Genomic DNA, 144,179 nt, shown 5'->3' with positions numbered 1-144,179 from the left:
TGTTACCAGGGAGAAAGAGGAGGAGAAGGAAGGAGGGGTCATTGACTCCCAGGGGACACTCCCTCCCATCGAGCTGTGCAACTAGTGACCAACCACTTCAATTTGCCTGGGACCAAGGAGGTTCCCAGGAAGTGGGGCTTTGAGTTTTAAAACTGAGAAGTCCCTGGCAAGCTGGGATGAGTTGGTCGCCCTGTGTGGAAAGCCGGGGGTGGGGGGCGCTGGAAGCAGCGCCTCGTGGCTCTGGAAAAACAGCCTGTCTCTCCTGCTCCCCTCTGCCTCTCCAGGAATGCAGCTTTGTGGTCGCCTGGCTGTGTGAATCTGGCTGTGGCTGCTGGGGGCTGAAGTCTTCATTTGCCTCTGCACTCACAGTCCCTGTGGTGAATGTGCCAAGAACTGGTGTGCTTGGAACCTTGGCAGTGCCCTGTGAATGAGATGGCCCCATGTCACTGGCACCATCCCATCCCCTGGATGGGGGGGACCGGAGCCTGTCCCTGAGAGCTTAAGGTCCAAACCAGAGAAGCAGAGGCGTTGTCAAGTCCAAGGGTTGGGTAGGAAGTGAAGAGGTCAAGGACTTCTAAGAGCATGAGACAAAGCCAGGTCAGGAGTTGAGAAGATCCAGAGGAAGACTGCTGAGTTGACCATGTGGACCATGAGAGAGAGGGTGGGCTTTGTTATGGGACAAGAATGGCCAGGCAGACAGCCCTGACCAGCCATCACAAGTCACCCCTTCACATGGTGGAACTTATGGAAGGCACACAGTCTAATAGACAATGGAGAATGTCGACTATGTGCCAGCCCTGTGCTTGACAGTGCGTGGCATGCAGAAGTGAATTTCACGAATGCAAGCTTCCTGAAGCAGAGACTCTGCTCATCTTTTACATTCCTAACTCTCCGAGCACCAGATGATATTAGCTAACACTTATTTCGTACTTAATATGTGTTAGGCATTGTTCTAAGACATTTTAAAAACAGCTTTCGTGAGATATAATTCACATGCCGTACAATTCACCAATTTAAAGTAAACAATTCAGTGGCTTTTAGTATATTCACAGAGTTGTGCAACCGTTACCACAGTCAATTTTAGAACATTTTCATTTCCCCAAAAGGAAACCCTGCACCCACTAGCAGTCACTCCTCATTCCCCCCTCCCCCTGCCCAGGCAACTACTAATCTACTTTCTGTCTCTCTAGATTTCCCTGTTCTGGACGTTTCATACACATGGAATCATATAATACACGATCCTTCGTGACTGGCTTCTTTCACTTAGCATAATGTTCTCAAGGCTTATCCTTATTGTATTTGTCTGTACTTCATGCCTTTTTATTTCAGGATAATCTTCTGTTGTATAGATGTACCACATTTTATTTACCCATTCTTCAGACGGACATTTGGGTTGTTTCTACTTTTTGGCTGTTACGAACATCTGTGTACAAGTTTTGTGTGGATATATGTTCTCATTCCTTGTTCTCAGAAACTTATATATATACCATATGATCCTTAAAACCCTATGAGGTAGGTAATATTACTATCCCTAAGGCTCAGAGAAGTTAATTAACTTGCCCAAGGTCACACAGCTTGTAAGTGATGGAGCTGAGGCAGGAACCAGGCAGTCTGGCCCCAGAGTCTGTGCCCAGAACCACTCTGCTCTATTACCTGGAAGAATGCCTGGCACATCCAATAAGTATTTATGGAACGAGTGGCTGAATTAGACAGGGGCCCTGCTCTCCAGAGACTCATAATGTAGTTGCCTTCTTGCAGACAGCTTCTCTCTAATTAATCTCTGCAATACTCGCGGGGTTGGAAACAGGAAGAGGAGATGGTTGGCTGGAATCAGCTGTTAAAAAGCTGAATGTCGTTGACGCCGATTGCATAAAGGGACCCTTTCAGCCGCGCCGAGGCTGCAGGTTCCTAAGGGAGAGAAGAGCCAGCAGAAGGGCTGAAAGTTTTGAGAAGTTACAAAAAACTTCTGCTTCACAGTGACAAACAGGAAATCTGCTTTTTCGGTTGTTTTTTCAAGGGAGTGATGTTGAAGTTCATTTGTGTGCCTGGTAACATCTCTGCCTGAGGTCCTGGACTGCCTGTTCCATGTTAACCTGTCACCGGATGACCAGGAGAGCTGATTCTGGGGTGGGTGGCTGAGCCGAATAGTCTAGAGCAGCAACTGGTAGGGAAGTGCAGAGGTTCAAAGCCAGAGAGGCGGAACTCCTCATCCTAGCTCCAGGTGAACAGGGAGACAAAGACCCCAGCAGACCATGTTCCCCAGAGCCCAGTCCTGCTGCCCTGATGCATCTTCTGCAAAGCCCGCACTCCCTTTGTACCAGCACCCACTCCATAGGCACTCGGATGTTTCTGGGAGGTGACACTGACTTTTACGAATCAGGCAGTCATCAACATGAATCTTAAAAAATTTTTTTTGTTAATTGAAGTACAGTTGATTTACAATGTTGTGTTAGTTTCAGTGATTGAAAGTGATTGAGTTATATATATATATATATATATATATATATATACACATACATATATATATAAAATATTTATTCTTTTTCAGATTCTTTTCCATTATAGTTTATTACAAGGCATTGAGTTCCCTGTGCTATACAGTAGGTCCTTGTTGGTTATCTAGTTTATATATAGTAGTGTGTATCTGTTAATCCCAGACTCCTAATTTATCCTCCACCCCCCCACCCCCCTGCCACTTTCCCCTTTGGTAACCATAAGTTTGTTTTCTATGACTGTGAGTCTATTTCTGTTTTGTAAATAAGTTCATTTATCAACGTGAGTCTGAAACACAGCTCTGACACTTTTACCCTGGACTCAAAAACCTTCACTGTCCACAGAATTAAGTACAAATCTCTACGCCTGACCCTCAGCACTCTCAGGGCCAGCCCCCGTCTCCACTGTCAGCTCTGACCTCTTGGCTCTCCTGCCCACCTTTCCCTCCACCCATACCCTCCACCCACCCCCTCCACCATAGCATTCTGGGTCCCAGCCTCTCTTCTCTCCCTGCACAAGCCCACTTTTCTTTTGCTTCCCAATCTTTGCTTAAGTTGTTTGTCTTGTCTGGAATGGCCCCTCTGGACTGTTCAATTCCCCATATCAATTCCCGCCTCCTCCAGGAAGCTTTCCCAGTCCCTCTGGCCATAGAGAATCTCTCCCTTCCTCGGGGACCATGTTACTCCCACCTCTTTTTTTTAAAAATATATTTATTTATTTATATATTTATTTTTGGCTGCATTGAGTCTTCGTTGCTGCGCACGGGCTTACTCTAGTTGCAGCGAGTGGGGCTACTCTTCGTTGTGGTGCGCGGGCTTCTCATTGCGGTGGCTTCTCTTATTGCGGAGCCTGGGCTCTAGGCATGTGAGCTTCAGTAGTTGTGGCACGCAGGCTCAGTATTTGTGGCTCATGGGCTCTAGGGCGCAGCCTCAGTAGTTGTGGCGCACAGGTTTAGTTGCTCCGCGGCATGTGGTATCTTCTCGGACCAGGGCTTGAACCCGTGTCCCCTGCATTGGCAGCGGATTCTTAACCACTGCACCACTAGGGAAGCCTACTCCCACCCCTTTTAGAACTTCCCCCTGGTATACAGTTGTGAGAATTATGTTTATCTTGTTCCTGGGGAGAAGAGACAAAATTGCACTTTGTGTCTGCTCTTTCCCCAGGCCTGGCATAGTGTTGGCACATAGTAGGTGTTCAGTTTCTGGACTGAGCTGGCAGCCTCTAACGAAGAGTTTGTCTTCATGTGGCCTGAGTCCACAGATAACCAGGTGTCCTAATGCCCTTTGTGTCTCATTCTGACACAAAAACATATGCCCCCATGGGGAATGTGGTTTACTATAGACTCAATGGTAAAGGAAAAGAACATCATGAATGAAAATGCTATAAATATTTGATTGGAATTTTAAAGTATTTTTTAACCTCTCAGAATCAGGGCCACTTCTAGCCAACATGGTGTCTTGTGCAAATCAGGAAAAAGGACTCCTTTTTTTCCTGGATAAATACAACCCTGCACCAGGGCACATAGCTGGATTTCAGTCCTCACTTACCCCTTGGCCAGGTGCCCTTGCACAGTGCACAACCTACCCAACCTCACAGTGCCATTTGGGATGAAATTACTACTTATACTGTGTAAGTCTTTTGCTCTGCTTCTATACAGTTACTTTCATACATATTTTTATATTTATGAAAGCAGAGGACTGCCTATATACAGTATTTCCTGTTCATTTACTCTTTAAGTTAGACAAGTTGTCCCATATTCAAGACATCCCTAGGAAAGTGGAGAAAGCTGGGCCATGAAACTATGAAAATTGCCTGAAGGGTGGTGCTGTACTTCTAAGACCAGAGTTCATGTTCCCTTCCTTCAGCAATTCTCCTGCCCCTTTAGTGCAGGAGCCACCCTTCATCTTGTTTCCTCATTATCTGTATCATTTCTTCTTCCTTCTACTAGATTGTCAACTCTCCGAAGACAAGCGCCAGCAAACAGCACAGAGACCTGAGGGAGTTTGCTGGCTGTGCTTTGATAGGAAATGAGCAGAATTGCTGGAATCATTATTGTTATAATGCAGAAGAATTGATATATTTTCTCAGGTATTTACGTCTCTGGACTCTCGTAGCCTTTTGGGCATAAGCAACCCTTGGCATACCAACTTGCTTCCATTTCTTCTTCCTCCCAGCAGCTGATGGGAAAAGCTTTGCTGACACCAACAGGGCTTGTGGATGATGGAAGATTGGTAACTGTCAGATCTTCCTTAGGATTGAGTCATGCCCTCCCAAAAGGACTGCATTCAGGGACTGGTAGATTCCAGCACTTTCTGTGAACGGGGGCTCTGTATGTTTTCTGTAGTTGTTTCCTTCCCAGTTGTGCAGAGGAGTCTGGGCTGAGCTTTGGGCTGAGCCAAAGGAGAGAAGAGTTCAGGTGTGGGAAGAAAGAAGTGGAACCCACCATGCCAGGCAGCCTTCTAGATCTCACTGGGCTAGGAACATCCCCTCTCAGGCCTCATCTTCCTCTTCTCTAAAGCAAGCAGGAACTCAATGTCATGTACAGCCATGCTCGTCAAAGTGCGGTTCTGGGACCAGCAGCATCCGCAATGCTTGTAAGAAATGCACACAAATCTCAGGCACAGCCCCAGAACTGCTGCATCAGAGCCTGTGTTTTGACAGGATCCCAGGTGATTCGCTGTACATCGAAGGTTGAGAAGAGCTATTCTGAAGCCCCTTCTGGCTATAAAGCTTTACGATTCTGTAGGAAGGTATCCAGTAACAACAGCCAAAACATATTGAGCCTTTACTCTGTGCCAGGGCCTCTCCCACGAGCTCTGCTCATTCCCGGCACAAGCCAGAGGCAGCGGCAATCAGGATACGTATTTTACAAGGAGAGGAAGCTAAGACGTGGCTCAGAAGAGCTGGGCTTCTTGGCTGAGGACACCTAGCTAATTGGGGACAGAAGTGAATCCAAAATCAGCTGGGCCTGACTTCACGCCTTGTGCAGCATTGTCTCAAGGGTCCAGGCAAAACTTCAGAGAGGAATTGATGTTCGAATTTTGCATTGCCAGATGCTGAGGAGTTTGCCAGGCAGTGAGTGGGAGAGAGATATTCCAGGGGAGAAAAAGAGCGAGGGCAGTGGCCCCAGGGCCAAGTCCAGAGAGTGGCCTGAAGTTTTGTTCTAATAAAATGAATGATAATTTGGCATGAGCTGGTTTCTGCTGAGCACAGCATGGGATGAGGGGGAGATAATCAAATTACCCAAATTATCAGCAAGTTTAAATAAAATCTAATGACATTTTAATGTGCTTTCTGAAGGTGCCGTCTACTGCAGTGAGATGTACCATACTGAGCAGATGTATCACGTGCTTGTTGTGCTGGAGAAAGAGCATGCTTGTGGATTGAATTTGCTTTTTATAATTTAGCTACCACTACTTTAAAAGGGTCAATTTCACCCCTGGGAGTCTCTCTTTGGAAGGAGGAACCATCACCAAAGAACCTTATGCGTGTTGAAATTCTTCCTGCACTTACCTGTCAGCCCCAGCTTCTGAAGTTGTCCTCAGGGGGTCCTCACATCAGTGGGCAAAGCAGCACAGACTCATGTGTTGAGGTCAGAAGTCCTTTTATAACATACTGTAGCCATGGTGACACCCCTTAAAGTCAAATTTCGGAGACATCTATTGGAGCAAACATTTTGTAGGCTCATCTTTAAAGATTTTGTGAGAGGCCTTGCCCAAGTGATGAATCACGTGATAAAAACATACGAAAGAAAGGAAAATCAACACATTCCTCTCTTTAACTTGGATTTTCCTTTTCTGAGGAAGCATCTGAATCAGGAAAGTTTGAGTTGTAAGGGACAGAAGCTGTGAGGAAACGAGGCCTAAATAACAAGTAGCCCAGAGTTAGGGCAGTGCCAAAGACTCACTATGGGATGGCTACTCAGTAACATCTGGGACACAGGCTTTTCCCAATCTGCCTTCTTCGAAATGTTGGTTTGTCCTGTTGTCAGCTCCCCTCATGGTCCCAAGATGGCGGCAACAGTTCTAAGAGTCTACTGGCATAAAAAAAGGAGGCACTGGGCTTCCCTGGTGGCGCAGTGGTTGAGAGTCCACCTGCCGATGCAGGGGACATGGATTCGTGCCCCGGTCCGGGAAGATCCCACATGCCGCGGAGTGGCTGGGCCCGTGAGCCATGGCCGCTGAGCCTGCGCGTCCGGAGGCTGTGCTCCGCAACGGGAGAGGCCACAACAGTGAGGGGCCCGCGTACCGCAAAAAAAAAAAAAAAAAAAAAAAAAGAGGCATCATCTCATGAGTTTCTTATAAAGAGGAGAGAAGCGGTTTCAGAAAGCCCCTAGCAGCCTCTTCACATTGCCCATAATTATATGCTCTCTCCTAAACCAATCGCCAGCAAACTACAATTGGCTTAGATGAATGGAGATTTGCCCCTTGAGGTTGAAGAGGATACCTTCTCTGAGCACTTGTCTGGGCTGGACATAGGGTGAACTCCTGAAAATAAAATCAAGGCTCTACCAGCGGGAAAGAATGGCAGGGGACGTGGATTTGGGTAGACAACCATTAGAATTTGCCATTAATCATCATATATTCATGGTAATGATAAATTTCTTGAAATTCTGAAATCAAAGGGTGGGACAGTCAACTGTTGGTACAGAAGTGCTGCATAACAAACAATCACAAAATTTCGGAGGAACTGAAAAGTAATTAACTCATTGGTCTGTGGATCAGCTGGTGGTTGTCTAATCTAGACTGTTTGGCTGGGGCGGCTCAGCCCCACCTGACTCTCATCCTCTTCCTGTGCCCAGCTTGGTCTTATGGAGGTGGCAGAGGGGCAGGGGCCCAAGCCCCAGAGACCAAGCCTGTTTCAAACCTCTGCTTGCATGGTATCTGCTAATATCCCATTGGCCAAAGCAGGTCACATGACCAAATTCAACATCACGAGGCTCCACCCATTTAGTGGGGGGGTGCTGCAGAGTTAAAAAGGGCTGAGGGCCTGGGTGCAGAGAAGGGTGACGAGTTGATGCAGTCTACCACAAGGGGAAACAAAATGTTGTCAAAAAGAAAATTAAGGGCCACTTTAACAATACTCTTGGTTTTAAACTGCACTTTAAAGATACAAAGCCTTTCTTTAGAATATAAAAGAACTTGGGGATATTCAGGTGAATATAAACATTAAAAATTTGTGTGTGTGGGCTTCCCTGGTGGGGCAGTGGTTGAGAGTCTGCCTGCCGATGCAGGCGATGCGGGTTCGTGTCCTGGTCCGGGAGGATCCCACGTGCCGCGGAGCGGCTGGGCCCGTGAGCCATGGCCGCAGGGCCTGCGCGTCCGGAGCCTGTGCTCTGCAACGGGAGAGGCCACAACAGTGAGAGGCCCGCGTACCGCAAAAAAAAAAAAATTTTTTTGTGTGTGTGTATAGGTTGCAAAGGGTCTTAAAAAGCAGATTTTTCTAGCTCTGAATAACCCACTGTGTGGTTATATTAACACCACATATCAAGGTATCAGTTTCCACAGAGCTAACTGTTCCCATCGCCCCCTCTCCCTCTTCTACAAAGCAATACCTGTGGTCTATACTGTGGAAATAAATGAAGACACCACTTTAAATGAGAATAAACAAGCTGTTTATTTAGAGCAGAAACTCAAAGGCAAGTGGGGGAGAGGAAAGCTTTTCAAAGGCTGCAGGTGTGCCCTGATTGGAGGTTGTCGTCCTGAGGAAGCTGGAAGCAGGTAACTAGAAATAGGGTATTTTACGTGATTGGTCCTGAATTGGAAGCAGGGACAAAAAAATTGGGAAGCTGGGAGGCGTTGACCGAGTCCTGACCTTTCTGGCCAGATTGCTGCAGAGGCTGTGATTTGGATTTACCCGCAGGTTGCTGCAGAGGTTGTGGTCTGAGTTCTACGGCCACCTATGATCTGAACTTTGTCCATTTGTGTGTTCGGTCTCTCGGGACTCATCTGAGAAAGCCCCAACTCCTCGGCATGGCGTAAAGACCCCTTCACTCTCCAAACAACACTTCTGGCCCCCACTCCTGACATCAGTGGTGCCAGCAATCCCCCCACCCGTTTCTCTCCCAGACACAGACAGCTCCCACCTCAGCAGCCCGGCCTCAGCGGGACCTGCGCTGCACGCTCCCAGAGCCCAACATGTCCTGCTCAGGTCGTGCCTTCCATTGCTTTACACCTAGCCATGGAGTCAGCTCAAGAGTCCCCACCCCTGTGCCTTCTCTCGAGCTTTTCTTCCACCTCAACTGGCTCTTCCCCATACAGAACTGCTGCTGCTTCTGTGTCCCCCAAATCATTTGCATAAATTTTTATTAGGACAGGGATGGATCTCATTGTGCAGGAGGCATCTGTTACTGTTTGTCTCCTCCCCTAGGCTGTGAATACCTTGAAGGCAAGCCTTATGCTTTATTTTTGCCTACTATAGGAGAGTAGGCTTTTTGGAAGGAAGGAAGGAAGGAAGGAAGGGAGGAAGGGAGGAAGGAAGGAAGGAAGGAGGGAGGGAGGGAGGGAGGAAGGAAGGAAGGGAGGGAGGAGGGGAGGGAGGAAGGGAGGGAGGAGGGGAGGGAGGAAGGAAGGAAGGGAGGGAGGGAGGAAGGAAGGAAGGAGGGAGGGAGGGAGGAAGGGAGGGAGGAAGGAAGGAAGGGAGGGAGGAAAGAAGGAGGGAGGGAGGGAGGGAGGAAGGAAGGAAGGGAGGGACCGAAGGGAGAGAGGGAAGGTCATAGGTAGGGTTGACAGATAAAATGCAGGATACTCAGGTGAATTTAAATTTCAGATAAACCATTTTTTAAAACGTAAGTATGTTCCAAATATTGCATCTTAAGTAGATTTTTAAATAAGCATGAGAAACAAGTATACTAAAAATACTACAAAACTACTCATTGTCTATCCAAAATACAAATTCAGCTGGGTATCTTGCATTTTTATTTGCTAAATACAGCAACCTTGATCATAGGGCAAACACCTAGTTGAACTTGAAAGCAGTTGGACTCTGAGGCCAAGACGCAATGTCGCCAGTCCACTCTTCCCTTCCCCATTGGCCAGAGCTCTGCCCTGGGGCTGGCCAGGCTTTGTTGCTGTTGTGCCCAATAAAACCCAATGATAAAACCCCAATAGCTGTCTCCTTCCTTGGAAATCAGAAACCAGGCTGGTAGTTTCCGAGAGAATGCTTTGAAGACTCCTAGAGGAGAAGAAATGTATAGAAGTGGTAGTGGAAAGACAGGAGGAAGGAGGAAGGAGCCTTAATGGCCCTTAAAGGGCAAGAAGTTGCATTTCTAAGCCTCAGGCATTTCCTTCACATGGGAAGACATGAGTTAATTATGAAGGACAGCCAGGAAGGGCTTCTTTGCCAGGGGAAGGGTTCTGTAGAGAAGCACTGTGTTCAGAGAAGCTCTGCGGGTCTGTGAGGGAGGGAGAGACAGAAGCTGGTCCACACTGTGCCCCGACTCCCCTTCTGGGCCCCACTGCATTCATTGAAATTGTGGGAAGGATATGTGCATTGGGTTGAATGGTGACCCTTAAAACCTGCAAATGGGACCTTATTTGGAAAGGGAGGCTTTGCAGATATAATTAAGGGTTCTGAGATGAGGAGGTCATCGTGAATTATCTGGGTAGGCCCTATATCCAATGACGAATGTCCTTGTAAAGGGCACACAGAGGAGAAGACAAACACACGGGGGAAAAGTCAATGTGAAGACATTGCGGGGTGATGCAAGCTAAGGAATGCTGATGACACTGGAAGCTGGAGGAGTCTAGGAAGGATTCTCCCTGGAGCCACCAGAGGGTGCAGGGCCCTGCTCACTCCTTGGTTTCAGATCCCCAGCCTCCAGAATTGTGAGAAAATAAATTTCTGTTCTTTTAAGCATTTTCAATCTTAGTATCGGACTTCCCTGGTGGCGCAGTGGTTAAGAATCTGCCTGCCAATGCAGGGGACAAGGGTTTGATCCCCGGTCCACGAAGATCCCACATGCCGCGGAGCAACTAAACCCGTGTGCCACAACTACTGAGCCTGCGCTCTAGAGCCCGCGAGCCACAACTACTGAAGGCGGCATGCCTAGAGCCTGTGCACCGCAACAAGAGAAGCCACCGCAACGGGAAACCCGTGCACCATAACGAAGAGTATCCCCTGCTCGTCGCAACTAGAGGAAGCCCGCGCGCAGCAATGAAGACCCAATGCAGCCAAAAATAAATAAATAAATTTAAATCTTAGTATCATGTGTGAAACCTCATATTCGTCTTTACAAAACAAATCACTGGTCTCCAAGTGGGGTGATCAACACAATCGGGTTCTGGGGGAAAAGTGAAACTTTGGGGCAAAAAAATAATAATAATAACGCAATTGTACTTTCCTAATCTTTTGAAGTTCAGATCAGCACTAGTAACTTCCTTCAGTGGGAATGTCAAAGGGTCCGATGTCACCCAGGGCACAGGTAGGCCTTTCAAGGGCTCCACAATGAGAGGCTGATGGAAGTAACCTCACATATGCATTACCTCCCAGGGGAATTTGAGGTATTGTGCTCGACATGTGCTTGGGTAAGTGGATTTACAAATTATGCCATCTAGCTTTAGCTAAACTAATCCCTCTAAAATGGAAAGATGGTTTTAATAGATTATTGTAGAGAGACTGAGGATTGAAGACAATACTAATAGTGCAAGACCTGGTCAAAACCAAAAACATTAGCTGATGTGGTAGTATGAACTCTGTATTAGCACATCATGAGGTAAAAATGCGATCAGACAAGAAGTCAGTCCCCTTGCCCCCCAATTTAAAATTATCCAGAAGGTTACTTGAAAGATGGATTTACCTGCAGTGTCATTAATGATGAAACTCACCCTTAGTGTATATTGTGCCTTGGAATATTAGTAATTAATAGTATAGAGTCATCAAAATTAACACTTAAAATATTACTTTTTACCTTTAACTCATCTGCTTAAATTTTCTATTTAATAGAGTGTGTATACAATGTATACGTAAGTATGCATATATTAGAGATGCAAAATTTTAAAAAATTAGCGACTGCTATGGACTGAATTGCCCTAACCCCCATCATGACTGGATTTGGAATTAGGGCTTTTAGAAGGTAATCAAGGTTAAATGAGGTCATGAGGATGGAGTCCTAATCTAATAGATTGGTGGCCTTACAGGAAGAGGAGGAGAGAGCTCTCTTTCTCTCCATGCACATACACACAGAGGAAAGGCCATGTGAGCTCACATCGAGCAGGCGGTCATCTGCAAGCCGGGATGAGAGATCTCAGCAGAACCCAATCGTGATGGCACCCTGATCTCAGACTTCCAGTCTCCAGAAGTGTGGGAAGAAAATTTGTGTTCTTTAAGCCCCTCACCCCACCCCCATGTCTGTGGTATTTGTTACGGCAGCTGGAGTTGACTAATACAGGGATAAGTGATCATAGGCATGTGGGGATCACTGCAGAACATAATACGTGGTTGCCATGTATTCCTTCTCTGATTCTTTATCATCTAATTCTTTTTCCTCTGGAAAGTGGAAATGGCTCAGAGTAGTTGACTGTAGCAGTGACAGCCCCCATTCGTTCATGCTTCCCTCATTCCATGCCCTTGGGTGGTCCCCTCCCATACAGACCCTGGCCTTGGCCTTGTGACTTGCTTTGGCCAATGGAACAATAGCTAATGTGTCACAGGCAGAGGCTGGGAAAGTGCTGGTGAGTTGGAGCTTGCCTCCTCTCTTACTGTGGGGCCTTCTGGCACCTAGTGAACGAGCCCACCAATAGCCTCCCGGAGGCTCTGAGACCACGGGGAGAGCAGCTGCAGACATCCCAGCTGAGGCCCAGGACCTGTGCGTGGAGCCAGCTTGGCCTACCCAGCTCTGGCCAGACTGGCCCAGACCAGAAGAACTGCCTGGGTATCCCACAGAGTCATGAGAAAGTAGAAATGTTTATTGCTGGAAGTCACCGAGTTTTGGAACGGTTTGTTACCCGGCGTAAGCTAAGTGATAGCTAGTGGGGTAGGTAGATCATTGGGCCTTTCACCCAGTTTAGATGCATTGCAGTCTAAAAACGGATGGTCACCAGATGAGATGACTTTCAACAGTCCTTCCAGCTTTGTTATTTGTCTTTGCATTTCCCGAGTCTAGAACAGAGCCTCACACACATTAGGTGCTCAGAAACATTTGTGGAGTGAAGAAGATGGGTCAAAGAAAACACACATTTCCTAAAAGTGGATTCTTTTACTTACTCCTCCCCACCCCCCAACTTGGGGTAGGTATTGTGATTACCATGTTCATTTTAAGATGGGGCAACCAAGGCTTAAGGAGGTTAAGGATGTTGCCCAAGACCAGGCACCTGGAAGCAGCTGAGGAGCATTCCCACAGGTCTGCTTTCATAGTACCCGCTTTGTCTGTATGCATTCCCTCCAATTCTGGACTGCCTATCTTTCTGGACTGCCTGAAATTCTAAGGAGGAATGCCAGAAACGGAATTTTCAGAGTCCCTCTGTTGCTTAAGTTGTCCACAGCGCACACACCCAGCGCCTCCAGGCACATAGTGGTGGATGGGGTCTGATCACTTAGCTCTGAGAACCAGGTTTCTCATGATAATGACAGCTGTGGGCCTGGTGGGTCCTGCCTGATGGAAAAGAGGTCACCAATGGAGGCTGTTAGGAGTAAACGACACACAGCCCAGGAGCTGGCAGTTCCCAATGCCACTAACCGGGAGGGGATCCAGGGTGCTGCTCCAGCTTGGGCTCAATGAGAACTAATTGATGCCAGTTGCCGTCCCTGGGACCCAGGTGGTGCCCATTAGGCACAGGGACAAAGCCAGCTCAGTGGCGGGTCTGTGCCACGTAGGGTGTGCAGCCAATAGCTTTCCCTGCTGGCAGTCTGTGTGAGCCCTCTGCCCAGCCTCCGTCTCTCCATCCTCAGATGGACAGAAAAAACACAGATTGGATTACCCTGATAGGAGCTGTGCACAAGCTACAGGGCGTATGGGGCTGGTCTTTGGTTTTGTTAATACTCCCCGTGAGGGGAGCAGGTGTGGAAGATTCCAGGTGAGGGCTATAATAGTAACTAGTGCGTGCGCTCAGAGCTTTACCTGAGGTTTGTCTTTTAGCCCTCAAAGGGGAGGATTTCCCACTTCCCAGGGCTCCCACACTCTGTTATTCTCTGTTACAGTAAACTGGTTACTGTGATTATTTTGTTTGCTTATTTATTTGCTTCCTTTATCATCCCTCCCTCACTGGACTTCAAGCCCCTTGTTTTTTTCTCCATGGTATCTCCAGCTTAATGTCATGCAGAAAGTGGATGTTCAATAAAAATTTGTTAGGTGAACTCTTCAAGACAGACTATTATTCTTATTGAATAGAACAGGGAACTAAAGTTCAGAAATGTTGGGTAACCTGCTCAAGGTTACACAGCTAGAGAAATCTTAGAAACCAAATTCTAACCTGGGTTTGGCTGACTTTGGAATCTGTGAGTTTATTCTAAAGCATGAGGCAGATACCACCCATGGCAGGAGAAATAACGTTAAGTAGTGCACAAACCTGTTTAAAGAATAGCAAATCATAATGCAAAAGTCATTTCCTTTGCATTTATCTTTTAATCCTGGTTATCTCAAGAAAATAATTTTTCCAATAAAGAGAGACTTCAAGTTTAGAGCCAGACTATCTGCATGAGTTTTGGCTGTAAGAGAAAGAAAGTTTGAAAAGATTGGTTGAATATAATAAGATATATTTCTCTCTTATGTAAGTAGACCCAAATAGCCCAGAGTTGGAAAGGCAGTTCCATGATTGTGAAGAAGCCATACTCCTTCTACTCTGTGGCTCTGGCATCTTTATCATGTAGAGTCTACTTTACAGCCCAAGATAGTTGCTGTAGCTCCAGCCATCATGTCCATCAGGTCCACCTTCTAGCCATCAGGAAGTAGGGAAGATCCTGCTCCTTTCTTTAAGGGTCACTTCTTAAAAGTCAGTCTATATTCCTTCAGCCCATGGAGAACTAAAGAAGGAAGGAGGGGAGGGAGGAACCAATAATTTTATTCCTATGGCTCTGTTAGGAGCCTGGCTTTTACAAGGTTCATGAACTCATTGCACTTGGCAGGGCCTCCAAACCTGGAAGCTTTGATCAGGAGATCAAGAAGTGCTTGGTTGTTGGACAGGCTGTAAATTGGGACTTGTCCTGTGGCTCTGGGCCCAAGACTGATGAGGACACAGAGTCACTGTATTGGGCTGTGTGAGGGAGGGTCACAAGGGACAGCTTCCTTTCCTCCCCAAGGCGTGGTGGGGGAGGGCGGTTGCTCCTTTGTGTTTCTACCCTCATTGTGCAATCAAGCGTTGCAGAAGAATCCCTTATGGGGACTGGGGGGAGGCACTCCATCCCGATCGGATAGTGCTGAGTCCCTGGACGTGCCGATCTCCAGATCAGCCCCACTGAGCAGGGGAGAAGAGGGCTGGAGAGAAAGGGCAGGGCTAGGGCAGGTGCCTGTCTACCCATGTGTGCCCCGAACACCCACGTGTGTGAGTTTCTCAGGCATCCAGAGGACACAGTGGGAGGTGGCTGCCTCCAGACAAAAGGACGCCAGTAGCAAGAGGCTACGAGTATAACTGCCAGTGGGGGCAGCTTAGGTGTGGTGGAGTAGAACTGAATTACTCACTCGGGAACATCCAGGGGAACCCATGCCTGCAGCAACCCAAGGCACTGGTATCTAGAAGCTGCTCCCAGTGAGGGTCAGCCAGACCAGCGACACCTACTAACCCAGAGAGGACTGCAAAGCACCAGCTACACTAGGAGATGTGCCCCCCACGCCTTTCCCTTGAATCGCTGACTCCCAGCCCCCAACCCCTGACAACCTGAGGGAGGGGAGGGTTATCTCCAAGTCACACCAGGCTCCCCTTCACTCTCAGGTGTGTGTGGGGGGAGGAGGTGTAAAGCAGACTGCCTGTCCCCTTTCAAGTCCCCAGAGCCCCAAGTCCAATCGTGATGGGGAAGGGGTGACCTTGGAATCAGATAAGAGATTAGAGCTCTAAACCAGACTGGGCTGGGTTTTAATAAGGAAAGGGACCTGAAAGCTCTGAGATCTGCCCCACACCTTGTTCAGGGATGGGAATGGGGAGATTCAATAGAGGCTGGTTCATTCTCTTCTTCACCGTATGTGCTAGTCACCGCACCATGCCTCAAGGGGTCGGGGAGACAGATGATGAACAATAAACACACACTCCAGGTCGGGTAGTGAAAAGTGCTACGAAGGACGAGGAAGGGGATGGAGGGAGACAGCTACCCCTCCAAGGAAGGGATTTGAGCAAGGGCTGGAATGAGGGAGGAGGAAGTCTTGTGGCTGCAGGGGGATGGCTACGTTAGGCCGAGATTGGCCTTTTCTCCCTACTTCCTTGCTAGCCCGGTGGGGTCTCCCCTAGGGTGCTGAACCTGGCTGATTATTAGGATCTTAGATTCCTAAGCCCAACCCTGGGATTCTGATCCAGGTGCATGGGGGAGAGGGCAGGAACCTTTCCCAAAGCTCCTCATCTGATTCAGCTCATCTGAAGGTCTGAGGACCAGACTGATTCAATGATCACATCTGCTACTCCCCATGCACTGCAAGGCTGAGGAGGGAGATGGAACCGTAGAAACTGAGAGATCTCACTGTGTATCAGGAATGCTACTGAGCACTTTGCCTGCATTACCTTTTAAAAATATATATATATATAATATTTGCAAGAACTCTGAGGTAGGTACAATTATTCTACCCATTTTGTAGATGAAAAAATTGAGGCCCTGAAATACTATATAATTTGCCTGAGATCACAAAATAACATGTGGGGGTGCCAGGTTCTGACCCAGGCATGACACTCTGGCCCCATATTCTCCCTGCAGGGATGAGATAAACACTCACTAGAAAGGGAACCAGCCACACAAGGCAATAATTCTAGGTGAGAGATGGAGTGGGCCCTGTGGCACTTAAGATTTCAGAGGCAACAAAGAAGCCAGTGAGGTCTGGATATTCAGGAATTAGTTAAGATAATGCCAGCTGCTGGGAAAGGTAAACCTAGAAACCTTAGTGGTTTAACACAATAGATGTTTATTTCTTGTTTACACCATGGTGTGTGGGTGTTCCTGGTCAGGCAGCCTTCATCGAGGGACCCAGATTCCTCCTCTTATGGTTCCTCCCGCCTGTACAACTTTGGAATCCACTGAGTAGGCTGAGACTGGGGGGAAATACTCCTGCCCAGATGTAATGAAGATCCCTTCCACCCACTTACCATTGTAGAGACTAAGTTGTCAGTCACACAATCCCACCAAAATGCAAGAGGGCTGACGCTGTGGAAAACAATATGGCGGTTCCTCAAAAAGTAACAGAGTTACCACCTGACCCAGCAATTTCACTCCGAGGTATATACCCAAAAGAATTGACAATAGATGTTCAAACAAATTCTTGTACACGAATGTTCATTGCAGCATTATTCACAATAGGCAAAAGGTGGAAACAGCCCAAATGCCCATCAACCAATGAATGGATAAATAACTTGTGGTAGAAATAGTCACAGATGTAGAAAGCAAACTTATGGTTACCAGGGAATGGGGGGGGGAGGGATAAATTGGGAGACTGGGACTGACATATACACACTACTATATGTAAAATAGATAACTAATAAGAACCTGTTCTATAGCACAGGGAATTATACTCAATACTCTGTAATGGCCTACATGGGAAAAGAATCTAAAGAAAAAAAAGAGTGGATATATGTATATATGTAACTGATTCACTTTGCTGTATACCTGAAACTAACACAACATTGTTAAATCAACTACACTTCAATAAAAATTAAAAACAAGGGCTTCCCTGGTGGCGCAGTGGTTGAGGGTCCGCCTGCTGATGCAGGGGACACAGATTCGTGCCCCGGTCCAGGAAGATCCCACATGCTGCGGAGCGGCTGGGCCTGTGAGCCATGGCCACTGAGCCTGCGCGTCTGGAGCCTGTGCTCCGCAACAGGAGAGGCCACAAGAGTGAGAGGCCCACATACCGCAAAAAAAAAAAATTAAAAAAAAAAATTAAAAAAAATTAAAAACAAAACAAAAACAACAAAAAGCAACTTGTGGTAAATCCAAACAATAGAATACTATTCAATCATAAAAAGGAATGAAGTACTGACACAGGCTACAACACAGATGAACACGGAAAACATTATGCAAAGTGAAAGAAGCCCAACACAAAAGGCCGCATATTGAATGATTCCTCTTATAAGAAATATCTAGAATAGGTAAATCCATAGAGACAGAAAGCAGATTGGTGGTTTCCAGGAGCTGGAAAGATGAAGGAATGGTGTGTAATTGTGTAATAGGTACAGAGTTTTCTTTGGGGATGATGAAAATATTTTGGAACTTGATATAGAGTGTGGCTGCACAACATTGTGAATGGACTAAGTGCCATTGAATGGTACATTTTAAAACAGTTAATTGTATGTTATGTGAATTTCGTGTCAATTAAACAAAAAATGCAAGGGGCTGGGAAACGTCATCCCTGGCAGGGCAGCTGCTGCTCCCCAGTGACAACTCCACGGTCCAGGAGGGGGTCCCGTATCATTGGTGACCAGCTAAATATCTGGGTGCACTTTTCTTCCTCCTTCCCCCAGAACACACTCATCTCCTCCCCAAAGGAGATAATCCGAAGACCTCTCAGGTCACTGTACCCAGCTCAGAGCTGAGGATGTGCGGTCCTCCCTTGAGTTTGGATGTGGCTTCTCTCGCTTTGGTGACCTATAAACTAAAAGGGCAAGTTATCTGAATCTCTCCACCTCCATACCCAATACACAGAGGTAGAGCAGAAGCAGCATGACTGCAGTACCAACTTGTATTCAGAAAGGGGAAGGCTGGCTTACGGAGCAGCTCCTGGCCCCTGGCCATTATGAGCTCCTGCCGGGCAGGCACTGGGAAGGTGGGCCCATGGGTGGAGAAGCTCCTTCATGATGCCCTATTCTGATTACTGGGAGGAGCTCCCTGGTGCGTTGTTCTTCATGGCTGACTCCACCCTCTGGGAGATTTCTCCTTGATTATTATCTCCTGGGCCACATCTAAAGTGAATGTCGGCCCTCCCTGGTGGCGCCGTGGTTAAGAATCCGCCTGCCAGTGCAGGGGACATGGGTTCGAGCCCTGGTCCGGGAAGATCCCCCATGCCGCGGAGCAGCTAAGCCCGTGAGCCACAACTACTGAGCCTGCGCTCTAGAGCCCACCAGCCACAAGCCCACGCGCCGCAACTACTGAAGCCCTCACGCCTAGAGCCTGTGCTCCGCAACAAGAGGAGCCATCACAATGAGAAGCCTGCCCATCACAACAAAGAGTAGCCCCCACTCGCCGCAACCAGAGAAAGCCTGCGCACAGCAACAGACCCAACAGAGCCAAAAATAAATAAATAAAATAAATAAATTTTTTAAAAAATAAAGTGAATGTTGGGGGAGTTTGCCCTACTTAGAGGCTGTACAGCTTGCACAAGCCAACTTCCTGCCTGTGCAATCTTGGGGGCCTGAGGGTGGTTTAATGCTTGAACAGTCAAAATCTTTGCTAGTTTGGGCTAATCATTTCTTTGGCAATAAAATACCCTAAAAATTGTAGTAGGTTTCTAACTAGACCCACAAAAAAGGGCATCATCTGTGATTTTAGTTACATGATGCTCAAGAACAGATAAAATGAATCGACGATGACACTTTGTGTTTGATTGGAATCCTACAAACAAGAAGACTCAGAGGGGCTAAGGGGCTCACCTAAAGTCACACAGCCAGTTTGAGCAGAGGCAGGATTAGAACCCAGTTTTCCAAATTTACAGCCCAGGGAGCTTCCTTTCACACTTGGTTCTCTTAGGAAATGAAGAGACAAAGCAGTTTCCAAATGCAGCTTTTTCTTTTGGTGCTTTTAATTAGCAAATATGAAATACACTGCCAATCTAATTTAATTATAATTAGTTAACCAGAAGGCTGATTATGTTGTAAATTTAGATTAAAGAGCTGCTGTTTTCAATTAGATTTGATTGTAAAGTGCTCTGACACTTTTCCCGGCCTCGAGGAAAGTTCATTGTATAATTTCCCACTTGTTCACTTGCATTTTACCCACAGGTCTAGGGTGGTGGTAATGGGACTAAATTCCCAGGGCACCCCCAGCCTGATGCAGATTTGGATCTGGTACCCCATCGATGACAAGGGCCACCAGATGTTACTGAGCTGTTGTAGCAGGGTGATTTCAGCTGCATGTAATAGAGGATCCAACCAAAAAAGGCTCGAACCTCAAGGGGACTTAAAGTCTCACGTGATAAGAAGTACGGAGGTAAGGCAGTTCCAGGGTTAGTTAATTTACTTTCGAAACACCCAGGCTCATTCCATCTTCCTGCTCTACTAATTTCAGCATGTTGGCTTCTAACCTCAAGTTTGTGGTTGTGTGACCGTTGCTGCATCTCCAAGCTTTCCCATGTCCCTAGAAGAGGACATGCCTTCCTTGCATCCCTTGAGTCTCCAGTAGATTAATCATGACTCCTTGGCAGGACTGCCACCCAGGCCCATTCCTAAGTCAACCACTGTTCCTAAGGAATCACCATGATTGGCTTGGGCAAGTCAAGACTCATTTTGTAGAGCCCATGGTTGCCTGATACCTGCCAGCCACTTAGTAGATCTGTGAGGAGAGGGAGTGGTTAGGCTACCAACTGTCCTTGCCTGGAGCCAGTGTGCCCACGCCCTAGGAAGATATGGCTGGACCCAGCCTGGGTCTGCAATATTATGATCAAGGGAATCCAGCTGCAAATCATTGCTTCTTGACTTTCCATCCGTTGTCTGCTATCTCTGTTTTCCTGAGGGCTAAGCTTTAGTTTTGCTTGTAGGTGGTGTTGGCAACATAAGGCACAGCAAGGCAGGGAAAAAGGATGGAAAAAAGTGGTTAAAGAGGGACTTCCCTGGTGGCACAGTGGTTAAGAATCTGCCTGCCAATGCAGGGGACATGGGTTCGAGCCCTGGTCCGGGAAGATCCCACATGTCGCAGAGCAACTAAGCCCGTGCGCCACAACTACTGGGCCTGCGCTCTACAGCCCTCAGGCCACAACGGCTGAGCCCACGTGCTGCAACTACTGAAGCCTGCGTGCCTAGAGCCTGTGCTCCGCAACAAGAGAAGCCACCACAATGAGAAGCCCGCACACCGGGACAAAGAGCAACCCCCGTTTGACGCAATTAGAGAAAGCCCGCATGTACCAACGAAGACCCAATGCAGCCAAAAATAAATTTAAAAAAAAAAGAGTGGTTAAAGAGAGGACTGTTTAGAAGCTGACTGGAGGATGAGAGAGACGTGCGTATGGCTATGAGGGTGGCCAAGCTGCCCACGTTGCCTCTGGGGAATATCGAGAGCTCTGCCTTGGGAAGAGGGTATCAGAGAGAATGGGACTGGCCCTCAGCACCTCAGGAAATGCTCCCTCTAAGGTGGTATTATCTTTCTGACCCAAACTCTAGTGTTCTGCCATACCAGGCTGCCTGTGTCTCCTGTCAAGCCTCCAGAATGATGCTTAAGCGATCACCTTGGAGACACTGCGCTCCAGGAGAGAGGTTTCCATTTTGAATCTCTGCTGACAGCCCAGGCAGCCTCCGCTTCCCTACAACACGTGTTCTTCAAGATGCTGGGACAACTGTATGCATGAAGTTGAACACTGGACCCACAAAGTTATAAAAGGCTGTTCCATTCTCAGAAAGCTAAAAATACCATAAAATCCTCAATCACAATTGTCCTTTTTAACACTCCTTGATGATATTCTGTTGCCTTTTGAATTTCATTTTGTTCTTTTATTTTGCAATTAAACACGTAACTGGCTGAGGTCCAGTGACTGACCAGCAGAGATTAGACTTCCTGCAGCACTCCTGATCGTTTCCATCTATGTCTAAACGGGATTAACTTTACAGCTTTCTAAAAATCACTAGTATCAGTTCATCCAGTTTTCCATTTTCCACTCATTTTTACAAAACAATACAGCAAAAACATGCAATTCTCATAAATATATCTGTTGATAACATAAACATTATCTGTTGACCAGATAATGAAAGGGAGCTGCCCAAACTGACCAGCTGGCTGACAGGAGGCACAACTGTGCCAAACCTGGAAATGTTTGGGTTTAGAATATGAAAGGCAATTGGGGGTATAATGTAGGAAAGTGCCAACTGTGTGCAAAACAGATGGAGTCGAGGCCCATTTATGTCTGTCCCTTCTTAAACATGACAAGATAGATGTCGGCTGCTACCACATGATCAGTGTGGCCTTTAAAAGGCTCTGGGCCCTGCCCAGGGCTAATCCATTGAGTACTGGCCCCAAGATCAGGACGCATCTTCGTCCAACCACCTGGAATGCTGATGAGAATTGCTTGGATTGATTGGCCATGAAGAACCAGGTGTTTTGTGCTCCCAGCTGCCAACCATGTTTATGTCCACGGCACCTGCTGGTGCTGGCTGATGGCGGAGGGCCAGTCCTGAATTTCAATCCCAGGAAGGCCCTTACTTCCAGGCCACAGCTGAACTATGTTAGGACCAGATGTTCCCTTCCCCTAAGGCTCCATCGGGATTGGATGCATTGGACCTTTCAACGCCATTTTATCACTCTATGTGCGAGCGATAACTTTTAATAAACTTCTAATTCTCATCTCCAAACTTCTCTGTAATCTTCTCCCCTGACACAATCCTTCACCCCTTTCCTCCTTCATAATCCCTTTCACTGTGCCTTCTAGAATACTTGTTCCATATCAGCATATTCTTTCATGTATTTTTCCTTCAAATATTCCCTCCACATCATTGCCTTAACCCAGACTTAGCTCTCCCCTGAGCTCAGCTTCCCTGTGACCTCCCAAAGGGACACATTTCTTGTTGCCTGTGTTCCTCTGATGGGGACGTGGAGTTGGTGTCCTCCTTTTTCCATTCCATTCCTTCCCTTGCCCCTCGTGAGCTCCACTGAGGCTCACACCATTGGAGTTTTCTACCCCACCCCCTCATAGTGACCACCTCCTGGTCATTAGCACTCCCATCACTTTTGTTTCCAGATTTCCGTTATCTCCACATCAGCCTCTGCCATCAGTCCCATGAGGGAAACACCAGCACCTGTGCGAATGGCCCTTCCAGCCCTGTAGCTTTGTATGTCGCTGGCCTCCTCACCAGGCCCATTTCTAATATTTGCTGCAAGAGTACAGATGAAGGCTCATCTCTGTGTCCAAATATTGACATGTTATCCATCCAGCTAACAGAATGTTAAATAACACATATACTATCCCCTTTCCTTGACAAATATACCTTTATATGATGACAAGATTAAAAAATGTATAAAGTGATGGTAAAATTTCAAAGATGGCCAAATTGAACTATTTGTGTATGCTGGGTGTTCTTTCTATGAGCTTGTTATTTGGATAAGTAATAAAATGAACTCATACAAAATTCATAAATTATATTTACTCCATGAAAGTTAATCTTCTTGCTTTCATTTAAGTAAATTATTAATTATGCTGTTATAATCAAGACTTCCACATAATTTGTGTTCTATTGACAGTAATGATGACTTAGACAAACTTCTGGGGACATTGTGGTTCTTAGGGTGTTTTTCATTAATTTCAAAATGAAGAAACTATGTTTGGCTGAGGTTGGAACAACTGGAATTGTCAATTAAATTCTTAAAGCAATACTTAGATTGGAAATGAACTGTGAGTCTAACATATCATGTTCATATGATCATGATTTATCATGAGTTTAATTCATCATGTTTAATTTATAACATTTTGATAGGGTTACGTTGTATATCATTAATTATTTTACAGAAAATAGCACAAAATATTTGAATTTCATTATGAAAGTTTCTTTCACCAATATCATGAGTTTCACTCTCTCTTAAAAGCAAGATCAAGATTCATACATTATCTTTTTTTTTTTACCAGAACATCATGTAAGTTTATTTCAGATATAACAACCATGTTAAAATCAACAAGTTTAAATCTTAACTGCACCAAGTAAACTCAGCTATTTAAGTATTTTTAAAGTTATTGCCTCCAAAAAACTGAGGGAGCTTTTTCTTTTCCACCCCATATGTCATGGTTTCCCAATAGTTCTTTCTTTGGAGGACTTTCAGTTGATGAGTAAACTACTTTGGGGATATTTCAGAATTCTTTCTGCAAATGAAAACTAATCTGGACAACTTATATATTGCATAGATTTCTCTGCAGATTCTTTTCTTTAGAACCTAAATGCAATTACCATACAATATAATTTTTACCTATTTGCCCCACAGAAAAAACTATCTGCCCTGAAAAATATGGTGGATATATCCTGTGATCTTACAGTTAATAGAATTGTTTTACCTCAATGATAATTTTTATCATATTTCAAAATAACCGACTCAACATGGGACATTATTTCAATCTTTACTGACTCACAGGCACATGAACTAGTGCCCAGCTTGTACGTCTTCTACATCCTCCTCCTCCATAAGTGGATGGAATTACTTCATGTAAGTTTGATATAGGACAATTCACCCTTTACAAACACTTACACGTTAGGTTAAAGTCAGTGACTAATGTGGAAAAAGAAACACTAAAATGACAGGGAGCCTACACACTCAATTCAAAATTTAATATTTTTTCCTCCATAAATAATATGTACTTAATTGTCATGAGGCAGCTATTCGGTTTTCATTTACCACATTTAGGGATATATTCATAGGACTGATTAGATAGTCCAGGTGAAATGGTTATACAAATAGAGGCAGTACCATCTTACAAAAGTCATTTATATATCAAAATCTATTTTGATATGTGATTTTGATATGTGAAGTTTACAAAAAGGCTGAATTTTCAAACTAATTATGCCTTCTGTAACTCAAGCACTCTTCTCTTGGCAGGAGCAAGCTGAAGCTTACGCATGAAGGTAAAGGTGCTTAATGCTAAACTTTTCTTCTAAGCTTAGATTTGGACTGCTTAAGAAACTGATACCCAAGAAACCAGCATGGTCTTTCTACATTTTTACTATCTTAAGATTACAACCCTATAAACTCATTTATCAGCTATCTTCCTTTTCTATATTATTCTTGGCACTCAATTAAGACTGTTGAAGTCTATCGTACCTTGTATTTTTACATTCTCAAATAAGAACTTAAGATTATAAAATGAGCATAAACATTGTGTAAAGTAGTTTTGCCATTCCACATATTTGAAGAGATGAAACTTTTATGCCAGAATTTACATAAGAGGATAAATATTATGAAGCAACCTTCCTTTTAAAGTCAAATGACAGAAAATTCAAACCCTGTGCATTGTTTTAAAGTCTAATAAAAACATTTCTTGGTCCACCAGTATTGGTAATGTAGAAAAATTTAAATATTGGAGATGGGATTATGGAGGAAAATATGAAAATTTCAGATGTCTTCTATCTTACAAAAAGTTATCGACCTGTCAAAGCCACTCCCTATGTGCCAGAAAACGATCTGGCATAAACCAATCCTGTCACTAGAGGAGGTCACAGTGCCATTTGCATTATTAACACTCTAGACTTTTACTTTTTCCAAGAATAGAAGAAATATGTTTAATAATTCCCCCACCCCCAAATCCTTAAACTCAATATCACAAGCACAGAGTGTAAGCAAATCTGGGGTGTTCTTCAACAGATAAGCGATAGCACAGCTGTGTTATTCTCAAAAATACTGTCTAGATATTCTTTCCTCTAACATCAAATGCTCAGTGGCCACACTTCTAACAGTCTGCATTAGCTGACATTAAATGCATTTGTTGTGCCACAAGTCCATCTAAGCTTCCTTTTAGGTATTTTTTAATATATCCAAGAGACAGCACCTGCTTCAGGTTTATTTAGGGGCATTGACCTATTAGGACATCAACTCCATTTTTAAGGTTTGACTAACTGTTGTGGGTTTACTGAAGAAAAAGGACAGGAGAAAAAATAGCAAATCACAACAAACCTCTTTAGGTCAGTTAAAGGCCTTATCTCTAGGTAGGATATTAAAAAAAATGAATCTCACCAGCCCACACTCTAAAAGTTAATGCCACTTCTAACAATCAACAGCAGGAAAAATAAGCCTGCTAACAACCACACCACTCATTAGCAAAAAGCAGCTCCACTCAAGTGCTGAGACCAAAGTATAATACTACCTACTCAAACTGTCCCACCTACCGTCAGCCACCAGCGAGGAGGGAAGAAATAACTGCTTAACAGAACAAAATAAGCTCAGTATTTCTTACGAGGATAACAATGGTCCAACTCCTGAGCTAAGACTCAGAGGACAATAGGTGGCGTGAAGGCAATGTATAGGGATTAGTATCCCACAAAATCTTGAAAAACCCAAAGTACCGCAAACACACTAAACTTGTCTATGAGTTAGAGAACAGGATATTGCTGCTGCTGCTTCTTGTCCTTTGAAATATACAATATCTTGTAGGCTCTGCCCTTCAATGTGAAAGCAGGACATTAAAAAAAAATTGAAATTGACACTCAAGTTTTGGGGACCATATATCTTAACTGTGAAACTAAACAGATCTATACCTTCTGCTTCCTACAATCAAACCACCTCACAAAAATAAGAAAACTAAAACAATCCAAACCCAATTAATAAGTCCTTAAAAGTTTAAAACTTTTAGAGGAAAGGGAAGGAAGTTTTGAAAGGAAGAAACACAAGAACAAGGAAGGGGGAAAGCTTTAAAAGAAAAAAGCGGGTGGGGGTGGGAATCAGTGGGCCTCTCTTTTATTTGGTGACTAGCAAGTGCAAGCAAGTTCCTCTGTAGTTTGTTCAGTTGTCTGTCTGTTGCACATCTGCATTCTGGCCAGAAGGGACTTTGAGGTTTTCCTGCAGCACATGAGCATCAGCGAGCTCTATCGTCTTATAGTAGTTCTTCTTTGTCTCAATAATCTCAAAGCCAAGCTTTCTGTAGAAGTCAGCTGCAGACTCACCGCTGATCTGGACATGCAGATAGTTGTTGTCAAAAGTGCCACCTTGGGCTTCCCTGGTGGCGCAGTGGTTGAGAGTCCGCCTGCCGATGCAGAGGACACGGGTTCGCATCCCAGTCTGGGAGGATCCCACATGGCGCGGAGCGGCGGAGCCTGTGAGCCATGGCCACTGAGCCTGCGCGTCCGGAGCCTGTGCTCCGTAATGGGAGAGGCCACAGCAGTGAGAGGCCCGCGTACCGCAAAAACAACAAAAAAAAAAGTGCCGTCTTTTTCACAGATGTTTAAGACATGATTTAACATTTTAGTTGCTACTCCTAGCCTTCCGTATGGTGCCAGACATCCTAGTGTCATGATGTAAAGTCTCTTCTGATTCTGTGAACGATCCACCCTACAGCATACTGCGCCTGCTGCAGTGTCATTGAAATAGGCAAGTTTTGCTAGCTCGCCAACCTCCAGCACATCCTTAGAGAACTTGCCATTGTAGCTGGCTGGAAAGATGACCTGGTTTAATCTCTTCAGCTGTTGAATATTGTGTGGTGTCACATCTCCCAGCTCGATCCGGCCTTTCATCTTCCCCGCCAGCTGAGGCCGTTGTTACCCCCGATATCAACGCCGTTGTCGTCGCCGCTCTGAGCTCTCCGCGTCCTCAGCTCGGGCCACTCAACCCGGCAAGCCGGCCTCCTCGCCTAGGGCAGGGAGCTGAGCGGGTGACCGAGGCCGCGACAGTGGAGCGCGGCTCTGCGTCTCCGGAGGGGGCGGGGGTACCTCCCGCCGCCGCGCTGGTGCAGCCTCTGCGCCACACGTGCACACGGGGCACTCGCCTCCCTCCGGCCACGCCGCCGCGCTGTCCATACATTATCTCAAAGTATCTTCCTTTCAAATTCCCCAATGCTGAGATAGAATGAGAAAATTGACGATGGCAGCGTGTTATTTAATTTGTTAAAATCTTTCTTCAGATTGCATTTTGATCTATAATGGCCAAAAATAGTCTCCAAAAAACTAGTTTGGGGAAATTTCGTCCAAGGCTTTCTGCAGTCGTGCAAACATTTTTGTTTCCCTTAAATTTTTCTTTAAAAATAAAAATATTAATGCTTTAAAAAGTGAAATACACAAACAACTGTGTACGGTTTTCTTTCGTAAGCAGCAGTTCACACCAAACACCTGCAGACAGTGCAAATGCAAATACACAAAAAAGTAATTTTATTTTCCACTAAAAACTACAGTTCACTCATACTTGAGGACCTTCTGTTGTTTCACTTAACTTTTCAAGTGTATGTCATCTATCTTGTCTCAACTAAATCAAATTGCTTTAACATAGGGAGTAGCTCCAAGACTATGAATTAGAACACGAAAATGGTCACTTGGCACAGCTGGGAGATGATACTTTGTTATGCAAGAATCTATCACATTAATGCCAAGCAGAAAGGATTTCAGGAGTTATAATTTGTCTTCTCTTTCAGTTAAGTGCTTCTGTTGCTCAGATCCTCCTTGCACTCTGATATGTCACTGTCTTGTGTGTAGGTGGTAGACACCACTCAGAAACCTTCATGGCGTCCAGAAGCTGTTGCTTGTTGTTTTGAGGATGTGGGATGGGGAGAAGCAATACTGACTTGCTAATTCAAACATTCTACCTTTTGGTTATCATCTATCCTGCTGGTTTCTTAAGGACAGACATCCTTGCAGTAGCTCTTCAACATCATGGAGACCTCTCATCCATAAACAACTCTCCCTTCTCTCTCTAGCCATCTGCCCCATCTGTCTTTATTTTCTTATCCAGCTTGAAGCCCATGGCTGATTCATCTTTTTCATAACTAATCCAACTCCCCTTCCATTGCACGCATCTGACAAAACCCCAGCTTTAGAGAAACATGATCATCTATATCAGAGCAGCTGCGTCATCCTTGAAACCTTTCTTTCTCTCACCTTCAAAGTTTAACGCATCAAGTCCTGTCCATTCAAATGCCTAAAGAAGGACTTCCCTGGTGGTCCAGTGGTTAAGAATCTGCCTTCCAATGCAGGGGACATGGGTTTGATCCCTTCTCGGGGAACTAAGATCCCACATGTCACGGGGCAGGTAAGCCTGCTTACCACAACAAGAGAGAAGCCTGCGCACCGCAACGAAAGGTCCCGCCGCAACGAAAGGTCCCGCCGCAACGAAAGGCCCCACATGCCTCAACTAAGACCCGATGCAGCCAAAAACAAATAAATAAATATTTTTTTAAATGCCCAAAGAAACCTGCAGTCCACCACATCTTTCTATGACCATTACCGTCCCCATAGTCCAAGCCACCATCATCTCTTTCCTGAAGTATTGCTTTAACTCCCTAATTGGTCTCTCTTTCCACTTTTTCCTTCCCTATAGGCCACTCCCCTCAGGGCAGTGAGATGCTCCTATAAAATGTAAGTTACATCTTACAGCACTTCCTTACCTCTTTTCCATTCAAACAGAAACACAGAATACTCAACAGGACTTACAAGAGTACCCATAACGTGGCTATTTCCTACCTTTCCTCCATATGCCTTATCCCTTTCTCTCTCCTTCACGCCACGAGTCTCATTACCTTTCTTTCAGTTCCTAGATGATGTCAAACGCTTTCTGCCTGGAAAGTTCTCTCCCTAACTTGTTGACTAACTTCTACCCATCCTTTTATCTTGGCAGAAGTACACTTTTTTCAGGACGATTCTCCTTGATCACCCAAAGTAAAATAACTTTCTCTGTTATGCCCTCTCATAGCACCTGGTATCAATATTTTCCTTTATTGTGCTTGTCAGGCTTTGGTTCCTGTGGTTAACTGTTAAATCTGGACACTTCAGAGCACTGGAAACTCCATGAGGGGCAGAAACCCTTTTTGTCTGTTTACTCTTGTAGCCCCAGCACAGTGCCTGAACACAGAAATATCTGTGAATGACTGAGTGAAAGGAATAGGCCAGCAACAGGGTGCTGGTAGGGAAAGCTTTTATCCTACAGCCTCCTTCAGCCTGACGTCCTTTCCTTCAGCTCCTAGATTCATCAGGTTTACAGAAAGAATCTACATCATTATTTTTGTTCCCCTGCTAGGATGGAATTTGGATTCAGATGCTAAGATATAAAAGGAAGGAACAAAATCCAACATGGAAAGAAATATTGAATAAAGAATACTCCCCCGAGTGGCTACACATCTTCACTGTAAGCAGTAATCTCAGTGTGCAACTATTGAGGCTTGAGTTATTTACATATCTCTAATCCTCTTACTTTCTAACTGAGATCATTCCAATAGCTTTGCCTTTAGACTTCCAATTGCCTTATGCATTCACAAGTCATTTCTTTGTCAAATGCTGTATTGTAATCTCCTAGGGAGATTATAAAAAAAGTATTCATTCTTCTTTATCCTAATATAGTTTATCTGTCTCCATCGAAGTTGTGTTTTAAATTTTTCTGTGCTAATGCCTTCATGAAATTAATAGTAAATTTAAAATGAAATAGAAATTAAAATAATTAAAATTAAAACATCATCTATAGGTCTGTATGTTGTCTACCACAGCTTGTCTGATTCAATGAGTTCAGACTTGACCACTTAGAGGAAGCATGTACGGCCTGTGGATTTTTTCATATAATTTCTCATCTCTTCTTTCCTCTTCCTGCTCACCTCTGAGCAATTTCATTTCTTTCTAACAATGCAAGAATTAGGATGAAAAGATGTAAAAATGGCAATAATAAGTTTGCTTTCTTTTAGGAAAAATGTATCTCTCATCATACAGATGATGTTTTAAGAGTTGACTAAAGAAAAAAGGACTATTGATATAAAATAAGATTTCAAGTAGATTTAAGGTACTCATGAATTTATTCATTCAAAAATGTTGAACAACTGTAATGAAATATTCTGTGGGAAAGGCGACATAAAGGTATTTAAAGCCATAATAAACAAAGACTAATTCTTAGTGACAAAATCTCTGTGCCACGACCTCCACCCCCATTTTAACTATTTTAGATAATTAGCTACATATTTATTTTGTAATTGTCTTTCTTGATTCTGATCAGAACATTCACAATTTTGCATACATATATTTATTAGGGAGATATTTATGAGGGGGAGGGAGTCGAGTGGTTGGGATGAGGTAATGTAATGGATAGGCTTTGGGGATTAGGTACTTGGGCCTATAATGGGCATTGCACCCATTTCAACCTCCCTACTTGACCCCAGATTTTATTCTTGCATCCCACTCTGAGTGGGCCTCATTTTCCAGGAATAAATCCATATCCTTTCCAGTAAATGGCTCTGGAATTCAGGCATAAATGCCATGTAGATTGGTTCAGGAATGAGTCAATGAGACATTGGAAAAGAAGTATGCTGAGGACTTCTGTGAAAGAACTTGCTTGCTCACAATAGATGTCTACCAGAAGTCATGGGTCCTCTTCTTCTGGACATTGTTGTCCAAATATGTTGGCAGCCTAAGGATGAAGCTTGCAAAAGAGGAGATCAGGTCAAATAACAAAGCAGAGAACAGAGCTGGAGACCTGACTGAACCACGCCTCACCTTTGCCCTTCTTAGACCTTATCAGTATGTTAGCCAAGGAACAGCCTTGACTTTTAAGCAATTTTTTACTTGAGACTTCTGTTTCTGGAAGCCAAAATAAATATTTTAATGTACAGAATCCCAATTTATACATTCTTAATATTGTTTTTATTTTTTAAACTTTAAGGTTAAGAATGTTCTTCTGATTATAAAAATAACACGGGCTCACTGTAGAGAACATAGAAAAGATCGAAAGATACAAAGAGGATAAAAACCATCTATAAGCCTATTAGCCCTAGATAATTGCTATTGATGTTTTGAATTAGTCTTCTCTTTACATAAACAAACTTACATATGTATTTTACATATATATGTATTCTGCTAAATATAGATTTTTTTATAATGGTGAGTTTAACCAATTACAGTTTAAATAAATGTCTTATATTGATTATTTTGGCAGTATACATGTAGAGGGTTCAGTGTTCACCAGTATGCTGGGTAAAACCCCCTGGAGTAGGGCCTTACTAGATGGAAGTTATATTGCTGTGATAGTACCAATCCCTTCAATTCTAAATGTCTTCTAGTTTCCATCATGATTTTCTGACCCATATGTTGACTGGAAGACTAGAAATATGGCGGCTTACTAGCTGTCTGTTGGTTATTGATTTCTAACTTAACTACACAGTGGGCAGAGAATGTGGTTGCTATGATACCAGTCCTTAGACATGTTGAGAAACTTGCTTTATGACCCAGTATGTTCAATTTTTGTAATGTTTCACATATTCTTGAAAGGAAAGTATATTCTGCAGTTGTTGAGTGGGATATTCTATATGTATTCATTAAATCAAGCTTGGTAATTGTGTTGCTCAAATCCTCTAGTCCCTTAAGGATTTTCTGGTCCCTTTGATCTGTGTGTTAGTTTCCTGTGGCTGCTGTTAACAAATTAGCACAAATGGGTGGCTTTAAACAACAGAAAGGTATTCTCTCCCAGTTCCAGAAACTAGAAGTCTGAAATCAAGGCACTGGCAGGGCTGCCTTCCCTCTGAAGGCTCTAGGGGAGAATTCATTCTTTGCCTCCTCTGGCTTCGGGTGGCTGTAGGCATGTGGTGTGGGAGTGTGGCTCCATCACTCCAACCTCTGCCTCCGTGGTCACACTGCCTTCTCCTCTTCTGTTTCTGTCTCAGATCGCCTCCTCCTTTCTCTAAAGAGGACACTTGCCATTGGTTTTATATTCCACCTGGATAATCCAGGAAGCTCTCCTCATTGCAAGATCTTTAATTACATCTACAAAGACCTTATTTTCAAATAAAGTAACACATAGGTTCCAGGGATTAAGACACTGGAGATATCTTTTTTGCGAGCTACTATTCAACCCACTGCAACCCACTGTATCTCTGATACAGAGATATGTAAAAATCACCTACTCTGATGATAGAGTTCTCTTTCTTCATCTACTTCCGTCAACTTTTGCTTCATATATTTTGTGACCATATTATTAAGAGACACATTTATGACTCTCATATCTTGTGTATTGAGTGTTATCTAGTCACACCCATGCATTCACCTCAGAAGTCTATTGATCACAAACTATCAGCGGTTGTTTGTCTGAAAAAGACTATAATTTGTCTTTCCTCTTACATTCTTTACTTGCAGGGCATAGACTTCTAAGGTTACCTTTTTTTCCTCCTCAGCATTTCACTCAGGTGTCTTTTACTTGAAAAAAATTTATTTTCATATTCCCAAAATGTCCCAGGGCCAGAAAATTAATACGGTTTCAGGCCCAGAGAATCAAAACCGTGTGCTGATTCAAAAAATATATGCCATTAATTAATACGAGGGAGCATTGTCTGAAATTAAATCATTCTAAGTGATTGGTCAAAACATTTCATTTAGTGCAGAATATATTGGGAAAATATGTGTAGAGAAGATGAAACAAATGTGGACACTGAAGTATATTAGAGACAGTTTCTCAGTGACTGAAGTGATTCTTCACTTCACACTAATTGCGTATCTGTAGAAATAAAGATTCATTACTCTCGTATAATATACTGCTATTGCAGGGCTTCCCTGGTGGCGCAGTGGTTGAGAGCCCGCCTGCCGATGCAGGAGACACGGGTTCGTGCCCCGGTCTGGGAAGATCCCACATGCCGCGGAGTGGCTGGGCCCGTGAGCCATGGCTGCTGAGCCTGCACGTCAAGAGCCTGTGCTCTGCAACGGGAGAGGCCACAACAGTGAGAGGCCCGCGTACCGCAAAAAAAAAAAAAAAAAAAAAAAAAAAATATATATATATATATACTGCTATTGCAGAGGAATCAAATAAATTATAATAGAGTTACATAATCTTTCTTCCTTGTCCCTCAAGACTCTCATACATAATCCCAAATTTGTGGTTAGACTTGTGAAACAGCATACGGAGAGTGGCATTTTTAAGTTTAAAATTTCTGGCCTGTGTACGGAGGAGTTAAGGAACTTTTAAAAAGTTCTTGAATAGCTCAAACACATTTATTTTTTAAGCCACTCTGCTGTCTCGGTTGTTTTCCTCGATTTTGAGGGTTTGGGTCGTGTGGGCTGAGGCTCACGAGCAATCCTGCCAAGGGCCGCCCTGGGCACTCTCACCCGTTTATAATGGCGAAGCGGAGCTTCTACTGGCCCCCTAGCTCCGTGGTCAAGCAAAAGCTGGGGCTGCAAGGCCCGCTGCAGTGCGAAACCCTGTAAATCGGGCGAGCGGAAGAAAAACACCGGTGAGACGGGGAGCCTGGGGCACACCAACCCAGGGCCAGGCTTTAAGCGCGTCTTAGTCGCCCGCTCATCTCCCCGTAGTCCTGGTAACCAAACTCTGAACGCGCGTGCGCAGGCAAACTCCCTTATCATGTGAGGCCGGGCCGGGGGCGGAGCCGACGAATGCTCCTCCGGACTGGTTGCCCAGTTCCTCTCCGCATGGGACCAGTCGAGGCGGGGCGAACCTCTGCTGTACTGCGTTGGGGTGGCTCACAGCTCCCGCCCCTTTTCGCTTAGCTGTCTCGCGGCTGGTTCCTCGCACCACGTGCCCTCCTGGCCGCTCCCCCAGCTGCCCTTTCCAACTGCCTGTTGGAAGCTGCTGTAAAATGTCGTGAGGGGCGCTGCTACTTTACGGCTGCCTCTCCCTGACTGGAGCCCGGGAGCGCCCACCGCCGTCAGCCCTGTCTCTACGAGTCGGCCGGGGGAGATTGAGAGACCCGGTGCGCCGCTGCCCTCCCCGCCGCGCCCGTTCCGGCCCTCGGCGATGTAAGCTCGAGGAGGCTGCGGTGCCCCCCGGCCCGGGGTTGAGACGGGCGGCAGGTGCCTGTGAGGCGGGCGGGTGCTGGGGGCCTGCAGGATGGAGGAAAGCATGGAAGAGGAGGAGGGGGGCAGCTACGAGGCGATGATGGACGACCAGAACCACAACAACTGGGAAGCCACCGTGGACGGCTTCCGGCAGCCCCCCCCACCCCCTCCGCCCCCCTCTTCGATCCCAGCCCCTGCTCGAGAGCCTCCGGGGGGTCAGCTGCTGGCGATGCCTGCGGTCTCCGTGGACAGGAAAGGCCCCAAGGAGGGGCTCCCAATGGGGCCACCGCCGGAGCCGAATGGGGTGATCATGATGTTGAAGAGCTGCGACGCGGCTGCCGCCGTGGCCAAGGCGGCCCCCGCCGCCACCCCCAGCTCCAGCATCAACATCAACACCTCCACCTCCAAGTTCTGTGAGTCCAGCCTTTCGTCTGCAGCCTTGGCTTTTCTCCTCCCCACCCGGACGCCGAATCCTTCCCTCTCGGCCATCCCGCTTCCTTTGTTTCAGGCCTGGGTCTCTCCTCCCCTCCCCGCCTCCCCCCCCCCCATCGTTTGGTGTCCGCGGCCGGCGCCGGAGCGGCCCTGGCTTCTTGTATTACCTGGCCTAAAAGAGCAGCCTGGTTACGCACACAGCCCCAAGTTCTCCTACGAACGCGAGCCGTATCACGACTGGCTATCTCTCAGCATCAGGAAGCTCTTTTCTTCTCCGTTCCCCCTTAAGTTTCACCCTCAAACGTGAAGGGAAAATAAAGCTGTCCGAGTTTCGTTAGGGAGAGGCCTTCAGTTTTTTTTTTTTTTTTTTTTGCAACCAGGGGAAAGAGAAATCTGGCCCCTTGTGTTTCTGTGCTTTTAGCCAGTCTGCGTTAAACAAGTCAGGAATTAGAAAGTTGACCTATATCTACGCTTCGTTCTTTCCCTTCTCCAGTGCACGCCTTCTGCATCCCGATAGGGAAATGTATGAGTTGCTTCTTGAGTAACAGAGCAGTGGGAGCTGCGACATCCGTTTTGAAGCTAATAATGTACAAAATTACTTTTTCAAAGTCTGCACTCATAAGAATAAGCCATTCGGTATGTGTCCAAATCTAAGATTCTGTTCAATGTTGAATTTTTATGTTAGTGATCTGCCCTAACGCTCAACTGCAGGCAGAGAGATTTAAGACCCAAATCTGTTTTGTAACCGAAACTATCTCCAACCAGGGATGTATGCTTCCACAGCTAGGAAGAAAAGTGCGTTTGCTTTAAGTGGTGTTTTTGGGGGCTGTTGATGGTGGAAATTGACCATCACAGCGAGATTTTTCTCTCCTATTAATAACTGCAAGTTTTGAATGGCATCTGGTAAAGCAACTGGAGATTTCATTTCTAGTTGCTAATTTTATCAAGCTGTACCAGTAATTGTCCAATTAGCTGTGCAGAGAAAATATCTGCCTTGGTTCAGATGTATAGTCATAGCTTTACACATGTTTTTTTTTTTTTTGGAACAAGCACATAACCTTATTTATTTGCCTTCAAGATACTGCTTTAGTCAGAGACGTTCATATGTAGGTATGGTTGGTAAGATATGTCTACGATTTTTTCCGTATTATGTGTACATGAAAATAATGCTTATATTGTATAATTTGTGTGTTGAAGTCTATGCAGTGAAACCAGAGCTGGGACACAGTGGCAGGGTGACTTATCTAAATGCTGAAGGAAGCTTGCTTTAGTGTTTCAACCAAGTTCATTTTAAGAGTTCAAAAAACAGCATACAGCTAAGAGCAAAAATTAGTGAAATTAGGAACAAAAGAAAGATTTGCCAAACCAAAAGATTGTTTTTTGAAATTAATAAGCTAAACGGACCTCCGATATTTTAAACGCAAATACAATACAATAAGTGATAAATGGGAAATAGGTACAAACATGAGGTGTTTAGAAGAAGAGTTTTATGAATTGCTATAGGTTTATAAATTTGAAAGCCTAGAGGAAATGTGTAAATTCTTAGAAAACTACAAACTATGAAAGTTGGTAACAGAAGAAGTAGATAGCTTGAGCTAATAAATATTTTTTTAAATTTATTTTATATATTTTAATTTTTGGCTGCGTTGGGTCTTTGTTGCTGTGTGTGGGCTTTTCTCTATTTGCGGCGAGCGGGGGCTACTCTTCGTCGCGGTGTGCGGGCTTCTCATTGCGGAGGGTTCTCTTGTTAAAGAGCACAGGCTCTTGGCGCGCGGGCTTCAGTACTTGTGGCACACGGGCTCAGTAGTTGTGGCTTGCGGGCTCTAGAGCTCAGGCTCAGTTGTTGTGGCGCATGGGCTTAGTTGCTCCACGGCATGTGGGATCTTCCCGGACCAGGGTTCGAACCCGTGCCCCCTGCATTGGCAGGCGGATTCTTAGCCACTGCGCCACCAGGGAAGCCCGAGCTGACTAATAAATATCTAAAAACTGAAATAGTAAAACGTCCCCTTTCAAAAACTCTGGATGAAGATAATCTTATAATTGAGGTGCAGTGAGCTTTTAAATAACAATTCCTTTTTCAAAGTTGTTCTGGGAAGTAGGAAAAAGAGAGAGAGAGAGAGATGCCAAGCTCATTTTATGAAGTTAGTGAAATCTTGATTCTAAAACTAGGTAAAGTTAATATGAGAAAGTTATACATCTGTTTTCAGTTATTAGCATAAATGTAAAAATCCTACACAAAATACTAGCTCTTCAAATCCAACAATGTGTTAAAAGAATCTTGATCCGTAGAGTTTGTTTTAGTAATGTAAGTGTGGTTCAACATCTATTTATCTGTTAATGTAATTTATCTTATTAATAGACTAAAGGAGAGTATGTGGATTCATCATTCTCTCTACTTTTGTATATGTACTTGAAAATTCCCATATTAAAAAGTTTAAAAAAAATAGACTAAAGGAGAGAAGTCATCATTATTTCGATACCATAAAATTATTTGATAAGATCCAGCACCCATATATGATAAAAACTCTTGGCAAGCTTGGAACGCAGGATAACTAAATGATGGTCATTACCAAAAACCTACAGCAAATAATAGTACTTAACAGAGAAATTTCAGATACATTTACTTTAAGGTCAGTAACAAGGGACTTCCATGGTGGTCCAGTGGTTAAGACTAAGCGCTTCCACTGCAGTGGGCACGGATTCAAACCCTGGTTGGGGAACTAATCCTGCATGTGGCATGGCAAAAAAATAATAAAAAGATCAGTAACAAGATAAGGATGCTCTCTGTCATTGTTACTGTTTAACATGATAAGAAAGGTCCTGACGAACACTACAGGGGGAAAAAATTAAAAGTATAAGGATAAGAAGGGAAGCAATAAAACTTATCTAGAAGAACCATTAGAATCAAGAGAAGCTATTAGAACTAGTAAGAGTTTAGCAGGGTTACTGGACTTAAGATCACCCTACAAAAGTTAGTAGCATTTACTACACTAGCAATAACCAATTAGTAAAGGTAATCAAAAGTAGATATTTATTGTAGGGCTTCCCTGATGGCACAGTGGTTAAGAATCCGCCTGCCAATGCAGGGGACACGGGTCCGAGCCCTGGTCTGGGAAGATCCCACATGCTGTGGAGCAACTAAGCCCGTGCACCACAACTACTGAGCCTGCGCTCTAGAGCCCACAAGCCACAACTACTGAGCCCACGTGCTGCAACTACGAAGCCCGCACACCTAGAGCCCGTGCTCCACAACAAAAGAACCCACCACAATGAAAAGCCCGTGCACCGCAAGGAAGAGTAGCCCCCGCTCGCCACAGCTAGAGAAAGCCCCCGCACAACAACAAAGACCCAACACAGCCAAAAATAAATAAATAAAATAAATAAAATTTTTTAAAAGTAAATATTGTATACAATAATAGCAAGAAAACTATAGTCTCTAGGAATTACCCTAAGTACATAAGATCTTTAAGGAGAGAACTTTAATAAAGAGCTAGAAGAGGACCTAAATAAATGGGAAAACTTTCCATGCTCTTGGGATCAGATTACTTATTGTTGTAAGGAAGTCAGTTTTCTCCATTTTAATCTATAAATTTATAGATTTAATCTACTTATAAATTTAATCTATAATCTATTTATAATCTATATTTGTTATATTCTATTATATTCTATATATATCTATTATAATCTCTAATCTTTATAAATGTAATCTATAATCTATAAATTTAATCAAAAATCTATAAATTGAATCTATAATCTATAAATTTGATTAAATTGCCATCAAAATTCCAGTTAGTTTGTCTGACAAACTCAATAACCTGATCTAAAATTTATATGGCAGGTGGGATAAAGTCTGTGAATAGCTCAATCAGTCTTAAAGATTTGCTTTCGTGGGGACTTGCCTTACCAGAGGTTAAGATACTGTTTCAAAACTATAGTAATAAAAACTAGTGTAAGTGCAAGAACCTAAAAAGTACACTGGGGGAACAAATTGGAGAGCAGAGACTTACCTATATGTTCAGGAACTTAAGATAAAGGTGGTATCATAAATCATCAGAGAAAGGAGTCATGTTGCTAGAAGAGTGGCTCACTTTATGGAGAAAAACCTAACACCACAGATGGGATGAATTAATTAAAGGGATGGATAATTAAAGGTCTAAATGTGAGAGGAAAAGTTATAAAATTAATGGAAGACAATGTTGAAGAAGCGCTTTCCCTAGGGAAAGCTTTATCTCCTAAAACTTATAAAGGTGAAAAAGTAATGACTTTGGGCTTCCCTGGTGGCGCAGTGGTTGAGAGTCCGCCTGCCGATGCAGGGGACACGGGTTCGTGCCCCGGTCCGGGAGGATCCCACGTGCCGCGGAGCGGCTGGGCCCGTGAGCCATGGCCGCTGAGCTTGCGCGTCCGGAGCCTGTGCTCTGCAACGGTAGAGGCCACAACAGTGAGAGGCCCGCGTACCGCAAAAATAAAAAATAAAAAAAAAAGTAATGACTTTGATTATATAAAAATTAAAGGTTTTCATTCAGTGACAGTCAGATGAAAGAATTAGGGAAGATATTTGCAGTGCCCAAAATTGCCAAGGGATTTAGCCTTGAATTTATTCAGCTTTTGTTTGTCCCCAAAAGCATTTTACCTTCATTTTCTAAGGATATTTTTGCTGGATATAGAATTCTAGATTGATAATCTTGTTTTGTTTTTGTTTTTCCTTTCAATACTTTAAAGATGTCTTTCCACTGTCTTCTGGCCTGCATTATTTCTTTTAATGAATGTCTGAATATTCTTATCTTTGTTCCTCTCTAGTAATGTGTCCTTTTTTTCTGGCTGCTTTTAAGATTTTCTCTTTATCTTTCACTAAATCAAATTTAATTTGATTGTGATATTCCTTGTGGTAGAGTTTTCTTTAGGTTTATTCTTTTTTTTTTTTTTTTTTTTTTTTTTTTGCGGTATGCGGGCCTCTCACTGTTGTGGCCTCCCCCGTTGCGGAGCACAGGCTCCGGACGCGCAGGCCCAGCGGCCATGGCTCACGGGCCCAGCCGCTCCGCGGCATATGGGATCCTCCCAGACCGGGGCACGAACCCGTATCCCCTGCATCGGCAGGCGGACTCTCAACCACTGCGCCACCAGGGAGGCCCCTAGGTTTATTCTTGTTAGTGTTCTTTGAGCTTCTTGGATTTGTGGGGTTCTAGAATTTGTCAAATCTGGAACATTATCATTCATTTTATATTTTTTCAGAATTACTGCCCCATGCCCCTCAGTTGCATATATGTTACGCCACTTGTTATTGTACACTAAATCACTGAGGCTCTGTTCATTATCTTTTTCAGCTTTTTCACCCCCCTCTGCTTCAGTTCAGATAGTTTCTATTGCTGTGTTGTCTCTGGTGTCTAATCTGTTGTTAATTCACTCTTAATCAACAAGAGTTCCAACTGTTTTTAACATAGACTGTCACTGAGTCCAGGTTTCAGTCAGTTAACTGAGCAAATTGTTATAACCATATCTAGTTTCTTGAGATATTGCAGTGAATAAAGAATCTTCAGTAAGTGTATTCCTTTAGATAACTTAAGTCTTAACTAAAGTTATGTTTCAGTCTTTAGAATTCTTAAAGTCTTCCAAAAGTCCACAGTGGTGTACCTCAGAGATATTATGGGTTCTGTTCTAGACCACCACAGTAAAGTGAATATCACAATAAAGTGAATCACACAAATTTTTTCATTTCCCAGTGCGTATAAAAGTTATGTTTACAGTATAGTGTAGTCTGTTAAGTGTGCAATAGAATTATGCCTAAAAAAAAATGAACATATCTTAATTGAAAAATACTTTATTGCTAAAAAATGCTAAATATCATCTGAGCCTTTAGCAAATCATAATCTTTTCACTGGTAGAGGGTTTGAAATATTGCAAGAATTACCAAAATGTGACAGAGATGCAAAGTGAGCAAATCCTGTTGGAAAAATGGCACCGATAGACTTGCTAGACTCAGAGTTGCCACAAAACTTCAATTTGTAAAAAGCGCAGTATCTGCAAAGTACAACAAAATGAGGTATGCCTGTAGTTCTTTTGGAATGAAGGCTAGCTCCTGTTTGTTTAGATCTGGTGCTTCTTCCCCTGGGAAATTTGATTTATAATAGTTGGAGGGTTAGAGGCGGTGAGAGCTGCTTGGAGGTAAGGCATGAGGAGAATCTGCATTCCCTTGCAAGGCTCCAGGTAGTATTACAGCAGGGGAGCAGGGGCTTCAGTCAAGTAAAGATTAGCCTCATATTGGGTGGGAGGGATGCTTCTCAGGTAGGGAAGGCTCAGTGAGTTTTGTGAGGTCAGGGTTCTCAGATTGATCAAACTCCACCAAACTGACCCCATTTCAGGCCTCAGGGTCTTATCATTTCACAATCAGTGCCCTAACTTTTACTTAAGAGATCTGTCTAGGCTTTGAATTATTTTTATTTGGTAATTCTGTAACTTGCAGAATCACTCTGTTTGATTTTTGGCTATATCAACCCTGTGGCTGTAAGAATTAAGAGGTTCTTTTATGCATTCATGGATGCTCTTTGGTCCTCTGTTTATTGAGCTAATCATTTTCTTAAAGCTTTCACCTGTCCTCAGAATCAGGCCACTCCACAGTCCTTGTCTTTCTTATTTCCATCATAATGCACTTAGCAGTCTGCCGTGCTGTTTTCTTCAAGAAGAACTTTATCCCAGGTATCTACGGGTGATAAGTAATTCTTTGCTGCTACATGCCATGTACTATTAGTATTATGTTATCTAATGGTGGCAATGTCATCATTGCCTTTAAATCCAACTAGATTGGAAAACCAAAGCCAGGTTCCTAGCTTTTAAGAGTCTGTGTCCTGTAACTACTCTGGTACCAAATACTTTATCAGTCAGTTCAGTGCAAGAAAACACTCTAGGTATCTAAAGCAGCAGGAGATTTAATAGCAGAAATTGGGTCCATTGTAAATTGTTGGAAAGGTCAGAGGTAGGAAGTCAGTGAGGCTGCTCGCCTAAAGCTGCTTTCCAGAGGACAGGCTGCTGCTTCTGCTGCCACGACCGCCATTCTTACATCGTCACACTTGCCTCCCTCATCCTTGAAGCTGGTGACCAGACACTGGAACTTGGAGTTCGGCGGCCACAAATTCTGACGTCTCCAACCTTACTTGCCAGAACCACCAGCAGCAATAATCTGTCCTTTGCCTCCCTTTGGCCTTCCAAATCTCATTCAGATGTATCTCACTGATGGAATGTAATTTGGGAAGTGTAATTATTTAGTTCAGTTTTTCATTGCACATTAGTCAGCTTGATAATTACCCCCAAATTTCAGGAGCTTATGGACCAACAAAGGCTTATTTCTTGCTCATGTTATGTTAGTGGCTGACAGTTGGTCGTGGCTTTTCACGTGTCATCTCATTCTGAAGCACAGCTCTTTTCTGGGTCCTGTCACTCTTGGCAGAGACAAAGAGAAGAGAGCGGACAGCAACACACAATGGCTTTTAAAGCCTCTGCTCAGATGTAGCATATGTCACATCTGTTTATATTCCAGATATATTAAACAGGCTAGAATGGTTCCCTGTCGGAATGTGTTGGGGCAGGTGGGACTGGAGCGTGAGGATGAAAGGCACTGAATGGCTAGATGGAAGGAGGGAGGGGGTGGGTGGGGTCTTGCCTTGACGGATGGTACTGTGCCACGATCTCAGGATACTTATGAATCCACTGCACCAAAAGCTTCTCCAGATGAATGAAAGCTTCACAGTATTTTTTAATTGAACTCAATGAAGTTATTCTTTTCTTTAAATTAATGACTCAGAAGTATGTTAAAATTGACTTTTGAGTGTAGTGAAAGTGTTAACTGATTTTAGTAAATCCTAAATAAAGTTGCTGCACTTGATCAGGTCCTACCTGCCAGCTTCCAGATTGGTTGATTCTTTTACAAGTGGATCAGTTAATGTATTCGGGCCTTAAAATATGCACTGTTGGCAGCATCCGTGGTGGTTCTTTGGCACCTTCTTGCCTTCCCGCTTAGTGGAGTTGTGCTGCAGCAAGCATCTCTATGGTATTGATCGATTGTCCAAATTTCAGGATCTCACTGGGGATCTTGTCTTGCCGTTTTTTGACATGAATTGCACAAAGTGACGGTGATGAAACTGTAAGAGAAGGCCATTGGAGTGCTTAGGTAAGGCCCAGTCCCAAATCCCTAAAGAAAATGAATGCTGTTTACTTTCTCTTTTTTTTTTTTTTTTTGGCGGTACGCGGGCCTCTCGCTGTTGTGGCCTCTCCCGTTGCGGAGCACAGGCTCTGGACGCGCAGGCTCAGCGGCCATGGCTCACGGGACCAGCCGCTCCGCGGCACGTGGGATCCTCCCGGACCGGGGCACGAACCCGTGTCCCCTGCATCGGCAGGCGGACTCCCAACCACTGCGCCACCAGGGAAGCCCTACTTTCTCTTTAAACTGTATCTCTGTAAGCCGCAGACCATATATAATCACGTGAACTGTTAAATGCTATATAAAAAATGATTGTGGATATTCTTTTATAATATGCCTTGGCAGGGAAAACTGGCCTTCCATTTTTCTTCCTACTTTTGTAGTTGTTTGGCTATTAACCTCTGTAGTTAAGAGTATAGATAGGTCATTTGTAGTTGCAGGTGTGCTGACTAGACTGGCATTTTATCCAAACAGATATTTATTTATCATCTTCTGTATGCCAAGGTAATATTTTAGCCCCTGGTGATGAATGAGACAGAGTTTAGTGTGGTGGGTGATGGACCGATGATTGTGATACATTATAATTAAATGCTGTGGTAAAGTTATGTATGGACATGGTAGCATAGAGGGAAAAAGAATCTTTGAAAATGAATAAAGGTTTGTTCGGAGGACTGAGGTGCCAGGGTTGGCCTTGAAGAGACTTCCTTTGCAGAGGGAGAAGCCTGCGTGGAAGACCCAGAGTCGAAATTATTGTAGGAACATAGGGTGTGAGGAGGGAGTGGCACAAATTAAACCTAGATCGATAGAAAGGTCTAGATGCGAAGGGCATGCCAGGTTAGAGGTGGGATTCTCTTCTGCAGAAATAGGGGCCACTGAAGTATAGTAAGGGAGTCAACTTGGTAAAATTTGTCTTAGCGTGTTAATACAGATTAGAAAGGAGAGAGAATGGAGGCAGAGAGACTGGTTAGGGGGTTTAATTATTGTAGTCTAGGCAAGAGATGACAGCCTGAACAAATAAAGCATTGGAAGAGAGGTGGTGTCCGACTTTGGAAACATTTGGGGACTACAGTCTGTAAAATTTGGGTGGGAAGAAGGGAGGATAAGGATATGGTAGGTGTATAGGTAGGGGTGTGTGTGTGTCTTTTTTAAGTTGTCTGTGGAACCTTTGGGTGGAGAGATCCAGTAGGCAGTGGGTAAGCTGAGCTTTCTCATTTCATGCACTTTAGAATATTGGAAGTGCTGAAACAAAAATTTAGTTTCACCGGATTTGTTTTTCCCTTTCAGAGGATTTGAGTTTCACCAAACTCTTTGGTCTTAGAACAAAACAACACAGAACTTTGCTTTTATATAGGCTTATACTTTAAAAACTTAAACTGTATGAAAAGATATATAATGAAAATCAGTGATTCCTTCCTTTGTTCCTTTCCATTCCTGGACCTGTGACCCAGAGTCAATTATGTTTAATTCATTTAGTTGTCTCTTCTGGTATTTATCCACACATTTCAATGTGTTAATATTGTTATTGATTACTTAGTTAGTTTTATATTACCTGTTGACCTGTTATTTCCACGACGTTTTAGTTCTCTTATACCTCTACACACTTTACCTCTTTAATTCTTTAAATACCACAATTTTTGGTTCAAAATAAACCATATTTACAACTAAATCTTCACTAAAGAGCCAGGAGTGTACTCAGATTACATTTTCTTTCACATAGAACTCTGCTAGTAAGTTGCCTTGTTTATACTTGCATAGTTTTTGAAAAACTGATTCTTAAAGTTTTTCAGCATCTTTATCACATCCACCATACACCTGTCACTGGTGTTTTTGAAATGCTCGGTTAATCAGTATTTTCTTTTTGCCTGCTTGTGGAGCTGTTAATCTTCTTGTTCCTGTTTTTTTCTTAGGGCCCACAGTTGCCACTCATGGACTTCCCAACAGGTGGAATGATTGTTACTTGATATCTTCCTTTTATTTATTTATTAAAAGTTTTGTTAAAAGTTGAAATATAGTTGGTGTACAATATTATGTTAGCTTCAGGTGTACTGCATAGTGATTTGATATTTGCATACATCATGAAATGTTCACCACAATAAATCTAGTAACCGTCTCTCCCCATACAAAATTATTACAATATTATTGACCACGTATCTTAAGCTGTATATGTGGTACAACATATATACATATGTGATTGTTTTCAGTTGATGATCTCTTAAGTTTGAATGCCTTCTAACAACGATACATTTTTATTCCCCCCATCATGTTGAATGTTTTTGATGTTGTATTTTCCATCTTTTTGTTTTGTATATCCCTTAACTATTTATTGTGGTTTTAGATGACTTTACTACTTTTGTCTTTTAGCCTTCCTACTGACTTTGTAAGTGGCTGATCTACTACCTTTACTATATGTTCGTCTTTACTAGTGAAATTTTTCCTTTCATAATTTTCATATTTTGAGTTGTGGCCTTTTCTGCTTAGAGAACCCCTTTATCATTTCTTGTAAAGCTGATTAGTGGTGCTGAACTCTTAGCTTTTGCTTGTCTGTAAAACTCTTTATCTCGCCTTCAAATCTGAATGATAACCTTGTCAGGTAGAGTATTTTTGGTTGTAAGTTTTTTCTTTCATCACTTTGCAAATATCATGCCATTCGCTTCTGGCCTGCAAAGTTTCTGCTGAGAAGTCAGCTGTGAGTCTTTATGGGAGTTCCCTTGTATGTAACTAGTTGCTTTTCTCTTCTGCTTTTAAGATTCTCTCTTTATCTTTAATTTTGCAATTTTCATTCTTATGTGTCTTAGCGTGGACTTCTTTCAGTTCAACTTGTTTGGGAGTCTCTGTGCTTCTTGGAATTGGATGTCTGTTTCCTTCCCCAGGATAGGGAAGTTTTTAGCTATTGTTTCTTCAGATAAGTTCTTTGCTCCTTTCTTCTCCTTCGGAGACCCCTGTCAAGTTAGTATGCTTGATGTTGTACCAGAGGTCTCTTAAACTATCCTCATTTTTAAAAATCATTTTTTCTCTTTTTCTGTTCAACTTGGGTGATTTCTACTACTGTCTTCCAGATCACAGTCTGTTACTCTGTGTCATCTAATCTACTGTTGATTCCTTCTAATGTAACTTTAATTTTAGTTAATTGTATTCTTCAGCTCTGGTTCTCAGTATTTTCCAACTATTTGTCGAAATTCTCACCATGTTCATCCATTCTTCTGAGCTAGGGAGCATCTTTATGATCATTACCTTGAACTCTTTGTTGAGTAGATTTCCTGTCTCCACTTGTTTAGTTCTTTTTCTGAGGTTTTGTCTTGTTTCTTTGTTTGGGACATGTTCCTCTGTCTGCTCATTTTGCCCAGTTTTCTGTGTTAGGTTGGTTACATTTCCCAATTTTAGAGAAGTGGCCTTATGTAGGAGACATCCAGTGGGTCCCAGTAGCACACTCCCTTCTGGTCACCAGAGCTATATGCTCAAGGGGTGCCCCCGTAGGGCTGCCTGTGCCCTTCTTTTATGGCAGGACTGCTGTGGTGGGTGTGCTGGTAGGCGGGGCTGGCCCCCAGCCTGGCTGTGAGGCCCTGCCTCATGCAGTGGCTGCCGGGCTGCTGGAGGGCAGGGTAGGCTTCCCAGCTGTCTGCCTGGCCCTGGGGCTGGGGCTGGCCTGCTGGTGGGCGGGTAAGCCCCCAGTGCTAATAAGCTAGGGGGAGGATTCCAAAATGTCACTTGCCAATGCTGTGTTATCTTGGTAGAACGAGCTCCCCAAAATGGCTACTGCCAGCATCTCCATCCCCAGGGGGAGTTCCAGTTGCCTCCTGCCTCCCCAGGAGGCTCTCCAAGATCAGCAAATGGGTCTCACCCAGGCTCCTTTCAATTTACTGCCTCTGTGCTGAGATTTGAAGTGTGTGAGATTTAACGTATGCCCTTTAAGAGCAGAGTCTGTTTCCTACAGCTCTCTGGCTCTCCTGGACATAAGCCTTGCTGGTTTTCAAAGTCAGATGTTCTGGGGGCTCATCTTTCTGATGCAGGAACCCTGGGCAGGGGAGCCTGATGTGGGGCTCCGAAAGAATCCTCACTCCTTGGGGAGAACCTCTTTGATTGTGATATTCCTCCCATTTGTGGATTGCTGACCTGGAATTGTGAATCCTGACAATACCGCGTCTCAGCCTCTCTTACGCAGCTCATTGTGGTTCCTTGTTTAGGTATGCAGTTGTGGAATATCTTTTCTGCTAGTTTTTAGGCCGTTGTCATAGATAGTTGCTCTGTAAGTAGCTGTAATTTTGGTGTATCCATGGGAGGAGGAGTGAGTTCAGGGTTTTCCTACTCTGCCGTCTTGGCCACCTCACTTCATGTCTTTCTTTTTACTGGTGTGTTCCCATGTATGTGTGTGTATGTACAGAACGTATCTGCTGGCTGTCTGTTGGGAAAATGTGTATGGATAATAATATCAGGTCTTGAATATATAAAAATGCTCACTTGATTGACTGTTTGGGTACAGAATTCTTACCTAAATAATTTTTTTTTTTTTGGCTGCGTTGGGTCTTCGTTGCTGCGCATTGCAGCGAGTGGGGACCAGTCTTCACTGCGGTGTGTGGGCCTCTCACTGCATTGGCTTCTCTTGTTGTGGAGCACTGGCTCTAGGCACCCAGGCTTCAGTAGTTGTGGGACATGGGCTCAGTAGTTTTGGCTCCCAGGCTCCAGAGCGCAGGCTCACTAGTTGCAGTGCACGGGCTTAGTTGCTCTGCAGCATGTGGAATCCTCCTGGACCAGGGCTCGAACCCGTGTCCCCTGCATTGGCAGGTGGATTCTCAATTGCTGTGCCACCAGGGAAGCCCCCTAAATAAATTTTAAAGTGTTGCTTCATTGATTTTAAGCTTGCAGTGTTACAGTGGAGAATTCAGGTGCCATTTTAATTCTTGTTATTTTGCATGTGATCTTTTTTTCCCTTTGGAAAATTATTGGGATGTTTTCTTAGGTTAATGAGTTAGTGTTTTTCTCCCTTTACATTTTCTCTCTTCTCCCTTTTCTCTGGTATTATTGGTAGTCAAATGTTGAATTTCCTGTTTTGATCTTCTAAGTCTGTTAACTATTTTTTAGTATATTCTATTTCTCTTAATGTTCTAGGAGAGTTTCTAGGTGTTTACTTTTTTCTTTTGGATTTTTTTATGATAAAGGCATTTATGATGAGATAAATGCTTTTATTCATTCATTCATTCATTCATTCATGGCTGTGTTGGGTCTTCATTGCTGCATATGGGCTTTCTCTAGTTGCAGCGAGCAGGGGCTACTCGTCGTTGTGGTGTGCAGGCTTCTCATTGCGCTGGCTTCTCCCGCTTCAGAGCATGGGCTCTCTGATGCGTGGACTTCAGTTGTAGCGCGTGGGTTTGGCTGCTCTGTGGCATGTGGGATCTTCCTGGACCAGGGCTCGAACCCATGTCTCCTGCATTGGCAGACGGATTCCCAACCACTGCGCCACCAGGGAAGCCCTTCTTTTGGATTTTTAACAATGGCTATATTTTTAATTTTAAGAGCATTTGGAATTCTCCTTTTTCATTACTGTTACTAATTTTTATCTTCTCAGCATAGTAATTATAGGATTTTTTAAAAAGTTTTCTTTTGTTCTTTTAGTTCTTTGCTTTTATCTTTGCAATTTTTGTTTGTTTTGATCTCTGATGTCTGAGACTTTGCAAATTTTCGTGATCCTTAGCTGTCTATTCGTATTTAAAAGTGAAAAAGGCTAATTGGTAGTTCTGTGTTTACAAGGGACCTTGCCAAGTGTAAGTGTTGGGCTTCACTTCGGGTTAATTGGATGCAAAGCTGCTATTTCTTGGGGAACTGCCAAATAGTATGTGAATGTCTTTTCTCTGGGACTGTTCCGTTTCTCTAGGGAAGGATCTTCTTCCTTTCTGGGAGAATGGTAGGGTTGGGTAGGTGGGGCAGGAAGTAAAGACACTTCTCCTGGCCGATGGCATTCTAGAATTAAAGAAAAGGAGCAGGGTTAGGTGTTTGAACGTTTCTTATTTTGACTTTTGACTTAACTTAAATCTGCCAGCCCTGTGCTTCCCACCCACCCACCCACCAACCCACCAACCATGTATCTGTCCTGGAGTCCCAAGCTTTTACCTTTCAGTTTCTGTGCAGAATAACTCTTCTCTTTTTTACTGTTTAGTCTACAGACTGGCAACCAATCTTCACCCTTCCCACTCCAGCCACCAACTCTCTGCCTCTAAACCTCGCTCATTGTATCCTGTCCTTAGGTCCTGAACTGCTCAGGGTCCTGCAGGGCAAGATTAGCTCACCTATTGGTGTTTCCACCTCAGCACACACTGCCTTATGCTACTACTCCACAGTTACTTTCCTGGTCTTAATGCCGTGGAGAGTTTGACTTGTTTAAATCTTGCAGGTAAAACAGAATTTTAAAACTATGGCAGATGTGCAGTTAGCATGGTTTGCACATATGTAATCACAATTGAGCAGATACTTTCTATTTGAATATTGTGAGATTTTGGATTAGTTGGAGTTGGAGCCATAATGGATGTTTTGATAGCACTTGACCTTTTCATATATGTACTTTCATAACATGTTCATAGTGAGAACTGTGTCACAGGCTCAAATGTGATGTTGTAATTGTAGAATAATGTTATGCAGTAACTATTCTAAAGTAATGTATTGATAGATTTCAATCTTGCTGGTAGGCCACTGCAGCTACTTTCTGTTTTTAAGATAGTAGTGATGAAGGAAGTTTCTACTGTTCTGTTTTTTCCTCAATTTGAGAAATGTGTCTATTTCTACGCAGGAAAACAACAATGGAGTGTGTTTTCTCTACAAGTTTTACAGTGTTTGGGGGAAAGAAACATGTCATTTGAAACAAGGCAAAGCAGGTTATATGGTTTCATATAGTTAGTATGTTGTAAGCCTTATCTGGACCAAAATGTTATCTAGTTATTTGTTTATATAAATGTAACTTACCCTAAACCCCAAACCCTATAACTTAGAAACTTCCCAAACACATGCAATTTAGAACTTAAAACTTAGAAACTCCCCATAGAGCATACAACTTTTAAAAGTTTTTAGCTTACTTCAGAAACAATTGCTTCATTAAGGACTTAACATTAGCTATCATCTTCTACTGGTGAATCAAAATATACCCGAGTAGCTGGCACAGCTTTTGTTTTTTTCCTCCTAATATGGAAAAGGATCTTTAAAGGATTTGGTCACTTCTATTACTATTTTTTTCCCAACTTGGCAGTTCTCTTAGGAGCAGCTAAGTATTAGTCTTTCCTTTGCCAGGATTAAATTATTTTCCTTTTGAGAGAAATAAGTAACTGGGATTTTGTTTTTTTTTAAAATAAAGAGTAAAACTCCATTTATTTGTTAGACTACAGAACCTTGTTCTGATTCTGATTCTCTTCCACTCTGACTGATCTTTTTCTTTATTCCCAAAGGCTTCTCCCCATTCTGCAGGCTTTGTTCTTGGCCTTCAGCTTCTCTCTGTCCATTACTTGAAAGATTTCAGACATCCCCTTGTGCTGGAGGAAGAATAATATTCTACCAGGTGGTAATGTTTTGGACCACACAGATTTACAGGATTGTTATTGATAGATGGGCTTGCTGTGACAACAAGAAGTCGTAATTTTTCTCTGAGATCACATACCCTAGCCAGAGTTAAAAGGAAAGCCCAGAGCTTTTTTCTCCTAGTCCATTTGTCAGATTATCTAATTGTAATTAGTGACAATTAATCTAAAAGGTCACTATGTTTGAGACACAATTTAGCCTGTTTAATTGGGCTTAATCATTTATTTCATAATTGCCAATGCTGTATTCTTCTTAAGGAGCCAGTTCTTAATGAGAGTGGCCTTTTTGGTGGGGAGAAGGGACATGGAAGAGTAGAACTTTAATGCTTTTTTGACATAAAACAGTTCCTAGCTGCCCTTTAAATTTTTTTCTGTGCTACATTTACACCTTTACTTGACTCTCCAGTTCGAGTTGTTTGGAGCCAAGAACCATGTGCTAGCAATTGAGAACAGAGGTGCACCTGTGACCCTTGGCTGTCCTGAGCTTGAATAGGAGCATTAGGCAGTGGTTCTCAAAGGAGCAGGCATAAGAATCACCTGGAGGGCTCAAATGGCTTTCTGTATCACGTGTTACACGCTCCCCACTTTTCTGACTCCCTAAGTCTGGGCTGGGGCCTGGCAGGTTGCATTTACATTAAGTTAACAAGTTTCCAGGTGATGCTGATGCTGCTCTGGTATCAGGTTTTGAGAGCCACTGATAGTAGGTAGTGGCCAGTCTTCGCAGTAGACCAAGAATGAATTAATAATACCTGCTATAGTTTCTGAATATATCCTCCCCTTACAAACAAATAACAAGAAAAAAACTCAAAAGGAATATCTGGTAGGGCTTACCTGGTTTGCTTTAGCCTGTGTGAAACCAAATGCACTTCAATTTTTAATTCCAGAGCTACTAATAAGTAGTATGCCTTGGACTGTTTTTATATTAAACATTTATTTTGACTTCCATTAAATTAATTTACTTCACATACATTATTGAATACGTATCATATGATAGTTTGGAGTTGGGGCTCTAGCGCTGAATTCCTTCTCCAAGGGGCTTATGTCTAGTTTGAGGAAGATTGATAGTAAACACATAACATGTCAAGTGTCGATAAGTTACTTGGATAACAAAGTATGAGAGTTGAACATATTTATTCCTGCCTGGTATGAATTACATATCCCTAATAGTTTCTCATTTATTAGCAATCTGATAGTATTTCCTGAACCTTAGATTCCAGCTATCCCATGTGTTTTAGATTTTATTTCACTTTATTTTAGTAAAGGTCAGTTGTAGTACTTTCTCAATAGAACTGAGGCTATGTGAGCTTGTTATCTTATGAGTTTCAAGGTTTAAGCCTTGTGGCGTGATGTTATGAGGGCAACCTGAGGGTTTTTACATTTTGTGAACTTGAATGTCTCTAGAGGGCATATGCATTCTCCAGCTCATTGAAATGCTCACTGCTCTTTTTTATTCTTATACCAGGCCTGTTTTACCCATTTATGTTAATGGCCTGGGCCTTGTAGGCATTTGAGTTTAGAATACCTTCTTTAAACAGTTTGAAAAATAGTGCATTTTTTTCAAGCTGGAAAATCTAACCTAGACAAAATTTAGTTATTTAATGGTAATTTCATTTTTGTTTAGGTTCCATGTTTCATTTTTTTTTTTTTTTTTGGTCAGTCTGAACTTTTTTGTGGGCAAAGTTGAAAGTGATTGATTACATTTCTCTAGCTAGAGGCTCTAGTTTTAGAATTCAGGACGGCACGCATGCACACACACACACGCACATACACACACACTTTTAGGCTGTGCGTGTCAAATGTTAGATAAACCAAACAGCTAATATATTTTGTTTGCTTTAAGTCAGAGATTGGGTTGAGATTAGCAAGGAATTCAATGTCTTAGCATTTTCTGGATTGTCATTTTAAGTGTTGACCACAGATTGCTATGAAAAACCTTCCTAATCTTTGGCTAAGCGTATGAATACCAACTAGTGCTCATTCTTCAAATTCCCTGTAGCTCTGCAGATGCTTCTCTGTGTTCTGCTTTCCTTTGCTACCGTGGTGAAGATTGGGTGGCTCCTGAGAAGAAAGTCATGTTAGCCAGTGTCTTAGTCTGTTCATGCTGCTGTACCGGACTGTCATAGACTGGGTGGCTTATTTATCTCTTACACTTTTGGAGGATGAGAAGTCTAAGATCAAGGCGCTGGCAGATTCAGAGTCTGGTGAGAGAGGCTGCTTCCTGGTTCATAGAAGGCCATCTTCTCACTGGGTCCTCACATGGCAGAAGCGGTGAGGGAGTTCTCTAGAGACTCTAAATCCATTCATGTGAGGGTTCCGCCCACATGCCTAAAAACCTCCCAAAGGCTCCACCTCCTAATGCCATCACATTGGGGGTTAGGGCTTCAACACATGAGTCTTGGGGGGACGCAAACATTCACTCCGTAATAGCTAGCATGTAAGTGAATTGGTTTTCTGTTGTTTTTCAAGCAAAATATATGTGGAAATACAGCTTCTTTTTAGATGTGGAAATAGGATTTAAGATTTTCTACTGTGACTTGTGCCTTTTTCGTTTTGGTTTGAAAGTCTGTTTTCAAAGATATTTAAAACCAGAGCAGTTTTTGTTTTTTTTTTCAATGCCACATGAAAGATACCTGAGAGGCATCAGAGATCATTGCTTCTGTGGAGCTTCATTCTGTCCTGACAGCTGCGGGACTTCACATCTTAGGTTCTTTTTCCTCTGTCGTATCTTTGACTTGGAGATTTGCCAAAGTGTGAAACGTGTGCTTGGGAAGCAGGTGTCTCCCCAGCCGCAGCGCAGGGTGGAGTTAATTGAACCGAGTGGTCCAGGAACCCATGGGGTTGGTGTGTTCATTCTTGGCTTTCAGTACTTGAAGTTTTCTTTCTGAGCTTGTCAGTTACCTTCCTTAATTCCCAGCGTTTGGCATAGAGCAGGTGTATGATGTGGTTTAGGTGATAAACACTTGATAGGAGGTTCAGTAACCTAGAATCACATAGTGAGAAAGTTCTTTGTTTTTCAGTTACTTAAAAAAATTTTTTTTAATCCTTCTGAAAGCAGAAAGGTGGTATTTTGGAGCTAGCGTGTAACACTTCTCAGCATCTGCCGATCTCCTTTATTCACAGGGAAAGCAAGCTTCACTCAGAACCTTTAAAGGCAGTAGGACCTAGCTAGAATTTAATAACACTGTGTTTATTTCTATATTGCAAATGACACTACTTTTCTGTTTTTGATCAATTCCTACTTTGTTTTAAGTGCGAGCAGTTTTATGCACAAGGGGGTGATTCTAGGAAGCACCTGCAGGAGTGTGGAGACAGAGACAGGGATGGTAAGGAGGCCGTAAAGAAGGCAGCACTGCGGCGACTGGAGTGGAATCCCAGCGGGGACTTGGGAGTCAGTGCGTACTCACCCAGAGTAAAGGGAGACGCTGGGTATTTACACTGAGTTCTCATTAGTCATTACTTGATCATGGCTTCTGGGGGTGTTAATTCTCTAGAACTTCCAACCGGCCTCTCCTTCAGGCAGAGCGACCCCGGCAGCCAGAGAGAACACTGGCAAATAATGGTAGGTGCTGACAGTGACCTTTGTGGATCACTGTAAATGGGTGGGGTACCAACAGTTTCAGCTTCACTCCCAGACATGCTAAGCTTCTCCTACATCCTCCTCATCTTAGTCAACGGCAGCCCCATCCTTCGGTGCTGAAGGCTAAAAACTTCAGAGTCATCCTTGACCCTTCTCTCACATCTCACATCCAAACCATCAGCAAATCTTGTTGGCTCTACCTTAAAATATATTGAAAATCTGACCTCTCCTCTTGCCCTCACTGCTACCACCTGCTCCAATCCCCCATCATCTCACAGCCTTCTAACTTAGTTTATTGCTAGTACAGAAGCTGGAATGATCCACAGAAAATCAAAGTCAGATGACATCACTGCTCAAAACCTTCCACGTGTCCTCATCTTAGAGTGAAAGGCAAAGTCTTTGCATTGCCCATAAGGCCCTCCAGCATCTGGCCTCCTGCTCCCGTTTGTGTGTGTGCCTGTGTGTGCACACGCATGTACAGTTCTTTTTGGTTTTAGCCTTATATGTAGTCAAAACATTCCTTTCCTCTCCATTTTCTTCCCTACTTTTTTTTTTAGTGTGGGTTATGTGATTCATTTGTAAATTAGATTCATTTGCCACAGTTTGCCATTCCATCTTTACCACTACATCCTGGGTGAAATTTTTTTTTTTTTATACAGTGAATGTACTTTTTATAGTGTGTAGTTCTGTTGGTTTTGACAAACACATGGAATGGTGTATCCACTACCGCGGTTGCATACAAAAGAGTCCATTGTCTTAAAAATTCCTTCCTGCTTCCCCTTTGCAGACAGTCCTTCTTTCCACCTTCCAGTCCCACTGGCAACCACTGATCTGTTTTCCTCCCTATAGTTATGCCTTTATAAATAAGTGAGAGTCTTACCATATGTAGCCTTTTTGGTCTGATTCTTTGATTTAGCAGAATACATTTAAGATTTTTCTGTGTTGTGTAAATCGATAGTTCACTCCTCAAGTGTCCTTTAAGTATATTTAAGCAAAAAAAAAAAAAGTGAACTGATTTAAAGAAAATATTGAACAAACATGATATAGGTGGCACATAGATATGAGAAACGTCTTGAACCTGAATGACTAAAATTTGGAACTCAGTAGTGTGATAGAAAGATGCTAAGTCAAGGCTTTGCTTTACCTGGTACCTCTGCCAGTGATTAGTTGTGTGCACTTGGGGAAGTCAACCTTCTGCTCTTGAGTTTCTGATAAAAATAAACAGTAAAATGGCTGATCTAGTAGTTGTTAGCTCCTACCATGGTTCATAAAGACACAGGGTATCTTAGGTGCTTTGGGCAGCTCTTTTTTACATTAGCATTTCATTGTTGTGAAGCACCATCACCCCTGGATTTCACCGTTGTTAGGACAACCTGTTACAAATGCTTTGTTAAACCGATCATGGAGGAATAAGAGCCAGCCATTAAGAATGAGGTACGCCTTCAACGTAAGGCTCCCGTTCATCCACGTTTTTTTTTTCTGTTGGGCTTTTCTAAAGGGTAGGCTAGGGAGAGCCTGAGTCAGAGCTGTAGTCATGTCCAGGAGGTACTGGTGGTGTGATAAACCTCTGTGAGTTTTTAGCACCGTAGCATTGGGAAATTAATTTCCATAGTCCTTTCCCTAGGTAGATCTCCCAGAGCTGTCTGTAAAGATTGATTGGAGGTCATAGTTTCCCAGAACTTTATCATGGTTCATGATAGGCCATCTTGTCACATCATTGGCAACGTGTATTTGAGGGTCAGTGCATGTTAAGAACTCCACTGATAACGGAAACCGGGAGAGGGAACCAGAGATAATTGCTATTTTGTTTTTATTTTTAAAGATGAACAGATTCATGGTAATTTTTTAAAAAATCATAATTAATGGCTGCTTCAAATCCCTGTCCAGGGTTGGGATTTTTGAAATTGGAAATGGGATAATAATTGAGTTGTATTTAGGTGACAGTGTCAATGTAAAATCAGAAAGTAAGTGGGAGGAATTGGAGAATACAGAATTGATTTGTTTATTTTACATGTGGCACATAGTAATATTCATTTTACTTTTTACTTTTAGTAATGAATGTTATAACTATTGAAGATTATAAGAGCACATACTGGCCAAAATTGGATGGTGCCATAGATCAGCTTTTAACTCAGAGTCCTGGTGACTATATCCCCATATCCTATGAACAGATATACAGGTAAGTCAAGACTTAATTTGCTTGGGTTTTAGAGGGTATAGTGAAGTTCACAGCAACTTGAATTACGACAGTTTGTATGCATATAATATATGATACCTACGTTAAGGCTCTAAGTTATTTATATGTTCCATACTTGTGGATTGGGGGTTTGATTTATACTTTTTGCTTCAGAATTGTTTTTCAAATGAAGATAGTGTTAATCCTAACTCAGCCTGCCACGCCCACCATACATAATGCAGAAATTATAGAGGTCAGTGAAAAAGGCAAAAAATATGTAGTTTTAGTATCACAGGGAGATGTTAGCTTAATCTGTTGATGTTTGTGGCACACAAGTTTAACTATCTTTGGTTATTTTGTTTCCCAGCTCCTGGTAAATGGAAGTAGCAAATTAGTGAGGACCGGGGTGCGTTGTGAGATCAGCCCAGTCACAAGAGGAGGAAGTGACAACTGTGCTGTTCTGCACAAGTGATGCACAAAGAGGTTATTTAGCAAACGTTTTTGTTAGTTAGAAACCTTCTGCTGATTGTCACTCTCTCTTCCTTATTTTGACATTCATTAAAACGAGAGAGAAACTGGCTTATTAGTAGTTAATCATAGTCAGACTCTCAGATAATCACCCAATATTAGATTATCTAATACGGATAAAAAATTAAATAGAATACTCAAAAAGATTATTTGTAGCTGGTGATAATGTCTCTTCCATATGAACACTGATTGGGGCAGGATAAATTTTTGTTTTAAGAGTTGAAATTGGTCACTTTTTGAGGCCTGAATTAATTATTTGACCAGTGGTTACATATTGAGGGTATGCCTTAACCTTAGGTTGAATTAAGTGCTTCAACCTTAAAATCATTAACTTGGTTTTTGTCTCCCCTCCTCCCCACAGTTGTGTGTATAAATGTGTATGCCAGCAGCACTCGGAACAGATGTATAGTGATCTGATTAAAAAGATAACTAATCACTTAGAAAGAGTCTCAAAGGAGCTGCAGGTAAAGAACTTATGGTATTGATTTTAGCTTCTTTGGGATTTTCTGACTGGTTGGAATTAGCTTTATAGTATACCTTTGGAGGCTTGTTCATTTGATTATGATATAAATTTATAAATATTTTATAGATGAATATTGATCAAATGGTCTTATCTTTGGAATAGATTAATTTGAAAATTTGACATAAACTGTGGACATTTTTGGATTAAATGTATTTCCAACTTTAATTCTGTTTATTACCATGCAATATTTCTTTTATGTAAAACCTTAGTTGTTCTGTTAACCTCAGTATTTGGTGACTTTTATATTATAAACGTGTACATTCTAATTTTTTTCTGGAACTTTTTTGAAAATTATTATCTTTGAAGTGTCATTTGCCTACCAGTTTCTAATATTTGCTAATATAAACAACTGAAGTCAGCATTTTGTTGATAAACCCTCTACAGATGAACATCATCCCAGCTGTAAAATCTGGGGCAAGTTGCAGGAAATATTTTATTTAAGGAAGCACTTGGCTTCTCGATCCTACTCTGCCCCTCCCTGCCTCAGTAAAGTTTCCATTGCTTGAAGGTCAGGTAGTATCTTTATTCCAGGACCAGATCACATTTTAGTTGTGGTGTAGAAGTTACAAGATGTGCAGAGAAGTCACTCAGCAGTAGATCACCAGGGTCCACACCACAATTAGGAAGTGCTCCAGCAATCCTGAAATATCCACAGTTTCTAGCAAGTGCTGGGTTGCTATTTGGATATTCTCCTCACTTACCTTGTGTGTTTTTTTTTTTTTTTAAAGTATAGCCAGACCTGTGTTTATCATAGCCAAATATATCTTTTTCCTGTTGCTAGTGTAAATTGTTTTCGTCATCTTTTTGCCATTAAATACAAAACCTTTATTCATCTAACAGATATATTTAGTGTTAGGCATTGTGTGTAAACCATAGATGAAGCCTAAGGTCTGCGCATTGTAGCTTTGAATGATCTGCTTACTAATTCTCGACTCTGCCCTCTCTCTGAATCCCCACGTTCAATTTACTGCTGAACCCTATTTCTGTTCTGTTTCCCTCTTGGCTCCTGTCCACTTGGCCACCACCCAGTCCAGGCCACATCATCTCAAGTGTTTTACTAAAATGCTCATCTTAGTTGGTGCTCTCTGCCTCTAGTCTTAACACATCTAACTAGAATCTTGCGTTTCAGAGCGACTGTTTCTAAGGTACAGCTCTGATTATCATATTCCTATTAGAATAAAGTCTAAATTTCTTAATATGATTTAGGAAGGCTTTCACTTTTTGACTCCTGCTTATTTCTGCAGCCTGATGTCTTACCTTTCTGCTCCTGCATACTGAACTTACTTCAGTTCCTTGAACATTTTAGGTACTATCTCACATCTTGGCTTTTGCCACGTTAACTTAACTGTCTGAAACATTCTTCCTTTTCTTCTGCCCTCTTATTTTTTCGGTCAGTGTGAACTTAACATTTAGGCTGCCACTTAGACATCATTTGTTTTGGGAAACATTCTCTGATACCTTGTTCCCCAAGTCAGGTTTGGGAGCCCCTCATCTGTGCTTCTGTAACACCCAATACTTCATGGTAGTTCATTGTGTAATTTATGGTTTAGCTGTTCCCCTTCCCCACGTTCCCCACCCCAGTATTGTGTCCTGAGAGGGCGGAGGAGCATGTCTGTTTTCATTATTGTGCTGTTAGTACCTTGCCCAGTATCTCATACATACTAAGCATCACTTGCTGAATGAAATGTGTAGCAAATGAATGTTTATAAATATTTACTCTGTGTTGGTTAGTGAAAGCTTTTCTAGTAGAAATCCGAGTTTGATCTCGTTTTTTAACATGAAGTCTTGGTGGTCTTTGGGGTGCAGGGTGTACCAGAGATTTCATTAGATCAACAAAGAACTCATCTCAAAAAGGACTGTTTTATGAATACTGTTTTGCTATTTTTGAAATAATATTAAATATTCTAAAACAGAAAGCGAACCATTTCAATTCAAATTATAAGGATAAAATAATTACTTGTCTTGCTTATAAAAGTTATCTATGAAATGTGAATTGGAAATTTTATAATATGTTTTACACATATGCTTTGCCATTCCGTGAGTCATTAATTTGACTGATAGAATTGTGACTTGCTAGTTATTTGTCATATTGCAGTTTCTGCTTGAGTAGAATTTTTCTTGTACTTAATTTTGTAAGCACTATACGACTGCATTTCATTCTTACAGTTAGAATATTACTGAAAAATATTTTTTAAAGTTAGAGGGCACTATAGTACTGCGTTATCAAGCTCAGTCTAATTGGCAGTTTTGGAAGGCCACTTGGCTGCATTCCCTGGCATAAATTTGCTTGATCAATTATCAGTAATACAAAGGTAACCTGTTACTTGCCCAGGATGGGCTGCACAGGGTACTAATACTTGAGAGTCACTGAGGTTCAGAGAGTAAGTTTCTGAGGTTTTGGAGAGTGAGCCCTGTCAGTGTGTGTAGAGCTCCTTTATTCTTTATCAGGAATCCATAATAGTTCATTGTACCTTGCTTTATTGACGTACCTCAATTTGTTTAACCACTTTTTAATCCATGAATATTTAGGTTGCTTCCAGCCTTTTGCTGTTACTAACAGAGCTACAGGGAATAATCAGTCTTGTAAGTTTTATTGTGCTTCGCTTTATTGTACTTCACAGATATTGCATTTTTTACAAATTGAAGCTTTGTGGCAACCATGTGCTGAGCAAGTCTTTCGGCATCATTTTTCCAATGGCATTTGCTTGCTTCTTGTCTCTGTGTCACATTTTGGTAATTCTCGCAATATTTCAAACTTTTTCATTATTTCTATATTTGTTATTGTGATTTGTGATCAGTGATCTTTGATATTACTGCTGTGACTTGCTGAAGGTTCAGATGACGGTTAGCATTTTTTAGCAATAAAGTATTTTAAAATTAAGGTATGTACGTTGTTTTTTTTTAGACATAACGCTATTGCACACTTAATAGACTACGATATAGTGTAAATATAACGTCTATATGCACTGGGAAACAAAAAATTCATGTGACTCGATTTATTGATGTTTGCTTTATTGTGGCGGTCTGCAGTTGAACCTGCAGTATCTCCGAGATCTGCCTGTCATGTCATTTACCATGTCCGTATTTTGTGGTTCACAAAAGTTGTACCAAGTTGTATGCTCCCACTGGTTCTGTATGTTTCAGAGTGCCTGTTTTCTCTACCATTACTAATATGGCATATTAGGTAACTAAAGAATTTTTGCTTTATACTAATAATAGGAATAATTCTTATAAAAATAACATAGACAAGGGTGATAGCTCTTTTGATGCTAGTATTTAAAAAACCATATTGATAAATGTGAAGGTAATATATGATGTAAAACCAGGGAATTTAGCTTGTTTTTAGAATCCATACGTGTCCTACTTTGAGTTCAGCAATATGGGACTATAAAAAAATCTTACTTTGAAATGATCTTTTTTGTAAGAGTGTAAACTCGAACCATTATTAAATAGCAGGGTAAAGTGGATAAAAACATGGGGACCTGGGCTCTGGTCTCAACTTTGCCACTCAGCAACTGTGTGCCTCTTGATTAAACATGCGAATATCATCTTGTGAATTTTCTCAACGTTAAAATGAAGTGGCTTTACTGAAACATCTGGTTGCTTTAAGCTCAGTTCTAAGATAGTTTTTCTTTGCTTCCTGCTTGGCAAATGCTTCTTCATTCTTTTCTCAGGCTTAAACTCATTTGTGTCCACCTGTGTAAAATCTTCCTAGAACCCTCACACTCCCCTCAAACCAACAAACAAAAAGGCCACTGGAACTTCCTCTTCTATGCATGCATAACGTCTTGGCAGTAACAGCTCTGCACTGTTTCTGCGTCCATGTCTGGCCACCTCACAGCCGTGTCCTCCTTTGAGGGCTTGCGTTTTTATCCTTAGTGCCTGGCACAGTTACAGCTCAGCAAATGCTGAGTGAATGCTCAGCATCAAATTTGACCAGTGGGAAGAGTAGCATAATTAGCCTTGTATGACCACTAATCTTTGTGTCTCTAGATGCTTAGGCAGTGAATTCATTCACTGTTCAGTTAATCCAGTACATTAATTTATTCAGTGTTGCAAGTATGTGGCGTAATCTTGGTGTAATCTCTACTTTATAGAGACCTTAAGGGCAGTTTTCACTGGGGACGGAACAAGAGTGTATGCCAGGCCCCATGAGCCAGAAGAGTTTTATTTGGGTGGAGTGTTTTGTTTGCAGTTGCAGCTCTGACTTTAGTAATGATATATTGTTATTATGAGCTAAAACAGGAGTGTGGGATGAGTTGAATTTGACAGATAATCAGAAGTTTAGTGTTGGAGTTGATAAAATCAATGAGTTGAACCTTTAGGGCATCAGCCTCTTATCTCTCAAGGGCATCTTAAAATAGCTACTGGTGTGTATAGTTTACATGGCCCAGAGTGACTTACTTATCTCTATCAGAAGCCATATCAGTGTTGGAGGGACTGAAGAGTGTATGAAATAATGTTTCCTATTCCCCAGTTACTGATTTAAAAGCTAGAGAATACTGGTTTTTAGAGATTGTAAAAGATTATTTTAATTTGTTGAACCTAAATGCTTTAACATAACAACATAATCTAACTTGCTTCCTCTTTAAAAAAAATATATATTGTTTTCATTTTGGAAACAGTGACTTTTTGACCACTTTGGTAACTTAAAAATTTTTTTTGTTAAATTTATTAAACTACTTATATAGCTAAACCTACTTAGTATTCTGCTTACTCTTCTATTTTATTACGTGTATATCTATACTTTTTACTTACTACTAAATTGTTTGAACTGTGACATACATTTTGCATTAGTTTTTTTTTTTTTAACCGTTCTCTCTGCTTGTGCTTCACTCCTCTGTTCTTTAAATGTGGTAATGAACATCTCTATTTTATTTTCCTTTTTCCATGCCTCCAGAACCTCAAAATGTGAATTTCCAGTTCTGATTTTTTGATATACCAAAATTGGTTTATTAGTTCAGTAAACAATATTCTGGTTAGTTTTGGCAAATTCTGTTGAAACTTTTAGCAATCACTGTACTTTTGGTGAGGGCTCAAACCAGCTTTTCCAAATGCCTATTTGACATTTCAACTTGGATTTCTTCTTACAGATACTTCATGTCTGAATCTAAATTCCTCTTCTCTCAAGTCAGTTTTACTCTCAGACTTGAGATTTTATATTCACCTTGGACTCCTTTTTTCTCCCTTACCTGTTATTTCCAGGTGATAGTCAAGGTTGATAGAGTACGGTAATTTCATTTGCTTCTGTCGCCTTTCATTCCCATTGCTGTCATCTTTTTCCTTATTATTGGTTCATGCCTGCACTAGAGCAGTACTCCTAACTGGTCTGCCTTTCTGCAGTCTGTTCTTTTGACTGACTAATCCTCTAAAAATGCTAATTTTTGATGGGCATACTTTCTTGTTCCCAAACCTTAAACACTCCCTGTTGCTTTTCTCAATCACAGTTGATTTCTTGGACAGTATAAAAACAACTGAGCTGGTTGACTGGTTACAGGGCTTCCTAGTGGGGAACCTAGTATAGCTAGCTCTTTCCTATATAACTATGCAAGATACTCTGTTAGTTACAGCCGTAGACATATGATTGATAAGGCTAGATAATTTTAGACTAAACCTCCTGCTGAGAACAATTTTTAAAATGGGCCAGGGAGCTAATAAAAAAATGAAGAATTATAGGACCAAGGCCTGGGAAGAGAAGGAAATCCAGAGACGGGAGACTAGCACTTGAGCCATTTCTCTACTAGAGGCACCTATTTATTCTGGAAGAGGAGGCTACTAGGCTGAGAAATTTAATAGAGCTTTGATGGGTTTATGGGGATAGAGTAATAAAAATTGGAGGTCAGGTCCCACCAAACCTAAAGGATCACATCCCAGGTGTAGTAAGAATAATAAGTTACAGACTAGCTTGTTGTAGCTGGCACTTGATTCCTGATTGGATTAAGATGGTCTGGATTTGCTAGCTCCTCTAGTTGCTTACCAGAAGCGAAAGTAAATTCTTCCCGGAGAAAGAACATTATCCTAGACATCAAATTGTTTCCATAATTTTTCATAAACAGTGTCTGACATTCACTCAGAAATATGTAGTTATATTAGGAGGTGAGGTGATCATAAAACCAAGAGAAATGGAGAAATACATTTTTTAGACAAGAATTGGGAGAGGGCTTCCCTGGTGGCGCAGTGGTTGAGAGTCCGCCTGCCGATGCAGGGGACGCGGGTTCGTGCCCCGGTCCGGGAGGATCCCTGATGCCGCGTAGCGGCTGGGCCCGTGAGCCATGGCTGCTGAGCCTGCACGTCCAGGGCCTGTGCTCCGCAACAGGAGAGGCCACAATAGTGAGAGGCCCGTGTACCGCAAAAAAAAAAAAAGAATTGGGAGAATTCATCACCAGTAGTCTCTAACTTTAAAGAAATACTGGAATGTTCTTCAGATAGAAAGAAAATGTCCCTAGATGAAAATTTGGAGAATCAGTAGGAATGAAGGAAAACAAAGATAAATATGCAAGTATAGAATAATAATAGTGGTAATGTCTTATAGGGTATAATATAAATAACCCAAACACATGACAGTTGCATGGAAGATGGAAGAAGGTAAAAGGATTTAAAATGTTCTAAGGCCCTTTCATTGTTGAGGAAGAGGTAAAACTCATTTATTTCAGACTATGGTAAGACAAGGATGCAGACTGTAACCTTAGGGTAATCACTAGAAAAAATAGTAAAAAGTATAATTAACAAGATAATGGAGAAAATGGAATAATTTGAAAATAAAGGAGTCAAGAAGGATAGAGAAAGGTACAGAGAACAGATGGGACAAATAGAAAAATAGTAAGATAATAAACTTCAGTGTATCAATTACATGAAATGTTAAAATGCTGCATTAAAAAAGTAAATAATTATTGGACTGAATGACATTCTGCAGCCTTACTAAATGCTGCTAACATGAGACACATCTAAAATATAAGGAGACAGAAAGATTGCAAGCAAGTGATGAAAAAAGATACACCATACAAACATTAGCCAAAAAGAAAAACAATATAGCTACATTGATATCATAAAAAGTAGACTCAGAGCAAGAAGTATTATTGGATATAAAGAGAACCTTTTATTATGACAGAACGTTCAGTTACTAGGAAGGTAATAATTCTAAATTTGTATCGACCCAAAATACCCAGAAAAATCAACAGATCCAAAAGGAGAAACAGACAACTCCACAATCATAGTGAGAAATTAACACATCAGTGGCTTTAGTGTTTATCTCAAGAAATTAGAAAAAGAACAACAAATGAAACCCCAAAAAAAGAATTAAGTCACAATCTCTGCTAGTGTACCTTTGGAACAATAAAAAATATTCAGGGAACTGTGGTACAAAGCAGAATAAAGAAAGTGCTGTATCAGACTAAAGGTGATATGATCACAGACAGATGGAGGGATGAAGAGGAAGGTGGCGTTAAAAATATGTCATGAAAACTGATATTTGGGGAGGGGGTGTTTTGAGCTGAGAGAACTTCCATAAGTAAAGACTTATGGGTAAGAGAGGTTTGGGTAACAAGGAGTGGTCCTATGCGGATAGAATGTGAGGTATTTGAGGGAGATTGGGAGGTGATAAGGATGAAAAAGGCAGATTGGGGCCAAATTGTAGAAGCCTTTAAAGGCCAGGAGTTACATTTTAGGAAGGTCGATACAAGATGGATTGGAGTAGGAAAGAATGAGATGTGATTCCAGTAGACCAGGTGAATTACAGGTCCACGGCCCCTTCTCTGTGATTCCAAAATAGAAAAAAAGCTTTGAAAATGGATTTGTTTCCCTCTAAGTTTGGTGCCAAAACTCATTTGGAGTAAACTTTGATTTGAACTCATGTGAGGAAGGAACTTAGTTGGGAACATTCATGTATTTTCTCCCAGAAATATCAATGGGTTGATATTCCCAATCTCTACTGGGTATTTTACATAGTATATGGTATATGTACCATAATACCTTCTAAATCTGAAATCCTCTGAATTATGGCACATCTGGCCCTAGGAATCTTGGATAAGAAATTGTGAACCTGTTGGCAATGAAAAGGGAGATGGAGATGTCTGGGGCACATTGCAGAGACCAAAGAAACAAAATAGATAAGACAATAATTAAGTTGGAAGAGAGGTGGGATGAGAGGATTTAAAGATCATTTTGGTTTCAGTGGAATCGTCAGAAGTTGGTAGTGGGGACTTGAGAGAGGGAAGGAGAATGATAGTGGTTTTAGAATGTTTAGTTCAGCTAACATTTAGTGTCCACGTGCCAGGCATTGTGCTAGATGCAAAGGGTACAGTGATAAATTAGATGGATTTTTATTTGTACTGTTTAGGGGAAATGTGCAATGGTCATTTTAATATACTGAAATGTGATGAGTAGTAGGATAGAGATATGAAATGAGTCACAAGTCTTGCTGATTTTCTCCCTTTTAAAATGTCTCAAATTTATCCCCTGGTACTTCCCTAGTTTAGGTCCTTATTCGTACTTTCTGGAACAATAGAAAAAGATTTCTAGTTTGTATCGTGACCCTGCACCTTCCCCCAATCCATTTTGTTTATTTTTTAGACGTGTCATGTCATTCATTTTCCCAACCTCTGCCTCTCCTTTTACCTAAAGAGCAAAGACCATACTCCTTAACAAGAATTTCAAGGCTCTTTACACCTGAACTCAGCAAGACAGTGTAACAGTATTTTGCTTTTAAAGTTTAAATGTGGGAGAGGATGTCTTTTTATCTTTGTGTACTTTCTTAGTTTCTTTTGCCACTATTTCTTTCCTCCCTTCCCTTTCTGCAGAGGGGGTGTTCTAGTTGTCTGTTAGGGTTTTCCCAGTTTTTAACTTCTCTATTCCCGGTAGGCTTAACTAATCACTTTCTCTTCTTTGCTGCTGTAGCACTTTATTTGTGTTGCTGCTAGAGTACTTAGTTTAGCACTTGGCATATATTTAGTTACCAGCAGGATGTCACCTTTGCAACACTGGGAGCTTCTTCTTCTTCTTTTTTTTTTTTAATAAATGTATGTATTTATTTATTTATTTTTGGCAGCATTGGGTCTTTGTTGCTGTGCACGGGCTTTCTCTAGTTGCAGTGAGTGGGGGCTACTCATTGTTGCGGTGCGCGGGTCTCACTGCGGTGGCTTCTCTTGTTGCGGAGCAGGGGCTCTAGGCATGTGTTCTTCAGTAGTTGTAGCATGCAGACTCGGTAGTTGTGGCTTGTGGGCTCTAGAGCACAGGCTCAGTAGTTGTGGCTCACGGGCTTAGTTGCTCCGTGGCCTGTGGGATCTTCCTTGACCAGGGCTCGAACCCGTGTCCCGTGCATTGGCAGGCAGTTTCTTAACCACTGCGCCACCAGGGAAGCCCATGGGAGCTTCTTAAGGGCATGGATCCTGACTTACTTGTTTCTCTTGGCCTGTGTGGTATTGAACTAAGTGCTCATTAGGTAAATATGCTGGTCTTAATGCTATTAATCAAATGTTTCCAGTCAGGAGTGTACTTCTCTATCCCATTGAAGTTAGACCTGGTCAAGTGCTTTGGCCTATGAATTGTAAGAGAAAGAGAAGTGTGTTTGGTGAGGTGTATACCCAAAGATCTGAAGGCTTTAAGATCGGCAATGCAGTTTTCCATGTTTTCTTTTCTCTGCCAAGTGTTCTAGGTGGTAGAGGCTCCCTTAACCTGCGTCCCTGGGTGATTATAACATGAAGCAGACCCTCAAGATGGGCATGTAACACGGGAGAAAGAAAACTTTGCTATATTTTTTTTCTTTTTAAACACATTAAAAAACTTAATTTTTTTATTGAGATACAATTCACATATCCTAACATTCACCTTTTTAAAGTGTACAACTCAGTGGTTTTTAGTATAGTCATGAAGTTGTGCAGCCATCATCACTAATTTCAGAACATTTTAGTCACCCCAGAAAGAAGCCAGCACTTATTAGCAGCCACTCACTTATCTCCCCTCCTCTCAGCCACTAGCAGTAACTAATCTACTTTGTGGATTTGCCTATTCTGGACACTTCATAGAAATGGAATTAGTCAATATGTGACCTTTTGTATCTGGCTTAATTAACTTATTAGCATGTTTTCAAGGTTCATTCATGTTTATAGCATGATACTTCATCTTTTTGGCTGAAAAACATTCCATTGTTTGGTTATACCACATTTTGTTTATCTAAGCTCTGTTTTGTTAAGTCACTGAGATTTTCGGGGGGCGTTGACTGGTAAAATCAGTATTTGAATTGATAATACTTAGAAGATTCTGTTTTATCCCACTACCATTTGGATAATTGAACTTCATGGATATAACATCCTTTACTCTTAAAACTGTTTTAAATGACACTTAGACAATTTGATTATTTTTGTGTACATCTGAATCTGGAATCCACTAGAGCAGTTGGGAGGCATTTTCTCCCCACATAATGTTGATAAATTTATTGTATATGTTAATATACTTTATCAAATTGAGAGTATATTTTCACTTTGGCCAAATAAAAATATTCTGATATTTTGATCTAGTAGCTTTATAGTCAGGAACCCACTAGCAAGTGTGTTTCTTCCAACAGTTTCTTTGTCAGTAGTTTGGAACTTACACTGTACATTACCACCAAGAAACCGTGTTTAAACAGAGATTTTGGCTCCCAGGCCAGGACAATAACATTGAATTGTTAGGAACAGCACTGATAATACTAACCTGAGTGCAGGGTCCTGAGGAGGAGAGACCACAAAGACAGAAGCAGAAAAGGAAAATGGTACAGTTTTTATTCTCAAATAAGGCAGAATTTAGAATAGTTTAAATGAGTATTTGTCAACTATTTTAAAGGAAGTTAACTAATTGCATTTAAACCATTCATTTAAATGAATTTAGAGTAATTTTAATGTCTTTTAAGCTAAATATATCAAATATATCTTGGTTGGGTTAAATATAATTTGACTCTTAAACCAATTACTAATGGAAATTAATAGAAACTAAATCATAATCAGTCAACATGACTTAACTTTGATTCAGTCTTCATAGACCCCAGATTACCTGTAAAAGCTTTATTGCCAAACTGCCAACAAATGAAACCAGGTTATCCTCATGTTTAAAACGAGCCAAGGATTGCCTTGCTATTTGTGTTTTGTCCAGTGGGTGGCAGCATAATTCAACTAGTTGTATGCAGTCATTTGAAAGCTTGTATACATTTTCAAGGCTATAATTTCTATATCTGTTGAGCTACAAAGTGTGTTTAAAAAAATCTTTCATTCTCCCAAAATAATGCTGTTTACTCCTTGCTATAGTGAGGAAGATTTTTAGATAGAACATTGTTATCCTTTCTACATAGATTTCAAGTAAGGTAAATATCACTGCCAACTGGTAACTATTTCTTCACAGAAAGTCTTTTTTTTTTTTAAAATAAATTTATTTATTTATTTTTGGCTGCGTTGGGTCTTTGTTGCTGTGTGCGGGCTTTCTCTAGTTGTGGCGAGCGGGGGCTACTCTTCATTATGGTGCTCGGGCTTCTCATTGCGGTGGCTTCGCTTGTTGCAGAGCACGGGCTCTAGATGCGCGGGCTTCAGTAGTTGTGGCTCGTGGACTCTAGAGCGCAGGTTCAGTAGTTGTGGCGCATGGGCTTAGTCACTCCGCGGCATGTGGGATCTTCCCGGACCAGGGCTCGAACCAGTGTCCCCTGCATTGGCAGGCGGATTCTTAACCACTGTGCTACCAGGGAAGTCCCCAGAAAGTCCTTCTGAATAAGTTATTTGGAGATCTATTTTTAAGTCCAAACTAGAACTTAAAATAGTTGTTATAGCGAAGTTGTTCTTAGAGAATTTGCCAGTGAGACGCCTTAACCCTCTATCAGTCTACAGGCTTCCATTCAGACCATAATTCTAATAAGTTTACTACCAGCCTTTGAAGGCAGGGTCTGTATTTTCTTTTCATGTGTCCTTATAGAACTTAACATAATGCCAGGCCCCAAAGAGATCCAGTAAAAGTACTTACTAGTGGACAAAAATAAAAACCGTATGCTTGCCTTACAGCTGAGATGATTAAAACCGTCTACTTATTCCAGTTAAAACAGCATCCTTAACTCAGGAAATGGAATTTACGATGAGCAGGAGCATCAAATCACTTAAATAATGAATAATTATTTGTAGTTGTTTATTATCAGAGTGTAAAGAGTCCATTTAGGAGTTGTACTCTTTTTAAAACAAACTTTTTGTTTTGAGACAGAGTTACGTACTTAAATGGGAGGTTTTGCTCAGTGGTAAAAGAGATGAGGCGTATGGGAAACTGAGAAGTCATCCTATTTCATCTGACTTTGGGTATTTTCTCTTATGAAGTAATCTTGAACCTTTTGTAACTGTTCTTTGTTACCTAGCTAGTCAGTTAAAAAGCTGAGATTAGAACCTAGGTTTATCTCATTGTTATGTGCATAAGCTAAAGGAATCCAGGATCACAGAGGCTTGGCTTTAATTATGTTTATGTTTATGTTAATTATGTTCAAGTCCAAATAGTATTTGGAAAAGGAGGAAAGTCTTATCTTAGAAATAAGCAGGGAGGAAATTTCCATATAGTTGTAATAGTAACGATGGCAGTTACTTTGAAGGTTAAGAGACCTACGAGAGGAGTGTCTTCTACTGTCTCTTACACTTACTTTGACTTCTTTATTGTTGCTCTTCACTAGAAAGTCATCCTTACAACTTACATTAGGAGCATCAAATATGTGCATTATAGTTCTTACTAGCTCCCGAGATTCATTGACCTTCTACGTAACCTACCGTTGTTTGGATACTTTACTATGGAAACAATATCTACACAGCAGGAATGGGAATGGATGAGAATATAATGCCAGATGTATGTATTTGTCTATTTGGAAAGAAATTCCAGTTTTATGTAGCGTCTCTGTCAGCCTCAGGTGTAATTAGTGTTGCTTCCGGAGCCTTGATAAATCCGTCTGTTGGCAGAGTGGTATTGCTCTGGAAAGTCATGGAATGAGTTGGTTAGACTAAAAGTATATTACACGCTATTCATTTTTGCTAAAGTTAGTCATGTAGCGGCAAATTTTTTTTAAAAAGTAATTTCCAGTTTGATTCAGAAAATAATATTAAGAGAGCATTCAGGTCCATCTGTATCATATCCAAAATGCCGAGGTCATACTTGGTAATATAGGAATAAATGTTAAAATGGTAAAAGATTATGAAGGAACTATTTGAAAACGTTTAGCATTTCTGTTTGACTTAAAAAAAAACCTTTTCATTTGTCTGCTGTAATTCCCCATCTTTTTATGCACGTTGCCCACCTCTTCTACTGGGTCATAACATACATTAATCATAGTTATTTTAAAGCACTTCCCTCAGCAGCAGGATGCTTCTGTTTTGTAGTATGATAGTTCCAACTTGTGGGCATTTCTGTGTCTGGGCTTGTTGACTGTTTAACTCTTGACAGTGGGTGTGTTTTCTTACTTTTTTGGTGTTTCTAATTGAATGCTGGACATTGTATAAAAACATCCGTAGAGACTGACCTAAATAATATTTATGCTTAGTAATGGGCCTGCCACTCTTCTTTCAGGCTGTTGGTGCAAGGAGTTGAATCAGTCGTATTAGTAGTTGACTTGGGTTTGCGTTTTATCATGTCAATAAACAGTAAGGCCTCAGATTCTCTAGCGGTGGACAGTGACTGCTCTGTTCTTAGTGTGAATCAGGAGGGGGTTTTTTCAGTGCTCCTGCTCTATCCTCAGCCCTTAGCAGGCCCTGCTTTGTGGCGGGGGCCTTTCTTTGCACTATTGCCCTCTCCCAGCAGTGAGTGGATGGCTGTTGCTTGTTACTTGGTGCAAGTCTTCGGGGGTGGGGAGCAGGGTTTTTGGTTTGGGTTTTTTCCCTGGTTCTCTTGCTCCTGCCTCAGTCACAGGTAGTCCCCGTGCACCTGAACCCTCGGAAGTGGGGCTTTCTCAGTGTTCTCATCTCCTTCTTCCTCACCCCATTTGCAGATAGCCTTTTCCTTCTCAGTTCAAGGTCTAGAACTGGGGTTGGTGAACTTTTGCTGCCAAGGGCCAGATAGTAGTTATCCTCACGGGCCTTGTGGTCTCTATCGCAGCATCTTTAACTCTGCTGTTGCAGCATGAAAGCAGCTGTGGACAATTCATACGTGAATGGACATGACTCTGTTCCAGTCAAACTTTATTTATAAAAACAGGTGGTGGGCCACATTTGGCCTGCAGGCTCTGGTTTGTTGACCCCTGGTCTAGAGCTCCGGAGGGTTTCTTGCTTTCTCCCTACCCCTGCACCTCTTGTCCCCTACACCCTGTGGCAACCAAATTTCTCCTTGCATCCATGGGGGGCTTTAGGAATGAGCAAGTTTCCTGCACTTCCCTCAGCAGCAGGATGCTTCTGTTTTGTAGTAGTGCAGAAACCTGGGCATGAATGGATTTTCTGCCCCCTCCCGGTGATTGGTGACCTTTGCCTGTGACAGGAGGGCTAGAGGATTCCCTGTCCATCCCCCCACAGTAGACAGTTTTTGCCTCAGGTAGAAGAAGGGTCACCAGGGTTCAGGTGGATCTCTTACCCCTTCCCTTCAACAAATGGCTTTTGCTTTGTAGGTGAGTAGGGTCTGGCGCATAGGCGGTTTTCATTCATGTCTTCCATTGGCAGCTAATCAGCAGCTGTTTAGTAGTGATGGCCCGCAGTGTGCGTGGGTTTCCTTAGGGACTCCTGCCCCACCCTCAAACCTTGACAGGCCTAGCACATCTGTGCCATAGAAGGTGGCTCTCTGATCTCTTTCACTGCCCTCAATTATTCGTCTCAAAGGCCCTGTGGAAACCCATGGAAAAGAGCTGGGGAGTAGGTATGGACTGCCCTTGTGTTGAGGCTCCCAGGGATTCTATACTGCTAGTTCACACTTGGCCTTTAATGGTTTATTTCAGCCTCTGTTGTTCTTGTGCCAGCTTTTATGGCTGCCATCACTAGAGAGAAACAGTTCACATGTCCTTTCTTTCCTTAGAAGAGCTTGTAACTCTTTGGAATTCAGTTCACCTGGTTGGACATGGCAGTTGTAAAATGTAGTGACCTCAGGTCTCTGATGAGCTCAGAAGATTGATTATGTAGGTTAACTAGCTTTTTCTTATCATCAGGGCAGGACTGATGTTCTCTGGTGGCTTTCTGCATTCTAAGTGGAGTTAGAACTTCACCGTTGCACTTTAATAACTTGATAATCACTGCAGTTGGTAATAATCAAGAAGCTGTTAAATTAAAAAGAACAATTCACCTGTAGTCTTAACACTAGTGTTAAAATGTTAGTGTATCATATTTTTATTGATTTCAGTATAGTTTGCAGCTTCAGTGTCACTACTGTCATGCACTGAATGCCTTGTGTAGGTGGGTAATTACTGCTCTGCCCTCTCTTGGACCCTCTAGACTTCCTTCCCATAGAGCACCTCTCTTTCCTGAAGTGGTCTAAGGTACAGGCTTCTAAGTACTTAACAGCTGCTGGGCCAGCTGTTTAAAGAATCCCCTGAAGTTCTCTTTAAAAATATACACTTCCGGAAAGTTTCTGAGTCTGGACTTTGTGGCAAAGGAATCTGCATCATTAACAAGCCCTTCAGGTGACTTGGAGAGCAGCATTCTTTGAAATTCACTGGCCTAGGCAAACGTACCATAGTTCCCGAACCTGGTCTCTCTCAAGCAACTAGTGATGTCATTTTTTGTTTACATGTAAGATTGTATTGTTGCTGAAGACACGCAACACATTTGCACCACTGAAGTGCCAATCTGGAGTTGAAGTACCATGCAAACCTGGATGATGCACACAGCAGAGCTTGGTTTTGAGTATCTAATGAAGAGGGACTGATGAAGTAGACAGTGGTGGGGCCAGACAGTCATTATAATCACGTTGTTGAAATACATTTGGTCTGTGAGGTGTCAGTGATATATATAGCTGAGTGATAATAGCAGATTACAAAATAATTCCATATTTGTTATAAAACATACACACAGAAGAACAGAAGAAAATGTTGATGGTAGTTATCTACCATTCTTGGTAGTGGTCGTTTTCCTATAATTGCTTTTTTTTTTAGTCTCAAGTTCACTTCTTTTTTTTTTTTTTTAGTTTCTGCTTTATAACAAAGTGAATCAGTCATACATATACATCTGTTCCCACATCCCTTCCCTCTTGCGTCTCCCTCCCTCCCACCCTCCCTATCCCACCCCTCCAGGTGGTCACAAAGCACCGAGCTGATCTCCCTGTGCTATGCGGCTGCTTCCCACTATCTATCTACCTTACGTTTGGTGCTGTATATATGTCCATGCCTCTCTTTCGCTTTGTCACAGCTTACCCTTCCCCCTCCCCATATCCTCAAGTCCATTCTCAAGTAGGTCTGTGTCTTTATTCCTGTTTTACCCCTAGGTTCTTCATGACATTTTTTTCCCTTAAATTCCATATATATGTGTTAGCATACGGTATTTGTCTTTCTCTTTCTGACTGACTTCACTCTGTATGACCGACTCTAGGTCTATCCACCTCATTACAAATAGCTCAGTTTCATTTCTTTTTATGGCTGAGTAATATTCCATTGTATATATGTGCCACGTCTTCTTAATTGCATTTTTAATTTTAAAAATTTCAGTGAACATGTATTACTTCCACAAAGATATATGTTAGTGGCCTTGTTATGTTTATTAGATCCCTCCTTCCCATCTTTTCTTCCTCCTTATTTCATTATAACATATGAAAGTCATTTCTTTATTTAAAGACAACTACAACGTTTTTGTGAACATAAAAGCAAATATTCTTAAACTTTTTTCATGTTTCATTTTGGTGGGATAGGGATAGGGCGTAGATAGAAGAGGAGGGATATAATTATGAAACTGTGGAACTTATTTCTATTTTACATCTGCAGTGTCCAGTTTGGTTACCACTAGTCACATGTAACTTTAAAATTAAAATGACATAAAAATTCACTTTCTTAGTTTTATTAAATACATTTCAAGTGCTCAGTAGTCACACATGACTAGCGGCTGCCATATTGGACAGTGCAGATATAGGACATTTCCATCATCACAGGAAGTTCTGTTGGGCAGTACTGACCTAGACCATAGTATATTCGTCTGTTGGCTAGTAAAATTATTTAAACAAGTCATGCTGTTCTAAAAATTAATATATGTCTAATTAGAGTAACTGACCAAGCTTCCTTATCTAGCTTGCAAAATTAAAGATAATTAAGGAATATACTTAGTAAGCAAATATATATATGTGTGAATATGTATATATATTTTTTAAGGGATATTTAGCAGATTGGTTCTATAAAACTCTTAAGTACCAAAATTATTTTGTTTTTAAATGATGATACATGATTATCATCTAATTCTACTTTTTTTAAACTTAATTTTTCTTTAAAATTACTCTCTACAAAATAGCACCTGTATGAAGTAATTCATTGCAACATCTTGTGGTAATAAAAGATTAGCAACAAGCTATCAAATGGGGGACCGGTTAAATAAATAGTACATTCAAACATTGTACTTAAAAGAATAGATTTCTTTTAAAAGTGGTTTGAGGACCTCTAAGCGTCCCTGAAATCTTTTCAGGGGGTCTGTAAAATCAAAACTTTTTCTAATACTACTGAGATCTTATTTTCCCTTTTCACTATGTGAATATTTGGTCTGATGGAACAAAAGCAATGGTGGGTAAAACTGCTTGGTGCCTTAGCATCTTAACTTCTACAAACTCACAGCAGAAAGCAAAAGCATTTCACTTAAGAATGTCCTAGATGAAGCAGTGAAAAATACTAATTTTATTGAATTGTGATTTTGCGTATACTTAGAAAAATATTCTTTGTGAAGAAATGGGAAGCTGTATACTAAAGTAACAATGATTGTTTTGAGAAATAGCACTTCTGTGGTTATATGAGTTTTGAGCTAAACTAGCTATTAAGCTAGTGTTTTTCCCTATAAAACACTCCTTTTATTTGAAAGAATGACTGACAAACTATGGTTATTTAGACTGGTGTTTAATAGACATTTTCTGCAAAATGAAAGTGTGTTACTTCGAGGAAAACAACTGATGGTATTTGTTGCCAATGATAAAATTTGAGCTTTGAAGTGAAAATTAGAATTTTGGAAAACCTGTATCTACAATGATGATCTTGATAACATCCCAATACTTAAAAAGACTTTTCTGATGAGATAGATGGTGATAATTTTTTTTGATGTTGTATAGTGAAATGTGTCAACATTTAGATCTACATAACTCAGTGAGTCAGTATTTTTCAAATGACAGGTTTGTAATGCTATAAAATATATCTGTAAAAGACCCATTCAAAGTAGAAGATAGATCAATGAGTTTTAATGTAACAGAGTATCAAGAATTCATTGATAGTTTCAGATTTCATATCCCAACTAACCTTTAAGAAACTACCACTTGTCAAGTTTCAGAGAAAAATATCTACAATTATTTGAAAAGGCTATTAAAATATGCCTTCCTTTTCTGACTACATATCTGAGTGAAGGTAGATTGTCTTCATTTACTTTAACCAAAACATCACATCACAACTGACTCAGTACAGAAGCAGATATGAGAATGCAGCTGTCTTCTATTAAGCCACTCTCAAGAGACTTACAAAACTGTAAAAACAATACCACTCTTCTTACTAATTTTTTGTGGGGAAAATATAGTTATTTACATATAACTTAGTTTATAGTATAAAATATTCAACTGTATTTTAACATTAAAATTGTTAAAATGTGATGAGCTTATTGTCATTTTAGAATATATTAATACATAGTTTTAAAACCCAGTTTTAGTTTCTAATATGGTAAATACTAATAGATACAACCTACATTATAAATAAAAGCTTTTTGGAATTTCCAGTTATTTTTAAGAGTATAAAGGGTTCCTGATACCAAAATGTTTGAGAAACACTAGAATAAAACAGTCTCCAAGATACATTGTTAGGAAAAATGCAGATCAGTATGATTGTAAGTTAGCATTTGTGTGAAAAAGGATATGAGTGGGATTCTTATTTTTTTGTATATATGTAAAATTCTTCTGGAAGGTTATAAAGGAATTAAGTGTTGGTTTGTTCAATGCAGAAGGAATAAAAGGTAAATTCTTTACTCTAAACCCTTTTAAACTAATTTGAATTTTAAACCAGATGAATGAATTACTGATTTAAAAAAGAAGAAGAAGAAGAAGAAATTAAAACATTCCTACCAGCTATATTACAAATTTCAGGGAATCTAAGTCTCTTATGAGAAGTTGGAGCATGTTTGGAGTAATGGTTATTTTTCTGGCCAATTGCTTTTTCTTATTTTATTTGAGAAGAAAATGAAGCTTGCTTATTTTAGGGGTAAAAAATTTCATTTAATGTCCAATCCAAATACATTCATGGTGAAATTATGTAAATCAAGTAGGTAGCAATTTCCCCACTGGGACCCAAAGTATACTGAACTTAAGTTTTAAGGAGGAACAATTCGATTAGTTTTTTTACTAACAGGTATTTCTAGGTTTCTAGTAAAGAGCATGGATTTATTTTAGAAGACTATTATAATTTGTAGTCTGTCATTTAAGAGGTTTTGAATAAGTGCTGCATGTAATGTGGAAGTAAAAAAGCTAAGTAAATGTTCTGACATTTGATTCAGTACAAAAAGTACTTTTTAATACTCATAACCTTTGCGGCTTTGGGAAGTCTTGAAAAGAATAACTAAGGAATTCAATTTTATTTATTCTGTCTGCTATTAAGTGTGGCTTTTGATCAATGTTCATACTTTTAACTTTTGGATAGGTAAAGTATCCTTTTATGAAAAAGGAAAATTATTTTAATGCAAAAACTCTTCAGATTTTCTTTTTTCATATCATACTTCTAAAATTTATTTCTTTGAATATTTAAATATCATTTCCAGAGTTCTTCGAAGCAGTTTAGAGAAAGATATTACATGTGATTCTGTTCATTAGTTATAGTGAAAAGTTTGCCCATAATGTGGAACTATTCTCCCCAATTTTTTTAGTTAACAAAGAATGCCTTTAATAATGTGAATAGGTTTTTCTGAAGTGTTAAACAAATAGGTAGTTAACCCATAAAGGAGTTTACTCTTGCTACTTGCATGTGCATGTGTAATAGTTGACATTTTTCTAAGCACATGTCATTTTCTTTGATTCTCAGCACATCTTGGAAATAGCACAATTACTGTTTTTCTTATTTTTTATATGTATGGAAATTGAAATTCAGAGGGCTAAATGAATTGTCGTATAACCTTGTTAAGTGATAAAATAGCAATTTAGATTTAAGCAAGGCTAGATTAGATTTGGATTTAGACAACTTTAGATTTAAGCAAGACTGTTCTAAGTACAAAAAAAAAAAAAAGCACTTATCTATACCTACTATGCTAGGGTTCTGTGGTCTGCACTAGAGATACAAAGATAAGACACAGATCTTACCCTCTAGGGGCTGAAAGTTTAGTGACAGAGACTACCCAGTGGAGAAGTGAGTAAGTGTGGTGGTGCCCTGTTGAAGGGCCGTATATCTCAGTTTCGAGGAAGTGACACAGATCTTGAAGGATGAGTAGGAGAAGTTAGCCAGGGTGAGTCTGGTTGAGGGTGGTGATAAAAGGCGTCAGGTGGAAGATACAGTGAAGGAGGCCTAAGCAGCACACGGGCATTGTTTGGGAACTGTTAAGTAGTTCCATGTGATGACTGTGCTGGGCTACATGGGAGAATGAGCAGGTTGTGAAAGCAGAGAGGTAGATAGTGGCCTGAATTGGAAGTCTGAATTTTTTTCTAAGAGTTTCAGGGTGCTAAAAATTGATTATAAATAGTTGGAAGGACTGAGTTTGAACAAGGTTAGAGTCTTAATTCTTGGGCTTATTAGCTGTAGGACTGTAATCAGTTGACCAGATATTTCTGAGCCCCAGTTGCCTCAGATGTTAAATGAAAATAACATTCAATTTATTGAAGTAGGAGGACTAAGAAAAATAAATGTTAAAAAAAAAGCACCAAGTGTACACCAAACCTGTATGTAAGAACTCAGTAATGAAAGATGAATTAAAAGGACAGCTCACTGCACATATCTAAGCTTCTAAGTAGAACTGAAAAAAATGAATTAAATTTTATTTTAAAATATTATTGGACTATTTGGACATTTCTAAAACAGCTTAGCTGAAATGGTTTTATAATTTCAATGTTTAAATTTAATATTTAGGAGTCTTTCAACGTGGTGTTTCTTTATATACTTGTTTGACTTTGTGTATATGATGTGGTTGTCAGATGATGAGACTGTCATGAGTTAGCCCTTGTGTGGAATCAGTTTTGTTTGTGCGATGTTTTGTGCCATGCCCATTCCCCCCAACTCCCTGGCCCACGAATGAATTCATAGCTGGAAAACCTGGATCTGTCATTCTAATTTTAGGCAAATCCTTGCCCATTAGTGTGTTTCTTCAACATTAAAATGGTACTTAATTAATTTAGCTTTAGGGAATAAAATGAAATAGTACATGGATACGTTTTTGTAAAACATAGTATCTTGGTCTGCTTGGGCTGCCATAACAAAATACTACAGACTGAGTTGTTTAAACAACGGAAATTTATTTCTCACCATTCTGGAGGCTGGGAAGTCCAAGATTAAGGTGCCAGCTGATTTAGTTCCTGATGAGAGCTCTCTTCCTGGCTTGTAGACAGCCACCCTCTTGCAGTGTGCTCACATGGCCTTTCTTCTGAGTGTGCTTTGGGGGAGGGGAGGGAGAGGAAGGGGAAAAGAATGAGCCCCTTGGTGTCTTTTCTCATAAGGACACTAATCCTGTAGGATAAGGGCTCTACTCTTATGACCTCATTTAGCCTTAATTACTTCCTTACTCTAAATAGAGCTGCACTGGTTAGGGTTTTAACATAGGGGTTTTTGTGTGGGGACACACACATTCACATTCATTCCACAATGTGCAGTTAAATTGGAAGTGTTCTCTTTTGATGGCTTTATGACATGGTATTTGGTAACAATGAGTTAAATGCCAGTCATGTATTATTATATTTATTTTAACTGCTCTCCAGAGCTGCAGATGTATATGGACCAAAATTTGAGTCCTGCTTTCTAATTTCTAGCCAATAGGTTTATAATTGGTTAGCTACAGGAGTGGTACAACCAAGTTAGTATCAACTTAGAATATTACCGTGCCTAAGGTAATTCTAACATATCAACAGCCATTCTCATAGTATATTAAGCCTATATCACTTCCTTGAATTTTCCCCCCATTGCAAGCCCAAATATAGTTTGATTCCCATAGTAAATGTCTATAGTTTAGTGGTGATTTAAAAAATCATATCGTTTATCTTAAGTGTAAATTCACCTTTTTACTTGTTAACAGAGCAAGCCTTTTAACTGACATGGGAAGGTTACACACATTTTAAAGGCAGCTAAATCAAACCTCAGTTTTGCATAGCAGATATTGGAATAGAGATAGAAATCTTAACTTCAGGGTATAAGCCTCCTCTTTTTCTTTATTGTGAATTTCAGTGTGAACTTTGATTGAGTTCTGAGTCCGTTTGCATTTTAGATTGTGCCGGAAGATCTTTATACCTGGTTTCCTGGAATGATCACGTTATGTTCTTTTTCACAGGCCAGCCCTCCAGATCTCTATATTGAAAGATTTAATATAGCTCTTGGACAGTATATGGGAGCATTGCAGAGCATTGTGCCTCTTTTCATATATATGGTAAGTTAGAGCTGTTTCCCCTTTCCAAATACCTCTGTTTATTGGTCTAAGTGCAGATAGATGCAGAAAGTTAAGCATATTCTATTTTTCTTTTACTATGTATTATGTTAGAAATGGAAATTAATCTATTTCAGCACTGTTGATAGTGTTGGCATAGAAGACTTACTTAGCCTTTCTCTGTTTTAAAATTTCATAAATACCATTGCTGAAACAGACAGGCATTAATAATCAGCAGTCACCCAATTAACATTTATTTTGTTTCTGCCATATGGAAGATACTGTGCTTGGAAAATAAAGATATATCAGAAAGATTTCTTACCTTCAGAAAATAGAGAGTTAAGACATGTATCTAAAAACATGATGTATAATAAATACCAAGGAGGTAACTCCATAAAAAGTAGAACAGTAAAGTTTGCTTTCATTCTGATAATCTCTTTCACTTGGAGAGTTACGCCATGAGTACGTCTTGTAGTCTGTTGACTTTGTTGAAGTGTCCCTGCCCTGTCCCCCACCCCACCCCCCACCCCCGCCTTTTAAACATATAAAGCTATAGGATCTTAATTTTAGTGTTCCTGTTGAACAGAACAGCCCTTAGAAACCATTGTCCCACTTTCTCTTTGTTGATTAGATTAGGGAATGGGTTGCTTAGGTTGATCCTACAACCTAAACAACCCATTCCCTAGAGAATGGGTTGTAGCCTAGAGATAAACTATGTGTGTAAGACCAATCTTCAAAATGATTTATTCTCCATAAGATATGCTTTACTGAAAAAAACAGAACATTGGGAGGAATCTGTGTTATCAGTGGGAGACTACTATTTAAATAATCTATGGAGGCTATTTGCTGTAGAAAAATACGCAGTTAAAAATAATGACATGTCTCTGTGTTATTTTGGAGAGAATCTTTTCAACATACAATGTTAGGTGAAAAAGCAAGATGTAAAGCAGTGTGTGTTATATTTCATTAGCAAGTGTTCTCTTCTTCATTTTAGAGAAAAAAAAAGCATATCCAAAAAAATGTAAGAACATTTTAGAAAGAATATACAAAAGTTTTCGCAGTGCAGAATGGGACCTTTGGGAATGGGACAGTTGGTCTGCGCTGGAAGACTCCTTTTTATCGCAAACCCTTTTGCATGGTTTTATTTTGTAATTATGTGCATGTTCGTTTTATTTATTTATTTATTTATTGGCTGCATTGGGTCTTCATTGCTGCACATGGGCTTTCTCTAGTTGCAGCGAGAGGGGGCTACTCTTCATTATGGTGCGCGGGCTTCTCATTGCAGTGTCTTCTCTTGTGGAGCACGTGCTCTAGGCGCGCGGGCTTCAGTATTTGCAGCACGTGGGCTCAGTAGTTGCAGCATATGGGCTCTAGGGCTCTAGGGCGCGTGCTCAGTAGTTGTGATTCACAGACTTAGTTGCTCTACAGCATGTGGGATCTTCCCAGACCAGGAAATGAACCTGTGTCCCCTGCATTGGCAGGCGGATTCTTAACCACTGCACCACCAGGGAAGTCCCTTATGATTTTTTTTTAGAGAGAAAAAAACATGTTAAGAATTGAGAGAATCAGTGAGCCAACTTATTGACATTCATTCCTCTTTGTATTTTCCACTCCTGTGCATTGAGTTAACATTTAAACATGAACAAATTCAATCTTTTTTGCTTGCCAACCATTCTAATTAGGATGCTTTTGGCTGCAAGAAACAGAAAACCTGATTCAAAGTGATTTGTAAATGAGAAAGGTATTAGCTCTTGTAATAAAACTCCAGAAATATGGCAGTTTCTGGGTTGGTTGAATCCGTGGTTCAACAATGTTACCAAAGTCTCAGGTTGTTTTTTGTCTCTTTGCTTTACACATCTGTTTCATCTTGTTCTCCTCATGGCTGTAAGATGATTTTTACTCAAGCCTAGGTTTCCCTTAGTCTGATTGGGTTACCTTGGATCACTTGTCTACCTTTGAACCAAAGACCATCCATCCCTAAGGAATGCCATAAGCTGAATGACTTAGACTAATCATTAAAGTGAAATGTAGGGGAGTCAACCAGTGCATGCCCGCTGCATGCTTTCAGCCTAGATCATTGGTAAATAGGGTACCTTTCACTAGTGTTTCCTGGTGTTGCCTTTAGATGATGATGTAGTCATTTAAAAGGGCATATTAAGTGCCTGTCATACAATATGGTCCATTGAATCCCTGTCTAGTTAACGTTGAGTATCTTCCCATGTTCCTTTGTATGATTTATGGCATTTTATCTTTATGTGCTTTTAACCCCATGCTAGGAAGACTATAACTAATAGTGGCAGGGCTTTTGTTTTCTGATGTTGGGTTTTATGTTTTAATTGATGCCTTTGTGAATTGTTTCCTAAAATAATTTATTTTTTAGTGCTTCAGTTCATTAGACTAATCATTTCTCTGTAATTGATGCACTGAAAAATAACTTATTTTCTTTTTCAGAATAAGTTTTACATCGAAACCAAGCTTAACAGAGACTTAAAAGATGACCTTATAAAGCTGTTTACGGAACATGTCGCAGAAAAGCACATTTACAGCCTAATGCGTAAGTACTTAAACTTACGGGGATGACATACCACTAGCAGTGTTTGGGGTTTTTTTAATCAAAGAGCACATTGGCATCTAAACCCCAGTGTTGGTGTCTTCTGAATCTTGTGGCGCTCGTAAAGACCGATTCTATACAGAGAGGCGCTGAGGAATTGAAAATGTGACTTGAAGATGACCCAGTGAGCTGGGGGCAGCCAGGTCATTGGACAGTGCCTTCATATCCGGCATGATACTTGCTGCCTTTTTTTTTTTTTTCTCTGACATTGGGGGAAATATTAAGGAGTTCACCTGTAACTTGGTTACTGGTAATTCTAGAAGGAGTGTAATGTTAATATCTTTGAAATGGTAGCATAGTATCCTCTCAGTTTCCTTATTTGTACTAAAAAAAAGGTAGATGACAATTAAGCTTGTGAGAAAGTAAATCCTAAATTAAATAAAGCGTATGAGAATTAAACATATGTAAAGTACCTAGCACCTGTTAAATGCTCAATAAGTATTTTCTTCCCTCTCTCAAGCTACTTCTCCCTCAAATTCCCATTTTCTTTTCCTTAAAAGGGGAGTTCAACTAGAAAATTTTACTTTTAAAGACTTTTCCTACAACGAATTTTAAGTGGAGAGGATTTTAGTGAAATGTTATACCTTCTTGACCTTACCTTTTGTTACTGAATGTGATTATTTTTCAGTTAATTCATCCCAAATTTATGTACATTTTACGTATAACAACCTGTGAATTTATCATTTCCTTATAGCTACCAAATTCGACAGGTGGTTATAGTTATGTAGAAGTTGTTTGCAAATGTATATATTTGACCACATAATGAATGTGTGATTGAACATGAAGAGTTAGTGGAAACAACACTTACTGAAAACCAAACGATCAGTCAAAAAGTAAGAGCAAGATGAATTAATAGAGATAGACCCTGGGTTTGGGGTACATGTTGAAATTAAAGAGAACCTTGAGTAGAAGAGCCTCTAAGAACCTAAAATTTAGAATTTCAATTTTTAAACATGACATTTTAAAATACGATTTTTCTGCAATGCCTGGCATTGCAAATGTAACTCATATTGCATGTTTGAAACTACAGAAATCATTGCTGGCCAAGTGAGATGGTGTTTCCTTTTTTTTTTTTTTTTTTTTTTGGGCGGTACACGGGCCTCTCACTGTTGTGGCCTCTCCCATTGCGGAGCACAGGCTGCAGATGCGCAGGCTCAGTGGCCATGGCTCACGGGTCGGCAGGCGGACTCTCAACCACTGCACCACCAGGGAAGCCTGGTGTTTCCATTTTTAAAAAGGTGGGGATAGAAGAAAACAACTTACATAATTTTACAAGCTGGCTTAGATGAAAAGTATGCCAAGTTTCATGGGTATTTGGTTAGTAAATTACAGGTCTTTTAGAGATGAATTAAAAATGAGCCGTTTTGAGTCAGTAGTATCTGTCATATTCATTAAATGATGGAGTTGGTTTGTCTATGTTTTGTCTAGAGGAAGTATTTGTATCCATTTAACATATTTTAATAAGATTTTTGTGTGACCATAGATAACCTAAAAGAAAACTGACTCTGTGTTGTCATGTTTAGTCAGGGTCACATGGTTGGACAGTGTGATCTCTTGCCTTTACCTTTAGTAAGAAAAAGTACCTGCAGTTGTAGCATTTGGGAAAGTGAGTTTCTGACTGTGATCTCAGTTACTAGAATTACTAATAACATGTCTTTCAGAAAAATTCCAAGAGCCTCATATATGGGTGATTTGGGGGAAAGGGAAATGATTGAGGGAGTTAGAGAATATTTCATTCCCCAAATGTAAATCTTTTGAATCGTGAACTTAATGGGAAGTATTTATAGCTCACTCACTAAGTACCATGAATACTGTTGCTTTTAGAAAGCTTTACTTATTTTCAGAACCTCCATCAATTGAATCATTTCCGTTCGTGTTTCAACAGATATGCACACATCTACTTGTTAGATTGAGCTCTACTGCGCTGGATTAAAAAAAAAAAATCTTTAGTGTACAAATATTTGGTTTGCCCTCTTGGGCTGTTCTTTTCTTGCCCTTGTTTACCCTTCAGTCTTTGGGAGAAATAGTGATAGAAAGTGAAACCTTGACAATCAATAAAGTGTTGTATCATTTTTATAACCCATTTTCTCTCTATTTCAGCTTTACTTTTAGAAGCCCAGTCAACACCATTTCAGGTCACACCTTCAACTATGGCAAATATTGTGAAAGGCCTGTACACCCTCAGACCAGGTAAACATTCATCATTTCTTTAGGGGTTGGACTTGTTTGTTTGTTTATGGCACTTCCAGCCCTATCTGAGAGAGGATAGGGTTTCTTTGTGTTTTCTGAGGTCTAATGGTATTTGAATTTGTTATAGCAAAAAAATTGAGTAGATACTCATCATTGTGAAATGTAAACTCAGGACCTCACTTGGAAATCTTTCTGTTCTAGTGAAAACCAACTAGTTTGGGGAATACAAGAAATAGTTTGTAGGAGACACTTTAGATAAAGTCGAATCTTATGTCTGGCATTAATCTCTTTTTTTGTTGTGAGGTTCTTCTTCACTTCTACCCCATATTACAAATATGCACGGGCATACACATTCACAGCTCCATCTTGTTAAGCCTATTATATAACTTACAAGGAATCTAGAAGTGTTGGTAAAGTTACAGTCATTTCATAAGGATAGTTTGAGGAGAAAGATAGAATAGCAGAACCAAAAATCAAAGATCACTGTATTCAAAGGCATGGTTTGTAAATTATCTTAATGTATCTGTCTTATAATAAAAACATTGTGGGACTTCCCTGGTGGCGCAATGGTTGGGAATCCGCCTGCCAATGCAGGGGACACGGGGTTCGAGCCCTGGTCCGGGAAGATTCCACATGCCACAGAGCAACTGGGCCCTTGTGCCACAACTACTGAGCCTGCGTTCTAGAGCCTGCGAGCCACAACTACTGAGCCCTCATGCCACAACTACTGAAGCCCACGCACCTAGAGCCTGTGCTCCACAACAAGAGAAGCCACTGCAATGAGAAGCCCGCGCACTGCAATGAAGAGTAGCCCCGCTCGACACAACTAGAGAAAAGCCTGCACACAGCAGTGAAGGCCCAACGCAGCCAAAAATAAATAAATAAATTTAAAAAAAAAAAAAACATTTTGAATTTAAAGGACTCTCAAGATGCTTTTGTATGTATCTTTCTGTTTTTAACCCAGAGCCTCAAACTTATCATAGTTGTCTAGCCAATTAAAAAATGTCCATAGGAGGGGCTTCCCTGGTGGCGCAGTGGTTGAGAGTCCACCCGCCGATGCAGGGGACAAGGGTTCGTGCCCCGGTCCGGGAGGATCCCACATGCCGTGGAGCGGCTGGGCCCGTGAGACATGGCCGCTGAGCCTGCACGTCCGGAGCCTGTGCTCCGCAACGGGAGAGGCCACGGAAGTAAGAGGCCCGCATACCGCAAAAAAAAAAAAAAAAAAAAAAAGTCCATAGGAGAGAGATTGCAGAAGTTCAGGGTAGAAAATCGTTTTTCAGTGTAGAAACTTAAGGTTTGCTTCTTTGACAGCAGTTATCTTTTTATGAAATTCTTTTGTCATTTGAGGATTGAATGAAATAAAACGGATCTAAAGAGCTTAACATAGTACCTGATAATGTAATGAGCATGCTAATATTAACTGTTGTTACTACTATTCAGTTGGGTCCAGTGGTTATTTCATTTTAATTAATTGATGTCTGAATAGTTTACTTACTTAATTTAAAAGATATATCAGAATTTAGCTTGCTAAAATGGAAACCAATTTAAAACTGATACTAGAGGTAGACTGTGATACCGGAAGTACTGTCTTTCTCAGGCTACTTTCAGCAGTTAATGACTTCTAGAGTAGTCAAATGTAATGTTACTTAAATTTGGATCAGTTCTTGCTCTATTCTTCATAATTTTTAGACAATTTATTCCTATAAAGTAATTATTTATATAAAGTAGCAAAAATACTGCATGTGTCCAATAAACTGATATATTTCTTTTTCCAGTTTCTTAGAATTTTGAATTTCATTTTACTAAGTGTGATGAAAATAGCTCGAGTTTTTCTTTTAGTGCTGGGTTATGAATGATTTTTTTCTTTTTCTTTTGGAAGACATCCAAATACAGTGTGACAGATTTCTAAATTCTCCCTCCCGAGTGGGCAGCTTTATCAGCTCTGGCTTTTATCATAAGTAACAAAATTGCAGAATAAAACTAGTCATTAAGGGTAGAAAAACTTATAGATACTTCTTTATCTAAATGCTATTTTTATCCAGGTTTGAGCTCTTGTAATAGGTTTCATACTACTTGTGAGGAGAATTCTGTATTTGAGAACTGTCCTTTTGAAAAGGTGAATTTTATCACAGGCTAACCTTTTGCTGTCCTAGCTATTTTCTGAGATACTGTTAAACATATTTTGACACTTACTTGTCTTGTCCGTACCCATTGTGTTCCTAGTTTGTTAAAGCAGATTTATTCATCTGACAGATTAAGGTTAAAATATTTTAAAAGTTGAATTTTAAATGTAAAATTTCTTTCATTGCAGTAGTTCTTAAGTGCTGATTTTTATATAATGAATGCATCTGAATCACCCAAAAAAAGTTTGTTAAACTGTAGATTCCTGGGCCGTAATCCTTGGAGATTCTGATAACATCTATTATTTAGATGTGTTTCTACCTAGTCTTTAGAAGCTCAGTCTAGGAATAGTTCCCATCATCCCATTCTGCACGTCTTCATTTAGTACATACACTTTTCATTGTTTCTTTATCTTTATTTTAATGATTGCCTGGTGTTCCATAAAATGTCAGACTGGTTCGACTCCTTGCCAGCTCTGACTGATGGCTTAGTGGTTCCCCAGGGCACTGCGTTGAGACTCTTTCTAAAGCCATATTTGAACTGAGCTTGAAGGAGGGACACTATTGGGAACATTTTGACATGAGTTTGTACAAAGGGTGAGTGGATTGGCCTTGGTGGTGTTTGTGGTGTCGGTTTGTTTTTTGTTTTTTCCCCATCTCTAATTTAGCTATTCTTTTGGGCATTTTTTTTTAACTTGCTAATGACCCAGCATTACATAGCATTAAATGTGTTTTTTTCAGATTTAGAATTATTTCCTTAGATTACAGTTTTTAAAATGAGCATGCTGGATTAAATAGAGCATTGACATTTTATGGGTTTATATGTATGTATATGTATATGTATATACACACACACACAGACACATACAGCCAAGATGTTTTCCAAAAGATAAAACTTGAAAGGGCTCGATTAAAAGAATCCAAAAGGGCGTAGAGATGGGCAGTATTTATATTTAGTGTTCACTGAGTAGGGGAAGAGTATCTGATCTGTTAAAACGCTTTATAATAAAGATACTAATTTATCTTTGTCATGTCTGCTGCAGATATTTTCCTTAGACTTCTCTTTGTCTTTTTATTTTGATGAATAAATGTTTATTTTTCTGTAGATTATTCTGTTGATTTTTATCTTTTCCTTAATAATTTGATAACCATTTAATTCTGTTTTCTTTCACTGTTATATATGTTTAATTTGCTGTAATTTAATGTGAGTCAAAGTAGGTTTATATTTGAAAAGTACTTACCAGTTATCTCTCCCATCTCCCTCCGCATTTTTGTGGTACTTTTTTTATATGTCTGCTTATTACCACATGGTACTATTCTATTCTTAGGCCAGTGTATTGTTTTAATTAATGCTTTATAGGGCTAAGTATTTCCACCAAATCCCTTCCCTCCAAGTCCCCTCCTTCTCAGAATTCTTTGGTTATTTCATTCATGTTTTCTTCCATATTTAGAATTTTTGATAAGGTTCCTTCAAAAATTCTCTAGGGATTTTTGTTAATGTTGTTAAATCATGAAAAATATAAAAATATCCACTTTCTGTAAATTCTATTTAGAAAGGAAACTTAACCTCTTTATCAGAAGGGGTTGCACTAGTTTTTTTCCCCATTTTAAGTTTGGTTTAATACATAATTTTGTTCTTTGGGAAGAAAACTTTCCCTTTTCTACTTAATTTAATTTGTCTATACGATCTCCTTAATGAATCTTTTCCTTCCCTCACAGAGTGGGTTCAGATGGCTCCGACTCTATTTTCTAAATTTATTCCAAACATTCTCCCTCGTGCAGTGGAGTCTGAACTTTCTGAATATGCTGCTCAAGATCAGAAACTTCAAAGAGAACTTATACAGAATGGTTTTACAAGGCAAGTTTTCTTTTCCTTCTGTGACAAAGTATGTCCATTTCCTTTGGCTTGGCGGGGGAGGGATGCCAGCATTCTTAGAATGGGAGACGCTGTGGGAGAGTCAAGGTGGTGTTGCTGGGAGAGGTGGTAAGCTCCCTTCTGTGGAAGTGCTGAAGCTGGGTTTTGATCTTATGGGAGCTGCTCTTCACTTAAGTGGAGTTTGAAGAAGGGATTTCTCATTGGGTGGGCAGTTAGACTGGACAGCCTCTTCCAACTTTGATCCGCTTATACTAGTTTTGAATATTTGGAAAAACCTTGTAGAAATTTTATGATCAGTTATAATGTACATTTATGATTAAACTAGCAAATGATTTTATGACTAAACTAACAAATGATATTGTAACTAAACTGGTAAAGAGCCTTCAGATTCTGTTTTTCATATTTCCATTGTTCCCCTAAATTCTAGTTGTTTCTTCTTAAAAAGTAGGTTATCACTTATATGTGTCCACAATATTTGCCTCCCTCGATTTTTTTTTTTTTTAATTTTCTCCTGTTTACTTTTTATTTTTGGCTGCGTTGGGTCTTCGTTGCCGCGTGCAGGCTTTCTCTAGTTGTAGCAAGCAGGGGCTACTCTTTGTTGCAGAGTGCAGGCTTCTCATTGCAGTGGCTTCTCTTGTTGCAGAGCACGGGCTCTAGGCTCGCAGGCTTCAGTAGTTGCAGCACATGGGCTCAGTAGTTGTGGCACATGGGCTTAGTTGCTCCACGGTATATGGGATCTTCCCGGACCAAGGATCGAACCCATGTCCCCTTCATTGGCAGGCGGATTCTTAACCACTGTGCCACCAGGGAAGTCCAGCCTACCTTGATTTTGCTATAAACACTTTGCTAATTTTTCTAAAATTTGCAATTCAGTATCATGGCTTTATCCCAGAAAATCTTTCAAAGTGCGTATTTTCAACCAAAATTATGTAAAAATTTTGTGATTCCCTATGGGAAAGCACCCTGTTCTGTCACCAAATCATTAAAGGGTACAGTAGTACTTTTTTTTGTTTATTTTTGTTTTTTTAATATCTTTTTTGGAATAAGTAGTACTTTATATTTTCATAATCCTGGCCCTCTACTTAGCACTTTTACGTATCTTCTCTTATTTGAATCCCTCGCATTAAAGGAAGAAAGTTGTAGAAAGGAAAACACCCGGGTTCCTAACTGAGGCATAGTTGTGACCACAAGGAGTAGGTTGGGTATTGACTCGCTTATCTGGCTGGGGCAGAGGATGGACACTGTCTTTCATAGACTCTGAGGCCATGCTCATTCTCAGAATACCAGCCTTGATCAAGATCACTGTTCCTGAGTTTCTAATTTCAGCACAGGTTAGGAAAGAAAGCAGATAATTTGTTCTCTGTTGGCCCATGGATTGGCACTTATTCCCTTTTTGTCCTGGTGGCATCTTTATTCATGTGGTAGAGGGGGCACTGAGCAATCCATGGGTCATTACCCCCATCACTGGCAGCTCACACTGGAAAGGCTCAGTCAGCCGTCACAGGGAAGCTGTGTAGACAGGCCTGCTAACCCTGCCTTTCCTATGGCAAGGAAAGGCCAGTGGGAGATTCTGCATGTAAACAGCTGACTTCTCTCCCCGATGTCCGGTGGTCAGGGGTCTCCTGACATCAATTGTAATATTTCTAACAATTACTTTCATACACCGAATGAGGCCATTTAATGCTGTAGTAATTTTACTCGTTCATTTTTGAAGAGCTGATATATTTATTTACAGGGTTTTTTTAAAAAGGTATAAAAAGTACATACTGAGAAGTTTTATTCCTACCTGTCTCCTTGTCTGCTCCCAGCCTTTAGGCAACTGTTTTTATCAGTGTCTTATGATTCCCTCCAGTGCTTATTTTATATACAGATATAATCGAACACAGTATATATTCTTATTTTTATTCCTTTCTTACACATTCCATTGTGTAGATGTACTATACCTTATTTAACCTGTCCCCCGTAGATGGCAACCTGAATTATTTCCAGTCTTCTGCTGTTACAGAGGGCGCTGCGTGTATAACTTTGTACCTGTTGTCAGTATGTTTGGAGAATAACTCCCTTGAGTTAGATTGCAGGGTCAAGAGTAAATGCAGCGGTAATTTTGATTAAATTTCCAAATTGCCCCCCCATAGGGGATTGTGCTATTTTGCATATCCACTAGCAAAGCTTAAAAGTGCCTGTTCTTCATGGCCTTGCCTATAGAGTATGTTGTTACACTTTGAATTTTTGCCAATCTGGCGGGTGAAAAATAGTTAGTCAGAGTTGGTTTCGTTTGCATTTCTCTTATTATATGAGTGAGACTGAGCATATTTTCATATGTTTGTATTTTCCTGTAAACTGTTTCTGGTTTTCTCATTTTTCTATTTGATTGTTAGTCTTCTTTTCCTGGTTTCTAGGAGCTCTTTCTATAGTGAGGAGATTGATGGTTTGCCCAAGATAAGAGTTATTTTTCTCAGTTTCTTTTGACTTTGCTTATGGTGGTTTTTTGTTTTATTTGAAATCATGCAGAAGTTTTTTTACTTTATGTAGCTAACTTTATCCGTTTTTTTTTTCTGTATGGCTTATGTATTTTGAATTATGATTAAAAGTTTTTCCTTAAATGTTTTTAAATAAATGCAGAATAAACTGAGTATACCTCCTATGTTTTTTCCTAGGCTCACCATAATTTTGAAGTCTTTTATGCTTTTTTTCATGTTTTATTTTGAATGTTTGCTTTTAATTTTAGAGATGAGCTTACTGATACCTTTAACAAATAAACAGCCTTCTGAAAACTTTTATTTCTGTGAAGCAGTGTAGGAAGATAGCTCTTGTAGATTTCTCTGAACACCTTGAATTCACCTTCCAGAAGAGTGTGTGGAACTATTTAAACATATCCAGAGATATTTTTGTAATCCTAATTTTGGAACTGGAATAAGAGAACAGGGTGCAGGACTGTTTGGTGTGTAGTTGCTTGGGATGACTGACTCCATAAATAGTCTCATTTAACATTGCCTTTGAAGGATTAGCCTAGCACTGTTCTGACAAGACCAAGTTGGTCATATTCAGGGAATTGCCTTGGATTTCTGGTGTAAATATGAATTTTTGTTTCTCTTAATGGAATTCTTTCATATGAAATTTAAATGCTAGTATTCCAAAACTTGATAAAATTAAAATGTTTTATTTTACAAACTGAATTGAGCCATTTCTAGAATTAAGCTAACAAATTATTATACACTTACTATGAGGATTAAAGGCTGCCTCGTGACTTATTCTGATGGGTGCTTTGCACAGAGTAGGCCCCGCTTTACCTGACATTCTGGACTCATGCTGGACTGGCTCAGACTGGCCAGAAAGGGTGTGCCCGCACCATATACTTAGCAGCTGAAGACAGTTTGCCTGTGCTTCCAGCGCTTGCGTATGGACCTTCCGTATTCTGCCCTGCCAAACTTGATGCTGCCTTTGACCATTATTTGGCTAGGATTGTTTTGGAAGAAATGATGTCCACTGATGCAAAAATATAGTCTAAGCTATCTAACAAAAATCCTGTTACTGGCTGTCCTGATAGGAGCAGTCATTTTATGGTTTGTGTCTAGCCAATCACATGATTCCTGTTCAGCTTTGCAAACTCTTTTTTTATTTAAGGCTGTGTTCCATTTCTGTGAGGTAGGGAGTAGGCAGCACACAGCTTTACTGTGGATGGCACAGAGAAAGTCTTTGAAATGTTTTGAAATAATATGTGAATATTGTCAAATATATCCTCTTTTGCAGTTAATGGACAGATTCTCGTTTGGGCTGGAGTTTAGGTGAAACATCTTTAGGTTCATGGAAATATAGCGTGGAGTTATTTCAAAGCTAGAAGTAACATACAAGCTAAGAGCAATATTTTCTTCTTATGTATTACCTGCATAATTGAATTGCTTATTGGGGGAAGGGCAGGTTGGTGGTGGTTGTCAACGATTACATTATGGAATATAAGCTCATTTGGGAACTTCTGGAATGCAGGCCCTCAGATGGAGCATCCTCATTCCAAGCAGCCTATGGGCCTCTTCAGAGGGCATACCAAATAGCTTTTAAAGGCAAGTAAAATGTTCTTGCTGAGTGATTGTTACCTGGATTTCTGGAACAAAATAGAACCTTGTTAGGAGTATTATTGGTCTCTTAGCTGAGAGGGTCACTCCAGGATTGGGGCTTTTTCATTTAGTGGCAGGGGTCTGGTTTTGAGGGCAGCTTATAGCTTTCTAGACTTGTGGCATTATTAGGTAATATCTCTGGCAGCCTCTCGCCTGCATACACCACATTTACACGCTTTGTGCCTCCTGTTGTTTTCACATCTGCATCTTTCTCCTGTTATTTTTGCATGTTCCATTTTTTAAAAAAATTTTGGGGGGTGGGAATGAAGGCTGTCTGTAGAAGTTGAGGTTCCAGATACAAGATCCATCCTGTATCTTCCTTTTTGCTCAGCATTAACTTACTTGTTTCAGAATACTTGGTGAATGCTACTGTGATGATACTAGTGTAAGACTCTCAGCGGGCTTTGGCCAGATACTGTGTTAACAATAGAGGTGTTTAAAAGCGGTATTAAGGCGGATCTGTTTAGGGCTCTTCAGGCTGTCTGAAGCTCGTTTGTGCTAAGTTTTCCTCCAGATGCTCAGCCTAGAGAAGAACCCTGCAGAGACCCTTTGGTGTGTTCTCTTCCTGCCGGTCCTTAAGACTCCTCACCCAGCTCAGCAAGAGGTTTCTGTCCTGGTCTTGAGTGTAACCAGAGAAAGAAAGTGGGAAACTTTGGTAATCTGGAGGATTACACAAAAGCATGAAATAATTACTTGGGCTGCATTTTAATCCATCTATAGAGGCTATTTATGAATTATTCACTTATTAATTCAGCAAATATTTTGTATTTTCTACTATGTGCTAGACGCTGCTCTAGGTATTGGGTGAACAAGACAGGCAGAGTTCCTGTTTTTATGGAGCTTATGCTCTGCTGTTGGGAGATAAGTAACAAACATGTAAACAGATTATTTCAAGTAATAATAAGTGCTAGGCAGAAAATGGAACAGATTATGGGATAGAGAGTGAGTGACCAAGGCATGCATGAGGGGCTGTTCCAGCTAGCTTGGTGATGTAATGCCCCTGAGGAGGAGAATTCCAGCTAAACGGTAAGGAGATAGCCATGTGGCTAACTCAGGGGAAGAGTGTTGCAGGCAGAGAAAGTAGTTAAGTGCAGAAGTGCTCACACGTCCAAGGGACAGAAAGAGAGCCAGAGTGGCTGAAGTATAATGAACAGGGGTAGAAAATGAGCTTGGAGAGGTAGGCGGGAGCCATATCTCACAGGACTGGGAAAATGATTTTTTTTATATATATAAATTTATTTATTTATTTATTTTTGGCTGCATTGGGTCTTCGTTGCTGCGCATGGGCTTTCTCTAGTTGCGGCGAGCGGGGGCTACTCTTCGTTGAGGTGCGCGGGCTTCTCATTGCAGTGGCTTCTCTTGTTGTGGAACACGGGCTCTAGGTACGCGGGCTTCAGTAGTTGTGGCTCACAGGCTTAGCTGCTCCGCGGCATGGGAGATCTTCCCGAACCAGGGCTCGAACCCGTGTCCCCTGCATTGGCAGGTGGATTCTTAACCACTGCGCCACCAGGGAAGCCCTGGGAAAATGAATTTGAATTGATTTTCTTTAACTGTGATGGAAAGCCACTGAAGGGCTTTAATCAGAGGCATGAAATATAATCTTATGTATGCTTTTACATAAGATTGCTCTGGCTCTTGTCTGGACTAATACTAAGACTCTTGCAGTGGTGTAGGGGAGAGATGATAGTGGTTTGGATTGGGATTGTAGTCATGGGGCTGAGGAGTGGTTGGTTTTGGATTATGTGCTGGGACAGAATGCTCCAGAGTGAGGGACAGAGAGGAATCAAGGGTGAGCAAGGATTTTGGCCTGAGTAATTGGACGGGTGGTGGTGTGATTTATTGAAGAAGTCTGAGGACAGAGTGGGGATGGAGTGCATTCTGGCCATGGTAAATTTGCAGTAGATGGAAGTCATCCAAGTGACAGTGGCTGTGACGCAGTTGGACCTACAAGTCCAAAGTGTCAGGAGGAAATCAGAACTGGAGATAGGAATCTGGGAGCCATTGGCATATGGATCGTATTTCAAGTCACAGGACTGGTGTGACTGCTGTCCTAGATGAAGGAGAATTTTACGTGGTGAAGAAAAAGTGGCCAAGGACAGAGTGTTGGGCAGAGCTCGGAGTGTTTCAGGAAGGAAGAGGTCAACTGTGTGGATGTTGCTAAGAGACCGGGAAAGAAAAAGATAGTGGATTGGTTATTATGACTCATTACTTAAGCATTTTAGTCATTTGTCTGAGAAACAAAAATAGGATTTACAGATAGCATAGGACTTAATCAGACCTCTATTTTATTATCTCTAAAGTGGAACTAGAAATTCTGTGGGTGTTTAAGATGAGCTGGTTATTCTATGTAAAGGTTCACGTTCTTCTATCTGCGAGAAGGGTATTCATGTCCATTAAGATTCTGAGATTTTTCAAAAGCTTTAAGCAGTTTCTGGTCCCATAATATGGCTTTTAGCAGAAGATTTTGAATTTTTCTATTCCATATTTGAAATTTGCCCTGTTATATGCGGGTCACCAGGGATGTCGATAGTAGAGCCCAGATTTGTCTTCAGAGAGGTTTTAGTCAATCAATTTCTAGGACCCAGGGTAAACCATCTTTATAGACAGTCCTTCCTTTATTCAATCGCTTTCTGTATTTAAAAGATAGCACCTTTTAGCTAAGAATATTCAGCTTATGAATGACACAGCTACTGTTTAAGTTTCATGTCTGTTTTAAAATAGGTTTTGTTAGAATTGAAATAGCTGCTCTACGTCCATTGTCAAGTTTGCCAATTCATTTCTCCTACTTTGTTGTGTGAAGCTGTCAGTCAGTTCTGTTGACTCCCTCTTCTTTTTTTTAATCCCCAGAGGTGACCAGTCCCGGAAGAGAGCTGGGGATGAGTTGGCTTATAGTAAGTAATGATGTTCCTTACCATCCTTGATGGTTTTGTGATGTAAGGCAGCCACTGGCTATAAAGATATCCAGTGTTCTTGATGGTGGTCTCCAAGGGCACTGTGTGCAGTCAGGGTCAGACTGTTCTGTAAGCTGTGGCAGCTCTGAAGCCCAGTTGCTGGTGGCAGTTTTCAGGCAGTTGTCAAGAGGCTGCCAGTTCTTTAGTCTCCACTAGAATGAGATAAGGGCCCAGACTCAGCTCCTGATGATTTGGTCCCCTTTCACTTCATTCAAAACCACATGGGTTTGAGGTTTTCTCTGATCTCCTTTTGGGGGATTGGGAGAGGGGTGAGAAATATGTGTCAAATAAACAGATTCCTACCATTATCAAATGCTGTCTGCTGTTGATACTTTAACTCTTCCGATGTTTTTTTCAGACAGCTCATCAGCATGTGCAAGTTCCAGAGGGTACAGATAGTGAATGTATTGAATGTACTTTCCTTCCTGAAAAGAGGACACACTGGAGCTGCAGAGACTGTATCCAGAGCGCAGCGGGGTCCTGCAGACACTCAGGAGCTCTGTCACCAAGCTGTTCTTGGAAAAGGATGTTGGAGTTCTTACTTTGGTTTGTAATTTTAAAAAAACAAAAAACTAACAAACAAAAACAAAACAGTTGCTGCTAGACTTGGGGATGATTTTGAAATGGGACAATCTTCTAATGACTTTATCTACAGATTCCGTGAGGAACAAGCGTCATGAAGAGTGACCATTGCTAAGTGAGATCCAGCAGCCAAAGTCAGCAGCTTCCTCCAAAAATATAAGAGCAGAAGAATCTTTTTTTATTTTTTTTTAAAGCACTTGTTTTGTTCATTTGCGGACTTGGCACTTTGGCATATTGGTTTCATACAGCAAGATATCTTTTGCTTTAAAATCAAGCAGATCATTACAATACAGTATTTTTCACCCCTAACCAAAACAAACCCCTTTAAAAGAGTTGGTCTTTGTTTAGCATTAGTAAGTCTTCTTACAGGAAGATGCTAACTCTGCTTCCAATATAACTTCTCCCCCCCCACCCCCGCCCGCACCATCAGTTCATAACTCTTTTCTACTCTGTGCCTTGAGCTTTGTGCACTTTGCAGCTCTGTGACCATGTTGTCAAACTCACCAATGCTTCCTGAAAAAGTTGATGGTATCACAGACTAACTTGCCAAGATGTCAGGTGTGACTTCATAGCAGGATGCTAAATTAAGTGGGAAAATAGAAACATGTTGCACGTTGGTCAGATTTCCTCCTGCCTCACCGTGGCTTGTTTGTGTTCATGTTGGGGACCAACTCTCGTCAGCCATTTCCATTCCCTCCGTCACTTAACGTGCTCTCACCGACTGCTGGAGTGTTGGTATTACGCTAGTTTAGGGCTGGCCGGTACTTTAGCACTGAAGCTCCCTTTGTAGTATTGTTGAGAATTACCCAGTGGTAAAAGCTGATTCCTGTGATGCTCTAGGAAGCAGATACGGTAATTAAATTCAAACATAGTCAATGGTGTGGGATTCCTGATCGATTTCACTTTTATGGGTGAGATAAGTACTTAAAAAAAGTTTGCAGCCTGCATCTTTTAAAACATCATATTCGAGTATAATAGAGAAAACGTAGCACTGCTGTTTTAAGGCCCCCTTCTGGCTGTGGCCACGCGTATTTCCTGCTCCCATACACCCACAGTACTACTTAGTTCCTTGTAACAGACTCTGAAACTTAGTCTAAGCTGTTTTTGAAGGCAAAGTAAAATAGAAAGATGCGACGGGAGAAACCTTTTTCTTCTCAGTTGTGCTTCAATCTAAATTGAGCATGTGCTTGACTCTCTTTGGCTGTGTCAGCTATGTTAGACTAATATTTACCTCTCCAGAGGACTAGGGGCAAAAAAAGAAGACACATCAGGGGTACCGACCATCACGCTTCTGATTTGCAGGTTGTTCGTAGACTTGTCTCTGCCAATTCACTTGGTCCTTTTTCGGGGGAGCAGGCTGGGGGGCGAGTTTGAAGTGTTAGGAGCAATTCAGTCATTTAATAGAAGAAGTCCTCTGTTTGTAACATGAGTATTCAGAGAAGTAAAAGTAAGGTCATCAGATTTATTTTTTTAAGTACTTATCAACCAGGGTTGGTGGATTTTGAGGAGGACTTTGAATTGGGCTCATTTCACTCTGTGAGCATCTTGGGTTATATTGAGAAACACTGAATTACTGTAAGAGTATATACAGGCTCTCACTGCGCCCTGTACAGTTTGACGTGCTACACCAGTAACATTCTGATATCAAGGAAGAATTCAGTTTTATCAAGAAGTCCAAATTTTACTTTATTCAATGGAATGCTTGCTGCAGGCTTACAAATAACACCTGCAACTGAACTCTTGAGCGGTTTTAATAATATTTCTGAAAGGAGTGAAATTGGAATGTTTCTTTAAATGTGGGTGAATTCTCCAGTATCCTAGTAATATACCCAAATGCTTTTTCTGGGAAGGGAGTATCCTTTGGCCAACAACGGAACTTTCCCTCTAAAAGCATTGTATTAGGATGTGGATAGGCATTAAAATCTTTGGATGCTTTTTGCATTAGTAAGTTAATGGAGAAATATTTTATATTGTCTTCTTTTTATTATTACGTATGTGTTAACAAAGTGGGCAGAGTAAAGTTTGCAGAAGTTGCTCTGTACATTTTTGCACAGTGGCTGCAGCTCGCTGTGGGTGAGGGCTTAGTGGCACAAAGCTGTGATTGGAAGGCACTGTAGAAAGAATATACACATTCTCCCAGTGCATTCGATCTGCTTCTTACTCATTTTGGCCCCTTGAGGTACATTGCAGTATGAAGAAACTATTCCTTTAAGTAATTGTTGACCTTGCTTATTTAATTGGGATTCTTAGCAAAAGTCTTAGTTTGCAACATGAGGGGAATAAGATTTGCCTTCATTTTGTATTGACTAAGCACTGTTTGCCTAAAAGTATTTTCTTCTTGTGTTTACTTGTATTCTTCTTGCCAGTACAGTATATAGTTTCTGCACTCCAGTTAAACACTGGCTTTTTATGGGGTCCAAATCATCAAAGGCAGAAAATTGTAAAGCAGGTTGATTGTCTCATGAGTCAACACATGCAGTTGGTTTGGCCATGCTGACTAGTGTGTGTGTGCAGCCTGAAACCAGATCCTCCAAAGAAAGCCAATTCACTCACCTTGGAATGATGACACGTAACATCAGTAGGTGATCGTCGTTTTGAGAGACGATGCTTATTTTAAAGGTTGGCGTTAAGCTTCAGTAACAGTGTCATCTCATATCCTCTGTTGTCACAGCTGCACCCTAACCCAACTGCTTTGTTTTCTGTGGGGCAGAGAGCAAAACCTGGTGTTGTGATTCTTAATCTACTAGTTCTTAGGTAGAGTTAGTGAGAAGAAACAAAAACCTGGGTGCATGAGTTGTACATTATTAAATTTTGGGGGAAAGTTACTTTTTTTTTCCTGTCCCTTTTGCAAGTTTGAGGAGGTTCCCCTCCCTTTCTTTGGGGCATGGGATGAAAGCCAATTTGTGAGTAAGTGAGATTGCGGAAGACTGGATGCCCTGTGGTTGTTAACACCGCACGTGCATCTCCAGCACTACAGCCCCATAAAGCTGTCACTCCCCGTGCTACATGCCATGCTTTCTGTCAGGTTGCAAATTTGCACACATAAAGAATTCCTCAGGAAGAGTTTGCACATGCATCACCTCGCAATATTCTGTACTGCCCGAACAAGGGATTTGAAAGTTTTTCGGCACAAAAGGAGAATTTCATAGTGGTGGTCTGTGCACATGTACTAGCAAAGGTAATGGTGATCTGACAAACACGATTGGTTTCTGGAGTTAAAAAGTGAACAGGAGCACTTGTATCATAGTATTTAAATAAGCCTGTTTAATCTCCCAGGGTAACCCTTCCAGATTTTGTCATCTTCTCATTGAGACTAGCTCTGTTTTCTTCTATGTTTCTTCTGTTTTATTGCAGTTTATTATTTCCATGATTATTATGCAAGAGGCATTGCCCTTGAGCTAAAATTCAATTGTGTAATAAAGCAGCTATTATTAGATAACATTGCTTTATGAATATACACTAATCTGAGATATTTAAAAAAACTTTACAATTAAAAAGCAAAACAGAACCTCTACATGAGCTATCTAATCATTGTTTTGATGTTTTGGGTTTCTTTTTCTTTTTTTTCTTTTTTTCTTTTTTTATGGTGTCTCTTTGAGCTTCGGAGTATAATGTTTACTTTAACCCAGGTTTAGGCCTCTTAAGGAGACTTGAAAATTTAAGATTGGAGTATGAATCCCTTGACTGACACCTAGAAGAGGTTTATAAGGACCTTTTTGTTACTGTTTTCAATAAGATTGCATAAGTTGAAGTTCATGTTTATCAGAAGTTAAAATAGAGGTCATAGGAGTTTGTGGAGAAATGGCTTTCCTGTTATTTTCATTACCTTGTTGAAATTTGCCCGTTTCTGGCCACCAGGATATATGAAAGGACCCTTGTTCTCTCCAAAGGAAATGATTCCTCTTCTGTCCCCACTGTTTATTAACTAAGTCATTGACACTTTGCCACCTCCACTGGCCAAGACCCTATTCTGAACCTCTTTGCAGAGCCAAGTGGCACAAGTACATATACTGTTACTACTTACGTTGGTGGAGTGGCTGTGGGAGAATTAAAGAACATGCTAGTCAGAGGTACATTCTTCTAGGACCCTAGTATATATTGTACCCCTGCTGATTGGAAATTATCTTCATTTCTGGTTGGAGTGCATTGTTTAGAAATGCAATGTTAATGGCTTACAATTCTGGGGAATTTATGGTGTGGCTCTGGGGTGAATTCTGTGGTTTGGAAAAAAAATAAATATTTTGTATTGATTCTCACATGTCATTGCAATGTTGTGACTATGTACTAAATGCAGTAAGACTGGATATTCTCTTAGAAGGTATGTTTTGTTAAACAGATGGCAATCGAATTGCTCTCATGAGTCCTGTTTGTCAATATTACAGCCGTGCAATTCAGACGTGATGTGGGGAGCTGTGGCTGGAGACAGGAATGCTTAAGAATAAACGGGAGGCCAAATGCAGACAAGAGGCTTTTGCCACCCACCAGCATAGCCAGAGCAAGGATGAAGCAATGAAGTCTAGTCCCTGGTGGTCCTCGTTTGTCGGAAAGCATAGTGGAGCTTAGAACAGGGTGTTCTGTACGTCAACACTTTTATTAATCCAAGAAAAACAAAATGGTGGATGAAACTCTTATTGACCGGGGATTCAAAGCCACTGACTTTGGCTCTGACCTTTAACTCTTGATGGATTTTGAATCACTCCTTCTGTATTAGGGTGCGTACCATCACTCTAAAACATCATGGTTAATGAAATAAATCTTGTACAGACGTCCTTGGCCTTGTTATGTTGATACCTGGTTTATTAGAACTTTGTTTTAATATAGAATATATGGTTTTGCTTACAGTACATTCATGATGCCTCATAAATGATAATGACACTCAGTATTCTACCACAGTCAATTAGCCCTCAGGATGAGTGTCCATCTTCACTTCTGTACCAATGATTAAAAAACACTCTGTGTGTGTCTGTGTGTGTGTGTATGCGATGATGATGATCAATGATGACCAAATTGGATTTATCTCAGGAATGCAGATTTGTTAATGTTAGGAAATCAATTAATATGACTCATCTATTAACAGATTAATGTTGTATGATCAGATTATCTATGAAAATCCAAAATATCTACACGGCAAATTAGAAGACTTATGAGTTTATCAAGGTTGCTGGAACAAAATCAATATCCAAATGTTAATTACATTTTCATGCAGCAGCCACAAGCAGTAATGGCTTTAAACTTTTTTAATGTTATTAAATAGAATTTACAGTAGGAATGAAAAAGTCATAAAGTACCTAAAAATCTTAATAAAATGTATATAAGCCTTTTAATGCGAAAATGATAATTTTTAAAAAGCACCTTTGTTGACCTAAATAAATGGAGAGACTGTGATGGGTAAGAAGATCATCTAGGTCTCAACTCTTTCTCCAAATTTTTTAATAGATTAAAGTAATTCCAGCAAAAAAATCCCAATGGCACTTGACAGGCTGATCCTAACATATAAATGGAAGAGCAAAGGACCAAGGATATCCAAGATATTCCTAAAGAAGGTGAAGTGTGAGGGGAGCTAGCACTACCAGAGTATAAAACTTACTGCAAAACACTGTGAGTGATTAAAACACTGTGCAGTTGGCAGAGAGGTTATAAGTAGATGAATGGACAGGAATAAAGAGCTCGGGAACTGACCCACTCACGTGCAAGAACCTAATTTTTTTAAAGGTAGTCATTGCAGAGCAGTGGGGAGGAGGATGGATTATTTAATAAATGGGGCTTCAGTAGTTCTTCGCAAAGGAAAAAAATGAATTGGACTTGCACCAGGCACAAAAGTCAGTCCCCAAGTGGATTAAAGATTTACTGGATTAAAATTAAAACTATAAAACTTAGAAGATGATACAGAAGAATATTTTTATGGCTTTGGGGAAGGGAGGATAGAAAGTGCAAACCATGAGTTAAAAGGTAAATAATTTAGCTGCATTGATAGTAAGTACTTTTGTTTACCAAACATGCCACGGAGTGAAAAAATAAGCCCAAACTGGAATAAGATACAGATAATCACGATGTATACATAACTGTTAAAAAGCACCAGCATGCAAATCAGTAACAAAGCAAGAACTCAGGAGAGAAATAGGCAAAAAAAACCACAAGTAGGCATATCACAGAAGAAGAAACAGAAATGACCCATAAACATGAAAAGATGTCCAACCTTATTAGTAAACAGGAAACGCACATTGAAACCATAAATATAATACCATTTCCTAGTCACCAAATTGGCAACAGTTAAAAAGTCAGAAAAGTGGGGAGGGACGAACTAGGAGTTTGGGATTAGCAGATACAAACTACTATATATAAAATAGATAAACAACAAGGTCCTACTGTGTGGCACAGGAAACTATATTCATTATCCTATAATAAACCATAATGGAAAAGAACATGAACAAATATATATATATATATATATATATATATATAAATATATATATATATATAAATATATATATATATATATATCTGAATCACTTTGCTGTACATCAGAAGTAATGCAACATTGAAAATCAAGTACAATAAAAAAATAAATGGGGGAAAAGTCAGAAAATACCAAAAATTGGAGAGATTATGACAACAGGAACTTTCTTCTGCTACTCTTGGTGTGAGTCAGTACTACCACTTTGGAAAACAGCATTATCTAATGAAGTTGAACAGGTGTATCTTATAGCTCAGGATTTCTGCTCTTAGAGAAACTCATGTCAGGTGTATATACCCAGGAAACATGCCCAGGAATGGTCACAACAGCATTATTTGCAATAACCAAAAAGGAGGGAAAGAGAGAGCCAGCTGTCCATCTACGGTAAAATGAATAGATGAAGTATATGTGTGCAGTGGGATTCTGTGGAACCCTAAGTGCAGCGTAGAGCTTTGTGCATCAACAGCGGGTGAGTCTCAGAAATCATGTTGAGTTAAAAAGAAGTTGGAAGAGTCCAGTCAGCCTATATTGTTTAGGGATTCATAAGTAGTAAAACTGTAGAGAAAAGAGAATTAACATTCAAGATCATGGTTTCCTTGGGGGTGGGATAGAGGGGAGTGAGAATGGAGAGGAACATGGGCTTATAAGCATTTGAGAATAGGAACATTTTGACCATTGTAAACATGTCAGTTCTTGAGTTAATATCTAAATTCAGCACGAAGCCAATCCAGATGCCAAAAGTATTTTAAATATAAATTAAAAATTCATATGGAAGTATAAGCTGATGAGAAAATAAAGTCTTCATCTAAGGGGGGTGGGGAAGAAGAGGAACTTGCTGTACCAAGAAAACATTTTTTTAATTACAATTAAATTTTTACACTGGTATAAAAATAGACAATAGAAGATGGTTTAAAATAAAAAGACTCAAATGCTTTTAAGAATTTTTAGTAGTTAAAGGTGGCTCTTTGAAATGATTCTGATCATGATGGATTATTCCGTAAAAGGTGCTGATATAACTGGAGAAAATTCAGTCACACCATTTGCCAAAAAGAAACTCCAGGTGGACTAAAAATGGAAAAAATAAGTTATAAAAACTAGAAGATGATGCAGTTTATATTTTCTTGAGGTGGGAGAAGTTTGTTCTAAGAATGTAAGCAATGGTCTGAAAACAGAACCCTGTGTAAACCAGTCACCTGACTGCACTATGTAGAGCGCCACCCCCAGTATTTGTATATACATATATATTTTTAAATTAATGTCTGTGCACTATACTAATACATGTAAGACAAAAAATAGAAAAGAAAAACGATGAGGTGAAAATGTTTTAAAATATTTTTTGTGTGTATTGTGGTAAAAAAAAAAAAACCTTTTACTTTTTTTGAAAAGTTTAGTGAGAGCCATATGATTAAAAATGCTTAATTATTTTTGAAACTCCTAGTTTTAGCCCTTAATGATAAAAACAACTTAATGTCTGATTCTAAGGTAAGTTTATTTTAATGCTAGTTTTTAATGGCTATTGTAGCTGAAAAAGCCACCTCATTCAGATCTGTGGATCCAGATGACTCTGCTTTCTGGAAAGCAGTACTCAGTTTTCAGTTCCATCTACTAGTCTTAAAAAAAGTGTTTGTTGAAATCTTTATAATAAATTTCCATCTTTCTCACTGTCACTAACTTGTTCTGGCTCAATAATTGCAAGAGTGGTATTTTTATTGTTAACAAAAGGGTTCAAAACCTGCTGAAACTCACTTTTGAATTTTAGTTCCCAAGTTCATGTGTGCACTTATGAGAGTTTTTATAGGTGACAGTTTTTGGTAACATTTTCATAAAGCTGGAGACATGTCTAGCCATTTTCAACATGCTCTTAACATGAATTTCTTTAGGAAAAATAGCTGCTTTCTTACTCATAGTTAGTATATCATCTTTACCTTGAAGGGTCGGATAAAGTCTGTTTTTTTGTTTGTTTTTTAAAGTCTGGGGTTTTTTTTCATAAATTTATTTTATTTATTTATTTTTGGCCGTGTTGGGTCTTCGTTGTTGCACACAGGCTTTCTCTAGTTGCGGAGCAGTGGCTTCTCTTGTTGCAGAGCACGGGCTCTAGGCGCGCGGGTTCTGTAGTTGTGGCTCGTGGGCTCTAGAGCGCAGGCTCAGTAGTTGTGGTGCACATGGGCTTAGTTGCTCCACGGCATGTGGGATCTTCCCAGACCAGGGATGGAACCCGTGTCCCCTGCGTTGGCAGGCAGATTCTTAACCACTGTGCCACCAGGGAAACCCTTTTGTTTGTTTTTTAAATACCTTCTTGATTGCATATTACTGACAGGGACTTGTCACCTCAAGAAAGGTTGACAGGGCTTCCCTGGTGGCGCAGTGGTTGAGAATCTGCTTGCCAATGCAGAGGACATGGGTTTGAGCCCTGGTCTGGGAAGATCCCACATGCCGAGGAGCAACTAGGCCTGTGAGCCACAAATACTGAGCCTGTGTGTCTGGAGCCTTGCTCCGCAGCAAGAGAGGCCGCGACAGTGAGAGGCCCGCGCACCGCGATGAAGAGTGGCCCCTGCTCGCCGCAACTGGAAGGCCCTCACACAGAGGCGAAGACCCAACACACCCAAAAATAAATAAATAAATTTATAAAAAAAAAAAAAAAGAAAGGTTGGCAAATTGCAGACATTTGTGTTTTTATCAATAAAAAAAAATAACAATATTGACAATACTTTTAAAAATGTTGCTATAACCAACAAACCTCTTTTGGGATTTAAATTTCTCCATCATAAAATGTTGTAAAGACACTCTTATGTGAGATAATAAAATCTAAGTCCGGTTGCCTTGTGGGAGCACACAGACTACAATTTTCTGGAAGAGATTGATGTCATTGTCAGTCCTCTGCATTGTGGAGTCCCACCACTCCTTTCAGGATAGCTTGCCTTTTTTTTTTTTTTTTTTTTAAACCAACCATGGGGAAATGGGGGAATAGAATAGAATGGAGGAAATAGAAAATCCTTTAGAAAACCGCAGTAATAATTGCTATAGACAAGATCTGCTGATGAATGCTAAATTAGTGGATGGACATTGTTTAAGGAGAAATAGGATAGTTGCATAAGTTCAAAGTTATCCCACCCCCCCAAATATTTATTAGTTACATTTTAACACATGTATACAAATTCTTCGATATTCCTGCCTTCAGGAGATGGAGCTTAATTACCCTTCCCCATGGTGTGGGCTGGACTCAGTGACTGGCTTCTGAGTATGGAAAAGAGAAAATACTAACTTCATCACAGAGACACCTGGGGGCAGCCCCTTAACAAAGTGGTCACGGTTCACATCCCAGCAATGAGCCATGTTGGTATCCTACCCCCTGATATGATGCCCTGAGGACACTTCACCTCTGTGGTATTTTCTCCCAAATTCGTAACCTCAGTCTACATATGAGAAAAGTCAGACAAATCCAAGTGGGGGACTTTCTCCAGGACACCTGACTGCTCCTCTTCTAAGGTGTCAAGGTCATGAAAAACCAGGGAAGACCAAAAAGCTGTCACAGGTGAAGGTAACTACAGAGTCATAGTGACTAGACACCATGTGGGATCCTGGGATCAAAAAAGGATGTGAGTGGAGAAACTGGAGAAATTCAGATAAAATCTGTGGCTTGGTTAATGGCGTTGCACTGATGATGATTTCACAGTTTTGATAAGTGTACCTTGGTTATGTGAGGTTTTGACCCTAGGGGAAGCTGGGGGAAGGATTTATAGAAACGGTGTACTGTCTTTGCAACTCTTGCATATGTAAATCTAAAACTTTCCCCAAGAGAGTTGTTGTTCTTTTGGGGTTGTTTTTTTTTTAATCCCATGGGTTTCTCAGAGAATTATAAGGGGGCATGAAATAATAGTTCTTGCAGGAATCTGAGCTTCTAATTCCTCTTTTAGAAGCCGTACAGGGAGCCACAGTAATTCCAATGGGCACGTGGCTTTTGGGGCTGGTGACTCATTTCTAAATTCTGTCATCAAAAGTCTGTTACGAGATGAGTTAAAGTGTTCATCTTCACATTGAAAGATCTGAGCTTCACAAGCTGTCGTGTGAATCACTTGTGTTTTGTTCATAGCATCCTCTTTCTGTCGTTGATGGTACATGTTGGCTTCCAATCAGGGTTAGAGAATTGGGTTGACATTGGTATCACTGGCTCGCCTTTGGAGAAAATGTCATTGCAACCCATCAGAGGAAGTTTTGATGGAGGGGCAGTTGTCATCCTGGGCGCCCGGTCTCCGAGCTGGAGGTCGTCCCCGGGCACTGAAGGGGCCCCCTCTCTTCTGGGCTCCTCACACTGTCCGCTCTCAGGCTTTCCAAGGATAACCTGGTTAGAGTCAGACCCTCCCAAGTTCCCACAGACCTGGAGTTCTGAGTCTACCGAAAACCATGCTAAATCAAGTGTGAAGTGGGCAATTACTTCAGAACTACAAGTACAGCAAGAAGATTAAAGGCACCAGACCCATCTGCTAATATAGGAAAGGAGATCAAAGAGAAGAAAGCAGGCGTTGAAAGGGCTTTCCACTATGGGGTGCCATCTTATCGGAGGTGCGAGGGGGCCTTGGAAAGAGAAATGGGAAAATTCAGGTGCAAGGCAGGTGCTCTGGGGAGGGTTGATGTAAAAGCATTTTTAGGGCCCAAGACTGCCAGTCGTATTAGGCCATCTCGGGCCCGGGACCAGGGTGAGCTCTCGTGGGCAAGAGACATGGGGGACCTGGAGACACAGACTGACGAGAGGGCAAGTGCGGACATGGACCAGGACTTCTGAGAGGCCGTGTGGTGCAGTAGAGACGACGTAAGCTCTGGACTCGGGTGCGTTTGGGGTCAGTAGCTCCCCATCCTTCATGTTGTGTGTCCCCATGCAGGTCACTTCAGCTCTCTGAGCCTCAGTTTCCTCTACTGTAAAACCAAAGTGCTCTCACCTTCACTTTTTCCATGGCTTCGATGTTTCTCATCCTCAGGTCTCAGAATAACAACTTCCACTACTGTTACTGCTTCCACTGTGGCATTGACCCAGTCTTCACTGCATGCCTGGCACTGTGGGAAGCACTCTATTCCTCTGTCTCAATTGACACCTGTGACAGCTCCATTTTCCAGTGAGAAAGCTGGACCTCAGGTGTGAAGTGACCTGTCCAAGGCCAGCCAGCTGTCACAAAGCAGCTGGTCCTTAATGATCACACTGGCAGGAGTTGATGTAAGGGCTTCAAGACGTAACCCTAACACAGGGCCCGGTACAGAGTGGGCACCCAGCAGGTGCTCCTTTCCTCCTGTGGGAGCTGCCTAGATGGCAGGGGTGTCCAAGGGGTGTGAACTCAGCCACCTCGAGACCAGACAGCATCGTCGTCATGGGTGCTGAGCCCTCAGCCTGCAGGCCGTCTCTGTGTCAGCACCTTTCTCTGCCCCTAAGCTCCAAGTGGCCTCTGGGCCTGCAGACAGAGCCCCGGCCTAGTGCCCCAGCATTCGGGAAGAGGGTACATATGGGGCACACGGAGAGAAAGGTGCCCAACAGGTCTGTCAAGAGTGGGCGCGCTCAGCAGGGCTAGAGACACTCCCCAAGCTAAAACGACTGTCCTGCCAGCACAACCAGAAAACACGATTGAGTGACTAACCATTGCTGTTTGGAGGGAGAGAGATGTAGGCCAAGGTCAAAGTTACTTGGGGAGGCTGAACCCTGTTGTAGGGAAACCTCTTCCCAGAATCTGGATCCAGCTGGGAATTTTGGCTCCACCATTCATTCACACCAGGCAAGTCACTGAACCACTCTGACCTCCAGGCTCCTCTGTAAAACAAAGAAATTGGCTCACGGTGGGTGGGGTGGGGGACCGTTGTTTGGGTTTGCTCGGCCTCCATTCCCCTTCTGCTGTGTGTCCTGAGCAGGACGCTGAATTGAAGGCCTCGGTGTCTGTTCTCGAAATGAGGCCAATTGAGGGATAAAGCCCCCTTTAGCGAGCCCTTGCTTCGTGCCAAGCACTGTGCCAGGCACTTTGCGCGCTTTGTGTCCTCACTCTGCTACCGTTACTACCCCTGTTGTCCACATGAGGCTCAGACCCGGGTCCCGACCGGGGCTGTCTGGCTCCGCAGTGGCTTCCATCATGTGGTGGCCCTGGGGAGCCAGCTGGCGATAAATCCAAGTGCCCCCACTTTCCCACAGGGCCATCACCTTCGGTCGCTGCCGCATCCACGCACCTGGACACTGCCGGCGCCTGCTGTGGCGGTATCCTTGTGTCCGCTCACTTAGCAAGGGATGTTGGAGGGCTGCTTTGGGCTGCATCCCTCCGTCCCCTTCCCCAGGGGACACAGAGGTGTGAGAACTGGTGCTGTGCCAGCTGCCCTTGGGGTTTCCTCCCGACATTCAGTGCACAGTGCTTGTCGGGAAGGAGCATGGTTCCAGGAAGGCAGATACACTTCAGCTCTGCCACTAGAGCTGTGACTCCGCTCCGCGTGTCCCCACCTGTAGATACCCTGGGCTTGTACTACAGGTGGGGCTAGTAATTGTCCTGGGGGGAATGAAAGTAGCTACAATGATAGTGAATGTAAGCGACTTTTTTCTTTAAGGGAAAGCAGTTATTACATAGTAAGTGCTGGAAACGGCTGCAGTTACTAGCATGCTGTCTGGCCAGAGCCCATGACTCAAGGTGCCATTTAACTTTCTCTTCTTTGGGCTAAAATTAGATTCCTGTTTTCCTTTAACTCAGTAAACAGCCGCTGAGCAGCCTCTGCAGATTAGATTAGACGATCTCCATGGTAATCTGAAGCGGCTCCAGCTTAGTACCTCCATACCTAGGCATCCAAGGCTTCGGGAGCGGGAAGGAAAGCCTTGGGTAGAAACAGTAGCTTTCAATTATTGGGCTTGATTGTCGTCAGGCCGCGGGTGAAGCACGTTACATACACTTGGCATTTAATCCCCAAGGCAGTCCAGGAGGGAGCTATGAACATTTTCAGCCCCATTCTACAGATGGGGTAAATGGGGTTCAGAGAAATTCAGTAACTTATTCAAAGTCCCTCAGCTACTAGGGGACAGAGCTATGGTCCAATCTGGGTCCGTCCCCAAAGGCTGAGCTCTCAGTCCTGGGCCACACTGCAGACCCCAGTTTGGGAAGGAGGCTCTGAGCCTCCTCAGCATTTTAGGACCCTCACTAGAAACCAATCATTTACCCCCAAAATGCTGCCCAGATTGGCTCATTTGTCAGCTGGGACGCTATTAACTGCAATGGCCATCTTGGCAGCCTCACTGTGGTCTAACTGATCCTGATGGGCAGTTAAAGATGTGATTAATAAAACAGCGCATGAGTGAGCACTTAACTGCAGGGTGGGCAGCCTCTTCCCAAGCAAGGAGTCTGGTGGGGGCCACGAACCGGGAAGGAAGTGATGGGGCTCGGCCCGCAGGCGGGAGGTTTGGGAGGCTTAGGGCTGGGAGCAGAGTTGGAGCTCCCGTCCGCCCCTCCTCCCCTTTGTCTGCTCAGACACAGGGAGAGATGAGGGTGGGCATCGGGGAACCAGCAAGGACCTGAGAGCAAACGCAACCGAACAGCTGCATCAACTCTCGCCCCTCCCTGCCCCCCACCCTCACCTTCCCCAGGGATCAGGAACCCCGGCTAGTCCCAATTTTTGGATGAGGAGCTGATACGCAGAGAAGTACCCAGGGTCACACAGCTGTTGAGTGGCAGAGCCAAGGTGGCCAGACCCAAAGCAGAGCCCCACCTGAGCCATTCCCTGAACTGTCAACTCTGCAGCTCGGTGGCCGCCCCATGGCAGCGGAGCCCAGCCCAGTGGGTGTGCTCCTTCCCGAAGACCCCCTGGGCTGAGACTCCACCTGCCAGGCTGAAAGAGCTGCCAGAGCCCGAGTCCCCTTAGGTCCAGAACCTTCCATCTACCTGCCTCCCGGAGAATCAAGGCCTGGCCACCGCCCCTGTCCCCGCTCAGCAATGGCAGCGTTTCTCAGAGCTGTTCCCCAGGCCTCCTCCTGACATTACTTTACTGGGGGCCCTCTTCTTCTCGCTGGTGAGAAGAGGGTGCTCCTGAACTTCGGCGAGCAGAGCCATCGCCCAGGGGGATGGTTACCCGCTACCCGCCACCCCGGAGATTCTGATTCTGTAGGTCTGGAGCAGGGCCCAGAAACCTGCATTTCAGCCTCACGCTCCAGGTGACTCGGATGCACGTGGGGCCCAGCCCACGCGGGGACACAGGCTAGACCAAGTCTAAGGTTCTGACTTCTATGAAGTCTTCTAATTGAAGACTAATTCTTAAGTCATCTTTCAACTTTTCTCATCTAGGGCTAAAGTTAGAATCCCAGATTTAGTTGATCTTTTTATTCAGTTCTGTCACTGTACCCTGGGCACCCACACTGGTGCCAGGACCTGGGGTGGGGGGCTGATGGGGCACCTTGTGTTGTAGGTTTACACACAGAGCCCTTGGGGGCAGCTGGGAGGAGCTGAGCATTCAGTGAGGGCCCAGCATGCAGGGTACATTTTCTGGAACTCGTGATGGTTTTCTCCCTGAGCATTCTCAGCCTCCCCGGATTGGGGTCCCCCTCTCCAGCAAGCCCTGTGAGCTCTGCTGCTGCTTAGCCCCGGGGGGCCTGTTGTCAGCTGGCCCAGTTAGGGTGGAGTGATTCCCCCAGTTAGCTGGGGATGGATGGGACAGGACGGGAGGAAGCTTTGGTTTGGACTCCCTCCTCCAGAGCCCTCTGCTGTCAAAGGCTTTATTAATATAGATTAATGGGCATAAACAGGATTCCTGATTTCCTCAAATAAATGGATTTTGAACGGTTGCTCTGGCAACCAGGCCTGGCTGCATTCATTATCTAGGGGAAGGAGTGAGCTTGGTAGGATCTCTGTTCTTGCCCTTGTATCTTGCAATCTGTGAGTCTGGGCTGGGCAGAGCATTCAGTCCAGCCTGGATGAGGTAACACAGAATCTTGCAACCACTAAACTTGTTAAGGTCAATGCGTTCTCTACGCAGTGCCTGAAACAGCAAGGAGACTGCTTCCTTCCCCGCCGGAGGCAAAGAACTTACCTCTTGGATATGGCAGACCCAAAGCCATTAACCAAGAGATGTGTAAACTCTCATCCCTGGATGTTACTCACGCGGCCTTGGTGAATAAATTCTGGGATGGCGAGAGGAGGGTTGTTATTCAAGGGGGTCCATTGGCCTCTTGGTATGAGGGGAAATAAGGCAGGTGTGGTGCAGACTCTATGACCTCCGAGTTCTGGGCTAGTGGGCTAGGGCCCTTGAATACCAGCAGCAGTTGTCTGACATTTGAAGACAACAGGGGGATTGTCTCTGGAGCACTGACCCTGAGAGGATTTGAGGCCACCTGGCAGAGGGGAGGGCCCTGGCCGGGACTCAGGATGCCTGAGCAGAGTCTCCCTCTGTGCTGCCCCACCCTTGGGGCCCCTTGTGGTGAGGCTCTTGAGAGGCGCGTAGAGCAGGAGCTGAGGAGTGTAGACGGCATCTACAGACAAGCCAGGCAGGACCCTGGGAGCCCTGGAAAGGGGACCTTTGGCAAGCAGAGCCCAGGTAGGTGTCAAGCCACCATACCAGCTGCTAGAATTCTCTCTGTAGACACACTGCTGACCCAGCATGGATGATAAGACCAGGCCGAAGTCAAAGGCCCGTCAGGTGGAAACCAATCTTTCAGGGGCAGGTGGACTTTCACCCTTATCACAGCTGCCACCATTTTTTTTTTTTCCGGTACGCGGGCCTCTCACTGTTGTGGCCTCTCCCGTTGCGGGCTCCGGATGCGCAGGCTCAGCGGCCATGGCTCACGGCCCAGCCGGTCCACGGCATGTGGGATCTTCCCGGACCGGGGCACGAACCCGTGTCCCCTGCATCGGCAGGCGGACTCTCAACCACTGCGCCACCAGGGAAGCCCTGCCGCCGTTTCTCGGGCACCGTGTTACATACGCTCTCTCTTTGCCTGCGTGTTCTTGGCTCATCCTTGCTGTAGCTCTACGAGGCTCAGAGAGGTTAGGCCCTGGTCCAAGGTGGCACAGCCAGCAAGCATGGTACGATCTCAGGTGGTCTGGCTGCAGAATCTGCACCCATCAAGGTAGTTGTTCATTCGGCAATTCTTTGTTGAGTGTCTTATTTTTTGCCAGGTACTGTCCTCGAAACCCATGGGAGTCCCAGAGCCTCTGAGCATATGTCTGGGAGTCTAGCGTCAGTCCCATCCCACCCTTTTCATCCCATTCCCTGGAGAGGTTGGCAGTGTCCCCCTGCTGGCATCACTCATGCGCCACACAGAGAGGTAAATGGCCCTACTGCGGTTTAGGGAACACAGCAGATGAATGGTCTTCAAAGGCCTCCTGTCAGGCTCAGACGGGGAAATTGCTAGGGAAGACCTCATTGCCACCCCCAGCTGCCCTCTGAGCCAGGCTGCCAGACAGGCGGAAAAACAGCAGAGGCAGGTCTGGTCCCTGCAGAGGCCGGTGGATGGGCTTCTCATCTGTACTGGTGGAGATTCTAGGTCTCCCCCAGGCAGTGTTTGGGCTCTTGCTTGTGGGGCTGTTAAGGACTCTCTTGTCTTAGCCTGCCTCTTGCTTAACCCTCCCCAGAACAGCCTCCCACTCGCCTAGCTCAGGAAGACACACAGCAATGCCTGATCTGTGTCGGGAGACAGAGGACCCCCAGAGCAGACTGCACAACTCGTGCCCCCCCCGTCCCTTCCTCCCCCCCCACCCCTCCTTTTTATTTAGAAAAAAAAATACAGGAAAGAACAGAGAATAATTAGATCAAGATTCTAGAGCAGTGCTGCCCAATAGAAGTTTATGTGAAGGTGGGAAGATTCTAGATTTGCACCATCCAGTATGGTAGCCGCTGGTCATGTGTAGCTATTGAGCCTTTGAAATGCGGTTAGTGCAAATGAAGAACTGAATTTTTAATTTTAGTGAATTGAAAGTCAAATGTCAGTCGCCAAATGTGGCTGGTGGCTACTGTATTGTGCAGCACGGCTCTAGAAGCAAGGACAGTACTGATAACTGAAGGGCCCCATGCTCTAGGAGATTCTGAGCCATTCTCAGTATTTTAAGACTCTGTTTGGACACAACTTGTTTGTACCCAGTAAGGCTTCACAGGCTGAGGTCACATCAGTTCAGTGCCTTTGAACAGATGGTAGGAGGGCAAGGGAGTCGGTAGCCAGGGTTCAAGCACAGGCCCCACTACTTCTTAGCTGTGTGAACTTGGACTTATTACTTGGCCTCTCTGAGCAGATTTCCTCATCTGTAAGTTGAGGATGGGGGTGGGGCAGGTATTACTAGCATCTGTTCCTAAGTGTTGTTTTGAAGATTAAAAGAAATAATTTGGAAAAGTACACTTGAACACTGGAAGGGACCAGGCTCACAGGAGGTATAGACGTTCTTCTCCAGAGTCGTCCTGGCCACAGCTCAGGCAAGGAGTGCCAAGAGGACACTCAGTGCTCCAGGTACCTTGCAGGCATTCCTTCTCTTACTCCTTCCCACAGCCCTAAGGCATAGCCACTGTCTTTGGCTCCACTTGGCAGATAGGCACAAAGAAAAATAGGCACAGAAAGTTTAAGTAACCTGTCCTGGGTCACACAGCTGGGAAGTGGTGGAGCTGGGCTTCCAGCCCAGGTTTGGTTGACCGCTGAGACTGCTCCACTAACCACCGTTATGCCAAGCAGTCTGTGACTGAGTGGCTGCTTCAAAGTATCTTCTCAGGGGCGGTGGTTCTCAAAGCATGCTCCCTGGACTAGCACATCAGCATCCGTTCAGAGTGTTTCAAATGCAAACTCTTGGGCTTTACCCTAGAACAACAGAATCAGAAACTCTGGGGGTGTGGCCAGCAATTGGCATTTTAAGAAGCCCTCCAGGTGAGGCTGGGGTACTAGAGTTTGAAAAAAGTAGATGGTCTTGAGGGGCCTTTAAAATCCTGGCTTTGAACTCCGCCGGAGCTCACAGCTCTGGCTCTCTCCCCTGACCCCACATGACTCTATCTCCCAGCCCAGCAGCCTCCCTCTGGCCCTGGCTGCTCCCTGATCTATGTCTTTTCCAGACCTACTCATGGGCCTGGGAGCAGACCAAGAAGTAAGTGGTCAGTGAGTGCTGGCCCTGCCTCTGTCCCCACTGCTGCTGGCGCAGCTCCTGGTCGGGTCCCATTGATCTGCAATCTGCAGGGGTTGCTTCTGGGATTGTTATCCTGTCAGTAATTAGTCTCATGGAAAGTGGTGTGGACAGGGAAGCAACTCGTGGGTTGTTTTGAAAGGGGCGCATCTCCCTGGCTGATGGCTTATTGTGACTGACTGTCAGCTTCAGATGATAGAAATCAGGTCCCCGTGAGAGCATCTACCACGGCTTGGAGCTCCCAGGTCCCCAGGAGGACAAGAGGGGAGGGAGAAGATGGAGAAATAGAGGCCCCAGACAGCTGTGGAGCTGGAAAACAGGGAACCCAGACTTCACTCCCCAGCCAATGAAACCACACCCTCTGGGGCTGGCACCTGGGCACTGACAGTTTTTAAAAGCTCCTCAGATGATTTTTTTTCCCCCTTAGCTTTATCTAGATATAATTGACATACAACATTGTGTAAGTTTAAGGTGTACAGTGTGATGGTCTGATGCATGTACATATTACAAAGTGAGTACCACAATAAGGGTAGTTCACAAGTCCATCACTTCACGTACTAGTTTTTGTTGAGGTGGCGAGAACATTTAAGACCTACTCTCTCAGCAACTTTCAAGTGTACAATACAGTATTGTTAACTATAGTCACCATGCTGTACACTAGATTCCCAGAACGTATCCACCTTATAACTGGAAGTTTGTACCCTTTGACGGACATCTCCTTTTCCCCGTCTCTCGGCCCCTGGCATCCACCAATCTATACTCTGTTTCTACGAGTTCAGCTTTTTTAGATTCCACATATAAGTATCATACAGTATTTTTCATTCTCTGTCTGACTTATCTGACTTGCTTCACTTAGCATAATGCCCTCAAGGCCCATCAGTGTTGTCGCAAATGGCAGAATGTCCTGCTTTTTTTATGGCTGAATATATTATATATATTATATATTATATTATAGTATAGTATAGTATATAGATATACATATATATCTCACATTTTCTTTATCCATTCATCTGTCAGTGATGGATACTTAGGTTGTTTCCATGTCTTAACTATTGTGATTAATGCTGCAGTGAACATGGGGGTGCAGATATCTCTTCAAGATCATGATTTCATGATTCTAATGTGTAACCAAGGCTGAAAATCATTGCTCTAAATTAGCATTTCTCAAACTTGAAGACAAGTCGGACTATCCCGGAGACCTTGTTTAAAAATGCAGACCCTGATTCAGTGAGTCTGGAGTGGGGCCCAAGACTCTGAATTCTAAGAAAACTCACCAATCAATTTACCAAATGACCGATTTGTCTACATCATCAGATTTCCTGTTTGATTTGGTAAAGGCAATATTTAGTAGCTTATTACAGGAGAGTTTGCTTTTGCTTAAGATATTTCATCAGCAGAAAGACTATCACCAGCATTGCATTTGAGATTTTTAGCATTCATGCTAATTTTTCACGTAAGGTATTTTCAATTCCTTCGGATGATTTGGTATTTGGCAAAAGGATTCTTGGTGAATGGGCTGCTTTTAATGTCCATGGAAGAGTCTCTCAGCCAGCCTTGGGGAGAGGAGCCATAAAAATAGGTCTTTGGCTGAGCCCCCGATTGTTCTAAAACCCCCCAGATTTATCAGCCTCTGCCTTCACTTCTTATACGTTGGAGGGCTCTGCTGCTAAAAGTGTTTGAAAACAGAATCTTTTTAATCTAAATGCTGCATTTGACAGTTGAGAAGCATGAGGCTCAGAGAAGTTAAGCAACTTGCCCAAGGTTGCACAGCCAGGCCATCAGACCAGAGAGGTGCTGCAGGCCCTACATTATCAACTCGGGCAAAGCCTGGCCCGTGGCTAAGCAGGCAGACTGCCCAGACCGAGGGTGGGGCCTGGGAGGAGTTTGGACGCAGCACCCTCACTCCCCCTACTCCCCTAGTGGCATTGACTGTCTGCCTCTGAGGGTTTCCTTCTCCATCTCTCTCTGCGGCAGTGGCAAGAAAGGGGATCAAAGGCTTTTTCTTAAACTTGAACCCATCGTGGCCTTTGGAGGTCAGAGAACAGAGGCCTGCGTCTGCTGCTCCTCTGCTGCCTGTTCCCTAAAGGAGAAGGTCCTCCTGCAGTGATGAAGGACCATGTGCTGGACTGAGGGCGGCAAGGACACGTCAAAGCAGCGGTGAAGGCAGCGCCCAGGAGCCCAAGGGTGAGCCTCTTACCTGGAGGAGAAGCACTCCCTCCAGTGGGGCTGGGCTGCCCCACCTCATCATAGGGGAGCCTCCTTAGCTGGGGAGGGGCTGCTGAAGCTCCACCCTAGGGCCAGCGTCACAGACTGGCCAGACAAGCCCCGCCCTGGAAATCAGGAGAAGGATTAGATCCTGCAGCCTTCTCTGTGCACCTGAAGATCCCCAGTGCTACTTGTGACCTGGGAGGGAGGGTACCAGGCCCCAGGATCAGCCCATCAGACAGCTGGGGAGCAGGACATACCCTTGGGAGTTCCTGTGGTCCAGGCCTCTGCCTCCGGGTGGGTCAATAACTTTCATGTCCATCGCATAGATGAGGCAGCTGAAGCCCAGAGCTGATCAGGATTGGAGGGAGACAGACCCAGACTGGGTCTCCTGCCCTCTGATTCGGGGATGGAGGCCTGGGGCTGGATTAGTGTCTCCTGGTGTCTTTCACATCTTGTCATCCCTTCCCCCTCCCTGGTTGCCAGTGGATAGCAGAGTGAGGAACAGGCTGGACGAGCAGGTGTCAAGGACGAAAGGAAGCCAGGAAGTTGGAGCGGAAATGAGCAGGAACCTTCTGCCGGGCTTTTGGGGATGGAGCAGCCTCTGGCGTGTGGGGCTGGGCCTATACCTCCCGAGGCTGAGCTCAGACCGATGGGGTGGGGAGGCTCCCGGGATGGGCTTCAGCTGAGGGCCCCCGGCCTCCTGGGAAGGCGGCAGGGCCAGGCATGTTCCCAGCCCAGCCGTGGGAGGCTGGGGGCCTCTCCAGCGGATGCTCCATCTGGGCACGAGAACTCAAAGGGGTGTATAAAGACCCACACCAGGCAAGTCTGCCCGATGACAAGGAGCGTGGGGACCCCCCTCAGGCCACCACAGCCTGATCAAAGGGTCAGACGTGGGTTACGCAGAGCAGGGCAGCGTCGGGGCATGGCAACAGTTGCTGCTCATTCCCACCCTGGGGAGATGCCCTCGCCACCCCCAGACCTCCTCCACTGCACCCAGCCGGCCAGGCTCTACTGCACCATGCTTTAGAGTGGGCGCGCTGGGCTCAAAGCCCACGGCCACCACCTCCTCACTGGGCAATCTCCCCAAGCTCTCTGCGTCTCCTTTCCCTCATTGTGGAGGAGGACAGCATTAGGACCTGCCACACAGAGATAAGCTGAGCATTAAGTGAGGAAGGCTCAGGATGATGCCCGGGCACAGCAGCTGGGAGTAGCTCTTTGTCCTCACGCTGTCTTTGGGAAGCAGAAATCTTAGAGGCAGCCCCGGGAGAGGGAAGGGAGGAGGGCTGCCGGCTCAGCTGCATCGCAAGGACTGAGGGACTCAGCCAGAGGAGGGAGGCCTGCATCCCTTGTTTCCTGGCCTGCTCTTCCACCTTCCCCCCACCGGGCATATCCTCCGGAGGCCTCAGGGTCCCTGTTCCCAGCTGGGCCAGGCATAGGCACCAGGGCTTTGAGAGCAGGTGGCCTGGGAGCTCAGCAGACCTGCCTCAGCATCGGGCAGATTCTCGTCAAGAGCACTAGTGGTTGGAGCTGGGCCTCTCCTGCCCTCTAACTGGAAGGGGGACTTGTGCCTGGAGGAGGAGGGGAGGGGTGGGTACTGCAAGCAGCCAGCCGGGGTGGTGGTGAGAACGCTCTCCCAGACCTAATTTGAAAAATTGAGCTGAAAAAGAGTCAGACTTCTTGTGTGACTCAGCACCATTATCCCCATGACGCTGAGAAGGCACCAACCTCTGCCTGGCAAGTTCCCAAGGCAGCAGCTTGAGAGTGATGGGCGTGCTGAGGGAGGGGAGAAGGGAGCCCCCAGAGCAACTGGACAGGGAGCCCCTCCCTGGCCACCGGAAGGAGGCGCTGTGACGGGGGTCTCATCCAGGTGGTGCCTTCACTTCTCTGCCCGAGGCTGGTCCTGGCCCTTCCTGGGTCTCCCTTCAGCCAGGCTCAGGATCCTGACCTCAGGGAGCCCCTGCCCCAAGACAGAAAGAAGGCGCTGCTTTGACACATCCATAGCCTCGATTTCAGAAATGCTTAGTAGAAGCTGAACGTAGGTATTAAAAGTGACAAGGTAGCCCTTACGGGGAAGAACCCCACCAGATGTCCACTCTACACTATTCAGTGAAAAAAGCAGTTTATAAAATAGTGTGTGGTATATCTTAGTCTGCTCAGGAACCACAGGCTGGGTGGCTTATACAACAGATAGTTATGTTCTCACAGTTCTGGAGGCTGGCAGTCCAAGATCAAGGTGCTGGCAGATTTGGTTGCTTTGAGGACTCTCTTCCTGGCTTGCGGATGGCTGTCTTGTCACATGATCCTCACACGGTCATGCACGTTTGGGGCTGGGGGGAGAGGGAGGGAGAGAGGGACGGTCCTCTCTGGTGTCTCTTCCTGTAAGGACACTAATCCTATCAGAGCAGACTCCCCTCCATGACCTCATTTAACCTTAAGTAGGGCTTTAGAGGCTTCACCTCCAAACACAGCCACACTGGGCGCTAGGGTTGCAGCACGTGAAATTGGCGGGTGGGGGGACCCAAACATCCAGCTCATAACAAGGAGCAAACCCTGGGCTCCAACCAGCTCCTCTGTTTGCATGTGGGGTCACTTGGGTGTAGTGACGTGAGCTCTTTTTTTTTTTTTTGCGGTACACGGGCCTCTCACTGTTGTGGCCTCTCCCGTTGCGGGGCACAGGCTCCGGACGCGCAGGCTCAGTGGCCATGGCTCACGGGCCCAGCCGCTCCACGGCATGTGGGATCTTCCCGGACCGGGGCACGAACCCGTGTCCCCTGCATCGGCAGGCGGACTCTCAACCACTGCGGCACCAGGGAAGCCCGACGTGAACTCTTTGAGGTCCTCAGTTTCCCCTCCCGTACTCTGAGGGAGATTGTACCTTTGCCTCTCACTTTCTGGGACTGTTACAAAGATGAAGAAGATGACCTCGAGACTGTGAGAGAGCCTTGGGAATGGTGAGGTGCCTTGGAACGAGAGCTGGGAGTGGTATTAGGGAACCCCTAACGCTCAGGACCACCTCAGGTCCGGAGGAGGTGTTTTCCAGAGATGCCCAAAGCTCCAGGTCTCAGCTGCAGCACCTGCACCGACCAGGAGCACGTCCGCATATGCGTGTAGGCTGACCTGGTGCCGTCACTCAGGGGAGTGGAAGTGAGTGTGGGCAGGAGGGAGGGTTGCCATGGTGACAAGGCACCTGGAGCCCCTACTCCCCACCCTGCTCCAGCCCGGAAAGTCGGCTTTTTTCTCGCTTTTTGAATTCTCAGGATGAGATGGAAATTTGACTTGTTCCGCCAGTAGGTAGCTGATTAAAAGCATTAAACACTAGCAAACTGAACAAAACAGGCCCAGTTTGGCCCATAATTCAGCAATTTCTGACCTAGGTTATCCGAGTTGCTGGTGGGACTGGGCTTGGGAAGGAGAAGGGAGCTGGAGGGAGGCAGGGGTGGGGAGCTCCTTGTATCCAGTGGGTAGAGACCCAAGATGTAGCCAGACATCCTCCAACGCACAGAACAGCCCCTGGCCACGCAGAGCAAAGAATTAACCAGTCCCAAATGTCCTAGTGCCAAGGTGGAGAAACCCTGTTGTGTATTGGGCTGGATGATTCTTGTTCGGGGCTGTCCTGTGCGTTGTAGGACATACACACACACACAGGCACACACGCACGCCGGCATGCACGCACGAGTTAGGGAGCCAGGCAGAAGAGGACTGTCCCTTAACAATTAGCCTGATGCCATCTCTTCATCTGAAACACATTCAGGCCAGTTCCAAGCTGCCTGCTCCGTGTTCAGAAGGCAGTTCTCTGACGGAAGATGTTTATATAAGTGTAGCCATCCCTGCTTTTTCCCAGCGTCTCTGGGAGAAGAGCGCAGCCTAAATACTGGTTATTATCATGTTGACAAGATTGTATCTGAGATGTTTTACCCCGGGTGTGATCAACTGGGCTCTTCGAGAGAGAAACAAGCTCATTTCATTTATGCCTAAAGCTTCCCACTCGGAACCCAGTTTCCTTCCCCCTCCCCGCTCCCCACCGGGAGGGCGGTGCCTCCTCATTGAACGAGGGGCCGGCAGAAGCGCAGGCGCACCCGCCCGGCTGGCTCAGCTGTCCTGGGCGCTGAGCCCCTCACAGCTCCCAGGGCTACTTCTCCATGAACCTGAGCTCCTGGAGCGTGTCTGCCATTTATTATTTGATTAGTCTCTCCAAGGGCATCTTAATTTGTCCTTCCCCGTCACGTACTCCAGCCAGATGGTTTGAGAAATGACATCCCTGGGCCTGCTATAATAAGGCAATTATTCCAGCAGCGTGCTGCATCACAGCAATACGTCCTGAGCTTGGTCATGGCCTTAATTCCCTTCTGGGGTGAGAATGCACGGACATTCTGAGAAGCTGTAGCTTTTGGACGACCGGTGTATGGCGGTGAAATTCAGGCAGGGCCTTGACTTTGGGGGCGATGCTTGTTCCCTTCGACTTGCTGTGGTCTCTGGAGTCATGGGAACAGTGTGGGGAGCCATGGTCTTTGGAGCCCACAGAATGGAGCTGGAATCATAGTTCCGCACTAAGTGCGTGCCCCTGGGAAAATGATTTAAACTCTCTGGGTCTCAGTCTACTCATCTGTAAAATGCGTGTTGTTATAACAGTCCTAAAAATGAGCTGTTTATTGGCAGCTCAACATCTCTTTTCCCTTCTTTGGTAACAGCTCCTTGATTTACTTTTGGGGAATTACCTCCCCACCGTGTGAAATCTCTGAGGGACATAAGTCAAGGTGTCCTGCACTACCCTGGCCATGGTGATCACATGACCAAACCGGGCCGAAGTGACTCCAGGTGGGGACACCCTCAGGATGACTGGTGCTCCTCATCCTGGCAGCCAAGCCCTGACAAGACCACTGCGAGGGCTGCTTCCTAGACCCCTGGATCTGCCTGGGTTCCAGGTCCTCTTTTGATCCCATGTCTCCAGCCTTCTTGTCACTTCCATGAGCTAACCAATCTTCCGATAGACTCCTTTGTGCTTTCATTCTTCAGGGTTAATTTCTCTTGCTTGTAACCAGAGAACCTTGTCACCCACAGGCTTTCTGGGAGATGAGAGAGCCGGCCTCAGAGCCTGGCGTTGGTGGGTACTCAGCCAGGGGACCCTCAGTCTCTGCCCAGGAGAGCAGAGTTTCTGGAAGTGGAGGAGACAGCCTGAGACGTGAGGTGGGGAGCACCCCACGGGTGAGGCTCCATCTGCTGCGAGGCTGCTTCCCTGCCTTGATTCTCCTGCTTTCCTTAGATCCTTTTCTGACTCCCTCTGACTCCTTAGGGTGAGGGGAAAGCTCAGGGGAGGGTTTGAAGAGGGACCACGGATTCTGAGGTGTCCCTCCCTCCTGCTCTGGAGGGGGCAGTGGGCTCCAGGGGCTGAGGTTCCCGTCCGCCTCCCCGCAGGCTGCTAAGCCTGCTCATCTGAGCAGGGCTTGGGGAGCTGAGCCTTCGTGGGGTGGGGAAAGAGCCAGGAACAGAAGCTATGATGATTTTAAGTAGCATCTTCATATGAGGAAATGAGTTGCCTGAAGCCCCATCAATTTGCCTAAACCTCGGAGAAGCAGGATTTGCTGGGCCCCACTGGACAGCAATCACCGGATCCAGACATGTCAGCAGGAAACAAATGTTCACTGAGTTGCATTAAATGTGCAAAACCACTTCAGCATCACCCACCTCCTTTTCTTAAAAAAAAAAAAATCTATTTTGTGAGAAATTTAAATTGCACAGAAAAGTAAGTACAAAAAGAATATACCAACGACCATATTGTCACCACTTTAATAGCTGTCAACAGCTTATCCTATTTTCTTCCATGCATTTTTAAAAAATAGTGAACGTTAGCAATGATGCCATCTTGTTGGGTCCCATCTCTCTCATGTTTCACTCTTCCACGCCCCGGTTATGTCGAGCGAGATTGCTGTGGACCCTTCTGCACTGTAGTGAGCATACACTTGTGTGTCCATAAGCAGGGTCAGTGCTTTTTGTGTGTGCATTTTAAAAAATGAAATAAGTGATATTGTTCTGTACACGTCGTTTGTCTTCCTGCTTCTCTCACCCAACATTTTGTTTTTGAAATCTGTACTGGTGTGTGTGACAGGTAACACACATGCTTCCTTTTCATTTCTGTAAAGTATTCACTGTATAGATAGAGTGCTTTGTGCAGCCCTCACGCTGTAATTTCCCCTAATTCTGTGTCCCCGTGCCTGTACTTGTCTCTCTGAGCCTGTGTGTGAGTTTCCCCCAGAAGGGTTCAGGCTGTGCTTCTCCAGCTTTATGAGATCCTGCCAAATGGCCACCGTTGTCTTATTCCCTCCCTCCCAGCTCTCCCCTGCTGCTCCCTCCTCCAGTCTCACAGGAGCTTCTTGGGGTCAAATCCAAGGGCCACTGACCAGCCTCCCCTTTTCTGATGATCACAGACCACACCCACCTTCCTGGCTTCTCTCCCCCTCACACCCACTCTTGCTTTTCCTGCTTCCTTTGCTGGCTTCTCTTGCCCCTTCTCCCTGTCCCAGGCTCTGCCCAGCCTCTCCAATCTTGGTTTCTGCCAGGACTCTCATGCTTGCAGAGAGAGGCAGGTGTGGCTAAGATGTGTCTTGTCTGGCCAGCATGATTTTCTTGAAAAGTTTAGAATCGGAACTCCCAGACTTCTGTTCCAACCTCCATCTAGGATAACTTCCTCCATGGCAGAGACTTGGGAGCTAAGATCTGAATTTCCCAAACTCCCTGCGGGTGTGGCTCCAGAAGTGATTCCAACTGACTATCAGATGCACTTGCCGACACTTGGATTCAGAAGTGCATTAAGCATCTGTTTGCTGCAGTGGATTCCAGCAGGCACGGTGTAGCTCTGCAGCCAGCAGTTGCGGGGGGCCGCCTCTGGCCCCTGCCCCCTGGTGGTGTAGACCTCCAGTCAGCAACTGCTTCTTGGCAGCTGCAGCTTCCTGACTGTAGTAGAAGTAGCAGTTCCCTTCCCTTGGTGGACCAGTTCTGTGCATTCTGGGGAATCTCTTCTCAGACTAGAGATCATTTATTCTTTCATCCGTTCCGATGACTCTGTAAGCACTCGATTCCTGGCATTAAATTCATTGCTGCTTCAACTAGCTATCATGCTTACTGTTATCGGCAACTGAACCCTGACTAATAGAACCCTAAAGAAGCGGGGGTTTGACCCCTGACTTATCCTTTACTTGAGAGCATATTCTGACTTCAGTTTCATTCATTTATTTATGGAATCACCCAAAAAGATGTATTAAGCGTCTACTAGGTACTTATCACTGTGCTGAACATGGAAGACACAAAACTGAAATAGTACAGGACCAACCAGCACCTGTTCCAGTCCTTGGGAACACCATTCCCCTGTCTTTTAAACTAGAAACTATGCATATAGCTGTGGCTTCTCTTTTTTACTCCCCTCATATCCCTGTAGTCCCTCTGTAAGACCTGGCTTTGTGGTGCCCTTCCTTAAACTGTTGATTTTATTCCACATGACCCGAGGCCCTACCCCATCCAGGCATATCCCTGTGCAGATGAAATGATAGACAAGCCACCGAGAAGGAGGTTGTTAGCTGAGAAGGTCACCTATGTTCTTGAGGTTTTCAAGGAGCAGAATTAGCATCCGCCGTCCCCCCCCCCCCAAAGCCCAGGGATTTAAGTCCAAGAGAGATGATAAATTGCTGCTTTTTCCACAAGACAAAGGGCCTTATCAGCCCATCTGACATAAACAGCTGCTTCCCCTGCAACTGAATTGGAATTACATCTGGGAAGGTTTAAATCAAACAGACCATTTCTTTTTGTATAAATGGGTGCTCTAAATGTTGAGATCTGTCAGGCTCCAAGAGAGGGAGTGGAAAAAACACAGACTATCTTTGACTTCAAATAAGTCAGGGCTGCTGCAGAGTCATACACGCTTTCTTGTCTTTTTCCTTTTCTGAGTGCGAAGGGAGCTTATGAATTATTTAACCTAGACGTCAAGATAAAGAATATTGCCAGAGATAAAGAGGGGCCCTTCATAATGATGCAAAGATCAATTCTGAGAAGACATAGTCCTAAATGTACCCAATAATAAAGCTTCAAAATATAAGAAGCAAATCTGACAGAACTAAAAGGAGAAATAAATGAATCTACTATTCTAGTTGGAAATTTTATTACCCCCTTTTCAGTAACTGATAGAGCAAATAGACAAAGGATATAGAAGATCTGAACAAACCTATCAACCAATGTGACCTCATCGATATTTGTAGAACTCCCTACCCAACGAGCAGAACATACATTCTTTTCTCCTGCAAATGGAACATTCACCAAGTTAGACCATATACTGGACTACAAAACATGTCTCAATAAATTTTAAAAGGTTAAAACTATATAAAGGATGCTACCTAACCAAAATGAAATGACACTTGAAATAAAAAAACAAGGTATCTAGAAAATCTCCAAATATTGGGAAATGAAGCAACACATCTTTTAAAAATCCATTGATCAAAGAAGAAATCCTAAGGAAAACCAGAAAGTATCACAAATTGAATGAATGGTCACGTTCCTTTTCATTTTCAAAAGTAGAATGACCAACTTTCCTGTGTCCTGAGAAACTCCTAGTCCCAGGCAAACCAAGACAGTTGGTCATCCACTGAAATGTTTGGGTTCAGACTATAGGTTATGTGTCACCTTAGATATAGGGCTTTTCTCTCTCTGTCTTTTTTTCTCAGCATTATTGAGGTATAATTGACAAAAATTCTATATATTTAAGGTGTATGAATTGATGCTTTGATAATGTATACAGTGTGAACTAATTACCACGATCAAGCTAATTAACATACCTATCGCCTTACATTGTTACCTCTTTTGGTGGGGTGGTGAGAACTCAAGATTTCTCTCAGCAAATTTTAGGTATACAATACAGCATTGTTACCTATAGTCACATTGCTGTACATTAGATAGCCAGACTTATTCATCTTATAACTGAAAGCTGGTATTCTTTGACCAACATCTCCCCGTTTCTTCTACTCCCACCCCCAACCCTTGGCAACCATCATTCTACTCTCAGCTTCTACAGCTCTGACTCTTTTATATTCTGCATATAAGTGAAAGCACGCAGCGTTTGCATTTCTGCATCTGGCTTATTTCAATCAGCACAATGTCTTCCAGGTTTATCCATGTTGTCACAAATGGCAAGATTTCCTTATTTTTTTTAGGCTAAATAATAGTCCATATAATATATAATATTCCATACTCCTCTATCTCTTATCTCTATATCTCTCTCCCATTTTCTTCATCCATTCATCTGCTGGTGAACATTGAGGTTATTTCCATATCTTGGCTATCATGAATAATGCTGCAATGAATATGGGAATGCAGAATCTCTTTGAGATCCTGATTTCATTTCCTTTGGCTATTTACCCAGAAGTGGGATTGCTAGATCATAAGGTAGTTCTATTTTCAATTTTTCGAGGAACCTCCATACTGTTTTTCATAATGGCTGCACCAATTTAATTCCTGCCAACCTGCCAACAGTGCACAAGGGTTCCCTTTCCTCCTCATCCTCACCAACACTTATCTTTTGCCTTTTTGAGAACAGGCATTCTGACAGGTATAGAGTGATATCTCACTGTGATATTTTTTTAAGATTTATTTATTATTTATTTATTTTTAAATTTTATTTTTGGCTGCATCGGGTCTTAGTTGCGGCACGCAGGATCTTCATTGAAGCGTGCGGGACCTTTCGTTGCGGCGTGCAGGCTCTTCCTTGCAGCACGGGCTTCTCTCTAGTTGTGGCATGCAGGCTCCAGAGCGCATGGGCTCTGTCGTTTGCCGCGTGCAGGCTCTCTAGTTGAGGCGCGAGAGCTCAGTCGTCGTGGTGTGTGGGCTTAGCTGACCTGTGGCATGTGGGATCTTAGTTCCCAGACCCGGGATCGAACCAGCCTGCCCTGCATTGTAAGGTGGATTCTTTTTTTTTTTTTTTTTTTTTTTTTTTTAGATTTTATTTGATGTGGACCATTTTTAAAGTCTTTATTGAATTTGTTACAATATTGCTTCTGTTTTATGTTTTGAGGCATGTGGGATCTTAGCTCCCTGACCAGGGATCGAACCTGCACCCCCTGCATCGGAAGGCGAAGTGTTAACCACTGGACCGCCAGGGAAGTCCCTAAGGTGGATTCTTTACCACTGGACCACCAGGGAAGCCCCTATCTCACTGTGATTTTGATTTGCATTTCCTTGATGATTAGTTATGCTGAGCACCTTTTCATATACCTGTTGGCCGTTTGTATGACTTCTTTTGAGAAATGTCTATTCAAACCTTTTGCCTATTTTTTATTTGGATTATTTTTTTAAATGTTTTGCTGTGGAATTGTACGGATGCCGTATGTATTTTGGATATTAACCTCTTATTAGATATATGCTTTGCAAGTATCTCCTCCCATTCCACAGGATGCCTGTTACTCTACTGAATATTTTCTTTGCTGTGCAGAAACTTTTTGGCTTGACACAATCCCATTGGTCTATTTTTGCTTTTGTTACCTCTTCTTTTGGTGTCATATCCAAAAAAATCATTGCCCAGACCAGTATCAAGAAGCTTTTCCTCTATGCTTTCTTTTAGTAATTTTATAATTTCAGGTCTTATGTTTAAGGCTTTAATCCATTTTGAGTTGATTTTTGTATACGGTGTGAGATAAGGGTCCAATTTCATTCTTTTGCATGTGGACATCCAGTTTTCCCAACACCATTTATTGAAGAGATAATCTTTTCCCCATTGTGTATTCTTGGCACCCTTGTTGAAGATCTGTTGACTACTGATGCCTGGATTTATTTCTGAGCTTTCTATTCTGTTCCATTAGTCTATGTGTCTTTTGCCAATACCACACCGTTTTGATAAGTCTTCTCTCTTTTTACAGAGGTGGCTTCACTGGTATAATGAAAAGATTTGGTTTCCAATCCAAGCTCTCCCATTTATTAACTGTGTAACATTGGGCAAATTAGTTCACCTCACTGGCCCTCAATTTTGTCATCTTCCAAATAGTGGCTAATATTACCTACTTTGCAAGGTGTTTTTGAGAAGTAAACGAAATAATGTGACTCCAGTGCCCAGCACACAGGAGTTTAGTAAACAGTGTCTATGATTACTATTATATCAGCTTCCTAAATACAGATGTTTTGCTTGTTCGGCTGTAAGGCAGGAAGGGGCCTTAGAGGTGGGTCATTCGTCCAAATGCCCCATTTGACATTATCATTACCATCATCATCATCAGAATAGCTAATATTCATGGAGCATTCGCTACGAGCCTCTCACTGTGCTAATTGCCTTGTATGTGTCTTGTGGGGAAAGTAAGTCCCAGAGAAGGGCAGTGATTTCCCACGGTCACACAGCAAGTCAGAAGTAGATGTGGTGTTCAGCTCCCCAGTTTCTTTAGTGCAGGGAATCTTTCTACACTATCTTGGAGGGTCTCCTAGCTTTGGCGAGCATCAGAAAGCAGAGGGCTGAGGGGGCCATGCAGGTTCCCAAAGCCCCTGTGTGGGCCCCATCCCTTTCTGATCTTCTCCTGCTGCATGTTCAGAAATGACTGTCTCTTTGGGCCGCCATTTCTACCACACCCAGCCAAAGCCTGGGGATGCTCAGGAGTGAGAGGGAGTGCCTTGGTCCTGGGAGTTGCTGTCACCACAGGAGATTCTTTTCTGCTCCCCGATTCAGTGCAGCTGATTTGTAAGCCAGCTCTGAGCCCCCTGCTCCGCTCTGAGCAATGGCCCTATTGCTCAGAGCTTCCTTCTCGCTATAGGGAGGGCAGAAGGCACAGACCCCACTGACCTGCAGCTGGCTCTGTTGTGACCTCCCTGTTTCCTCCCATCGGAGGCTTGTCACAGAGTTTCCATGCTGGCCGTGTGAAGGCAGTTATGTTTCCATCCTTACCGTGGAGGGGAAAAAAGAGCCTGAGTGAGGCCACTCTGGCTCGGCCACGGGGAGCTGGGGCCTGCGATTTTCTGCTTGTATTTCCTCCCTGAAAGAGTAGCAGGGTGAGATGCAGAGCTTGTTTCCCTGGTAAAAACATGCTGACCGCCCTCATGCTTTGCTGGATGGCAAAACGCTTCTTCATTTCCTTTTTTGCCCAGAATTGGCTGATACCCACGACTCAGATGCTCCAATTGCTCCCAGGGTACAGAAGCCCCTATAACAGCATGGCTGGCAGAGGGTCCACACCCATGCCTTTATCTTCCATCTGCACAGGAGAGTGCCCAGCAAACCTGTTCATAAACCCATGCGAATCTTCACCTGGTTGGGTGGCACCACCTCGAACACAGCACGTCCCAAAGTGAAACAATCATCTTCCCCTAAGTGTGCTTCTCTTCCCATCACGCAAGCCAGATCCCCTGGAATCTGCCTGCTATCCTTCCCCTCCCCTCGGCCATCATCTATTTTTGCAATAGGATCGAGTACATGTCATGTATGTGATGTGTATTGGGTACATATCTAGTACACGATTGTGATATTGTGACATAACTGTTGATCAGGAAGATATCCATTATATAGCATGATCGAAAGGCATCAACATTACCTAGTAGAAATAGGAGCTCAATTGATAAATTCAGGAGAAACTCCGTGGTCCAGCCAGATCTTGAGGAGAGTAGGATTCGGAGGAGAAAGAAAAGAGAAAGGGTGTGTGTGTTGGGTGGTGGGGTGGGGAGGAGGAGTCGTCAAGAAAAAAGCAGGAAAAAAGCCCCAACATGCATTCGAATCCAACGCATTTGAGTTTCTGGGACTGTTTGGGTGGGAGCAGAGACAAAGGCAGTTAAGAACAAACTGTTCAGCTGCCAGGTGTCAACATGGTCAATTAGGAAAATGAACCAAATTGACAGTACCAATCAACGTTCATTCACTGTGATGACAGCACAAGCCAGAAAGGTGCTGGGTGAGTGCAGACTGGGGGGCGAGGGAGACGTCTTACCACTGAGCAGCCTTGAACAAAAGGACCAGGGGAGCTGGATGGAGAGAATGCGCCAGCTGAAAACCCTCCCCTCCCAATAAGGAGGCCTCTGAATGGAGGTACATTATGAGCATGCGCATAACGTGTACTAATTCATGCTAAAATTTAGGTATTTGCACCAAAACTTCCTGTGGTTGTGACTTGTTGAATTTTGTTTTATTTTATTTTTTAGTATGGCTCCCCAGACTCCTGGGGATGGGAGAAAAAATATGGTAATTATTTGTAAAGATACTGGGAAATATCTAAATGTAAGGTCACTATGACCTTGAAACTGAAACATAATAATCAAATTGTTTCTTTGCTTTTTACGGGTTGATTCTTTTGCAGTATGCGGGCCTCTCACTGTTGTGGCCCCTCCCGTTGCGGAGCACAGGCTCCGAGCGCGCAGGCTCAGCGTCCATGGCTCACGGGCCCAGCCGCTCCACGGCACGTGGGATCTTCCCGGACCCGGGCACGAACTGGTGTCCCCTGCATCGGCAGGCGGACTCTCAACCACTGCACCACCAGGGAAGCCCCGACGGGTTGATTCTTGATTTGCACAGTATAAGTCAATATGGCGGAAGGCATATCAGATATGGAGGTTGTTTTGTAAACTTTCTGGGTGGAAGTTTTAAAATTATTTTACTAGGCAAATGGGGTAGAGTGATACCAAACCCCCTCCCTCAATCTCAATGGCTTAATATAGTAAAATTTCACTTCTTGCTCACGTCACAGTCCAATGAGGTCTCGTACTGGTTATTGGGAAGTGGGCAACTGGGCTTAGTCTGTTCTGTTCTGTTATTTAGGGACCCAGGTTTCTTCCATGATGTGGGTCTTAAATCTTCTAAGGTCTTGTCTTCTTTACATTCAGCTGGCAGAAAGGAAATGAAACCTCATGAAGGAGGAATTTTAGAGCTCAGACCTGGAAGTGGTGTTCAACAATTCTTCCCACATTCCATTGGCCAGCACGTTGTATATTTATTTTGGTCTTCCTCCAGGGTTCCTGGTACATAGCCCCTAAAACCCTCATAATTTCCTAACTGATAAGAGCTATAGGGGCATCTTTTGTTACAATGTTTCACTTTTGTTCCCAGTTCCTGAAATAGTTCCAGAGCAATGAAGGTAAAATGGGTGTCTTTTATTATTCGTAACAATTCTCTTTCAATCACACTTGAGTTCATATTAATGAGATGACTTTCGGAAAAGCCCTAAAGATGAGGGCTGGTTGCCAGGGGAATCAACTATGTGATTAGAGGGCTGAAACTTTCAGCCCCACCTCCTGGGAGGGGAAAGGGGCTGGAGATGAACTTAATCACCAGTAGTCAATGATTTAATCAACCACCACGTGTTCATAATGAAGTCTCCGTAAAAATCCCGGGTTGGTGGATATGTGGAGGTGCTGGCGGTGGGCTGGCGGTGTGCCTGGAGAGGGCATGGAAGCTCGAAGCCTTTCCCCCCATGCCTTGCCATATTCATGTCTCCCGTCTGGCTGTTCCTGAGTTATAATAGACCTGTATAATGTTCCTTTCATAACAGACCTGTAATCTGGTAAGTAAACTGTTTCCCTGAGTTCTGTGAGCTGCTCTAGCAAATTATCAAACCCAAGGTGGGGATGGTGGGAACCTCGGACTTACAGCCAGTCAGTCCGAAGCACAGGTGATAACACGGACTTATGATTGGCGTCTGAAGCGTGGGGACGGTCTTGTGGGACTGAGCCTTTAACCTGGGGGATCTGAGGCTAACTTCAGGTAGACAGAGTCAGAATGGAGTTAAATTGTAGGACGAGTAGCTGGCTTCACAGAATTGCTTGGAGTGGGAAAATACCCATGCGTCTGGTCACGGAAGTGTGAGCATGGCAGAAGCAGCATGTGAGAGTAAAGGAGAAACCATTTTTTTCCTATTCAAAAACAAATTCAGATATGAAACTCCAGGGGAGAAAATTAGAGGAAGATTTAAAAACAACCCTCAGGAGCTAATATTTTCTATTGTTCTCTCCCTTTCATTTTTATCGTTTTTTAAAGTGTATAAAAACATTTAAAAAAATGACACTGGATGCTCTGTACCTTAGGGCTGTTTGGTATTTCCCTGGGGAGAGGCTTGAGTTTCTCTATTCAGATCCTAAGTTGGATCTCAAGTGATGCCCTAGGGCAGGGCAGGCCCACACCTACACACTTTGCAGTCAATTCCAGGAAGCTGAGCCAAGAGTCAAAAACAGAAATTTGCAAACCCTGCAGGAAACACAGTTATTTAAGCACAAATTCTGTTTGTTTCGCTAGATTAACAGTATTGATGGGGGGCTTCCCTGGTGGTGCAGTGGTTAAGAATCCTCCTGCCAGTGCAGGGGACACGGGTTCGAGCCCTGGTCCGCGGAGATCCCAAATGCCACAGAGCAACTAAGCCCATGCGCCGCAACTGCTGAGCCTGCGCTCTAGAGCTCATGAGCCACAACTGCTGGAGCCCAAGCGCCTAGTTGGTGGCCAGCCCTGAGGCTGGCGGTGCTGCAGGGTCCCCACTGATCGTCTGGGACTGTTCCTAGGGAGCTGGGCCAGGAGCATCTGTGGGGCTGAGTCCTGCCCAGCTCTGAGCGTGCGGTAAGGAAAGCTGTGTCCCAAGTCCCTGTTGGAGAACTGGAAGCCCATCTTGCTTTTCGACGGGGAGCTGAAACAGCGTCCTCTGGAGACAGCTCAGACCCTCCCTTCGGGAGGGCAGACAGTCACGTCTCCTCGATGCTGCACGGAAGCCCTTTGTTCGGAAGGTCAGTTTGCGTGGTTCTTTTGCGCCACACCCTCCGACACTCCGCCTGCGGGGATCCTGAAGGGGCCCCAGTGGAAGGACTTCCGGGATGGAGAAGAGTTCTTTGCAGAGGAGCTGACACCGAGTCAGTGTCCCTACGATCGGCTGTGTCTCTTCCTGTCCTGAGCGACAGGTGCTTTTAAGGATATACCTCTTGACATCACAGAAGGCCCTGAATTGCTGTGTCAAAAAGGGAATTTGCGTTTCTGTCCTGAAAGAAGCTTACCTTTACAATGAGCAACACAGCACTTAAAAAACCATCGAAGGGCTTCCCTGGTGGCGCGGTGGTTGAGAGTCCGCCTGCCGATGCAAGGGACACGGGTTCGTGCCCCGGTCCGGGAAGATCCCACATGCCGCGGAGAGGCTGGGCCCGTGAGCCATGGCCGCTGAGCCTGCACGTCCGGAGCCTGTGCTCCGCAGCGGGAGAGGCCACAACGGTGAGAGGCCCGCGTACCGCAAAAAAAAAAAAAAAAACATTGCAAGAAGTGGCAGGGGTTACCAGCTATAGAGAACTAAGGGACAAAGAAGCAAGTCAAAGCCCTCCATCTGCAGTGGGGGAGAAGGGGCTCCTGGATGCAGATCGGGCTGGATAGGGGACTGTCCCTTTGCAGAAGAAGGGGCCTAGGAATTGGTTATGTAGCATAATAAGGGGATTATGGTAACGGAGATGGCATTATTTTATAGGTGTTACGTTTTCATGCAGAGCAACATGAGGGAAAAATGAAACAGGAAGGGCAGATGGGAGAAATAATTACCTCTGAGCTCCCTTTTTTGACAGGTAAGTTTAGAATGCCTTGCGTCAAAAGGGAGGGCGTGCTGTGTACAACGTATGGGTGAGAGGGGGCAGCTCTGGTTTGTGAGAAGTCAAGTTTGCCGGTAGATACAGGAGATGAATTAGCAAACTCAGGAGGAATGCACTGGTCCCTCAGATCTTGAGGGGAAGGAGAGAGGGAACCTGGAGGAAGAGGAGGTGAAATGAGAGGAGACGGTCCTGGTGGGATGGCGGCAGTGGTTTGCATCCTGCCAGTGGCCAAGGACATGGCACAAATCAGAGCAAGTCCCAGAGTTAATGGATCCCGACGCCATGCTCCATCGTCCCGGCAACAGGTCCCCATGTTATCACCTGGCATCAAGTGAAGATAAACAAAGTCAGGGAAGTGAGATGTATTTAGGGGCAGGGCCCCACGTGGGTGGGTGTCTCCACTTTGGGAGGACTGCCTGGGCACAGGAATTTGGAATGGTTTGTGGAGTAGACAAAAGAGGGAATCATGGGGCCTCCCTGGTGGCGCAGTGGTTGAGAGTCCGCCTGCCGATGCAGGGGATACGGGTTCGTGCCCCGGTCTGGGAGGATCCCATATGCCGCGGAGCGGCTGGGCCCGTGAGCCATGGCCGCTGAGCCTGTGCGTCCGGAGCCTGTGCTCCGCAACGGGAGAGGCCACAGCAGTGAGAGGCCCGCGTACGGAAAAAAAAAAAAAAAAAAAAAAAAAAAAAAAAAAAAAGAGGGAATCATGAAGGCGATTAATAGGCTAGGAGCCCGTGTGTCCAGGAGAGAGAGGGAACACCCTCCTGGGAGCTGCTGTTTCCCCTGTGGACCCCGATAGAGGCCATGGAATAAATATCAGGTCATGGAGCCCCACCTGCTACCTTGTGTGTATTTGGAGGAAACCTAGCATTTAAGGAACCCAAGATGGGCAAAGGGTGGGCATGTGTGCTCTAGGTGCCCCAGGGTAACATGTGGAATCATCCAGAAGGCTGCTGCATAGTCCCCGTCCCTTTGATTCCCCTCTCCCCTCAGCCCCAGCCACACTCGGTTGTGGGAAGGGCTGAAGGGCTGGTACTGGGAGTTAGTGGCCCTCCCGCCCTGCTTGGGTTCTCCTCCCCTCTCACCTGTACCTCTGCAGCAGCCTCCCAGTGGGCACCCCCGGTGCTACCTATCCCCCTTCCGTTTTCCCTCCGTACTCCCACTGGAACGAGCTTCATGCCCCTGCTTAAGACCTGTCATTGGGTCCCAGTGGCTAGAGAATAAAGCTCCAACTCCTTAGCCTGGCTTACAGGCTCCTTCCAGATCTGGCCCTGCCTCCCCAGCCTGCCTTTTCTGTACAGCTGACCCTCTTCGCCCAAACTCTGCTCAGCCACCTGCACCACTGGCACTTCTGGGTTGGGTGACTCTGACCTTCCAGGTCTTTGTGTTTCTTTCTCTCTCAGTCCTTCTCATCCTCCAAGTCTCATTCCAAGCATGTCCTGAGCCATCCCCCCAGGTTGGAACTAGCCACTTCCTCCTGTGGGCAGGGCCAGGGTGCATCTGGGCTTCAGGAAGGGTGGGATCCAGGTGCTTGGACACTGTCAAGACTCTCTCTTGCTCCAAGTTCTTAGCGACTCTCTGCCACTCAGCTCCATTCAGCTGGGGTCTTATTTCACTTAGTGGGAAACAGGCTTGCCCAGGATTCCCTGGGATGGAGTTCATTCAGGACACACTACCCCAAGATACGCCTCCTTGGCATATTGAATATCTTAAGCTGAAGGAATTAAAAAAAAAAAAAAAAAAAAACAGTGACAGAAGCAGGAAGGTCACCCTGACCCCTTCCACCTTCATTCTTCTTCCCTGAAACAAATAAATCTCCCAAGTGGAAGGTACCCTCCCTGCACCAGGAGTAAGGGGACATTCTTATCACCAGACACAGGAATTTGGGGCTGAGAAATCTGTACAAACAAACCTTGTTAAACCAACCCTTACCTTCGTAGCTACTTTGTCATGGTTTATCAGCCCTAACCCAAGCCTTTTTTCTTGTCCATTGTTCACAAATTTATTGTTTCTTTGTCTAAAAGGTATAAAAGCTTCTTGCTCTGGACACTTCTTTGGGTCTTCATTCTCTTGTGAAGGCTCCCATGTACATGTAAAAATTCAGTAAAATGTGTACGTTTTTGTCCTGTTGATCTGTGTCAGTTTAATTTTTAGACCCAGCCAGGGACCCTAAGAGGGTTGAGGAAAATTTTTTCTTCCCCTACACCTGTCTGTCTGCTTAAGGGCTCAATCTTAAGAGGGCTCATTCCCTTTCTTAATTTCAATTTGAAAAGTCTTAGGAAAGAATTCTGATTGGCCTTGCTTGGGTCAGCTGGCCACCTCCGACTCAGTCAACCATGGTCAGTGGGAAGGGTTATTATTATTCTTCATAATGTCATCTAAATATATGTAGCTTTTTAATTAGTCGACTACTAACTTATTTCTAATGACCTTGATACCAACTAACACAGTGAGTTCATTGTGACTTGACTGAAACTTCTCGCATCTTTGTATCTTTTCCACATGACCTGCCATCAGGTTAATTCACAGACAACCGATTTGCTGAATGGCCACTGTCAATCCACCACATTGACTGAAAAATTAAAATTAAAAGATAAAACGTGGTAGTTTTAATTTACTGATTTTCTTTCTGGCTTCACGGAAGTATTTTAAGGAATATTCAGCTTGTTTTTGCCTTCACTCCCTGTTAGCAAAGCCAGAGCCTGAAGAACAGAGACTAATGATGATGGAAGAAAGCTGGGGACCCCAGAGGAAAAGACGAAAACATGAGGAATCATGAATATATTTATAAGAACATATTCCTAAGACTATAGCCTTAAGATGATCTATTCATTGAATAAAATTAACTCATTCAAAAATATATTCAAGGAAAATACATGCAAAAGGAATAGTCTTGAATAAAAGAATTCTGCTTGCTATATTCTTATGAATAAATATATGTCAATGACAAGTGTATTTGTAGGAAACTTCATATCCAAGATAATCTTATTAATGTATTTTCTTGGACCCCTTGTAACAGGGAAGAGCCAAATTGGAGGTGTTGGATCTGTTTCTTTTACTTTAACCTTTGCCTTCCGCTGCTTTTGTTCACTAAAAGGATACTGTCTGTACACAATGGCCTGCCTCGGGGAACCCTGCCCCTCTGCCTGAAAGTGAAACCAAAGTGCCTTTGTTCAGGGAAACATCCGGACCCTGTTCCACCTGGGGATGGCTATAAGAAAAAAGAAATGAACACATCCCCTCTCCAAGGCTGGCCATTCCAGGGGATATTTGCAAAACATATGGCCTTTTTACTTTACTTCCTCATCTCCTCCCCCTCTCTGTGCTGTAAAAGAAACTGGCATCCAAACCCCAGAAGATGGTTATTCTGGGACATTAGTCCGCCATCTTCTGGGTCTGCGGGTTTTCCAGATAAAGTCATATTCCTTGTCTCAACACCTCGTCTCCGATTTATTGGCACACTGGCCTGCCGTGTGGCAAGCAGAGTGAGCTTGGACTCCAGAACACCCTCAGTCTCCCCTCCTTCTCTGCCCCAAGACTTGTTGATTGCTACTTTGTTTCTTTAACCTAAAGGACCTCAGTGCTATGAACTTTTCCTCCTAGATGTGCCTTCTTTTCATCATATAAACACTACTTTTCCCACTGTGTTTCTTCCTGGCTCCAGGTCAGACTGTGTGTTAAGTAAATAAGTGAGATCATGGGACAACCATCTCCTTAAACTCACACCCTATTCTTTTTTTTTTTTTTTTTTTTTTGGTGGCACGCGGGCCTCTCACTGTTGTGGCCTCTCCCATTGCGTAGCACAGGCTCCGGACGCGCAGGCTCAGCGGCCATGGCTCACGGGCCCAGCCGCTCCGCGGCATGTGGGATCTTCCCGGACTGGGGCACGAACGTGTGTCCCCTGCACTGGCAGGCAGATTCCTAACCACTGCGCCACCAGAGAAGTCCCAGAAGCATTGGTCTTTTTACACAGTTTGGCAATAGTCTTAAAATGTGTAGAGTGTGCTCGATACCAGTTTTATGTTAATCCCAGCAACGCCATGTCTTGATGGCTTGAATCTGTGTGTGCCCACCGTACTTACACATTTTCCTCTTTATTAAATCACATCATGGCATCGTTGGAGCTCTCCGGGGCACGTTCTATGACTTAATTAGATTTTTATTTAACCACAGAAAAGAAAAGCATATTATGTTTCCAGGCAGTGTTTTCACCTGAACTTGAGAGTATTTCCCATTGTGGTCTAGAATCAGAGTGTGCTTTCATCCACACTCTCAACCTGCTTATATTATTCTGATTTTGGTTGCTCAAGGTACACGTCAAAATTAGCCTTTAAATACTGGTTTAGGGGCTTCCCTGGTGGCACAGTGGTTGAGAGTCCCCTGCCGATGCAGGGGACACGGCTTCGTGCCCCGGTCCGGGAGGATCGCACGTGACGTGAAGCGGCTGGGCCCGTGAGCCATGGCCGCTGAGCCTGCGCGTCCGGAACCTGTGCTCCACAACGGGAGAGGCCACAACAGTGAGAGGCCCGCGTACCGCAAAAAAAAAAAAAAAAAAATACTGGTTTAATCTTTGTCATAATTACATTGCTCTTCACCCCTGAGGCTTTATTTCTTGATTGTGTGCTAAAAATCAACAAGGCTTCAGGAAATAAAAATACATCTAGTTAATATTTTTAAAAGAATCCCATGATAGTAGAAGGAGTTATACGTGGATTGAGTTAGACGGAGGTGGCTGACTGTTTGGGCAGGTGGCTGACACTGGCACTGAGATGCTCCAGCTGGGTGGATCTGGCCTTGAACAGATGGGCTGGGCTCTTAAGGGAAGATGGGGAGAATTCTAGGAACGAAGCTTTGAGTTTCTGCCCCTCGCACACTCTTCACCTGTAAACTGTGGATAGTCGGAGCTAATATTTACTGAGTGCTTACTCTGTGCCAGGTGCTATTATAAGCACTTTAGTCGTTCAATCTTCTGAGATGGGTACAAAAATTACTATGTCCATTTTAGAGACAGGAAAACTGAGGCCACCTAGAGATTAAGTAACAGCCCATAGTCAGGTATCTGGTCTGTAGTGGAGCCTCTATTTGACCTCAGCAGTCTGGCTCCATAATCTACACTCTTAACCCCAAACTGTACAGCATGAGAGCAGTTATCCTTTCAATTTATGAAGGAATTAAATGAGGGATTTTTTAAAAAGAATTAATTAATTTAATGTATTTATTCTTGGCTGCATTAGGTCTTCATTGCTGCACGCAGGCTTTCTCTAGTTTCTTTTTAAATGTCTCAGGGAAAGCAAAGCCCACCTGCTCTCTGCTCCAGGTTGGACTCCTACCCAGTAGAGTCTGTTTCAGCTCAAAGGCCATTTTCAGTGAAAATAAAAAAGGAAGGTGAACAGACATTGTACAAATCAATTCTTTCTCCTGTAGAATCAATGCTCTGCCTTCGAGGAATCGAAGGAAAAAGGCAAAGGTTGAATTTATAATGCAGACAAGATCCTGTCTCACTCTATCTCCAGGGAAAACTTTTTTTCTTGTCTCATCCCCACTGGCTGGAACCAACATTGTGTCTTAACGTGAGGTCTGCTCCTGCTTCGACTGATTTGGGAATTTGTCAGTCTACTTCATCTGGATGTAACTTAACCAGAACCTACCAAATGCCCTGGGGAGCAGAAGGATGAATCATCATCCCTGGCTGGTCTCACGGGGGCAATCAGCCCAACAAATGAAACCCAGGGGAAGGAGAAAGCAGTGCGTTCAAGTGAGAGCAGGACCCAGAACTGGAGGGGCAGCCAGAGCTGGAGGAGTTGGGAAGAGGAAGAGGTCAGTGTGGGCTTGAAATGGGGAGAAGTGGTTCATTTTTTCTTGGTTTTATAAAATAAACAGGATTTTAAAAGATAAACATGGTTGAGGATGGCCTTACTTATGGGGGTGGGTAGGGGGAGAGCAGGGCATAGCCCAGGCAAAGGCGATGAGTTGGGAGTGAACAAACTTGGCCTCTGAGCACAGCTCATTTTCTCTATTTTTATTATTGTGTCTGCACAGCCAGCGTGGTTTTCAATTTTGAATGAATAGAAGAGACAGGTCAGAAAGTTCTGGAAAACCAGATGAATTGGTTCCTCTTTCAGGTGGTCATTAGTGTCACAAGAACACTCTGCACCCAGAGGAAAAAGCACTGAGTGTGAGTTCCAGAGAGCTGGGGCATGGCCTCGCTGTGCTACTGAGTGGCTGGGCGACCTTGGCCTGTCCTTCAGCCTGGCCTCAGTCTCCTCACCTGTAAAAACCCCTTTTACCCTGAGTTCCATGTTTGTCTTTTTTCCTGGGCTCCTTGGGAAGCACCTGGGTGCCCTGGATGGATTTTGCAGTACCGGAGCTTGGTTGAGTGGAACCGGTGACCCAGGGACATGGTGCTCTCAGCAGTGAGACACAAAATGCTGTGTGGTATCTGCAGCGGGGTGAGACATTTCCATTCAAAAGACCAGGACAAAGTCAGGGGAAACTCTAAACAGTTCAGGTCTTTTCAGGGCCTGATTATTGGCCTGAGCTACATAGAGGGGTTTTCCTAAATGGTACTGGTGTATCTGCACAGATGCAGAATGAGGGATATGATTCTGAGAACCCAACTGAAGGCAAGATGGAGAAGCTTCTAGCACAGTGCTTCTCAAACTGAAACGTGCCCACCGATCACCTGGGATCTTGTTAAAATGCAATTCTGATTCGGAAGGTCTGGGGTGAGGCCTGCGATTCTAATTCTGACAAATCCCAAGTGATGCCGCTGCTGCTGGTCCATGGACCATACTTTGAGTAGCGAGCCTCTAAAATATTTAAACCCATGTCTGACAGATCCGTAAATAGAACTGAAAAAAATAAAACAAAGAAATGAAAGCAAGAAGTTCTCAAGTCCTAATATTTTCCCAGGATTGTCAACTGCTTGAGCATTTGATTTATGACAGGGCAATTTCTAGGAAAACACCTATTGCCTTGTGTCCTGTGTGTTTTCTGTTTTTTGGTAATGAGGAGACTTGCATAAGAAATATCTCAGGAACCTCTCCAACTATGTTTAATTTTGTGGGTTTGATTTAAGGGAAAAAAGCCCAAGATATCCCTTAAGTGTGTTTTTGAAACTTGTGATATGAAAGGGAAGTAGCTGGGAGAACAGTAGAGACTATTACGACTGTTAAAAAATCTTGCATGCAAAAACATCATCGTAACCAGCAGAGACTTCACACGGCCGGAAAACGTTTGAAGAGAGAATGAATACGTAATTCTTTTTCTTTTTTTCCCCAATAATTTTATTTATTTATTTATTTATTTATTTATTTATTTTTGGCTGCATTGGGTTCTTGTTGCTGTGCTCGGGCTTTCTCTAGTCGTGGCGAGCAGGGGCTAGTCTTCGTTTTGGCGTGCGGGCCTCTCACTGTGGTGGCCTCTCCTGTTGTGGAGCACGGGCTCCAGGCCCATGGGCTTCAGTAGTTGCAGCTCGTGGGCTTCAGTAGTTGCGGCTCGTGGGCTCAGTAGTTGTGGCTCACGGGCTCCAGTGTGCAGGCTCAGCAGCTGTGTTGCACGGGCTTAGCTGCTCCGTGGCATGTGGGATCCTCCTGGACCAGGGCTCGAACCTGTGTCCCCTGCATTGGCAGGTGGATTCTTAACCTCTGAGCCACCAGGGAAGGCCCTGAATACATAATTCTTTTGATTGGATCTGGTGAATCATGAGAATCAAACAAAACACAACTTAACTAAACTCTGAAGCCTGCAGCAATTACACAGGCTGACTTTCCTCATGCTGCTCATGTCTTGAGAGCTGAAATGTTGTGAGGGGTACACGTGGACTAAATTATTTCCTTCAGAGAATCTTCCCTCAGGGAAGTTCAACTCCAAGGGCCTAAGGTTATTTCCTAGATTTGTAAGAAGGCCAGTGTGTGGAGAGGAAAACAAAAGTGAAGCTGTAAAAGGATGTCCAGGTGCATCGGCTAGAAGGTAGACCATCTTTCATTAAGGAGGAACCAGGGACAAGTGGTGTCATCCAGATGTGTGGACAGATAATGGCATCCAGGTGTGTAGATGGTTGACCCGACTCTCTCGGGACCACAGACTTGGGCTCCTGGACTATCAGAGCTCGTGGAGACCTTTGGGATTGTCTAGTTCTCCTTCCCCAACCTGCTTTACCGATGAGGACATGGAGATCCCGAGTTGGGTAGGGCTTGCTCTGGGTGACTCCGGTAGTTATTTTCCATGCAGGAATTTGCACCCAGTGTCCTGAGTCATGGGTCTAGGAGCATAAGGCTTGCCTTCCTCTTATATCTCTTCAAGCTGTCTGCTTCTCCTCATCCCAGCTCGCTCCTACAAAATCCTGGCTGGAGATGGTCCCAGCCTGTCCTGTGGACTCCACCTGGTCCAGGGCTCCACTGGCTTAGATTTTGGCCTCAGACATTATTCGTCATGGGGTTATGAGCTTCAGTGATGTACCCCACGGGTGCCTCATTTCAACAACATATTAAAATAGAGGTCCCTCTGCTGAGCCCAGAACCAAGTAGAAAGCAGTACCTTACTTAGGCCAGCGCGTGCACTTTACTCAGCTCCTGCCGGCTGAGCCAGTGTTCCCCCAACCACGCCCCCACCCCCGGAGAATTTGTCCTTCCCAGCAGCCATCGTGAGGCCCTGGTTGGCAATGGGCTGTAGGAAGGGGAACATGCAGGAAAAACCAGGTTGGGGTCTTTGGGGGTTTTCCCAACATCCATGCAAAATGCTGCATTTCCTTTCCACCCTCACCTGGCCATTATAAGAACTCATGCTGTAGTTAATAAGCTGTTATAATTCATGAAGCAAAAGAGAGTCCCCTGCAGTGCTGATAAGTTTGAATTGGGTCATATCTTGTGACTTATAAATTTTCCTTTGCTGAATGGCCCCTTGGAGAATCTCTCTAAGAAGGCATATGGGATCATGTTTATTTTATTTTATTTTAATTTCTCTGAATTTGAATCTTGAGTTTTTGCAAAATACCTAATGAATATAGAGCAATATAAGAATATGTTGGTCAGCTAGAAAACATCATCACTCACAATATGCTTTATTCTCAACCCAAATATAAGTATATGGAATCTTTTTTCCAGCATCATTGAGATATAATTGACATATAGCCTTGTGTAAGTTTAAGGTGCACAACTAGTTGATTTGATATACTTATATATCTCAAAATGATTACCGCTGTAGTGTTAGCTAACACCTCCATCACGTCACATAGTTACCCTTTCTTTTTTGTGGTGAGAACAAATTTAAGATCTAGCCTCTTATCAACTGTCAAGTATATAATACAGTATTATTATTATTATTATTATTTTTTTTTTTTTGCGGTACGTGGGCCTCTCACTGTTGTGGCCTCTCCTGTTGCGGAGCACAGGCTCCAGATGAGCAGGCTCAGCGGCCATGGCTCACGAGCCCAGCCGCTCTGTGGCAGGTGGGATCCTCCCGGACCGGGGCACGAACCCGTGTCCCCTGCATCGGCAGGTGGACTCTCAACCACTGCGCCACCAGGGAAACCCTATAATACAGCATTATTAACTATAATCACCATGCTGTACATCAGACAGCCAGAAGTTATTCATCTTAGAGCTGGAAGTTTGTACTCTTTGACCAATGTCTGGAACATCTTTATTATCTTTATTAAAGTGAGGTTTGTAATAACAAAAAGTGGCGAACAACCTAAATGTCCATCAGTACTTTTCTCCAGGTTCAGATATATGCATGTACATGCACAGAGAAAGGACACATATAACCTCTGAGGGAGAGAGTGGGATTTTAGGCTTCTCTGTTTTATGTCTATTAAACAGGAGAATGTGTTCAGATGCTACTTATGTCATTAAAAGTAACTTGAAAAAGATGTGACATAGAGAAACCACCGAGCTAGTACAATACAGTTGTCTTCCAGTGTCTATCATATAAGGAGACTGTGAGGGCTGAAATCCACTGTTGGGCTTCTGTGGCAGAAAACCAGGCTGCATTTGGCAGCTGCTTCATGCCCCCTGGCTGGCATCCCAGTCAAGTTTGGGGAAGTAGGGAGCCAGGATTACTAATGGCAGATTGTAGGACAGGGGTTCTCACACCTGAGTGTGCATCAGAAGAACCCGCAGTACTTGTGATAGCTTCTTTTTCCCAGGTCTCACCATCAACAATTCTGATTTAATGGGTCTGTCTTTTGGTCCATAAATCTGCATTTTTTGTTTGTTTTTGTTTTTCGGCCCTGCCTCCGGGCTTGTGGGATCTTAGTTCCCCGACCAGGGATCAAACCCTGGCCCATGGCAGTGAAAGTGCTGAGTCCTAACCACTGGACAACCAGGGAATTCCCTCAATCTGCATTTTTAATAAGGGCCAGAGTTGTTTCTGATGATGGTAGTCTTTGGGAGGAGAATAATACATTTCTGTTCTTCCCCCTTTGCTGAGACACTGCTCATGATGTCCTCACAGATGAAAGCCAGGGCTGTTTCCCTGGTGACAGGGACCCGCTTGCTAAGATAAAACACAGGGTAGACACACCCATCCTAGACATTCTAACTGCCAGACTGCCATCCCTAAAAGCTGTGTGTGTGTGTGTGCCCACACATGAACAATGCACTTGAAAA

General features: G+C 43.0%; 2 protein-coding genes across 3 annotated transcripts; one reads left to right on the top strand and one right to left on the bottom strand.

The window, feature by feature from the left end:
• Positions 1 to 26,232: 26,232 nt before the first annotated feature.
• Positions 26,233 to 27,069, bottom strand: LOC309793745 (N-alpha-acetyltransferase 50-like; the record flags this gene model as incomplete). The annotated part of the gene is made up of 2 exons (XM_082604470.1): positions 26,654 to 27,069; positions 26,233 to 26,435 (listed from the first exon to the last, which is right to left on the bottom strand). Exons 1-2 carry the CDS (start codon positions 26,958 to 26,960, stop codon positions 26,233 to 26,235), a joined length of 510 nt encoding a protein of 169 aa, XP_082460596.1. The 5' UTR covers positions 26,961 to 27,069.
• A 6,875-nt stretch (positions 27,070 to 33,944) lies between these two features.
• CACUL1 (CDK2 associated cullin domain 1) lies at positions 33,945 to 100,526 on the top strand. Of its 2 annotated transcripts, XM_082604396.1 has the most exons (9): positions 33,947 to 34,600; positions 55,990 to 56,116; positions 57,003 to 57,105; positions 79,736 to 79,831; positions 82,280 to 82,382; positions 84,540 to 84,629; positions 88,469 to 88,607; positions 95,585 to 95,628; positions 96,047 to 96,179. In XM_082604396.1, the coding sequence occupies exons 1-9, from the start codon at positions 34,240 to 34,242 to the stop codon at positions 96,085 to 96,087; spliced, it is 1,104 nt and encodes a 367-aa protein (XP_082460522.1). In that variant the 5' UTR covers positions 33,947 to 34,239; the 3' UTR covers positions 96,088 to 96,179. The 2 variants fall into 2 exon arrangements, with proteins under 2 accessions (XP_082460521.1, XP_082460522.1); XM_082604395.1 differs by lacking the exon at positions 88,469 to 88,607 and having other exon boundaries at positions 33,945 to 34,600; positions 96,047 to 100,526.
• The last annotated feature ends 43,653 nt before the right edge of the window (positions 100,527 to 144,179 follow it).

The sequence above is a fragment of the Mesoplodon mirus genome (assembly GCF_964341445.2).
Source record: "Mesoplodon mirus genome assembly, chromosome: 2".
Taxonomy (NCBI): Eukaryota; Metazoa; Chordata; class Mammalia; order Artiodactyla; family Ziphiidae; genus Mesoplodon; species Mesoplodon mirus.
The sequence above is the reverse complement of the archived record's forward strand: the minus strand, read 5'-3'. Positions and strand labels throughout refer to the sequence as shown.

Coding starts and splice junctions, on each gene's coding strand:
- CACUL1 (XM_082604395.1), top strand. CDS start 34,240: ATGGAGGAAAGCATGGAAGAGGAGGAGGGGGGCAGCTACGAGGCGATG. Junction 56,117..57,002: donor TCCTATGAACAGATATACAG/GTAAGTCAAGAC, acceptor TCCTCCCCACAG/TTGTGTGTATAAATGTGTAT. Junction 57,106..79,735: donor GAGTCTCAAAGGAGCTGCAG/GTAAAGAACTTA, acceptor TCTTTTTCACAG/GCCAGCCCTCCAGATCTCTA.